At 41.9% G+C, this 144,179-nt stretch overlaps 2 protein-coding genes across 2 annotated transcripts; both read left to right on the forward strand.

Moving 5' to 3' along the window:
• The first annotated feature begins 35,853 nt into the window (after positions 1-35,853).
• On the forward strand, positions 35,854-102,538 carry dcbld1 (discoidin, CUB and LCCL domain containing 1). The gene is made up of 19 exons (XM_080744331.1): positions 35,854-36,067; positions 49,448-49,663; positions 57,966-58,106; positions 59,308-59,362; positions 61,114-61,186; positions 69,576-69,709; positions 76,903-76,943; positions 81,257-81,496; positions 87,158-87,270; positions 88,488-88,635; positions 92,009-92,104; positions 93,968-94,081; positions 96,246-96,341; positions 98,205-98,318; positions 98,480-98,564; positions 99,043-99,089; positions 99,195-99,314; positions 100,546-100,866; positions 101,233-102,538. Exons 1-19 carry the CDS (start codon positions 35,989-35,991, stop codon positions 101,514-101,516), a joined length of 2,517 nt encoding a protein of 838 aa, XP_080600457.1. The 5' UTR covers positions 35,854-35,988; the 3' UTR covers positions 101,517-102,538.
• Positions 102,539-111,295: 8,757 nt separating this feature from the next.
• Positions 111,296-123,644, forward strand: ttll2 (tubulin tyrosine ligase-like family, member 2; the record flags this gene model as incomplete). Its single annotated transcript, XM_080745052.1, has 5 exons — positions 111,296-111,304; positions 113,145-113,215; positions 120,125-120,356; positions 120,954-122,602; positions 123,308-123,644. The coding sequence occupies 5 exons, from the start codon at positions 111,296-111,298 to the stop codon at positions 123,642-123,644; spliced, it is 2,298 nt and encodes a 765-aa protein (XP_080601178.1).
• Positions 123,645-144,179: the final 20,535 nt, after the last annotated feature.

The following is a 144,179-nucleotide window of genomic DNA, read 5'->3' on the forward strand; positions in this document are numbered from 1 at the left end:
AGAAAATGGCTAAACGATCTTACACCCAAAATGTGCCCAAAAAGGTTGCCTCAACAACACACAATGGCAAGCACACTGTGTTGATTCTTGGTAATATAGTGCCCCCTAGAGTGAAGAAGCACTTATACAGTTGCAATCAAAAGTTTACACTTGTAAAGAACACTTATGTCATGCCAGTCTTGACTTTCCAATAATGTCTATAAGTCTTATTTCTCTGAGATAGGTTAGGTTGATTAGAGCAAATACTACTTTGTCACACACACACACACACACACACACACACACACACACACACACACACACACACACACACACACACACACACACACACACACACACACACACACACACACACAAAATCACCAAGTTTCTATTATTTTTCATGAATTTATTATGGGTTTTCTGAAAATTTGACCAAATCTGCTGGGTTGAAAATATACATACAGTAATGCTAATATGAAATGTGACCAAATCAGCTGGGTCAAACATATACATACAGAAATGCTAATGTCCCTTGGCCAGGTAGAAAGTTGTGTCAATCAAATAAGCAACTGTGCAGCAGATGTTTTTAAGTATAAACTGCATGTCCCACTGGGAGAAGACCCAGGGGCAGACCAAGGTCTAGATGAGGTGATTCCATCTCCACACTGGCCTGGGAACGCCTCGGGATCCTCCAGGATGAAGTTGCTAATATAATATTGCTCAGGAAAGGGAAGTTTGGAGCTCTCTGCTGGAGCTGCTGCCCCTCAACGATCTTTATTTAATACATTTGGCACAAGACCAGAGTTGCACATCATCCTTCTGTCTCCCCTCTCTCTTTCCTTACCTCTCTTGTTAGGTAATACAATAATATTAATACAGCAGTAATGCCCAACAAATGTTCACACATCATTGTAGTTTAAAGTCTGACCTGCATGTCCCCTCCTGTTTGCCTTCCTTCCTGTCCTTCTGCAGGAGAGAGGTTTGAGCTCCACGCGGGTACAGAGTCCACGCCCAGTGTTGTGGTGCAGGTGTGTGACATGGACCAGGAAGAGATCCCACAGAGCTGTCCCAAACCCAGAATCATCCAGACGCGACGTCCTGACCTGCCTGTGTCTCAGTGAAATGTGTCGTTTCACCACCTGCCTCCTACCTACCCTAGCAATCTAGCACACACAGGGGCTGACTTAATTTAAGTTTGACAGAAAGTCTGTTGATTAGTTGGGTTGTTTTAGCATTTATCTTCAGGTGGCTGGAAGTATAGCTGCGTTTGTCTTGCTTTGGCTGCCGTAGTCTGTTGGGGGAAGGGAGAGGGAGAGCTGGTTGGTTTTGACATTTAATGTATATAGCCCACATGGGTACATGCAACTTTGGATTAAAGTGACTCTTGCCTATAGGCTCCCTTCAAAAAACACTTTGTATGGAGCTACAGTTCAACACAGTTTGTATCAAGATGTATATATGAATTATGCAAAAGGGTTGCTGTGTCTTTGGTCAGACCAAAACAGACAACAGGTTAACAATCATTAGGAGATTAGGCTTAGATATAGCCCTGAAACCAGACATATAGTCTTGTGCTGTCTCAACAAAATTGAGTCACTTGTTGATAGGTCAATAGCAAGTAACGCTGAAAGATAGTTGATGGACATTTTTGTCATTTACTTAAAAATGGTGAAATATGAACTAATTAATAACTAACTAATAAATACAATGAATAACCTCCAACAACATTTAGGGAACCCCAGGCCACTTTATCTATTAGTTTGAATGACCAAACTAATAGATAAAACAGAAATAAAAAGTGCGGCAGAACATCACAGGTCCCCTCCCATTTTGAGGGACTGGATCCCCTATGTAGGCTTCTCTGTCTGTGTACCCTGGCCTGCATGAGCCAACCCGCCCTGGAACAGCGAACAAGGTTTAAATGAGTTCTAGATGTAAGGCCAAGCAGGCAAAGTGAACAAGGTTTAAATGAGTTCTAGATGTAAGGCCAAGCAGTAGCCTGACCAGTTTGTTTTGGGATGTCTGGACTCCGGAGCCTTGTTAAGGCCTTTGAGGTGTTATGGTATCATGATGGGGAGGTGCATGCGTAGTCGTAGTAACATTGGATGACTGCTCCTGCGAGTCCTTTATGTATTCTTGAGGCAATCCTGTACATACATATATATATATATATATATATATATATATATATATATACAGGGACGTGCTGGCCATTGGGAAAAGCGGGACAACTCCCGAACGGCCGGTTCATTATCGGTCGGTCCAGGCCGGGCCATTAGGAAAAAATGAAACTGTTTGCACAAAAGTAAAAATTTTACTGTTTGCACAAAAAGTAATGAAAACAGCAGATCTACAAGCACACAACGCCTAGATCGGCTGTTTTGACTAGTTTAAATAAAAAAAAAATTTTGGACATACACAGTGGCGAAACTAGCCCCCGGTGTGCCCCGATGCGAGATTTTCACCAAGTGCCCCACCACAACAACAACAACAACAACAACAACAACAACAACCACCTTTTTTCTACAGCGCAAATGCAGACAGCGCAAATGCGGGACACCAGGCTCCAACAGAAGACATCTACACACTCGCCATCTAATTCATGACAATATGTAGCCCAACCAAGTAGTGTCTCACTGTCTCCATCTCTCTCTGGTGCTAATGAACTCTTCCCTATGGCACTCCAACACAACAACTCTGACATTAGTCTTCACACTACAAACATCACCACGCCGTTTTTCCAAAACAGCATTATAAATATCATCCATTAAGACAACTAGGCCTACATTAATGACAGCACACAGTTTAATTGACAGTGATGCATCACTGCAAACCAGCATTATTTATATTAATTACTTAACTCACCTGCTAAAGTAAGGTGGATGACAACAACAAGACCAGTTGGGCACGTTTTGTTCCATATTCCACAGTGTCTTGGTTTTAGAGAGCATGGCAAATATTAACTGTTCCCCAAAGTCGTGTGTTGAAACTTTATATTCCATAATGCCCGAGAGTGTTGTTTTTACTTCATAAGTTCAGAACGTCTCTTCAGCCTGTGTTCCGTCAGCAGCACTAAGGGGCCCTGTCATAGCTTCCTGTCATACCAGTGGACATTTCAAAACAAGAGTCATTGTATTGGATATTTGTAAAGTGATCATTCAACACATGTTTTATTTTGAAATGGTAGCAGCCTACTACAGGAAATAGATGCAACAGATCAGGACAGAAGCGGCTCCGTCTGTATACATTGTTATTATTAGATTATTTATTTTTTCTCCTCCACCTGCGTGTGCCCCTGGACGTCACGGGCCCTAATGCGCATGCGTCGGCTGCGTCAGCGGTAGTTACGCCCCTGAATACATGTGCATATCATATGGAAACTAGAAAATATTGTTCCTTCGAAACAATTGTGGGCTCGCTTAAAGCCAGAAAACAATGTCTATAAAAGTACAAAATGTCAAGATCGCAGGCAGTGCTCTCTTTGACGTTACTGAAATTAGCTGCATGCATGATTTGAGGCATTTTGTTCCAAAAATGTGTTATGCAAAAGTTGACCCGCTGGTGGCGCTATAACAGGCCAATGTGAGAAGGGAGGCATCTGTTCCTTGACCTAGTGGGAATGTGCTTGCAAGATTTCACGCATATCGCAGGCTGTATTCATGAATTAATTAAAAAATAAAGTGTGCATGCGTGTGTGCGTGCGTGAATGAATGAATAAATAATAAAGTGTGCGTGCGTGCGTGCGTGCGTGCGTGCACGTGCGTTCGCTCGCACGCACGCACGCACGCACGCACACACGCACGCACGCACGCACGCACGCACGCACGCACACGTGTGTGCACGTGCACTTTATTTATTTATTCATTCATTCATTGAATGAATGCGTTCGTGGAACGAATGCTCACTACGGTCATCTGTATTTTTTAAGCCCTGGGAAACCCACCTTAACGCCCTCATTAGCATAATGTATGCAAGCATAATGTATGCGCAACACGCCCACACGCATTTCCAAACCATGCACCAGCCCCAATTTTCATACGTCGACTAAGCTCCTCCCCTTCATTTACATACGGTCGTCTGCATTTTTTACGCGCTGGGAAACCCACCTTAACGCCCTCATTAGCATAATGTATGCGAGCATAATGTCTGCAAACCACGCCCACACGCATTTCCAAACCATGCCCCGCCCCCAATTTGCATACGTCGCCTATGCTCCTCCCCTTCATTTACATACGGTCGTCTGCATATTTTACGCGCTGGGAAACGCCACTTAACAGCCTCATTAGCATAATTTATGCGAACCACACCCACACACATTTCCAAACCATGCACCGCCCCCAATTTTCATACGTCGACTAAGCTCCTCCCCTTCATTTACATACGGTCGTCTGCATTTTTTACGCGCTGGGAAACCCACCTTAACGCCCTCATTAGCATAATGTATGCGAGCATAATGTCTGCAAACCACGCCCACACGCATTTCCAAACCATGCCCCGCCCCCAATTTGCATACGTCGCCTATGCTCCTCCCCTTCATTTACATACGGTCGTCTGCATATTTTACGCGCTGGGAAACGCCACTTAACAGCCTCATTAGCATAATTTATGCGAACCACACCCACACACATTTCCAAACCATGCACCGCCCCCAATTTTCATACGTCGACTAAGCTCCTCCCCTTCATTTACATACGGTCGTCTGCATTTTTTACGCGCTGGGAAACCCACCTTAACGCCCTCATTAGCATAATGTATGCGAGCATAATGTCTGCAAACCACGCCCACACGCATTTCCAAACCATGCCCCGCCCCCAATTTGCATACGTCGCCTATGCTCCTCCCCTTCATTTACATACGGTCGTCTGCATATTTTACGCGCTGGGAAACGCCACTTAACAGCCTCATTAGCATAATTTATGCGAACCACACCCACACACATTTCCAAACCATGCACCGCCCCCAATTTTCATAAGTCGACTAAGCTCCTCCCCTTCATTTACATACGGTCGTCTGCATTTTTTACGCGCTGGGAAACCCACCTTAACGCCCTCATTAGCATAATGTATGCGAGCATAATGTATGCGAACCATACCCACACGCATTTCCAAACCATGCCCCGCCCCCCCATTTGCATAAGTCGGCTTAATTTACATAATTAATGCGTGCGACGCCCACAAAACTCATTACGTTAGGCCCACTCGTTAAGTCAGAGTCCTCCCTCTTGTTGAAACCACGCCCACTCGTTAATAGCAGATCTACAAGCTCACAACGCGTCTTGATGCGACGCGTTGTGAGCTTGTAGTTGAAACCACGCCCACTCATTAAGTTCGACTCCACCCCTTGTATTTGCGTGTAATTACCCCGTCAGCGCGGTGACGAGAACGCTTGTCATGCGGCCTCATTTACAGGAAGGAAGGAAGGAAGGAAGGAAGGAAGGAAGGAAGGAAGAAAGAAAGAAAGAATTTGCCTAAATGTGTGGGGTTCTTAACGAGGAGGCAGTAATTACGCACGCACGCATGCATGCATGCATGCACGCACGCACGCACACACACACACACACACACACACACACACACACACACACACACACACACACACACATACTTTCTTTGTTTATTTATTTATTTATTCATGTGTTCGTTCATTCATTATATATTTATTTATTTATTTAAATACTCTGTTGCTAGTATCCACAACTTTCCAACATCCCATAATGCATTGCGCAGAAGTTGGATGGAGCTTCCGTGAGCTTGTATGTGGTATTTAATACCAGTAACACGAGAAGCCAGAAAGCGAGTTTGGAGACGGTAGCACGCTGCAAACCGGAGTTATGGCTCTTTAAAGCCCAGCCGATCGATAGGCAGACGCCTGGGGGGGGCGGAGTCCAGGGGCGGAAATAAATAAATAATTAATTACATAAATAATCAGTCTCGGAAACAGTCAGGAAATAAATAAATAAATAAATAATCAGTCTCGGAAACATAGTCGGGAAATAAATAAATAAATAATCAGTCTCGGAAACATAGTCGGGAAATAAATAATTAAACCAGTAAGACTCCCTAATATATACTGACTGCGTAGCGATTTGCGTGATTTTAGGGCAAAATCTGTAGGAGTAGTGTCCAAAAATGGGTTTAAAAAAATCGGCCTGAAGGTGGCGCTCATGATGACATGAGCGTAGAGCAAGTGTGTACCGATTTGTGTGATTTTAGGGCAAGATTTGTAGGACCAGTGTCCAGAATGAGTTTTGGCCTCATGGTGGCGCTAGAAGAGGAGGGCCATGTGAGAATCGTAGTTTGGCAGGCAAGGACTGTGTGTGCCAAATTTGGCACGGATCGGGAAAGCGGTTGCAGAGATATGAGCAGGGCAAAAGTGTGACGGACAGACAGACAGCCGGTCGAGGTTTCGATAGTAACTGCGACCCGACGGTCGCAATTTATCAGTCAGTGGCGGCGCAGTTGGGCCTGGTGTGGAGACAGGGAAATAATTCATTCAATAAATAAAGCTCCTTTTAGTTGAGCTTGTACCAGTGAACTGTACTGTCATGAAACTTGTCGTAAAGTCTTCAATCAATCACTCGATAAAGGGGTCAATACAAACCCACATTTACCCAAAACAGCTGATCCACAAGCCCACATGCAGCCTTGTAGATCGGCTGTTTTTATTGTTTTATTTTTTAAATTGTTTCCCCCTGACTTAGTCTTTTCTAGGATCACCTTTTAGTTGACCTTGTACCAGTGAACTGTACTGGCAATGACACTGTACCTATGACAGTCCTATATCAATAATTCGTTCATTCATGAATGACTTCCCTGTGGAAATAAGCCAAAAACATTACTGGGATCTCCTTTTAGTTGAGCTTGTACCAAATCATGTTTATTACGTATCTATCTATCTTCCTATCAATTGGTCACATGCATTCACATTGCACTGAACGCACGCAAGCACGCACGCACGCACGCACGCCCGCTCAGCAGCTGGCTTTTTTTCTTTTTTTTTTTTTTTCACAGAGCTCCAGACTCAGACACCGAGGTCTCGGAGGGCACCCAAGCCGGACTGCGTGCTCTGGCAGCGGCCGCGAAGCGGCCGCGGCCGCCCCAACCCACTGGAGCTAGGTAGAGTCTGGTGAAATAAAACCAATCAGTAGGTCCCCATCAACAGATGTCGCTGTAGCCAAGGAATTCACACCCAGCCTGCTCACCTGACCAGGAAGTCCAACCAGTCTGTGTTGGAGAAACAACTAACTGCTGCTGCTGCCTCAAGGTAGGAATCACAGTATGTGTGTTCACTAACACTAATCATTGCTATAGAGTGCTTGTTCAGTAACAGTGTTAAACGGCTCTATATTGTGACAGGAATCCTTCCCACCGAGTGTTTGTTCACTAACAGTGTTACAGTGTGATATGAAAGAATCCACATGAGGGCAGTGTTTCCATTCTCAACTCACTGAGTTGAACAGAGGGCGGAACCCAATGCAATAACAAGTCCTATTATTTAGAAAGGAGTCACGTCAATGTCAGCATTTTTTTCTCTCTCTCTCTTTTTGGCAACATTTTTTAAATCATTTTTTTAAATCATTTCACAATGTAAAAACAAAAATCATTTTGAGAAAAATGTAATGACCTATACACAGTATCTATAGGCTGTGTCTGTGTATATTCTGAGTGTAGATGTTGTTGTACTTTAACCACTTAAGCCCTGTGTCAGGGGTTCCCAAACTTTTTTGTCTCAGGGCACCCCATGAATATTTTTTTAATCCGAGGCACCCCTACATTATAATTTTCACTCCCAGCACCTTATATTTATAGCATATAGTCGTTGTCGGGTGGAAATCTTGTATGTCCAAAACCGTTTTGTATTTATCATCTATAAAATGTACCTCCGAGGCATTGTGTGCTTGTAGATCGGCTGTTTTCACTAGTTTAAATCATTTTAAAAATGATAAATACAAAACAAACGGTTTTGGACATGCATGGTTTCCACCCGAAAACAACAAAATATAACTCATGTAATTGGCCCACTGGCTTGTCACTTGTCATGATCTGAAATGGCAAATCTTTGAGTAGCAGCAGCGCTATGGAGAGCGATCTCTCTCTATAGCGCGCAATGAGGGCCTCTACAACTCTTTTTCCCGGGCTGAATCAGGGGCCCAGCACGTCCCTGCTCAGAGATACTACAGGGGTCCTCCAAATCTTCACATTGTGAGCTTGTAGATCGGCTATTTTTGGCAAAGAGCTTTGGTGTAGAGGGGAAAAAGAGCAGAGCGAAAGGTCAAGTTTATTAAGTATTGACGGTTCAAGTGGTTAAATATCTGAAAACACAAATTGACATGAATTCAAAATATACTGATGATTGTGCTGTCAAATGATGAAACTATAGTATATGGTATCCATGGGTTGTGGGGGTCCCTGCTTCATCTCTCTCAACTAAGGGGTCCTTGGCCTGAAAACGTTGAAGACTCCTGCACTAAATAATGGTGTAGGGTACACCAGTAACTGACTGATTTGTGCTTTGACCTCATGAATGCAACATCCCTGTCCCGAATCCAGCTGGAGACTTGTGTTCCACATCTCTGCCCTTGTTCAGTTTCCTGGTGTGGATTATTGGGCTTTGAGGCTTTGGGGTTTGAATCAAATAATAACTAGTCTCTTTGTATGGCTCCTGGCCACCAGAGTATCAGCAACTCTCACTAAAGCACTGAGCGATTGCTGTACAATCAATCACTATCATTAAAGCACTACTGTGTGCTCAATACTTCTGCCCCACCTGGTGTGTCTACTACAGTATAACATACAACAGGGCAACATGTTTTTGATCTACCAGGTGATCAGGTTGGTTTATTGAGGTGATCAACCATTGCCTTTAATATTCATATTCCATTTTTGACTTATTCTTTGTGAAGTTTTTTATTGACTTACTCTATGCTTGTATTATTCTAATAAGCAGCCTATAATAAGACCTAAAAGCAATGTTGATTTCCACTGTCTGGTGATCACATCAGCCTTAGAAAATGGCTAAACGATCTTACACCCAAAATGTGCCCAAAAAGGTTGCCTCAACAACACACAATGGCAAGCACACTGTGTTGATTCTTGGTAATATAGTGCCCCCTAGAGTGAAGAAGCACTTATACAGTTGCAATCAAAAGTTTACACTTGTAAAGAACACTTATGTCATGCCAGTCTTGACTTTCCAATAATGTCTATAAGTCTTATTTCTCTGAGATAGGTTAGGTTGATTAGAGCAAATACTACTTTGTCACACACACACACACACACACACACACACACACACACACACACACACACACACACACACACACACACACACACACACACACACACACACACACACACACACACACACACACACACACACAAATCACCAAGTTTCTATTATTTTTCATGAATTTATTATGGGTTTTCTGAAAATTTGACCAAATCTGCTGGGTTGAAAATATACATACAGTAATGCTAATATGAAATGTGACCAAATCAGCTGGGTCAAACATATACATACAGAAATGCTAATGTCCCTTGGCCAGGTAGAAAGTTGTGTCAATCAAATAAGCAACTGTGCAGCAGATGTTTTTAAGTATAAACTGCATGTCCCACTGGGAGAAGACCCAGGGGCAGACCAAGGTCTAGATGAGGTGATTCCATCTCCACACTGGCCTGGGAACGCCTCGGGATCCTCCAGGATGAAGTTGCTAATATAATATTGCTCAGGAAAGGGAAGTTTGGAGCTCTCTGCTGGAGCTGCTGCCCCTCAACGATCTTTATTTAATACATTTGGCACAAGACCAGAGTTGCACATCATCCTTCTGTCTCCCCTCTCTCTTTCCTTACCTCTCTTGTTAGGTAATACAATAATATTAATACAGCAGTAATGCCCAACAAATGTTCACACATCATTGTAGTTTAAAGTCTGACCTGCATGTCCCCTCCTGTTTGCCTTCCTTCCTGTCCTTCTGCAGGAGAGAGGTTTGAGCTCCACGCGGGTACAGAGTCCACGCCCAGTGTTGTGGTGCAGGTGTGTGACATGGACCAGGAAGAGATCCCACAGAGCTGTCCCAAACCCAGAATCATCCAGACGCGACGTCCTGACCTGCCTGTGTCTCAGTGAAATGTGTCGTTTCACCACCTGCCTCCTACCTACCCTAGCAATCTAGCACACACAGGGGCTGACTTAATTTAAGTTTGACAGAAAGTCTGTTGATTAGTTGGGTTGTTTTAGCATTTATCTTCAGGTGGCTGGAAGTATAGCTGCGTTTGTCTTGCTTTGGCTGCCGTAGTCTGTTGGGGGAAGGGAGAGGGAGAGCTGGTTGGTTTTGACATTTAATGTATATAGCCCACATGGGTACATGCAACTTTGGATTAAAGTGACTCTTGCCTATAGGCTCCCTTCAAAAAACACTTTGTATGGAGCTACAGTTCAACACAGTTTGTATCAAGATGTATATATGAATTATGCAAAAGGGTTGCTGTGTCTTTGGTCAGACCAAAACAGACAACAGGTTAACAATCATTAGGAGATTAGGCTTAGATATAGCCCTGAAACCAGACATATAGTCTTGTGCTGTCTCAACAAAATTGAGTCACTTGTTGATAGGTCAATAGCAAGTAACGCTGAAAGATAGTTGATGGACATTTTTGTCATTTACTTAAAAATGGTGAAATATGAACTAATTAATAACTAACTAATAAATACAATGAATAACCTCCAACAACATTTAGGGAACCCCAGGCCACTTTATCTATTAGTTTGAATGACCAAACTAATAGATAAAACAGAAATAAAAAGTGCGGCAGAACATCACAGGTCCCCTCCCATTTTGAGGGACTGGATCCCCTATGTAGGCTTCTCTGTCTGTGTACCCTGGCCTGCATGAGCCAACCCGCCCTGGAACAGCGAACAAGGTTTAAATGAGTTCTAGATGTAAGGCCAAGCAGGCAAAGTGAACAAGGTTTAAATGAGTTCTAGATGTAAGGCCAAGCAGTAGCCTGACCAGTTTGTTTTGGGATGTCTGGACTCCGGAGCCTTGTTAAGGCCTTTGAGGTGTTATGGTATCATGATGGGGAGGTGCATGCGTAGTCGTAGTAACATTGGATGACTGCTCCTGCGAGTCCTTTATGTATTCTTGAGGCAATCCTGTACATACATATATATATATATATATATATATATATATATATATATACAGGGACGTGCTGGCCATTGGGAAAAGCGGGACAACTCCCGAACGGCCGGTTCATTATCGGTCGGTCCAGGCCGGGCCATTAGGAAAAAATGAAACTGTTTGCACAAAAGTAAAAATTTTACTGTTTGCACAAAAAGTAATGAAAACAGCAGATCTACAAGCACACAACGCCTAGATCGGCTGTTTTGACTAGTTTAAATAAAAAAAAAATTTTGGACATACACAGTGGCGAAACTAGCCCCCGGTGTGCCCCGATGCGAGATTTTCACCAAGTGCCCCACCACAACAACAACAACAACAACAACAACAACAACAACCACCTTTTTTCTACAGCGCAAATGCAGACAGCGCAAATGCGGGACACCAGGCTCCAACAGAAGACATCTACACACTCGCCATCTAATTCATGACAATATGTAGCCCAACCAAGTAGTGTCTCACTGTCTCCATCTCTCTCTGGTGCTAATGAACTCTTCCCTATGGCACTCCAACACAACAACTCTGACATTAGTCTTCACACTACAAACATCACCACGCCGTTTTTCCAAAACAGCATTATAAATATCATCCATTAAGACAACTAGGCCTACATTAATGACAGCACACAGTTTAATTGACAGTGATGCATCACTGCAAACCAGCATTATTTATATTAATTACTTAACTCACCTGCTAAAGTAAGGTGGATGACAACAACAAGACCAGTTGGGCACGTTTTGTTCCATATTCCACAGTGTCTTGGTTTTAGAGAGCATGGCAAATATTAACTGTTCCCCAAAGTCGTGTGTTGAAACTTTATATTCCATAATGCCCGAGAGTGTTGTTTTTACTTCATAAGTTCAGAACGTCTCTTCAGCCTGTGTTCCGTCAGCAGCACTAAGGGGCCCTGTCATAGCTTCCTGTCATACCAGTGGACATTTCAAAACAAGAGTCATTGTATTGGATATTTGTAAAGTGATCATTCAACACATGTTTTATTTTGAAATGGTAGCAGCCTACTACAGGAAATAGATGCAACAGATCAGGACAGAAGCGGCTCCGTCTGTATACATTGTTATTATTAGATTATTTATTTTTTCTCCTCCACCTGCGTGTGCCCCTGGACGTCACGGGCCCTAATGCGCATGCGTCGGCTGCGTCAGCGGTAGTTACGCCCCTGAATACATGTGCATATCATATGGAAACTAGAAAATATTGTTCCTTCGAAACAATTGTGGGCTCGCTTAAAGCCAGAAAACAATGTCTATAAAAGTACAAAATGTCAAGATCGCAGGCAGTGCTCTCTTTGACGTTACTGAAATTAGCTGCATGCATGATTTGAGGCATTTTGTTCCAAAAATGTGTTATGCAAAAGTTGACCCGCTGGTGGCGCTATAACAGGCCAATGTGAGAAGGGAGGCATCTGTTCCTTGACCTAGTGGGAATGTGCTTGCAAGATTTCACGCATATCGCAGGCTGTATTCATGAATTAATTAAAAAATAAAGTGTGCATGCGTGTGTGCGTGCGTGAATGAATGAATAAATAATAAAGTGTGCGTGCGTGCGTGCGTGCGTGCGTGCACGTGCGTTCGCTCGCACGCACGCACGCACGCACGCACACACGCACGCACGCACGCACGCACGCACGCACGCACACGTGTGTGCACGTGCACTTTATTTATTTATTCATTCATTCATTGAATGAATGCGTTCGTGGAACGAATGCTCACTACGGTCATCTGTATTTTTTAAGCCCTGGGAAACCCACCTTAACGCCCTCATTAGCATAATGTATGCAAGCATAATGTATGCGCAACACGCCCACACGCATTTCCAAACCATGCACCAGCCCCAATTTTCATACGTCGACTAAGCTCCTCCCCTTCATTTACATACGGTCGTCTGCATTTTTTACGCGCTGGGAAACCCACCTTAACGCCCTCATTAGCATAATGTATGCGAGCATAATGTCTGCAAACCACGCCCACACGCATTTCCAAACCATGCCCCGCCCCCAATTTGCATACGTCGCCTATGCTCCTCCCCTTCATTTACATACGGTCGTCTGCATATTTTACGCGCTGGGAAACGCCACTTAACAGCCTCATTAGCATAATTTATGCGAACCACACCCACACACATTTCCAAACCATGCACCGCCCCCAATTTTCATACGTCGACTAAGCTCCTCCCCTTCATTTACATACGGTCGTCTGCATTTTTTACGCGCTGGGAAACCCACCTTAACGCCCTCATTAGCATAATGTATGCGAGCATAATGTCTGCAAACCACGCCCACACGCATTTCCAAACCATGCCCCGCCCCCAATTTGCATACGTCGCCTATGCTCCTCCCCTTCATTTACATACGGTCGTCTGCATATTTTACGCGCTGGGAAACGCCACTTAACAGCCTCATTAGCATAATTTATGCGAACCACACCCACACACATTTCCAAACCATGCACCGCCCCCAATTTTCATACGTCGACTAAGCTCCTCCCCTTCATTTACATACGGTCGTCTGCATTTTTTACGCGCTGGGAAACCCACCTTAACGCCCTCATTAGCATAATGTATGCGAGCATAATGTCTGCAAACCACGCCCACACGCATTTCCAAACCATGCCCCGCCCCCAATTTGCATACGTCGCCTATGCTCCTCCCCTTCATTTACATACGGTCGTCTGCATATTTTACGCGCTGGGAAACGCCACTTAACAGCCTCATTAGCATAATTTATGCGAACCACACCCACACACATTTCCAAACCATGCACCGCCCCCAATTTTCATAAGTCGACTAAGCTCCTCCCCTTCATTTACATACGGTCGTCTGCATTTTTTACGCGCTGGGAAACCCACCTTAACGCCCTCATTAGCATAATGTATGCGAGCATAATGTATGCGAACCATACCCACACGCATTTCCAAACCATGCCCCGCCCCCCCATTTGCATAAGTCGGCTTAATTTACATAATTAATGCGTGCGACGCCCACAAAACTCATTACGTTAGGCCCACTCGTTAAGTCAGAGTCCTCCCTCTTGTTGAAACCACGCCCACTCGTTAATAGCAGATCTACAAGCTCACAACGCGTCTTGATGCGACGCGTTGTGAGCTTGTAGTTGAAACCACGCCCACTCATTAAGTTCGACTCCACCCCTTGTATTTGCGTGTAATTACCCCGTCAGCGCGGTGACGAGAACGCTTGTCATGCGGCCTCATTTACAGGAAGGAAGGAAGGAAGGAAGGAAGGAAGGAAGGAAGGAAGAAAGAAAGAAAGAATTTGCCTAAATGTGTGGGGTTCTTAACGAGGAGGCAGTAATTACGCACGCACGCATGCATGCATGCATGCACGCACGCACGCACACACACACACACACACACACACACACACACACACACACACACACACACACACACATACTTTCTTTGTTTATTTATTTATTTATTCATGTGTTCGTTCATTCATTATATATTTATTTATTTATTTAAATACTCTGTTGCTAGTATCCACAACTTTCCAACATCCCATAATGCATTGCGCAGAAGTTGGATGGAGCTTCCGTGAGCTTGTATGTGGTATTTAATACCAGTAACACGAGAAGCCAGAAAGCGAGTTTGGAGACGGTAGCACGCTGCAAACCGGAGTTATGGCTCTTTAAAGCCCAGCCGATCGATAGGCAGACGCCTGGGGGGGGCGGAGTCCAGGGGCGGAAATAAATAAATAATTAATTACATAAATAATCAGTCTCGGAAACAGTCAGGAAATAAATAAATAAATAAATAATCAGTCTCGGAAACATAGTCGGGAAATAAATAAATAAATAATCAGTCTCGGAAACATAGTCGGGAAATAAATAATTAAACCAGTAAGACTCCCTAATATATACTGACTGCGTAGCGATTTGCGTGATTTTAGGGCAAAATCTGTAGGAGTAGTGTCCAAAAATGGGTTTAAAAAAATCGGCCTGAAGGTGGCGCTCATGATGACATGAGCGTAGAGCAAGTGTGTACCGATTTGTGTGATTTTAGGGCAAGATTTGTAGGACCAGTGTCCAGAATGAGTTTTGGCCTCATGGTGGCGCTAGAAGAGGAGGGCCATGTGAGAATCGTAGTTTGGCAGGCAAGGACTGTGTGTGCCAAATTTGGCACGGATCGGGAAAGCGGTTGCAGAGATATGAGCAGGGCAAAAGTGTGACGGACAGACAGACAGCCGGTCGAGGTTTCGATAGTAACTGCGACCCGACGGTCGCAATTTATCAGTCAGTGGCGGCGCAGTTGGGCCTGGTGTGGAGACAGGGAAATAATTCATTCAATAAATAAAGCTCCTTTTAGTTGAGCTTGTACCAGTGAACTGTACTGTCATGAAACTTGTCGTAAAGTCTTCAATCAATCACTCGATAAAGGGGTCAATACAAACCCACATTTACCCAAAACAGCTGATCCACAAGCCCACATGCAGCCTTGTAGATCGGCTGTTTTTATTGTTTTATTTTTTAAATTGTTTCCCCCTGACTTAGTCTTTTCTAGGATCACCTTTTAGTTGACCTTGTACCAGTGAACTGTACTGGCAATGACACTGTACCTATGACAGTCCTATATCAATAATTCGTTCATTCATGAATGACTTCCCTGTGGAAATAAGCCAAAAACATTACTGGGATCTCCTTTTAGTTGAGCTTGTACCAAATCATGTTTATTACGTATCTATCTATCTTCCTATCAATTGGTCACATGCATTCACATTGCACTGAACGCACGCAAGCACGCACGCACGCACGCACGCCCGCTCAGCAGCTGGCTTTTTTTCTTTTTTTTTTTTTTTCACAGAGCTCCAGACTCAGACACCGAGGTCTCGGAGGGCACCCAAGCCGGACTGCGTGCTCTGGCAGCGGCCGCGAAGCGGCCGCGGCCGCCCCAACCCACTGGAGCTAGGTAGAGTCTGGTGAAATAAAACCAATCAGTAGGTCCCCATCAACAGATGTCGCTGTAGCCAAGGAATTCACACCCAGCCTGCTCACCTGACCAGGAAGTCCAACCAGTCTGTGTTGGAGAAACAACTAACTGCTGCTGCTGCCTCAAGGTAGGAATCACAGTATGTGTGTTCACTAACACTAATCATTGCTATAGAGTGCTTGTTCAGTAACAGTGTTAAACGGCTCTATATTGTGACAGGAATCCTTCCCACCGAGTGTTTGTTCACTAACAGTGTTACAGTGTGATATGAAAGAATCCACATGAGGGCAGTGTTTCCATTCTCAACTCACTGAGTTGAACAGAGGGCGGAACCCAATGCAATAACAAGTCCTATTATTTAGAAAGGAGTCACGTCAATGTCAGCATTTTTTTCTCTCTCTCTCTTTTTGGCAACATTTTTTAAATCATTTTTTTAAATCATTTCACAATGTAAAAACAAAAATCATTTTGAGAAAAATGTAATGACCTATACACAGTATCTATAGGCTGTGTCTGTGTATATTCTGAGTGTAGATGTTGTTGTACTTTAACCACTTAAGCCCTGTGTCAGGGGTTCCCAAACTTTTTTGTCTCAGGGCACCCCATGAATATTTTTTTAATCCGAGGCACCCCTACATTATAATTTTCACTCCCAGCACCTTATATTTATAGCATATAGTCGTTGTCGGGTGGAAATCTTGTATGTCCAAAACCGTTTTGTATTTATCATCTATAAAATGTACCTCCGAGGCATTGTGTGCTTGTAGATCGGCTGTTTTCACTAGTTTAAATCATTTTAAAAATGATAAATACAAAACAAACGGTTTTGGACATGCATGGTTTCCACCCGAAAACAACGAAATATAACTCATGTAATTGGCCCACTGGCTTGTCACTTGTCATGATCTGAAATGGCAAATCTTTGAGTAGCAGCAGCGCTATGGAGAGCGATCTCTCTCTATAGCGCGCAATGAGGGCCTCTACAACTCTTTTTCCCGGGCTGAATCAGGGGCCCAGCACGTCCCTGCTCAGAGATACTACAGGGGTCCTCCAAATCTTCACATTGTGAGCTTGTAGATCGGCTATTTTTGGCAAAGAGCTTTGGTGTAGAGGGGAAAAAGAGCAGAGCGAAAGGTCAAGTTTATTAAGTATTGACGGTTCAAGTGGTTAAATATCTGAAAACACAAATTGACATGAATTCAAAATATACTGATGATTGTGCTGTCAAATGATGAAACTATAGTATATGGTATCCATGGGTTGTGGGGGTCCCTGCTTCATCTCTCTCAACTAAGGGGTCCTTGGCCTGAAAACGTTGAAGACTCCTGCACTAAATAATGGTGTAGGGTACACCAGTAACTGACTGATTTGTGCTTTGACCTCATGAATGCAACATCCCTGTCCCGAATCCAGCTGGAGACTTGTGTTCCACATCTCTGCCCTTGTTCAGTTTCCTGGTGTGGATTATTGGGCTTTGAGGCTTTGGGGTTTGAATCAAATAATAACTAGTCTCTTTGTATGGCTCCTGGCCACCAGAGTATCAGCAACTCTCACTAAAGCACTGAGCGATTGCTGTACAATCAATCACTATCATTAAAGCACTACTGTGTGCTCAATACTTCTGCCCCACCTGGTGTGTCTACTACAGTATAACATACAACAGGGCAACATGTTTTTGATCTACCAGGTGATCAGGTTGGTTTATTGAGGTGATCAACCATTGCCTTTAATATTCATATTCCATTTTTGACTTATTCTTTGTGAAGTTTTTTATTGACTTACTCTATGCTTGTATTATTCTAATAAGCAGCCTATAATAAGACCTAAAAGCAATGTTGATTTCCACTGTCTGGTGATCACATCAGCCTTAGAAAATGGCTAAACGATCTTACACCCAAAATGTGCCCAAAAAGGTTGCCTCAACAACACACAATGGCAAGCACACTGTGTTGATTCTTGGTAATATAGTGCCCCCTAGAGTGAAGAAGCACTTATACAGTTGCAATCAAAAGTTTACACTTGTAAAGAACACTTATGTCATGCCAGTCTTGACTTTCCAATAATGTCTATAAGTCTTATTTCTCTGAGATAGGTTAGGTTGATTAGAGCAAATACTACTTTGTCACACACACACACACACACACACACACACACACACACACACACACACACACACACACACACACACACACACACACACACACACACACACACACACACACACAAAATCACCAAGTTTCTATTATTTTTCATGAATTTATTATGGGTTTTCTGAAAATTTGACCAAATCTGCTGGGTTGAAAATATACATACAGTAATGCTAATATGAAATGTGACCAAATCAGCTGGGTCAAACATATACATACAGAAATGCTAATGTCCCTTGGCCAGGTAGAAAGTTGTGTCAATCAAATAAGCAACTGTGCAGCAGATGTTTTTAAGTATAAACTGCATGTCCCACTGGGAGAAGACCCAGGGGCAGACCAAGGTCTAGATGAGGTGATTCCATCTCCACACTGGCCTGGGAACGCCTCGGGATCCTCCAGGATGAAGTTGCTAATATAATATTGCTCAGGAAAGGGAAGTTTGGAGCTCTCTGCTGGAGCTGCTGCCCCTCAACGATCTTTATTTAATACATTTGGCACAAGACCAGAGTTGCACATCATCCTTCTGTCTCCCCTCTCTCTTTCCTTACCTCTCTTGTTAGGTAATACAATAATATTAATACAGCAGTAATGCCCAACAAATGTTCACACATCATTGTAGTTTAAAGTCTGACCTGCATGTCCCCTCCTGTTTGCCTTCCTTCCTGTCCTTCTGCAGGAGAGAGGTTTGAGCTCCACGCGGGTACAGAGTCCACGCCCAGTGTTGTGGTGCAGGTGTGTGACATGGACCAGGAAGAGATCCCACAGAGCTGTCCCAAACCCAGAATCATCCAGACGCGACGTCCTGACCTGCCTGTGTCTCAGTGAAATGTGTCGTTTCACCACCTGCCTCCTACCTACCCTAGCAATCTAGCACACACAGGGGCTGACTTAATTTAAGTTTGACAGAAAGTCTGTTGATTAGTTGGGTTGTTTTAGCATTTATCTTCAGGTGGCTGGAAGTATAGCTGCGTTTGTCTTGCTTTGGCTGCCGTAGTCTGTTGGGGGAAGGGAGAGGGAGAGCTGGTTGGTTTTGACATTTAATGTATATAGCCCACATGGGTACATGCAACTTTGGATTAAAGTGACTCTTGCCTATAGGCTCCCTTCAAAAAACACTTTGTATGGAGCTACAGTTCAACACAGTTTGTATCAAGATGTATATATGAATTATGCAAAAGGGTTGCTGTGTCTTTGGTCAGACCAAAACAGACAACAGGTTAACAATCATTAGGAGATTAGGCTTAGATATAGCCCTGAAACCAGACATATAGTCTTGTGCTGTCTCAACAAAATTGAGTCACTTGTTGATAGGTCAATAGCAAGTAACGCTGAAAGATAGTTGATGGACATTTTTGTCATTTACTTAAAAATGGTGAAATATGAACTAATTAATAACTAACTAATAAATACAATGAATAACCTCCAACAACATTTAGGGAACCCCAGGCCACTTTATCTATTAGTTTGAATGACCAAACTAATAGATAAAACAGAAATAAAAAGTGCGGCAGAACATCACAGGTCCCCTCCCATTTTGAGGGACTGGATCCCCTATGTAGGCTTCTCTGTCTGTGTACCCTGGCCTGCATGAGCCAACCCGCCCTGGAACAGCGAACAAGGTTTAAATGAGTTCTAGATGTAAGGCCAAGCAGGCAAAGTGAACAAGGTTTAAATGAGTTCTAGATGTAAGGCCAAGCAGTAGCCTGACCAGTTTGTTTTGGGATGTCTGGACTCCGGAGCCTTGTTAAGGCCTTTGAGGTGTTATGGTATCATGATGGGGAGGTGCATGCGTAGTCGTAGTAACATTGGATGACTGCTCCTGCGAGTCCTTTATGTATTCTTGAGGCAATCCTGTACATACATATATATATATATATATATATATATATATATATATATACAGGGACGTGCTGGCCATTGGGAAAAGCGGGACAACTCCCGAACGGCCGGTTCATTATCGGTCGGTCCAGGCCGGGCCATTAGGAAAAAATGAAACTGTTTGCACAAAAGTAAAAATTTTACTGTTTGCACAAAAAGTAATGAAAACAGCAGATCTACAAGCACACAACGCCTAGATCGGCTGTTTTGACTAGTTTAAATAAAAAAAAAATTTTGGACATACACAGTGGCGAAACTAGCCCCCGGTGTGCCCCGATGCGAGATTTTCACCAAGTGCCCCACCACAACAACAACAACAACAACAACAACAACAACAACCACCTTTTTTCTACAGCGCAAATGCAGACAGCGCAAATGCGGGACACCAGGCTCCAACAGAAGACATCTACACACTCGCCATCTAATTCATGACAATATGTAGCCCAACCAAGTAGTGTCTCACTGTCTCCATCTCTCTCTGGTGCTAATGAACTCTTCCCTATGGCACTCCAACACAACAACTCTGACATTAGTCTTCACACTACAAACATCACCACGCCGTTTTTCCAAAACAGCATTATAAATATCATCCATTAAGACAACTAGGCCTACATTAATGACAGCACACAGTTTAATTGACAGTGATGCATCACTGCAAACCAGCATTATTTATATTAATTACTTAACTCACCTGCTAAAGTAAGGTGGATGACAACAACAAGACCAGTTGGGCACGTTTTGTTCCATATTCCACAGTGTCTTGGTTTTAGAGAGCATGGCAAATATTAACTGTTCCCCAAAGTCGTGTGTTGAAACTTTATATTCCATAATGCCCGAGAGTGTTGTTTTTACTTCATAAGTTCAGAACGTCTCTTCAGCCTGTGTTCCGTCAGCAGCACTAAGGGGCCCTGTCATAGCTTCCTGTCATACCAGTGGACATTTCAAAACAAGAGTCATTGTATTGGATATTTGTAAAGTGATCATTCAACACATGTTTTATTTTGAAATGGTAGCAGCCTACTACAGGAAATAGATGCAACAGATCAGGACAGAAGCGGCTCCGTCTGTATACATTGTTATTATTAGATTATTTATTTTTTCTCCTCCACCTGCGTGTGCCCCTGGACGTCACGGGCCCTAATGCGCATGCGTCGGCTGCGTCAGCGGTAGTTACGCCCCTGAATACATGTGCATATCATATGGAAACTAGAAAATATTGTTCCTTCGAAACAATTGTGGGCTCGCTTAAAGCCAGAAAACAATGTCTATAAAAGTACAAAATGTCAAGATCGCAGGCAGTGCTCTCTTTGACGTTACTGAAATTAGCTGCATGCATGATTTGAGGCATTTTGTTCCAAAAATGTGTTATGCAAAAGTTGACCCGCTGGTGGCGCTATAACAGGCCAATGTGAGAAGGGAGGCATCTGTTCCTTGACCTAGTGGGAATGTGCTTGCAAGATTTCACGCATATCGCAGGCTGTATTCATGAATTAATTAAAAAATAAAGTGTGCATGCGTGTGTGCGTGCGTGAATGAATGAATAAATAATAAAGTGTGCGTGCGTGCGTGCGTGCGTGCGTGCACGTGCGTTCGCTCGCACGCACGCACGCACGCACGCACACACGCACGCACGCACGCACGCACGCACGCACGCACACGTGTGTGCACGTGCACTTTATTTATTTATTCATTCATTCATTGAATGAATGCGTTCGTGGAACGAATGCTCACTACGGTCATCTGTATTTTTTAAGCCCTGGGAAACCCACCTTAACGCCCTCATTAGCATAATGTATGCAAGCATAATGTATGCGCAACACGCCCACACGCATTTCCAAACCATGCACCAGCCCCAATTTTCATACGTCGACTAAGCTCCTCCCCTTCATTTACATACGGTCGTCTGCATTTTTTACGCGCTGGGAAACCCACCTTAACGCCCTCATTAGCATAATGTATGCGAGCATAATGTCTGCAAACCACGCCCACACGCATTTCCAAACCATGCCCCGCCCCCAATTTGCATACGTCGCCTATGCTCCTCCCCTTCATTTACATACGGTCGTCTGCATATTTTACGCGCTGGGAAACGCCACTTAACAGCCTCATTAGCATAATTTATGCGAACCACACCCACACACATTTCCAAACCATGCACCGCCCCCAATTTTCATACGTCGACTAAGCTCCTCCCCTTCATTTACATACGGTCGTCTGCATTTTTTACGCGCTGGGAAACCCACCTTAACGCCCTCATTAGCATAATGTATGCGAGCATAATGTCTGCAAACCACGCCCACACGCATTTCCAAACCATGCCCCGCCCCCAATTTGCATACGTCGCCTATGCTCCTCCCCTTCATTTACATACGGTCGTCTGCATATTTTACGCGCTGGGAAACGCCACTTAACAGCCTCATTAGCATAATTTATGCGAACCACACCCACACACATTTCCAAACCATGCACCGCCCCCAATTTTCATACGTCGACTAAGCTCCTCCCCTTCATTTACATACGGTCGTCTGCATTTTTTACGCGCTGGGAAACCCACCTTAACGCCCTCATTAGCATAATGTATGCGAGCATAATGTCTGCAAACCACGCCCACACGCATTTCCAAACCATGCCCCGCCCCCAATTTGCATACGTCGCCTATGCTCCTCCCCTTCATTTACATACGGTCGTCTGCATATTTTACGCGCTGGGAAACGCCACTTAACAGCCTCATTAGCATAATTTATGCGAACCACACCCACACACATTTCCAAACCATGCACCGCCCCCAATTTTCATAAGTCGACTAAGCTCCTCCCCTTCATTTACATACGGTCGTCTGCATTTTTTACGCGCTGGGAAACCCACCTTAACGCCCTCATTAGCATAATGTATGCGAGCATAATGTATGCGAACCATACCCACACGCATTTCCAAACCATGCCCCGCCCCCCCATTTGCATAAGTCGGCTTAATTTACATAATTAATGCGTGCGACGCCCACAAAACTCATTACGTTAGGCCCACTCGTTAAGTCAGAGTCCTCCCTCTTGTTGAAACCACGCCCACTCGTTAATAGCAGATCTACAAGCTCACAACGCGTCTTGATGCGACGCGTTGTGAGCTTGTAGTTGAAACCACGCCCACTCATTAAGTTCGACTCCACCCCTTGTATTTGCGTGTAATTACCCCGTCAGCGCGGTGACGAGAACGCTTGTCATGCGGCCTCATTTACAGGAAGGAAGGAAGGAAGGAAGGAAGGAAGGAAGGAAGGAAGAAAGAAAGAAAGAATTTGCCTAAATGTGTGGGGTTCTTAACGAGGAGGCAGTAATTACGCACGCACGCATGCATGCATGCATGCACGCACGCACGCACACACACACACACACACACACACACACACACACACACACACACACACACACACACATACTTTCTTTGTTTATTTATTTATTTATTCATGTGTTCGTTCATTCATTATATATTTATTTATTTATTTAAATACTCTGTTGCTAGTATCCACAACTTTCCAACATCCCATAATGCATTGCGCAGAAGTTGGATGGAGCTTCCGTGAGCTTGTATGTGGTATTTAATACCAGTAACACGAGAAGCCAGAAAGCGAGTTTGGAGACGGTAGCACGCTGCAAACCGGAGTTATGGCTCTTTAAAGCCCAGCCGATCGATAGGCAGACGCCTGGGGGGGGCGGAGTCCAGGGGCGGAAATAAATAAATAATTAATTACATAAATAATCAGTCTCGGAAACAGTCAGGAAATAAATAAATAAATAAATAATCAGTCTCGGAAACATAGTCGGGAAATAAATAAATAAATAATCAGTCTCGGAAACATAGTCGGGAAATAAATAATTAAACCAGTAAGACTCCCTAATATATACTGACTGCGTAGCGATTTGCGTGATTTTAGGGCAAAATCTGTAGGAGTAGTGTCCAAAAATGGGTTTAAAAAAATCGGCCTGAAGGTGGCGCTCATGATGACATGAGCGTAGAGCAAGTGTGTACCGATTTGTGTGATTTTAGGGCAAGATTTGTAGGACCAGTGTCCAGAATGAGTTTTGGCCTCATGGTGGCGCTAGAAGAGGAGGGCCATGTGAGAATCGTAGTTTGGCAGGCAAGGACTGTGTGTGCCAAATTTGGCACGGATCGGGAAAGCGGTTGCAGAGATATGAGCAGGGCAAAAGTGTGACGGACAGACAGACAGCCGGTCGAGGTTTCGATAGTAACTGCGACCCGACGGTCGCAATTTATCAGTCAGTGGCGGCGCAGTTGGGCCTGGTGTGGAGACAGGGAAATAATTCATTCAATAAATAAAGCTCCTTTTAGTTGAGCTTGTACCAGTGAACTGTACTGTCATGAAACTTGTCGTAAAGTCTTCAATCAATCACTCGATAAAGGGGTCAATACAAACCCACATTTACCCAAAACAGCTGATCCACAAGCCCACATGCAGCCTTGTAGATCGGCTGTTTTTATTGTTTTATTTTTTAAATTGTTTCCCCCTGACTTAGTCTTTTCTAGGATCACCTTTTAGTTGACCTTGTACCAGTGAACTGTACTGGCAATGACACTGTACCTATGACAGTCCTATATCAATAATTCGTTCATTCATGAATGACTTCCCTGTGGAAATAAGCCAAAAACATTACTGGGATCTCCTTTTAGTTGAGCTTGTACCAAATCATGTTTATTACGTATCTATCTATCTTCCTATCAATTGGTCACATGCATTCACATTGCACTGAACGCACGCAAGCACGCACGCACGCACGCACGCCCGCTCAGCAGCTGGCTTTTTTTCTTTTTTTTTTTTTTTCACAGAGCTCCAGACTCAGACACCGAGGTCTCGGAGGGCACCCAAGCCGGACTGCGTGCTCTGGCAGCGGCCGCGAAGCGGCCGCGGCCGCCCCAACCCACTGGAGCTAGGTAGAGTCTGGTGAAATAAAACCAATCAGTAGGTCCCCATCAACAGATGTCGCTGTAGCCAAGGAATTCACACCCAGCCTGCTCACCTGACCAGGAAGTCCAACCAGTCTGTGTTGGAGAAACAACTAACTGCTGCTGCTGCCTCAAGGTAGGAATCACAGTATGTGTGTTCACTAACACTAATCATTGCTATAGAGTGCTTGTTCAGTAACAGTGTTAAACGGCTCTATATTGTGACAGGAATCCTTCCCACCGAGTGTTTGTTCACTAACAGTGTTACAGTGTGATATGAAAGAATCCACATGAGGGCAGTGTTTCCATTCTCAACTCACTGAGTTGAACAGAGGGCGGAACCCAATGCAATAACAAGTCCTATTATTTAGAAAGGAGTCACGTCAATGTCAGCATTTTTTTCTCTCTCTCTCTTTTTGGCAACATTTTTTAAATCATTTTTTTAAATCATTTCACAATGTAAAAACAAAAATCATTTTGAGAAAAATGTAATGACCTATACACAGTATCTATAGGCTGTGTCTGTGTATATTCTGAGTGTAGATGTTGTTGTACTTTAACCACTTAAGCCCTGTGTCAGGGGTTCCCAAACTTTTTTGTCTCAGGGCACCCCATGAATATTTTTTTAATCCGAGGCACCCCTACATTATAATTTTCACTCCCAGCACCTTATATTTATAGCATATAGTCGTTGTCGGGTGGAAATCTTGTATGTCCAAAACCGTTTTGTATTTATCATCTATAAAATGTACCTCCGAGGCATTGTGTGCTTGTAGATCGGCTGTTTTCACTAGTTTAAATCATTTTAAAAATGATAAATACAAAACAAACGGTTTTGGACATGCATGGTTTCCACCCGAAAACAACGAAATATAACTCATGTAATTGGCCCACTGGCTTGTCACTTGTCATGATCTGAAATGGCAAATCTTTGAGTAGCAGCAGCGCTATGGAGAGCGATCTCTCTCTATAGCGCGCAATGAGGGCCTCTACAACTCTTTTTCCCGGGCTGAATCAGGGGCCCAGCACGTCCCTGCTCAGAGATACTACAGGGGTCCTCCAAATCTTCACATTGTGAGCTTGTAGATCGGCTATTTTTGGCAAAGAGCTTTGGTGTAGAGGGGAAAAAGAGCAGAGCGAAAGGTCAAGTTTATTAAGTATTGACGGTTCAAGTGGTTAAATATCTGAAAACACAAATTGACATGAATTCAAAATATACTGATGATTGTGCTGTCAAATGATGAAACTATAGTATATGGTATCCATGGGTTGTGGGGGTCCCTGCTTCATCTCTCTCAACTAAGGGGTCCTTGGCCTGAAAACGTTGAAGACTCCTGCACTAAATAATGGTGTAGGGTACACCAGTAACTGACTGATTTGTGCTTTGACCTCATGAATGCAACATCCCTGTCCCGAATCCAGCTGGAGACTTGTGTTCCACATCTCTGCCCTTGTTCAGTTTCCTGGTGTGGATTATTGGGCTTTGAGGCTTTGGGGTTTGAATCAAATAATAACTAGTCTCTTTGTATGGCTCCTGGCCACCAGAGTATCAGCAACTCTCACTAAAGCACTGAGCGATTGCTGTACAATCAATCACTATCATTAAAGCACTACTGTGTGCTCAATACTTCTGCCCCACCTGGTGTGTCTACTACAGTATAACATACAACAGGGCAACATGTTTTTGATCTACCAGGTGATCAGGTTGGTTTATTGAGGTGATCAACCATTGCCTTTAATATTCATATTCCATTTTTGACTTATTCTTTGTGAAGTTTTTTATTGACTTACTCTATGCTTGTATTATTCTAATAAGCAGCCTATAATAAGACCTAAAAGCAATGTTGATTTCCACTGTCTGGTGATCACATCAGCCTTAGAAAATGGCTAAACGATCTTACACCCAAAATGTGCCCAAAAAGGTTGCCTCAACAACACACAATGGCAAGCACACTGTGTTGATTCTTGGTAATATAGTGCCCCCTAGAGTGAAGAAGCACTTATACAGTTGCAATCAAAAGTTTACACTTGTAAAGAACACTTATGTCATGCCAGTCTTGACTTTCCAATAATGTCTATAAGTCTTATTTCTCTGAGATAGGTTAGGTTGATTAGAGCAAATACTACTTTGTCACACACACACACACACACACACACACACACACACACACACACACACACACACACACACACACACACACACACACACACACACACACACACACACACACACACAAAATCACCAAGTTTCTATTATTTTTCATGAATTTATTATGGGTTTTCTGAAAATTTGACCAAATCTGCTGGGTTGAAAATATACATACAGTAATGCTAATATGAAATGTGACCAAATCAGCTGGGTCAAACATATACATACAGAAATGCTAATGTCCCTTGGCCAGGTAGAAAGTTGTGTCAATCAAATAAGCAACTGTGCAGCAGATGTTTTTAAGTATAAACTGCATGTCCCACTGGGAGAAGACCCAGGGGCAGACCAAGGTCTAGATGAGGTGATTCCATCTCCACACTGGCCTGGGAACGCCTCGGGATCCTCCAGGATGAAGTTGCTAATATAATATTGCTCAGGAAAGGGAAGTTTGGAGCTCTCTGCTGGAGCTGCTGCCCCTCAACGATCTTTATTTAATACATTTGGCACAAGACCAGAGTTGCACATCATCCTTCTGTCTCCCCTCTCTCTTTCCTTACCTCTCTTGTTAGGTAATACAATAATATTAATACAGCAGTAATGCCCAACAAATGTTCACACATCATTGTAGTTTAAAGTCTGACCTGCATGTCCCCTCCTGTTTGCCTTCCTTCCTGTCCTTCTGCAGGAGAGAGGTTTGAGCTCCACGCGGGTACAGAGTCCACGCCCAGTGTTGTGGTGCAGGTGTGTGACATGGACCAGGAAGAGATCCCACAGAGCTGTCCCAAACCCAGAATCATCCAGACGCGACGTCCTGACCTGCCTGTGTCTCAGTGAAATGTGTCGTTTCACCACCTGCCTCCTACCTACCCTAGCAATCTAGCACACACAGGGGCTGACTTAATTTAAGTTTGACAGAAAGTCTGTTGATTAGTTGGGTTGTTTTAGCATTTATCTTCAGGTGGCTGGAAGTATAGCTGCGTTTGTCTTGCTTTGGCTGCCGTAGTCTGTTGGGGGAAGGGAGAGGGAGAGCTGGTTGGTTTTGACATTTAATGTATATAGCCCACATGGGTACATGCAACTTTGGATTAAAGTGACTCTTGCCTATAGGCTCCCTTCAAAAAACACTTTGTATGGAGCTACAGTTCAACACAGTTTGTATCAAGATGTATATATGAATTATGCAAAAGGGTTGCTGTGTCTTTGGTCAGACCAAAACAGACAACAGGTTAACAATCATTAGGAGATTAGGCTTAGATATAGCCCTGAAACCAGACATATAGTCTTGTGCTGTCTCAACAAAATTGAGTCACTTGTTGATAGGTCAATAGCAAGTAACGCTGAAAGATAGTTGATGGACATTTTTGTCATTTACTTAAAAATGGTGAAATATGAACTAATTAATAACTAACTAATAAATACAATGAATAACCTCCAACAACATTTAGGGAACCCCAGGCCACTTTGGAGAGTTTGCTGCCATCTAAGGGGAAATTCAGGTGCAATATTCCAATGCTTGTATAATAATATTTGTGGAGGCACTTCTGGCACTGTGCACAAGAGATTTGGCGGTGAGAGTCAAGTGGCTCCTCCGGTCTCCGGACACACACAGATAAACATACCAACCCTCTTATAGATGGCTACAGGGACGTGCAGAGAATTTTATAGAGGCAGGGGCTGAAATTTCTAAAAGGGCCTTTTGGTGAAAATATTGAAAATAGCAGACTTCCAGCTGCGACACGTTGTGAGCTTGGAGGTCGGCTATTTTCAGTTCTTGATACCACACTGAACTAAGCATAATCAAGGGAATACAGGAGAGTGGTGTAACGGCATGGATTTCTACACAGAGAGGGCAATTCTTTCAACTTTTCAACTTTTTACAGACGGATAAAAGGGCAGGGGCTCAAGCCCCCTTTGATGTCTATGTGTGCACAACGCGTGCCTGGTTGGCTAGCGACTAGCGTCCTGCACAGCCACTCTGAACTTGGATGTAGCCTACTTGTTCTTCAATATGCATTCTTCAGCATCTGTGTCTTGTCTTGCTAGTCTCTATAAATCAAGAGAACTTGGATAAAAGAGTAGTATGTAAGGGTTTTGAAGCTATACATTGTGACATACACAAGATTTAACAGAAAAGATAAATGTTATGTAATGCAGATGTTGTGTAAGTGCAGACGTGCTAAAGTACCGTGAAATGTGTTGTACCCTTTGTCAGAGTTCCCGTCGTACCTTCTGTCTGTCTCTGTCCCTTTTATGCCCATATATGGAGATCTCTGTCTGTCTGTTTGTGTACACTTTTTGCCCGTATGAAGTTATGTGTCAGCCATGACCAAATATGGAGTCCAGGCAGGTCCATGACATCAGTAATATGATGTCATATCGATCCGACAGACTTTCCACTCTGCACATCACTCTCTTGGGTCCATTGGTTAGGCTGTCAAGTTACATGACAGACAGACAGACAGACAGACAGAGATGTTGCACATTTATAGATACAGCATATGGCTATAGGCTGATTCCCATTGGGAATGATGCCTGTAGGAAACACATTCCCCTCCACTTATGCAATACCTGACCTGTCAGAGACAGAGTACCTGTTGTACCCTATGGTTGTGCAAAGGCTCTGTTGTGTCTGTGTCCCTTTTATGCCCCTATTATGGAGATACAGTATCTGTCTGTCTGTCTGTCTGTCTGTCTGTCTGTCTGTCTGTCTGTCTGTCTGTCTGTCTGTCTGGCTTGTCCCTTTTATGCCCATATGGACATCCCTGATGTAATCAATATGCCATATATGGGCATATATTGATCAGCTCGGTCACACACACACACACACACACACACACACACACACACACACACACACACACACACACACACACACACACACACACACACACACACACACACACGCACAGATTTGCTGACTTTATAGAAGGACCTTTCCGCATGCCTCTGACATAAAAGGGAAAGAGACACACGTGTTTAAAGGTTTTTCAGTGGTGCTAACCGCTCTTACATTTGACCAACACCTCACAGAGACTAACGTCACACCAGACTAACGTCATAGAAAGTATGCAGAGACCGACATCACCACAGCTGATGTCACAGACAGAACGGCCCATAAAAGGAGATTATCTTATTGATTAATTGCACCAAAGTACTCTTTCCATTAAAGGGGTCATGACATAAAAATCAAACCTCGGTTCGAAGTGAAGCGGTGAACTTTTATTCTATGTGCTCTAGAGTTATGAACTCTGTGATCTATACATTCTTTATATTCTGAATGAATTAATGATTTTATCTGGAGGGCCGAATTGTCATGTGAAGCTTGACCAATCCTCAAAGTATCCAATCATCGGACCGGGACGGACACTACACACATACGTACGGACGGACGGACGGACGGACGGACGGACGTACGGACGTACGTACGGACGGACGGATGGACGGGACGGGACAGGACAGATAAAACCTGTTCATTCTGGACTGATATGACCATATATGGACATGGGACACACATTTTGTTTTTGAAAAACCCTATTCATTCTGGACTGATATTCTGGACGTACCGGACAGATAAAACCTGTTCATTCTGGACTGGGATGACCATATATGGACATGAAACACACATTTTGTTTTTGAAAAAACCTGTTCATTCTGGACTGAAATGACCATATATGGGCGTGGGACACACAAAGCCACTCATTGGAAGCGGCTTTCACCGCTTCAAAAAAAGCAAACTGCAAAATACAAACACAGTGGAAAGTAACATCAAAGGTGATACACCCTCCCCTACAACCACATCCTCCCCTGGATGATGATGATGCGTTAGTCCAGAGGAAAATGAACTCACTTTTCTGAGCCTAAATGTTGAATGTTCAGTTCTCTTTTTTCTTTTTTTCTTTTTTTTAATGTAAGACCTTTAACTGAACAATCAAGAAGCTCACAACTGCGATGTGGTGCCTCGTGAGCTTGTAGATCGCCTGTTTTTTGACAATGTTTTGACAAGAGGTGAATAAATAACTTTGAAGCTGTATTGCAGTAGTACGGTACCTAAATGAAAGCCTTAAGGGCACTTTTAGAATTAATCTCAGAATGACCACTGTGTCTGATGCAGTAAGAACTAATAGTGTTAATCTATCCATTTGTAACTCTGAGAATGTACAAAGGTAACCTAATATACCTGTGATGATTTTACTATACATTGTTTCATTATTTTGACACTGTCAACTACAGAAAAAGAAGAATTAGTAGGTCTTTCCTTCCATGATATAGATTCCTGTTGTTTTAGTTTTTGCCAGACCCATGAAATGGGTAGGCCTACATAAGCAAATGTCGGTCTGTCCGGGTTTTCTATATAAAGGGTATATATGATGATGACATGATGATGACATGCCTACAAAAGGCATGATGTCATAAATGATGATGACAGACAGGGGGTCTGGCACAACCAGGTTGACCTGGTCTAGTTATTTTAATAATACTGTCTTTCCACAATCAATAGACATTGGTTTGAGGGTGAGCACTGATACTGTGATGTTGGAACATGTAGTGTTACTTGTGTATTACTTGTTTTGTGTACAAATGATGTGAGAAGAAATATTTACCCGTCATCTACAACAACCTTTCCTGCCTACATGAAAGGAATCATATCTGTACATATATCAATACTATTTTTACTGCATTTTTGTACAAATATTCATATTCATGTAGCCATGTAGCAGTAATTCAACCAATTCTATGGTCGTAATAAAAAGTTGGTTTCTTTTTAAAGCCACATTGTGTGTGGATGTTGTTTTGGATACTGCATGTACAGCAACGGTCATTGACAATAGTACTTGTCACATACAATTTTCCCATCCAAAACAAAGAATTAGATCAATGAGGGGCACGGTGGCACAGTGGTTAGCGCTTCGCCTCACAGCTAGAAGGTCCTGGGTTTGATTCCCGCCGGTGGACGCTGTGGGTGCTGGGGGCTTGTTTCTCCCTCCGCATCATCAGCGCCCACACCCTAGGTGGGGTAGGCGATAGGGCCTTTCAGTGTGGAGTTTGCATGTTCTCCCCGTGTCTCCTAGGGTTGATACCCTCACAAAAACATGCAGTAATCCTGGTCTCATTAATGCCTCCACCTGGCCAGCCGGGGTGATTGATGGAGGGGAAAGGAACTGGTTGGAATAACGTGTTCCTTCCATGCGCTACGTCCATCCCGGGGAAAATCCCCCCTGTCAGGTGAAAAGAAACAACTTTGACTACTCATGCATTGAAGGAAGCATGAGGTCAGTCCGTTTTCTCCCCAGGCGCGGCAGAGGGAGAGCAGAGCCCAGGATTAATTGGCACTGGGTGAAAAAGGGTTGCAAAATCGTGGGATAAAAATTATATATATAAAAAAAAGAATTAAATCAATGGTTAAAAAAAGCTCAGGTTTTGAGTTTTTACAGGGGCCAGTTCCGAATTGCAGAAACATTTAAGCGCTCTTTAACTACAGTTTTGAAGGAGGGCAAGGATTCACACTTCTTTATGACTATTGGTAAGGCATTCCACATTTTTGTTGCATAGCAGGAGAACAAATGTAATCATTTTTTGAGCCAAATCTGGGTTGAACATGATTTTTGGCGCTCCCTCTGGTGTTGTGATTGTGGACATCTTGACGTTTTTTGAAGTAGTTAGTCGGGTACATGGGTGTCAATGAGGTGTAGGCCTAGTGCATCTTGTAGACCAGGCCCATTGCAAGTTGCTGTTAGTCGGGGATCCACATGCCCAAAAGCTCAAGGAATAGGGTTGAACCTGTGATTTTCTGCCGCACTTTTTATTTCTGTTTTATCTATTAGTTTGGTCATTAAGGTCCACAGAATGAGAGGCCTGCTCTGCCAGAAACATCGCGAAAAAAAGTTATGGCCATTTGTATATTCACTGTCTCATTGACTCCACTACACAGGAAAGGAAATATATTATAAACAAGAAAAATTCTGCTTTAAGTATCATGTGAGGGGTCAAAATGGAGAGTTTTCATGATTGTGAATCCATTGCAAGCATTTGTTTTGCACAAAAAATATTCCTTGGGCTAGAAAACTAACCAACAAAGGTGTGAAAAGTGATGAGTCATCACTTTTCACAGTCATCACAGTGATGAGTCATCACTTTTCTCACTTTTGTTGGTTTGTTTTCTAGCCCAAGGAATGTTTTTTGTGCAAAACAAATGCTTGCAATGGATTCAGAATCATGAAAACCCTCCATTTCGATCCCTCACATGCTACTTAAAACAGATTTTTTCTTGTTTATAATATATTTCCTTTCCTGTGTAGTGGATTCAATGGGACAGTGAATATACAAATGGCCATAACTTTTTTTCGCGATGTTTCCAGCAGAGCAGGCCTCTCATTCTGTGGACCTTAATGACCAAACTAATAGATAAAACAGAAATAAAAAGTGCGGCAGAACATCACAGGTCCCCTCCCATTTTGAGGGACTGGATCCCCTATGTAGGCTTCTCTGTCTGTGTACCCTGGCCTGCATGAGCCAACCCGCCCTGGAACAGCGAACAAGGTTTAAATGAGTTCTAGATGTAAGGCCAAGCAGGCAAAGTGAACAAGGTTTAAATGAGTTCTAGATGTAAGGCCAAGCAGTAGCCTGACCAGTTTGTTTTGGGATGTCTGGACTCCGGAGCCTTGTTAAGGCCTTTGAGGTGTTATGGTATCATGATGGGGAGGTGCATGCGTAGTCGTAGTAACATTGGATGACTGCTCCTGCGAGTCCTTTATGTATTCTTGAGGCAATCCTGTACATACTTATATATATATATATATATATATATATATATATATATATATATATGCATTTTATAACCACACCTGGGGGTCTATTAGAGTAATTAGTTAACTCCACAGACAGTAACCACACCTGGGTTCTATTAGAGTAATTAGTTAACTCCACAGACAGTAGACACATACAAAACTGAAAAAGTACAAATCTATGGCACCACCTCTAGCCATAGCACCACCTCTTTAACATTTGATTTTACAATCAATTGGAATTGCCTACCATTAAATGGGGCTTCGTAGCGTAGCCTAATGCATGTCAAACTGGGGGTCCTTGAAATTAAAATGGTTGAGAATCTCTGACAAAGCCGTAAAAATCTTCAATAACGGGGGTCCGCGGGCTAATCAGTGTCAACTTAATTGGGGGTCCTTGACATGAAAAGGTTTGAGAACCTCTGGTGTAAAACGTCTTTTCATCGCTAGGTGGCGCTGCTTCCACATCAAACATGGAAGAAAATCTGCAAATCCTCGTCAAGTCACTCAGCTGTCCATAATAAACCGGAATTTGTACAATTCAGCCTTCAAAATAAAGTTGCTAAATTTGTCAACCTAAAAAAAACATCAACACGATATTTAGACCTATATCCGATGGAAAAATAGGTCCAGGTATTGAAATCAACATACCGGTAATGGTTAACTTACTTATTTATTTTGGTAGTATTATTATTTTGAATGCAACGCGAATTACTAAAACCCTGTGTTTTATTTTGAAGTTGTGATGTTTTCATCTTTGTGTTTCTAGTGGTTTACTTGACAGTGGTGTGATCTAGAGATGGGATTTATGGCTCTTTGAAGTGAGTCGGATCTCTGGGATCCGTTCCTTTCAAAGAGCCGTTCAAAAGACTGGCTCAATCTAGTTACCTTTGTAGATTTTGATTATAATTTAATACAATTACAAATAACTTCAACCCTATATACATTTATTTCGGACATATATCATACCTGCCATTTGAAAATAGCCGATCCACAAGCTCACAATGCGTCGCAACTCGCAACACTTTCTACTATTGCCAATAGTAGAAAGTGTTGCAATAGTATTGGTCCTTTAGGTACATTTTGATACCAATACTTTTGTACTTTTACTCAAGTACATTTTAATTCCGAACTTCCGAAGTAAAGATTAAAGAATGTTTGTACTGTTTCCACAACTGTTAAAGGGATATTCCACTTTCAACAGGGAAACACCTTATGGGCTTTTCTCCACTACACACCCATTGTAGCTCCATTTTCACCATGATAGATTCCGTGTTTTTTTTTATAACTTTTTTCATTTATTTTTAATAATTATTTGGGAAAATGGAAAAAATGAAATACAAAAAAATAATTATTAAACATAAATGAAAAAAAGTTATCGAAAAAACACGGCCTGCTCACGTATAAGGAGGGTAATATGAGTCACCAGAAAAAAATATTGGGTGTTTTTAATGAATCTGTCATGGTTAAAATGAAGTTTGAAGTTACAGTGGGTGTGTGTGGGGGGAGAGGGCAGGGAGGGCCTGGTAACATTTTACATCAAAAATCTAAATATTGAATCAAGCAAATCAAAAACTGTTCAGGGTGTTCATAAAAGCCTGATTAGACGATAACATTTCCAAAAGTTTTTTTTGAAAGTGAAATATCCCTTTAATTTAGAATAGAACGGCTCCCTACGAACTGCGAACTGGATCGTTCATTTCAAAGAGCTGTTCAAAAGACTCGATTGGTTCGCGAACGTCCCACCTCTACTCTGGAGCTCAGCCTGCAGCGTGTTGAGAGAGAACCAGTTGGGATCGGGAAGTAAAGCAGCAGCAGCAGCAGCAGCAGCAGCAGCAGCGGGTTGTTTTATTAGTTGTAAAAGAAAATGCTCCCGCCGGGCAAACAACAACAACCGCTAAACTAATGTTTCCACGTTGGCGGCTTCGCGACGAAACGCTCGATTCGTACAACCGAGATGTCGGGAAACGAAAAACTTCTTCATGGATTCCTCGTTCTTTTGTGGATACTTTATACGCACGGTGAAACTACGTCAGGTAAGAGGAAAACTAACCTAGCTGTGATTGTGAGGCAGACACCAGTTCGTTTCCAACGCAACCGAATGGGAATGTCACACACAGTTGCAATAAAGTGATTTATTTATGTCTCTCTTTGATATGCATGTGAGATGTGGCAGTATAGGCTACTGCAGTGTTCTCTTTCAGCTGTTTAGTGCTAGATAGATGTAGTAGTCTATTCACCAAACATAGTCCTTCTCTTTTACTTTCGTCTACTCCAGTGGTTCTCAAACTTTGACATTTCAAGGTCTCCCTTTAACTTGTTAGGGTCCATTTGGTTCCATTTGTACACTGTCAAAGTTACATACTTGCCAGGGTCAATTTAGACCCCCAGAAAGGAACCTAGAGAGTCCCTGAAATCAACTTTGAGAACCACTGGTCTACTCTAGTCTAGTACAGTATCTCACCAGTCTAGACAAGCAGATATAATTAAACACGTGCATTCTCTGTACAAGACGTGTACATAGAATTTACAAGAGTACTTGTTCTACATGTGTGGCATCTTTGTTACTTTGTACCAAAGGTGGGGTGGGAAGGAACACATAGTATCACCTGTAGGCTATGCTTCAATGCTGTTCAGAATGGAACCCAGATGACTTGTTGTGACTGGAGTTTTTACACATGTGAACAGAACAGCACACAAAGCAACACATTACATTTAACTCTGTACTAGTGTACAACATGTAGTTACAGAACTGACAGTTTGATTGATTGATTGAAGACTTTATCGGAAGTTTGCATAGGAAAAAGTACAGTTTCATGACAGCACAGTTCACTGGTACAAGGTCAACTTAAAGGAGATCCTAAGCTTTTCGGCTTATTTGCACAGGAAACCTTTATGTATCTCATATATAACATTGAATGGCAGATAGAACACTATGCAGTAGCTATTGTCAGGAAGAAAAATGCAACAAAAATATATACAGTAGATATTTACAATAGAAGTAGTAGTTTTTTTTATAGTTACAAAACGATCAATTATTTTAGGTTTGTAGCCTACTGTACTGTGTCTGGTCATACAGTCCATTGGCCTCATCATGGCAGCTTTGTAATCCAAAGCAAACCTTTATTTTGTTCCCTTCCTGTCAGAAAGAACATGTTGTTTGGCTTGAGATGATGCTGAGGCTTCTAAGGTTACAGGAAGGAAGGCCCCAAGGAGCCTACGATATGACTGATGTGTTGTTGTTGTTGTGTTTCTGAGTAAACCTACAGACAGAATGGTATCCTCAGTTGACTGGATCAAGGCTGCAGCACAGCACACAGTACACCACCACCACCAGACCATGCAGGCTGTTGTGGTGGTGGTCATTATGCTGATTGCTGTTGAGAATGGAAGCTTGGCCAGGGGCAGCAACATGCTGGATGATGTGATTGTGAATGTCTTCAGTTAACTGTTGACAGTTCAAGTGAGTTGAGTGAAAGTTGTGTGAGTTAAAACCAAATGTCAGTCACTCTTACAGATACAGGTATGATGAGTAGGGCTGTCACAATTATTACATAATCGTCTAATCGTGATTATTTGACATTATCGCAATTATTTTGTCATAATCGTCATAATCGTGAATGTTGAAAAATGTCCAAAATAGTGGAAATAGCAGATCTACAAGCTCACAACGCGTCGCATCGCGACGCGTTGTGAGCTTGATGCGACGCGTTGTGAGCTTGTAGATCGGCTATTTCCAGGCTATTTCCACTATCAAAGTTATTTTTTAAGTAGTAAGTTGTCAAATATGTCAGTAATTTCTTTGTATATTTAGGTTATGTGTCATATCTACCATGTACAACTTCAAAGCCTAAAAGCCAAACAGAAATGTAATTATCAACGACAAAAACACAATTAAATCGTTAATCGCCAATTATTTGAGTGACAATTAATCGACATGTAAAATTTCATATCGTGACAGCCCTAGGTATGAGTGACTGGCAAAACGTGGCATGTTCCACAAGACTGATAACTAACAACTATACAATATGACTACAATATAATGATAATAATTGTGGATTTATTGAGCAGGCCTGTTGATTAAAACCAGGAAAAGTCAACACTTGGTATATTACAACGTATTGTATCACAATATTGCTATAATACTATTGATATATTGGCCCAGATATGGCATTGATTCGTTTTATTGTGTTTAAGCCACCTTGTTGATAAAACTCTTCTGGACACACGTCTGGAAATACAGCTCGATATTGGACAATATTCAGAGTTCTTTGATATTAGACCTACTGTATGTATTTTAAAAGGATCCCTGGCTAATATGACAAATATGCCTTAATACATTATAATTGTCCTCTATAACTACAATGTAGTAAAAAAAAAAACTACCTTAAATATTGTATTTCTTCTAGAAATAGCTAATCTTTCACTCAATAGGGGAAATGCATGTCGCAAGTTGATGATGTATGTCATAAATGTCATGTGTGATCTATCCCTATAGAAATTATGGCATGCATGTGCAAAAAAACACATTTGAAATATTGATTTGATGCTCATATTAACCATAGGAAGTATTACGTTTGTTTTTATTTGCACATTTATGCCATAAATTCCATAGGGATAGATCACACATAACATTTATATCAACTTGCGACAGGCATTTCCCCTATTGAGTGAAAGATTAGCTATTTATAGAAGAAATAAAATAATTGAGGTATTTTTAATTTTACATTGTAGTTATAGAGGACAATTATAATGTATTAAGGCATATTTGTCGTATTAGCCAGGGATCCTTTTAATGAACAATAATTTATATGCTGTGTAACTATTCTCAGTCCAGGTGCCAACTTGCTCCTTGTGCACTCGTGACGTAGCATACCCACATACCCACAGACTGGCGCAAGTAAAGACACATTTAAAGTGATCCCTGACTAATACGATAAATATGTCTTAATACATTATAATTGTCCTCTATAACTACAATGTAAAATTAAAAACACCTTAAATATTTTATTTCTTCTAGAAATAGCTAATCTTTCACTCAATAGGGGAAATGCCTGTCGCAAGTTGATGATGTCATAAATGTCATGTGTCATTTTTATGGCATGCATGTGCAAAAAAACAAAACACAAACACATTTGAAATATTGATTTGATGCTCATATTAACCATAGGAAGTATTAAGTTTGTTTTTATTTTCACATGCATGCCATAAATTCCATAGGGATAGATCACACTTGACATTTATGACATCATCAACTTGCGACGGGCATTTCCCCTATTGAGTGAAAGATTAGCTATTTCTAGAATAAATAAAATAATCGAGGTGTTTTTAATTTTACATTGTAGTTATAGAGGACAATTATAATGTATTAAGGCATATTTGTCGTATTAGTCAGGGATCACTTTAACAAGAAAGTGCAGGTTAAAATTGAAAGAAAAGTGGTACTATCTTGACATAGAGTATCAATCAACATTTCATCCATTATACAATTATCTCACTTATCAAGTCCTAACGGCCAGCACTAGCCAGAAATAAAACAACAGAAAATACCAGTGTGGTTCTGCCTGCTAGAGCTGTGTCTTTTCCTCTGGATGTTTGTCAAGGAGCTGTTGTTACCAGTTACCTCAAAGGAAAACAGGTTATTTGATACTTATTGCAAGGATTAATGTTGTTTGGTTATTCATTACTGTGTTAATAAAATGTAACCAGACCTCCTGAGAGCTTCCGTCTGCATACATTTAATATTGTTATTGTTTTTTAAACGAATTTCAGTTTACACTTTTGTCTCCAAAGTGAGCATCTATTCTGCTCCCCCATAACAGGTACCTGTGAAGCTCTGTTTAGATTTCAGTGTGATTATAAACCAGTCCATCCTGTTTAAAAGGGGGGGTTTAATTGTTGCATAAATACACTGGCTGCTGTGGATAGAGTGGATGTGGATGTGGGTGGGACGTGGGAGACAGACGGAGTGTGGGAGAGAGTTATTAGTCCAAACAAACCATTTCCTCCCGTTGCTCGTGTGATCCCACATCAATGAGCCCCAACTACAGTCTAGCAGGTTGTAAATTCACCTGGTGTACCAGGTATACATTACAGTGAACAAACAGCAGCAGAGGCTGACTGTAGACGCTGTCAAGTTACACTATGTCACTGTGGTTGGGTACTGTAACTTGATAGAAGAATGCACTTCAGTAAAAAAGAAAGACAGCGCTAGTTCATCTTGGATTTGAATTCCTGTCTCCACTAGCACATTTTCACCAAAGATGCAGATCTCACATCTGCCTTACAAAGTAATCTTAAACAATAACAGTCTAACCTACGGCTGGGTGATCTGGACTAAATGAAACGTCACTATACTTTTGACCAACTACGTCAACATTGATATTGTGACGATAATAAAACCCCTTCCCCCTCAAAAACGTTTCAAAATTATCCAAACAACTACAAGTAAAAGCTCACAATATGCTGCAAAAGTATATTACCATATTCCAAATCCCAGATCTAGTCTCCTATCATGCTGTCAATATAATTATTGCCCAGCCCTAGTCTAACCCCAAAATGAAGAAAGGCAAATCAAAACTTGGCTGTGCAACTTGTCCCAACAGAACAAGCATGTTCCATGCATTTTATATCAGGCAAAAAGGCAAGAATCGTTGATTAGTGTTTGTCTGTTCCCCTTGACAAAGAGGCTTTTCATTGGCTGTGTTTGGCCAGTTCACTTGACTGAAGCCCAACCAATATTTCCTCCTTTAGAGTTGGTGAGGTCATCAGTCTCCCACCTGCCCAAAGGTGGGTCCTAAACTTAACTTCCTGTTTACATTATCCTGTCTGACCGTTCACATCTGGGCTGTGTGTGTGTGTGTGTGTGTGTGTGTGTGTGTGTGTGTGTGTGTGTGTGTGTGTGTGTGTGTGTGTGTGTGTGCGTGTGTGTGCGTGTGCGCGTGTGCGTGCGCGCGTGCGTGCATGCGGAACGAGCACATTTTGACTATGGAAGGAAATATGTCTGGGAAAATTCCAATAAATGGACAAAATCAAATATATATATATATATAAATAATATATATATATATATATATATATATATATATATATATATATATATATATATATATATATATATATATATATATATTGTAAAAACATTAGAAATGGCCTATTTGCAAACTCACCTGTTACACAGTTTGAAGACTTTGAACACTTTTGACATGATATCTATCACAACATTATAATTATGCAAAACCCCAGATGATATCTAGTCTTATATCATAATATTGATATATATTATCCAGCCATCCATCATTGAGAAGTCCTATTTTATATACTGTATCTATCTGGCATGGAAAACACATGGAGGCTTGTGAAGTTTTGGAATCTTTAGGCCGTAGGCGGGTGGACAAAGAAGGGAATCACCCTGCCCTGCCCTGTTGTGTGTCTGTCTGGTGAGGTGGGATGGCCACAGTGAGCTCAGTGCACGTGCTTGTTTACATGTGTGGAGATGCTTAATCATCTGTTGTTTTCATGTACCTTTCTTCTGAGTCAATCATGTCAAATGTTTCATTCTGTCCAAGTGTCAGAGTTGCGTACCTGCCTGCTTGCACAATATCGCTATGGGTAAGAGCCTAAGTTAAAGTGGTCGTAACTTACTTCACCACTTTCACCCTGGTGTCCCCATCATGCCATGTAGGCAAAACTAGTCAATTGTATATGCCAGATGTACAAACTCACAACACATCACATAGGGCTACTTTTGGAATTCTGTTTACTTGTTTAAGTGGATAAATGCAACTAGGTTATTCTGTAGTTGTGTGACTGTAGGTAACTGTAAGTATACAGTATTTGTTTTAGAACTTTGTCTTTATTGCAGATTCACAAAAAACTAGAAGCAGTGCTCTTACAAGCACAGGTCTCCACCAGGACAGGCATCCTGGTGGCACTATAATAGGCCAATCTCAGACCTTTCATGGCAATCGGACGCTGCATGCATGATTTGAAACATTGTGTTCCAAAAATTTGTTTTGCTAAAGTCTACCTGCTGGTGTTGCTATAACAGGCCAATGTGTAAAGGGTAGCATTTGTTCCCTGACCTAGTGGGAATATTGTAGAAAATGTCACAGTAATCGCAAGCTGCATTGATGATCTGTGGCATTTTGTTCAAAAACGTAGCAATCCTGCAAACTTTGGAAGCCTATTGTAGCCAATCAGGATGGAATATGGAAAATCCTACAGATCTATGTTGATCACATGACTCTAGAGATACTGTCTACCGATTTGCATGATTTGTGGACACAATCTCTTGGAGTAGCGTACAGAAATGTGTTTTGCATACATCAGCCTCATGGTGGCCTTAGAGTAGCGCCATGTGAGAAATGTGGGGCAGAGGTTCTGAATTGGCATCCAGGGAGTGTGTCTGCACAGTTTGGCAGAGAACAAGCCAACGGCACTGGAGATTTGCTGGTAACAGATGGACGGATGCACACACAGACACACGCACAGACGGACAGGGGCGAAAACATACTCTCCCCCTTCAGCTGGTGGAGACATCACAGGGTTTCCTGCAGGAAAAAGTCTTGACCAGGGGGGATCTCATGGCGCCGAATATTTTTGCTAATTAATTAATTAATTCAAGTAATGAATTCACTTAATTTGTAATATTAATTCTTAATTTTGCCCTATAAAAAACCACATAAATGTGCCCATGATGACGGAAAACACAACTAAATTCCATCCATCCATCCATCCATCTTCAACCGCTTATCCAGAATCGGTCGCGGGGGTAACAGTTCCAACTGAGACCTCCAGATTTCCTTATCCCGAGCAACTTCCTCCACTCCCTCAGGGAGTATACCGAGGCGTTCCCAAGCCAGTCTGGAGATATAATCCTTCCATCTGGTCTTTGGTCTGCCACGGGGTCTCCTCCCAGTGGGACGTGCATCGAGGACCTTCCTAGGAAGGTGCTCACACAACTAAATTAATTCCCTTATTTTAGACTAATTCTTATTTTTGCCCTCAACATAAAAGGAGAGGTTGACTCTTGTCTCTTGGCCAGGGGGGACAGATTTTAGGCCAGGGGGCCCCCCTGGCCTATAAAGTGCTGCAGGAAACCCTGCATCAAACATAAAAACCTTTACGGGGGTGCACATTTTAAAATTTTTGTTTTGTTTCACATCTCTCCTTTTTTGAATTTATACAGTAACCATTTCCCCCCCATCTTTTTTGGAAGAGATCTTCTCTTATTTAAGTATTCCATGTCCTGAATATTGTCCAAGATAATCCGCCACTGTTTAAAGATAGACAGTCTTGAGCCAGTTCCTGGTGGTAGCCTTTTATTCACCCAGGAGGATCTTAACCAAGTTTTGGTCTCCTGGATGTACGGTTCCTTCCATATGTCCCTTGTATAGCACAAGAAAAGAATGGGGAATTTTGTATGCTATAACGTCACATATGACTGAGTGTATGATATTCCAGAAAGGCAGATTTCTCCAGAAGATGTGTGTATAATTGGCATCAATTCGGTCACACTTTCTCCATCATGATTATTGACCCCTAATTTGTTTACTTTTAATTTGGGGTGTGATGGAAATATCGAATTTGGTTCTTCCATAATTCCCTCCATACTTTTGATTTGTTGTTGTCTGATGTATTTCCCACACATCTCCTCTGGGATATCCACCCCCAGCTCTTTTCCTCCATTTATTTTTAACATATATTGTTGAATCCTTGTTTGATCCCATCAAATAGGAGTACAGATTAGACACAGCTCTGGGTATAACTTCACCATATGCCTGTGTAAAGATGGAGCGTACATTTTTAAAGTTAATGATGCTGGGAGCCCCCTCAAGTGCCCCTGGGGATCTCCAGGTGCCACTTTGAGAACCATTGGCCTGCTGTAACTAAAATGTCCAAGAAGTGGTTCTATGAACTTCAATTGGTTGCATGCCAACATGTGATGAATAAATATTGATCTGATCATGCTTTAAATCAGGGGTCTTCAATCTTCAACATTTTCAGGCCAAGAATCCCTTTAGTTGAGAGAGATGAAGCAGGGATCCCCCCTAACCTTATCATAGATTCCATATAGTTTAATTGTTTGACTACACACGATTTAATTGTGTTTTTGTCGTAGACATTTACTTTTCTGTTTGGCTTGAAGTTGCACATGGCAGATATGACACATAACCTAAATCAGGGGTTCCCAAACTTTTTTGTCTCAGGGCACCCCGTGAATTTTTTTTTTAATCCGAGGCACCCCTACATTATAATTTTCACTCCCAGCACCTCATATTTATTGCATATCGTTGTTGTCGGGTGGAACCCTTGTATGTTCAAAACTGTTTTATATTTATCATCTATAAAATGTACTAAACTAGTGAAAACAGCAGATCTACAAGTGTGCTTGTAGATCGGCTGTTTTCACTAGTTTTGTGCGACAGAGGTTTCTGCCTGACACATTACTGTAATGATATTTTAGTGATTATGTTGCGAGGAAAACGTTGAGATAATAGTCATTTTAGTTAGAAGTGACTGAAAATAACTGTACTTCAAGTTTAAAATGATACTAAATATTTTTCCAAGTGTCCAAATAAATTCCAAATATTATCAAATGATCTCGCGGCACCCCTGGACTGCCGTCGCGGCACCCCAGGGTGCCCCGTCACCCACTTTGAAAACCCCTGACCTAAATATACAAATAAATGAAGGACATATTTGACAACTTTACACTTTAAAAAGAACATTGTTAGTGGAAATAGACGATCTACAAGCTCACAACATGTGAGCTTGTAGATCTGCTATTTCCACTATTTCTTTTTTTAATGTTTGAACATATATAAACATTTTTCAACATGTAAACGATTATGACGATTATCACAAAATAATTGCGATTATGTCAAATAATTGGGATTAGATTATGTAATAATTGGGACAGGCCTATTGAATAGTCCACATAGATAGGTTATTTGGCTGCTTGATTCTGTGTGTCTAGTTGCTGCATGGTGGTTGGTCAGGTCTCAGGTCCAGTGAGTGATGGACTGGAGCAACAAGCTGATAACAGCTGGAGGTGTGACATGTGTGTCAGTTAACAGAGTTATAGGATGTCAGTATGTAGTGTAGTGTCTGGGAAGTGGACGGGACTCCCTGTAAAGGCCTTGGAATCCAGCCTATGATCACAGCTGCTATGAGAGCCAAGGATGCCTGCTAGTGCTGCCGCACGCACGCACGCACACACACACACACACACACACACACACACACACACACACACACACACACACACACACACACACACACACACAACTTTGTGATGTCACAGGTGTCAAAGCTACGCTATGGGAAACATGGCAATAAGTGCTGACTATTGAACACACGCAGACACACGCACGCACTCTCTCTCTCTCTCTCTCTCTCTCTCTCTCTCTCTCTCTCTCTCTCTCTCTCTCTCTCTCTCTCTCTCTCTCTCTCTCTCTCTCTCTCTCTCTCTCTGCTGGTGCAGACACCACACCCAGGTGAGGGCTTAACCTGGGTGTAATGGCAGGCTGTGGTTAGCATGGCAGAGGGCTGCTGCTGTGTAATACATGGGAGCCAGCCACTTGTCAAGGACAGCCTAGGAATGCTAACATTAGATTGTCTACGTAACGCAGTGTGAGTCGGAATTTGATTTCCTGGCTGATGCCAAGTTCTCCCCACACACACCTAGGGGCGTCACAAGTGGGGGGGGGGGGGGGGGAGTGGGACTGAGTTACTAGGGCCCAAGGTGGAGGGGGGCTTTAATTATTTTATACTTTAACTATTGAAAAATAGCAGATATACAAGCTCACAGTGCGGCACCGAGTGCCGCGCTGCGAGCTTGTAAATCTGCTATTTTTGAAAAGTCGTGAAAATGTGTGCAAATCTTTGAATATATGTATTTTTTAAGCAAACATTCGTATTCGTAACTCAGATTTCGCTTCTGGGGGGTCCTTGGAACTAAATATTTTGAGATGGGGGTCCATGGCAAATACATATAATTTTGGAGGTCCTTCACATAAAAAGTTTGAGCCCCACTGACATAGATGATAGAAACTTAGGTTTTTCAAAAAACCTTAGGAGGATTTTAAATTTTATTTTTAAGACTTTTTTAAGACTTTTTCACGATTTTTCAAAAATATTGAAAAAAAAATAAAAAATTGGGATTTTTTTTTTTTTTTTTTTCAAATTTTTTTTTTTCAAAAAACTTTTTTTTCCTCAAAAAACCTTTTTTTTCTCAAAAAACTTTTTTTTCTCAAAAAAAGAATTACCCATATTTGGCCATTACACACCACACTGCCGCAACATGGCGGTGAAGGCCGCGCAGCGGCCTGAACTCTAGACTTTCGGGCCGCAAACTTCTAGTCTGTATTATAAATCCTTCTTTTGATTGAAGTAATATTCTAATATTTTGAGATATGGATTATCATGAGCTTTATGACGTTAAAACAAAAAAAGGTTTTGAATATTTCACTGCATGCACAATGAATCTAGAATATATGAAAGTTAAAATATACTGTATATATATTACAGAAGAAAATGAACTTTTACACACTAACTCTTCTTTTTGGATGGTTTCATGTGGACACACACATTTCTCTTGAGACAATTCCGTACTGTGTATGGTAAACGTTTTGAAAACAACTTGGTGACATTTTTTTAAACGTCTTGGTCGTGGGCGTGGCCTTTAGCTTGTGGGCCGTGGTGTCGGAAGATGCTAGTAGTGCTGTCGCGACGTGTTGTGAGCTTGTAGATCTGCTATTTCCACTACTTTTTGAAAGTGTTAGGTAAGGTAACTACTAACTATATTAACATTTCTCAACATGGAAACGATTATGAGGATTATGCAAAATAATTGCGATTACCTCAAATAATTGCGATTATGTAATAATTGTGACAGCCCTAGTCAGAAGAAGGACGGTGCTAGCTCACCTACTGTGTTCAGGTTCTAACTGATGTCATTCACCGTGGGTTTCACTGGGCCCTGAGGGGCTCTGAACCTCTGCATATGAAACACATTTTGCGCTAGTCGGCTGGTACCCGCCTGGACATGTTGTCTTCCCACAGAAATGTCTAATATGCTCCCAGTGCTGCCTCACATCTGTTTAGGTCTGGGCTGGTGGGAAACGCAGGCCTATCTGTTTTCCAGGAACAACGCAGTGAACCATAAGTGATTAAAAGCTCAATATTGACTAAAGACTGTTATCGTTTTCCATTGTAGGGAGAAAAGGCTTATTTTCAATAAATTAAGACCTTGTTGAATTGATCAAGGAAGTCCCATGTAGGAAAACATGAAACCTTTACCTTAAGTGATTTCTTATTTATTGTTTTTCTCAGCTCAACGGGCCAATTATCCATAGATTTGCTATTTCTGTTATTGGAACCGGGTTTGGGCAAGGAGGGGTGAAGAACAATGAAGCAGAATTGGGATTGTATGTATTTGCAGATTCCCTGTTGATATGCTCTGGTTTCATTTAACCCTTATACACTATATACTCTGTTGGTCCCCCGGGGGTCCCTCATTGTGGGCTTGTACTAACTATCAGCGCTGAATATTCGCCCTCAAGATAATGGTTCATTTGGTTAATAAATATTTGCATATCACAGTTGTAAAGCATACTAGCAGCTACATGGATGCTGGTGAGTCTGCTCAAGGGCATGGCAGCAGTATTGGGTGCCGACTGCCAAGTGAAGTCAATGAAGAGCCCATTTCTTTTTCCTTTTTTTTACAAATGTGGACAAGACTGGCTTTTACTGAAATGGAATTGAAGGCCGTGTCGAAATTTGATCAATGTCTTTCTTGCAAGTGAATTATATCCACATTGGTCACTGGCAGGCATTTGGCATGCAATGCTTAGTTTGCGCTCAAATCACGGAAGAATTCAATGGGAAACAATGGAATACCACTCATTTCAGGAATTTGGCGAGTTGCTCCAATGGCTTGGAATAATCAGATCAGTAGTAGTCATTGAAGCCAAACCAAATTGGGGATAGGGATGTCACGATATGACATTTTACATGACGATTAATTGTCACTCAAATAATTGGCGATTAACGATTTAATTGTGTTTTTGTCGTTGACAATTACATTTCTGTTTGGCTTTTAGGCTTTGAAGTTGTACATGGCCGATATGACACATAACCTAAATATACAAAGAAATTACTGACATATTTGACGACTTACTACTTAAAAAATAACTTTGATAGTGGAAATAGCCATCTACAAGCTCACAACGCGTCGAGCTTGTAGATCTGCTTTTTCCACTATTTCTGAAATTTTTCAACATTCACGATTATGACGATTATGACAAAATAATTGCGATAATGTCAAATAATCACGATTAGGCGATTATGTAATACTTGTGACAGCCCTAATTGGGGATGTCACACTCACACAAGCTGCACATGGACAGAAGGAGACAAAGTATACATGTAGAGAACAAGGGGAAGCATTCTGTCTCATTTCTTGCTGTGAGAAAGCTGGCATAACTATTATGAATTTTAACCATTAAACTTTGAACACCTGCTGTACTGTATGTCTGCAGTTTGAGATTACAGTTTTGTCAAGACTTGTTGCAACCGTCAGGTCGCAGTTACTATGAAAAGCTCCACCGGCTATCCGTCAGTCAGTCAGTCAGTCTGTCTGTCACGTCACGTCACGTCACGTCATGTCACGTCACACTTTTGCCCTACTCTTATCTCGGGCACCATTGCCCCTATCCATGCCAAACTTTGCACACACACTCCTTGGCTGTCAAATCACAACTCATTTCTCACATGCCCCTCTTCTAGCACCACCATCAGGCTGATTTTTGCAAAACACCGTTTTGGATACTGCTCCTACAGATTTTGGCCTAAAATCACGCAAAGTCACGTCATCAACATGGATCTGTCCCATTTCCCATATTCCCTCCTGATTGGCTACGACCGATTGCCTTCTAAAGTTTGTGTATGCGACGTGGCGGTCGCTTATCTCCTGATTAGGTAATAGGGAGTCTTACTGGTGTACTTATCTGCTGTCACTAAACCTTTTATCACGCTATCTATGTAGCTGGCTGTTGAATACAATTAGATCTCAACTCATCTGATGCAATGAATCTCCCATTGTTTTTTGTTTTGTTTTAGCAATGCAATTAGGGATTATTTTATTTGTGATTATTAACATTAATCAAAATGTCCAATAAAATCGAAGAAGCGAATAATATAATCGATAAGTCTGATTAACCCCTCGGGCAGCTTGGGCAAAACTTTGTGAATAATAGATTCACTGCAATTTTTGTTCTTTTTGTAATTTTTTTTTTAACTAATTTACTTGAAAAAATATATATAAGTGTAATAATAATATAATATTTTCATTCAAACAGATTATTTTTCATGATCTGTTGGATTAACTGTTGTCTTCCTGGCTGCTGTAGGTGACGGCTGCGGCCATGCGGTGCTGGGTCCAGAGAGTGGGGTCCTGTCCTCTAAGAACTACCCGCGCACCTACCCCAACCACACCTGGTGTCAGTGGCGCATCCAGGTGCCCGCGGGCAGGCGGGTTGCACTGAGGTTTGGGGACCTGGACGTGGAGGCACAGAGCTGCCAGTACAGCTACGTTAGGATCCAGAAGGGATACGGAGGAGAGCAAGGTGAGAGAGAGATAGAGAGAGAGAGAGAGAGGGATAGAGGGTTCCCACGGTCATGAAATTCCTGGAAATATTTTGAAATTAGAAAAGAAAAATTCCAGTCCTGGAAAGGTTTTGGAATTGATCAAGGGTCCTGGAAAAAATAGCTATGCATTGTCGTTGGTTATTGATTTTGTTAATACCTCTGAAATGACAAATTAAACATTGGCCAAATTGTCAAATATTAAAGGCAGAAATTGTGAAAATAGCAGATTACAACGCCTCGCAACGCGAGGCACTGTGAGCATGTAGATCGGCTATCTTCACAATAGAACCGTGTTATACAAAATTCCTCAACTTAGTGCTTGTCAGGGTGCCGGATCCCCAGTTAAAATATGATTATTTCTGAGGTCACGGCATGAAAAGGTTGAGAACCACTGGCATACACTACCTGTCTTTAGCCATTGCGTATAGGAGTAAGCGATTTGTTATTGAGCGGAATTATTGTTATAATATAGTCTTGGAAATATTCTGGAAAAGTTTTGGAAACGTTTTGGAAATTCATTGGTAAAAATTTGTGGTAACCCTGGGGATAGATATTCAATATTAAGCCCATATCTAACAGGACTTCATATGGGAATGCCCATATAGAGGAAGACAGACCATATCTATGTGGCTTGTTCAGACAGGGATCTCCATGTATGGGCATAAAAGGGATGTACTTTATACAGTACATGGATCTCCATATAGCATATATGGGTACCAGGGGTCTCCATATGTGGGTAACTGGTACGATATACATCACTGGCCAGATGGGGCGAGGTCGCATGCCGCTCTGAAACGTCATACTAGTAATATACTATACTTTTGGTCTCCCCTCAACATACTCAGACTGGGCTGAAGTACAGGGCTGGGGGTGGACAAGGGTAAGCACAACGTATGACATTATATGTGCGCAAGAATTAAGACTGACAACTCAAGATGATATTGCTAATGTAACTGCTATGTGGGGAAAAGGTACTTGTGTTATATCTATAGGTTTTGATAAGGCCGATGGTATAGCTGTATTTTTTAAAAGTAAGGTCGAAATTATAAAGAAAAGAGAAATCATTCCAGGGAGAATCTTATTAATTGACTGTTTTTATTTAAATTTAAAAATGAGGATTATAAACATTTATACACCTCCAGATGTAGTTCGTAAAGTAAGAATGTTTAAACGATTATATGAGTTGTTGACAGTAGGTTATTACACTGTATTATGTGGAGATTTTAATGCATATACCGAGGCTAATGACAGAATCTCTGATGTGATCCCTGATCCCCGGGTGCGTAGAGAAGGTGTGGAATTGAAAAAGATGAGTGATTACTGTGGTATAAATGATGTGTTCAGGGTGTTGTAGCCGACTGACGTGGGATACACTCGTTTTGACAGAAATGTCAGAACGAGGATAGACCGCATCTATATTAATGAAAACATATCTGCAATAAGTTATAAAACACGTGCTTTGGTGAATTCAGACCACTTGGCTGTCGTTGCACTTCTAAAGCTCGGAAAAACAGAAAAAAAGGGGTTTTGGAAGATGAATGTGAACTGTTTAAAAAACTACGAGGTGCTGGCAGAATTAAAGAAAGAGGTCGCTGTTACCAAAACTTTAAATATATTTACTGATTCATATCTTGAATTATGGGAAGCAATGAAAGTGCGCTTAGTATTTTTCTTTAAATTTAAATCAAAAATCTTAAATCAGGAGCTAAATGAAAAATATAATGCATTAATGGCTGGCTACGTGGATCTTAAAACAAAAGAAGATAAATCAGAAGTGGATATGGAACGTTTAGGTGATATGGAGGCTGAATTGGCCAAATTAAATGATGTATCCCATGGCCTCCGCCTACAGGCAGGCATGGGAGACTCTGAATGCCCCAGCAATGCTCATACTTTGATTAGTATACACAAAAATAACTTACAGAACAAACATGTCAGTGCAATTCTAAATGAGAATGGGAAATTAGTGGAGGATGAGAAAGAAAAAAGGGAAACGATAAGAGAACTCTGCCAAAAAATGTACCGGAAAATGAATGTTAATGTAACAAAGTTGCATGGTTTTCTAGACTCCATTGACCTAGGGGAAGTTGGCCTTAAAACTGTGGGTGGGGAAATTACTAAAAATGAGGTAAGGGAGGCTATCTCGCAATTAAGTAAGGGAAAGAGTCCAGGCCCAGATGGCCTGCCAAGTGAGGTCTACCTCTCATGCACAGAAGAGCTTGTTGACCTGCTAACTTCTGCCTATAATGATGGAGTCAGGATAGGCCAAATGCACACCTCTTTTTATCATGGCATTATCTCTTTGATTTTTAAAAAAGGGTCCTCCCAGTGTTTAGATAACTGGAGACATGTTACACTCATGAACATAGATTATAAAATACTTGCAAAAATTGTGGTGAATAGATTAAATAATGATTTGGAAAAACTTATTGAAAAAGAACAAACATGTGCTATTAAGGGCAGGCTCATGTGGGACAATTTGGGGATCATGAGAGATATTACTAGTGGAGATATAAAAGAGGAATTCTTTATTGTAAATTTAGACCAAAAAAAAGCTTTTGATTATATCTCTAGAGAGTATTTGTGGGAGGTCTTAAAAGCATACGGTTTTAAAAACGAATTCATTAAGTTGATTAAATTGCTGTACTCTGAGTCCACAGTTCAGGTAAACGTAAATGGGGTCCTAACAGAGCCTTTTGAAATTAAGAGGGGAGTAAAACAGGGTTGTCCTGCGTCGGCAGCCCTCTATATTTTAGCGATTAACCCTTTATTAAAACGAATTAAAAATGATAAAAGACTCTCCGGTATAAAAACCAGTAGTGGTGAGAGGGTGGTCGTCTTAGCTTACGCGGATGATGTGACCATCATAATTAAAAACCAGAATGAACTAGACATTGTAAACGAGCACTTGTCACTTTACGAAGAAGTCTCAGGGTCAAAGCTGAATCATAATAAAACAGAGGGTGTCTGGTTCGGGAGGAGGGAAGCCCGGCCAACAGTTAATATAAAATACAGTGAAACGATGTCAGTCCTGGGTATCAAGTTCAGTAACAGTGATAGCTATGGAGAAAATTGGGATGACAAAGATAATGAGATAAAACAAGAACTAGAGAAATGGGAACACAAATCATGCTGTTATAAAACCAAAATTATAATTATAAAATCATGTATTGTGTCCAAATTATTATTCCTAGCAACCATATTTCCTCCTAAGGACGAGACACTTAAAAAAAAAAAAAAATTATTGGTCAACTTTATTTGGGGAACCACCAGGGAGGTTACAAAAAGAACCCTCTTGTATAAAAGTAAGCGCTTTGGAGGTCTTGGAGCTGTTGACCTGGGACTAAAACTTAAAATTTCATTTTGTAAAAATGTAGCTTCCGGATTTAAAAGAAGTGCAATGTGGATTGGCGAGGCCTTAAGCTGGACCAAAAAGAAGGGCAGAGCAAGGAACTCCCTTCCTTATTTTAAAATAATGTACGGGGATTTAATGTGTAATTCCGCTCACTTGAATATAGATTGGACTGAAATGTCTAGCAAAAACATTTATGGTGCCATATGTGATGATCTGTATGGTGGCGTTTTTCCATACAAAAATCTTGATGACAAACAGCAGCGGGTGTTTCTAAAAAATATTTGGGAAAAAACTTTATCAGAAAAGAAGAGAGATATCATGTGGCTGGTATCTGTACGGCGACTGGCCGTTAGAGCAGTGGTCAAGTGGAGCTTGTATGTAAGAACTGCTAAATACCCTTTTGTCAATTATTGTGACGAAGACGAAACAGTAGAACACCTGCTACTGGATTGTCTCAGGTCACAATATGTTTGGGGGGAAATGTCCCGTATTGGTTTTAAAGTCAAAATAACTTATAACGCAGTAATGTATGGTGTTTTTGAAGAGACTCTTTCAACCATGGACCAGGACTTTTATTGGTCTGTGGTATGTACCACAGTTAACAAACTGTGGAACACCCGCTGTGTAATGACAATGAAGAATGAGGCCACCTCTGGAGAGGTGGTCTTTAAGCAAATAGTCACTGAGCTGAAGAGACAAAGAACTTTGGACTCGAAAAAAAACGTACTGAAGCCGTGGCACCTTTTGAGCTTGTAACCATGTATTTATATTTATTATATTTCTATTTTATTTTTTCTACTTTATTATGTGCTTTCTACTTAAAGGCCTATTTTTGGCTAGATGCTGGGGGGGGAAAAAAAAAAAGAAAAGAAAGAAAAAAAAGGGGAGGATTTATAAGAAGAAAAGTAATGCCCTTACATAATTTTCCTGTACTTACAATGTAATTGCATTCTAATATATTGACATGCCTGTTTCGGATTTGTTTGTATGAATGCTTTAAAAAAAATGTCTGTAAACTGCAAATTATCAATAAAGTTTATTTAAAAAGACAAGGGTTTTACCCAGGGACATGCTGGGCCCCTGATTCAGCCCGGGAAAAAGAGTTGTAGAGGCCCTCATTGCGCGCTATAGAGAGAGATCTCTCTCTATAGCGCTGCTGCTACTCAAAGATTTGCCATTTCAGATCATGACAAGTGACAAGCCAGTGGGCCAATTACTGTACATGATTATATTTTGTTGTCATCGGGTGGAAACCTTGTATGTCCAAAACTGTTTGTTTTGTATTTATCATTTTAAAAATGATTTAAACTAGTGAAAACAGCCGATCTACAAGCACACAACGCCTCGCACCGCAAGGCGTTGTGTGCTTGTAGATCTGCTGTTTTCACTAGTCTGCAACGCACTGCCTTGTATGATGAAGCAGGGCTTTGCTTTGCGAAAAAAAAATGTATACATTTGAAACTTGGAGATACAAGGTTTCTGCCCGACAGTGACGATTTACTTTTGCCTTATTCCCGGCAATTCCTAATTCCTAATTCCCATTCCCGGCCGGCCTGGACTGGCCGGGAATGAACCGGCCGTTCGGGAGTTGGCCCGCTTTTCCCAATGGCCAGCACGTCCCTGGGTTTACCACAGTAACGGCCGGACGTGAACCCTGATTCTGGACCTCTCTCGCTCTGCTCTGAGCAAGAAGGAATGGCTTTGGTTTGGTCAGTGGTCTCACAGCGTCTGACCATTGGTTTGGTCAGTGGTCTCACAGCGTCTGACCAAGCAACTCTCTGCCCACCCAGCTGCTGGCCACAAGCAGGGGCGTCACAAGGGGGGAAAGTGGGACTGAGTCACTAGGGCCCAAGGTGGAGGGGCCTTCATTATTTTATGCTTTTTGCTATTGAAAAATAGCAGATCTACAAGCTCACAGCACGGCACCGAGTGCTGCGCTTGTAGATCTGCTATTTTTTTATTTTTTTTTGCTTCTGGGGGACCCCTGGAACTAAATATTTTGACATGGGGGTCTGTGGCCAAATACATATCATTTTGGTGGTCCTTCACATGAAAGGAAAAAGTTTGAGCATCACTGACATAGAAACAGAGGTTAAAAAAAAGAAAAGAAAGAAAAAGCCCAAACATTCACGATTTCTCAAAAATAGCAGATCTACAAGCAGCACATTCAATAGTTAAAGCACAAAATGTGAGTGGACCCTTGTACCCAGGGCCCAGAATTTGGTGCGATACCCCTGGCCACAAGCAATGTCTCAACATCAAGTTCAACATGTAGATTTTGCTCTTTTATGTTAGGACTTTGACCATGTCCTCAGAATCTCTCAACACCCCACCTCCTCCTGAGGATTCATGTTCTGTTCATTGAAAGTAAAATGAGCTTTGTGTGTTTTGTTGGAAAACCTTTTAAAGGTATTTATTGTTTTTAGACGGTACAGTCAGTGGAGGGAGTCAGGAAAGCGCGGGCAGAGAAAGAAGCTGACATGCAACACCAGGGCATGAGACACATTTAAATCCAGGATGTTGTGATTATGTGGTAGCCGTTAATGGAGAGAGTTCTATAGGCGGATTACAGAAACAACACCTGAGCCATTGCTGCTCCAGTCTTTATGGTTCTACAGCAGGGGTCCCCAACCCTTTTAGCACCAAGGACCACTTTCTTTCATGTTGTCAATATTATCACGGACAACTGAGGGGTTGGGGGTATGCCGCACTTTTCCCTTTACCTCATGTAATGTGTGTAAATCTGTCCTGTTATACATGGTACTAGGCATGAGTCAGGACCATACTGGTTCTTAACTACAACCTCTGTCAATTTCCTGCATCTGCGGAGCCCTAACACTAATCTCATAGGAAGGTCCTGGAAAAATTAGCTGTGCATTGTCTTTGGTTATTGATTTTGCTGTCACAAATTAAACATTGGCCAAATTGTCAAATATTAGAGGCAGAAATTGTGAAAATAGCTGATCTACATGCTCACAACGCCTCGCAACGCCGGGTGCCGGGGTCCCCAGTTAAAATATTAAAGTTATTTCGATCACGGCCTGAAAAGAAACCACTGTCTTTGGGCATTGAGCATAGGAGTAAGCGAATCGTTATTGAGCTGAATTATTGTTATAATATAGTCCTGGAAATCTGGTTAAATATTCTGGAAAGGTTTTGGAAATTAATTGGTAAAAATGTGTGGGAACCCTGGATTACTCTCCCAGCCCAGCTTCCATCCATGGGGGTTCAACAAAGTATTAAAATAACACTATCATCTTTTGATGGTATACAGTCTACATTATCTCTGTACAGAAATTGTGGTAGGGCTAATGTTCAATTACTAGCAGCCATTAAACTGAGCAGTATTACTGCATCTCTGAAATGCCCCCAAGTTGTCGCTGGGGTGAAATCCATGATGACTACAAGCCTGGCGTGCTGTTTTTTTGCCACCGTCTTTGGTGGTGGTGACATTGACCTTGTTCCCTGTGCTTAATGGGCATAATGGCACTCATATTGGCTACGGATGTGCCAGGCCTGTGCTTCCCTTCTAAATGCATCATGGGAATTGTAGTAAGTCAGAGAGCAATCTGGGAACCCATCGTCAAAGAAGAAAGGGCGACACCTATCGGTCTGTCGCGCTCTGAGGCTGTCTCGAGAGATTACTCAGAGAGAAGTAGGCTGAAACAGCCAGAAAGGGGAATTTAAATATTATTGTTACAAAAATAACCAATAATAATAGTCATCATCAGCAATGAACTAAAATGCACATTAAAAACATGATACTCTTCCCTTTCAGGGTGTCACACTTTCTACTCTTAAATGGGACCACACTGATTGTGAGCAACAGTGTGAGGAAACTAGAGAGATCCAACAAATTGCAAGCCCTCTGTCCTATTGTCTGACTCTGGACATGGATACTGGTCCTCTTGTCAGGCTGAGGCTTGACGCAGGTCAAAACTCATGTCACTTCTAATGATTTTGTCTTGCTTGTCCTCACTGATTATTATTTACAGTCAGGTTTCACTGCAAGAAGAGAAGCCGCCTTCTCTTGTCCCCTGACGTGGACGCACGCAGCCATGCATGCACACATGCACACCACACACACATGCACACACGCGATGTGTGAAGTAGCAGTTCTCCCCGAGGGGGAGACAGAAGAGGGAGGGTGTTTGGGGGGAGGGGGCTTCAGGAGAGGGTCTCCCAGGGACAGATCAAGCTCTCTCTGTGAGCTCTAATCCACTGATTCTCAAAGTGGGGGTCCGGGGGTCCCCAGGTGTCTTTCCAAGTGGTCCCCATAGAAATCACTTTAACCACTTTAACCCTGTTTTATACCGAGGCTATTCTAACAAGCTCACATGTATCGCAACTTGTACATCAGCTGTTTTCAAAATATTTTGAAAATCTTAGTAAGACAACTTAGTTTTTTTGCAACAAAGACTATTTTTGATAGTCTTTAGAGAAAAGAAAAGATGAGTGTTAAAATGTTTTCATTTACTTCTTTCTGTCGTTTTAGTTATTTTAACGATTTTGATGTGCATTTGCAAGTGGCTAAATGACACAATAAGCCCATTCCCAAGATGCACTGCAATCTTTCATGGGCAGATGTGACTTATGGGGGCTGGTGTAAATAGTAATAAAGACATTGCCGGCTTATTGTCTCTAAAAAGACACATTTAACCATTTGTACGCATGCCCCCACCCACTGAAATCAAAATACTAAAATCGCTAAAATAATAGAAAGCAGTGATTGAAAACATTTGAACACTCATCTTTTCTTTTCTATAATTACAATCTAAAATATGAACCCTTGTTATAAAAAAAACATGACATGCCATGTATAGGGAGGACAACGTGTAATCAAGAGTCTTTCTCATATTCAATAAAAGCAACTGTTTGTCGTTGTCCTCCTAACGTCCTTGGTGGTGCTTTATGTTGTGTTCCAGGCTTCGATACGTTCTGTGGCAGCAGGAAGCCCCCCATAGACCTGCACGTGGACACCAACCAGCTCATCGTCCAGTTCCGCAGCGGGACGCACATCTCAGGGAGGGGCTTTCTGCTCTCCTACTCCACGGTCCAAAACCAAGGTGTGTGTCTGTAGGAGACTAATGACTGAAGCACTGTAAGCACTAGAGCAGGGGTCCTCAACAGGGGGTCAGGGACCCCTAGGGGGTGCTCAGAGTTACTACAGGGGGGTCAAATTTTTCATATTAACCACTTGAACTCTAACGTCCATATTCTGATAACTTTAACCAAAAATAGCAGATCTACAAGCTTGTAGATCGACTCTTTTCGGCAAAGAGGTTTGGTGTAGAGGGGGAAAAAAGAGCAGACTAAGTACAGAGCGAAAGGTCAAGTTTATTAAGTATTGACGGTTCAAGTGGTTAAATATCTGAAAACACAAATTGACATGAATCCAAAATACACTGATGATTGTGCTGTCAAACGATGAAACTATAATGGAATCTATCACATTGCCATTGTGAACATGAGCACTATCCTTAAGTGTTTGTTTCCGTAGCATTCATATATAATTCCCAAAGCTGGTCAAACTCGTTCTGTCTACCCCTAACTATATACGTTAGTCTCTCCAGTCCAATAGAGTTCATGAGTTCTCGATGCCACATCCTCAACGTAGGGGCATCAACGCTTTCCCAACATAGTGCCACCACCCTTCTAGCTTGGAGAAGACCAAAATCTAAGATTTTGGTTAGTTTTGCTGGTTGTAAGTTCTTCGGATAAATTCCAAGTATACAGAGTTTAGCACTTAGTGGAGCTGTGATTTTAAAGATTCCTGACAAACACTTCATAACTTCATTTCAAAAGATTTGCATCTTAGATGTAATGTATGTAATGTATGTAGTTTTAAATGTATTCAACTTGATGTAAGGGCCACACAATCCTCCACAGTAAAGCACCACATTTAAATCTAAAAAGTTTTGACGTTTTAACAATAGTGTCACTGGTCACTGTTCACCGTATTCACTTCTTGCGTTCATCAGTTGAATCTAGAGCAGCCGTACTTTGCACCCATACTCTGTGTGTGTGTGTGTGTGTGTGTGTGTGTGTGTGTGTGTGTGTGTGTGTGTGTGTGTGTGTGTGTGTGTGTGTGTGTGTGTGTGTGTGTGTGTGTGTGTGTGTGTGTGTGTGTGTGTGTGGAGCAGGGTAGTTATCCTATCCTGTTGTTGTGGCTGCTGGTGTCCTGTTGTTGTGATGTGGTCATTTCTGTCTGTCACGTCTGGCGGCCAGGCTATTTTTAACATCTATTGTCTCTTCTTCTTCCCACAGATCTCCTCACATGTCTGGACATGGGGGGCCACTTCTCCCCGCCAAAGTATCCTAAGTATCCAAAGTATAGGTGAGATACTTGTTCAAGTTCTCCACATATGCAACAATAGATCCTCAAAACCATGGGGAGCTGGGCTCAACACCCAGTGTCTGCTCTGCCAATGTGAAATACATGGAAAAAAGGCTAAAGTGCTACAAGATCATGTTTTTTTTGCCATCCCCAGAAGTTACCTCCGTCATGGATTCCTAATGTGGATTTTCAATGGAGTTTAGGAGCAGTGTTGCCGTGGTCTTGGGTCGCGCGCCCCCGACGACCCATATCTTTTTTGAGCCAGGGTCTCGCACCCCCCAAGTTCACACCTCGACAACTGTTTTAACAAAGAAACGAGCCTATTTGCATATCAATAGACCTGTATAGTAGGTGTTGAGCGACGTTCGCGACCCCCCAAACATTGAATCACCACTGCACCACTGTTTAGGAGCGTTGTATACATTAATATTATCTCTGTAGCCCACAAGGCATGTTATTCAACAAGATAACCTCCACAAATCAACATTCAATAAACCACACAATTTATAAAGGTAAAATAGAAACATGCAGCACCTTCAAAGTTCGCTTGAGATATGACTAAAATTTGTGTAGAACAAAACATGAAAATGTCTTAAATCATTTTAAAACATTTTCAAGATTTTCCCAAAAGAGTTTTTACTAATTATCGCACAACAAAGTACATGGGGCTTAAGTCAGGAGTCTTCAACAGGGGGTCTACAGGGGGTCCTCCAAATCTTTGAGTGAACCTTTTTTTAACCTTTTTTATATTAACCACTTGAACCCTAGCATCCATATTCTGAGAACTTTAGCCAAAAATAGCAGATATAGAAGCTCACAACGCCTCACAGCGCGAGGCGTTGTGAGCTTGTAGATCGGCTATTTTTGGCAAAGATCTTTGGTGTAGAAGGGGAAAAGAGCAGACTAAGTACAGAGTGAAAGGTCAAGTTTATTAAGTATTGACAGTTCAAGTGGTTAAATATCTGAAAACACAAATTGACATGAACCCAAAATACACTGATGATTGTGTCGTTAAAAATGAAACTATATGGAATCTATGAACATGTTGTGGGGGTCCCTGCTTCATCTCTCTCTCAACTAAGGGTTCCTTGGCCTAAAAACGTTGAAGACCCCTGGCTTCAAATTATACCATGTAACTTTATTTATAAAACAAATCTTAAAATTGTCCTAACTGTTAAATCGCTAAAGTTTTAGAACACCCACTCCGTTATTTTCAGCTTCTGAAGCCTTCTCTTTATTTGTTTTCTATGAGCCGTGAGGGGGTAGAATTTCGCGGCAAAATGACGTAATCTGCATCATCTGTATACGTTGTGTATACGTTGGCCAATCACATCGCAGATCATACACACATGATACACTACCGGCCAATTACAGTGCATCTTGCGTCTTTTCAGGAAATAGCTTGCTTCAACAGCTTTGTTTACACTGGTCTAGAAGTCTAGCATGTAGCTCCCCAACCGCTGCTCGTAGAGGGACACGAGACCCCTCTATAGATGCGTCTCGGCGAGGCGAGGCGGACGCGGTGGTCTGAAGGCCCGGTCCGCAAAGAAAAACGGCCGAAAAAAGCAGACGCGACCGCGGTTTGCTATACTGCTACAGACCACTAGTTGAGCAACTTACACAGTATAACTTTAAGTGGTTTACCATTTAGCAGCTGTACTGTGTCATGACAGTCCTGCCAGGACGGGGCTTCCCTCTCAGCTCCTCTGCTCTGCTATTGTTGTCTCCAACAACAGGAAGTACTGTCCAGCAGGATGCCGCGGGGTGGCAGGGGACGTGTCCGGGGACATTTCTCAGGGATACCGTCATGTAAGTTTGCTGCTTCACTGCATCTTAATTCAACCTTGTATTACTAATCCACTGTAGCACAACATATACAGACAATACAGTACAATTATTTATTAGGTTATTAGTCCATTAAATAGTCAGGAGGAATGAATTAATATACTGAAACCAAACAGGGTTCAACTTAAGCTCTATTTGCTTCTTTGTGTGACATTTACTGTAGCAAAAATAGCCTATCTACAAGCTCCCAACACATCGCATCGTGATGAGTTGTGAGTACATTTTGACTAATGTGCTCAAAATAGGGATGCCAAGCTTAATGTGATTATGATTCATTTTGAATGAATGAAATAGTTGAGTTGTGATTTAACAAAAATATCAAACATATTGATATTTAATGGCATACAGATAGTTTACAATTCCCAAAGGTAAAAGCATGTACTGTATTTAGTTCAGTCTGAACCAGAAGCAGGGATAAAACATATCCCCACGGGCCATAAGAAGAAGCTTGGATTCCCCCCTCCATCCTTGCACTCTGTGTACAGAAAAGCTTAGAGTTTTACATTAATTAAACAAAGTTGAATTTTGATCAATATTGTCATTAAGTCCCATCGTTTTAATCAGTTGTCGAGGAAAAGATATTCAAATAACTCTAAAAAAAATCTACTTGGTTACAGCCACACAATCTTCCATTGTAAGTTAGTTTAAATTAAACAAAGGTCAAAATTTGAATCTCAAAGTATGACATTTTAACAACAGTGGTCACTGTTTAACTCTGTGCACTCTAGCATTCAACACTGGTACTTTGCACTGCGAGCCTTGAAGTCAGGAGTCATCCCTAGACCCTGCGCTCCCAAACCTTTCAGCTTGAGACCCAAATGTACAAAAATACATTCTGAATTAACCGCTTACGCCCTATTTCAATAGTAGGGAATATAGATGATCCACAAGCTCACAAGTTGTGCACTTGTAGATCTGCTATTTTCAGTTTTTTTAACAAAAGTGTTAAAAAAACTGAACTGAAAACTGAATTATTGAACATTTCTGAAACTCTTTAGAAAGATTATTTTAGTAACTTTTGGGAGAAAAAAAATAATTTGTTGGAAAGAGAGGAAAAAAAAAGAAGTATATTTACTTGTGGCCCTTCAGTATATTTAACACTGCACTGTGGTCGCGGACACATTTTTATGGGTCCCTTCATTTAATTGTTTCCTACATTTAGTTTTTAATTTTATTATTACATCAAAACATAAAAAGCAACTATTTTCATGAATGAAAAACAATTCCGTAGTAATTTCATGAAGAAATAAAATAAAAATCGAAGGAATTGCACGAATTAGACGTCGTGAAAATAGCCGATCTAAAGCTCACAACGCGGCATGAAGTGACGCGTTGTGAGCTTTGGATCGGCTATTTTCACCAGTTTGGGTTCCGGGTAAAGGTCTTTCTTTTTTTGTGTCACTGGCAAAAAAACGTTTGGGAACCACTGATCTAAAGCATGTTTTCTGTCTTGCTGTCACCCCGTCAAAGGATAAGGTGTTATGTTTTGAAGGGACTGGTCATTTTACTACAGCCTTCCGGCTTCCGGGTGATAAAAGTGGCATTTTTCCACATCGGATACTTTCCTAAGGCTGCACATTGTTTGTGTGTGGAAGTGGCTGAGCTTAGTAATCCATTTATGTAACACGGCAATTTACTACATATCTCACATTTTACTAGGTTACATCATGGAACACTTGAGGACATTGTTTTGCGTGCGTGCGTGCGTGCGTGCGTGCGTGCGTTCGTGCAGCCACCAGCGTTTGCATGTGTTTCCCAGTGTCATGTGCTCAGGCTCAGCACTATTAGAGAGTCTTCTTTAAATCCCACAGATTTCCTGGTTTGTATTTAGAACAGAAAGTGTATCAACCTGGGTGTCAGCCAGATAAAGCACCTCATTCCACTTTTTCTCCCTGTTGTTACACTAGCACTGCTGCCCCCAATTTCTATATTCTATTAAAGGACTTTGTCTGAGCAGTTGTAATGTTGGATGCACTGGTTAAGGAAGCTGATTGTATGGTTGCATGTGTAGCAAGTAGCTCTAAGGCATTGGTTCTCAACCTGTGGGTCGGGACCCCCAGGGGGGGTCCCCCAATTATTTTGGGTGGTCCCCAGATGATTAGCTTAATGTGCAGCATTGTTTTCTCGCTCAACAATAAGCAAACCAATATAAGAATCATTGTCTGATGAGAAGAGACATGTAGTAATAGTCGTTGGGAGCGGGACTCGAACCTGTCAGGCTACACAGGAGCCTCGGTGCCCAGATCACTAGGCCAGCAGTCAGGACCAGTTTTGACAATTTTTGACAATATTTAATAGGGATGCTTGTTTGAAAGTGGTTAAATTATTAACTTGTCTACCGGTATACTTTTTTAATTCTAATTAGCAGTCTACTGTATATATAATAAGAAGTAGGGCATTCACCAAATATTCGTATATCCGAATATCAAAGTCACTATTCGACGATGTTCCCTGAAGTCGAATATTCGCTTATTTTTATTTTATTTTATTGTTTTCTCTTTAAAAAAATATATAGTTTATAAAGCTTGGATAGATAGGAAGTCATAAGAATGAGTTGTCAATGCCCCTGGTGGATGAATTTGTACATGCTCTATACCAGGGGTTCTCAAACCTTTTTAGGCCGTGACCCCCAAAATAAACATATTTGAACCGGGGACCCCCACGCTGACAAGAACTTGGAATTGTAGGTATTACATTTAATGTTACTCGGTTCCGCAGATAAATATTGTGAAAATAGCCGATCTACATGCTCACAACGCCTCGCAACGGCGTCGTGAGCATGTAGATCTGCTATTTTCACAATGTTCGCCTCTTGCTTACTTAATATTTGTCGAATATTCGACTATTCGAATACTTTGAGGTCGAATAATTCGAATACAAAAAAATCACTATTCGTGAATGCCCTAATAAGAAGTGGCTTTCACTGTCTTGCACTGGATTATCATGCTAGCTTTGAAAAACAAAATGATCTTATGCCCCTAAAGGTTGCCCACCCCTGATCTACAGTAGGCAGTAGTCAAAGAAAAAGATAAATGTCTGCTGGTATAGAAACAATGAGGTCTTGTGGATTTGAAAGTGTGTAGACCAAAGAGAATGTAAAAAGAAAATCATATTTTGGGTTGGGGACTCTTCACTGATTTGTTGACAAAAATTATCTTGGCACTTGGGATGCGATGGATGCACAACAAAGGGCATGAGAATGCAATGGGTATGAGTCACATAAAAGCCCCTCTGGTATTACTGCAAAGTATATTCATGAATTCTTAGTCAATAACCCCAGAGAGAGATAGAGAGAGTTATAGCCACATATGGCTATAAAGCTATAATCTTGGCCTATATTGATTTTCCAGCTTAGCTATTGTTTAGCCACTAGCGTGGCCGTTGCCCATAGGCTTTAGATATTATACATACTGGGCTTTGGCTAGCTGGGTCTGCCTTTGTCCAGGCATGTTGGCTATTATACACCAGCTAGCAGTCCAGGCTTTGATGAAGGGCTATTGTACTGTCTAGCTGGTCCAGGCTTTAGGGACTGACCCAGATTACTGCTAGACCAACAGAAGGTGTTAATCAGCCCACTGCACTCAATCAATAGCATGTGGCCTTAGCATTTAGACTAAACGTTCAACTCATTCCAACCCGCTTTACAGAGCAAATACAAAAGCTCTTTACTGGTTATTCCTGGTGCAGGACAAACACAAATACAGCAGTGCGGACAATGCAATCAGTGGAACAAGAATACTTAGTGCAAGATTAGACAACTGTAGGCAAATAGATATTAGTATATTATGTGTAGAAATAATCAGGAAATGGGTATTGTGGAATAAAACCACTATTTAGAGCAGGGGTCTTCAACGTTTTCAGGCCAAGGACCCCTTAGTTGAGTGAGAGATGAAGCAGGGACCCCCCAAAACCTGTTCATAGATTCCATATAGTTTCATTGTTTGACAGCACAATCATCATTGTATTTTGGATTCGTGTCAATTTGTGTTTTCAGATATTTAACCACTTGAACTGTCAAACTTGACCTTTCACTCTGTACTTAGTCTGCTCTTTTTCCCCTCTACATCAAAGCTCTTTGCCAAAAATAGCCTATCTAGGAGTTGTGAGCTTTTAGATCTGCTATTTTTGGCTAAACTTCTCCGAATATAGACGCTAGAGTTCAAGTGGTTAATATAAAAAAGGAGAAAAAAAGGTTTCTATCACACAAAGATTTGGAGGACCCACTGTAGTAACTCTGAGGACCCCCTAGAGGTCCCGGACCCCCTGTTGAAGACCCCTGGTTTAGAGTAACTAGTACATACTGATTGGATCATCGCAGTAAACAACTGCCACAGCCAGCAGTGAACATGTATCAGCACAAGTAGTAAGTGTAACAATTGTGAATTGAAATGCAGTCCCATTGTTATCAGTTCTCAATCTGTCATTTTAAGACGGCTGAATTGGTGAGTAAAAACAACATGCTAAAATAGCATTCTTCTTATATTGAAGCCCTTAATTTTACTTAGTACTAATTACAGGCAGGGCGATATTGGACAAATATCACAATATCTTTGACAAAATACCTCAATATTGTGTTGCATTCTGAGCTTGTAGAAAAATGCTCATAAGATGTTCACGCGACTTTATTATTTTTTTATGAAAAGGGATTAAAACGAGGAAAAGCCATATCACAATATTATAATATCCCATATCGATAAAATAGTGTAGTTCCAGCCAATGGCGTTTTTTTTTTCAGGAGCATGGAATCACACGGTGTAAAAGCCACTGCTCTGCCTTGCAGACAGCCAGTCATTAAACTGCTGTATATTCATGTCTGCCAGTCAGTGGATAAATGATCAAGTTAATGAGGCAGTTAAATCTGACCCCCAGCCAGCTGTGGGTCCGGATAAAACGGGAGGTCAGCATGTTAAACCTGACCCAGGTACAGCTGCTGCCCCAGATAAGGCACAGGGGGCCCGTTTACAGACATTGTATGAAAATGTAAGCCCAACTGTTAGCGACGATAACTCTTTTATAGGCTGGTCTGAGACCCGGGGCCGTGGGGGGGCCGTGGGGGCCTCTGTCTGTCTGTGGCTTCCCTTAACGAGTCTAGAGCACTTAACACTTTTCCCCAAACAGTGGGCCGTGGACACATGGCGCTAATGCCTCGCAGCTATAAGGCCCTGGGTTCGATTACCGCCGGGGGACGTTGTTGTGGGCGCTGGGGGTGTGTTCCCTCCTCCGCGTCATCAGCGCCCACACCCTAGGTGGGGTTGGTGAAAGGGGCCTTTCTGTGTGGAGTTTGCATGTTCTCCCCGTGTCTCCTAGGGTAGATACCCTCTCAAAAACAGAATCATGAAAAAAACTAGACAGGGGCTCGCAACTCACTTTTAAATTCTCGCAAGTAAGCTCCACATTTTTATTTACGCAAACAGCAGCAAATACCCTTGCGGTCTTTTTCAAGTAGAAGTATGTAAGTATACTGTACTTGAAAAAGACAGCAAGGGTCGAAACGTCGTATCTGCTGCTGTTTTCATACTTTTTGATAAGCAAATCTAAGAAATAACACAAATGTAAAAACCGTTAAGAAGTGCAATAGCTAATCTAGAGCAGGGGTTCCCAAACTTCTTTGGCTCAGGGCACCCTATACATATTTTTTCTCCATCCGAGTCACCCCTACATTATCTAACATATAATTAGAGAGAGAGGTCAGTCAGTCACAAAATGCATTATCTATTCACTCGCTTCAGCGACTGATCTCAAATTTAACATGGCATTGGTCATTAGCATTATACACACGATGACGGAGCCCGAATTTCATTTTTCCCAAATTCTAGCGATTTTTTAGCGTTTCTTCACTCTACAGCTCTACAGCCTGTTGTCAGGGTTACGGTCCGTTCCTCCAGGCCATGGGATCTGTAGCCCCGGGCCCACACACACCTCTCTCACAGTTAGGAATGTTGCAGTCTCTCTCTCTCTCTCTCTCTCTCTCTCTCTCTCTCTCCATGGGTCACGCATGCAACGGGTGATGTGTGTCTCATCTTCCAACGGGTATAGAAAACTTATGTGGAGCAAATACATCCTCATACTTCTATTCACCTAATTTTGCTGTTAAATTATTTGTATCCATCATAAATATACACTCCTCCATGGGCTGCTCCTTACATTATGATGCTCCCACATATTCTCACGCACGCACCATGCAGTTACAGTTACTTTCCCCAAAACCCACACTCTGCACATATTTTGCAGCACATATATTCGAACGGGTAAGGTCTAGTATTAATAATTTTCACTCCCAGCACCTTATATTTATTGCATATTTTAGTGATTATGTTGCGAGGAAAACGTTGATTGTTCTGATGTTGTTAGCACAGCAAACCCCGTAAATTCTGTTTAAAAATAATTATTTACATTTATTTTTTGCATCTAAGAAATTAAGTTAGAATTGGTTGAACACTGAACTACTGTCATCTTTCCTCTCTTGAACCTCTCTGTCCTTATCACTCTTCCACACTCATTTTTTCCACCTGCTTGCGATCACATTTTATATGTTGGATAATTATTTGGTGACCTGTGAAATATTGAGGTCTAGATCTAGACCGTGCGTCATGCATTAGACCTAATCCTAGCCTGAGAGTAATTTCACCAGATTCCACCGACCATTAAAATGCACCCCCTGGGGCGACCCGACGGCCACATGGCTATATGGGGCATAACACATGGGCTGTAATACCCGACAGCAAGTCCCTTTGCTCCATACTCAGCCGCCTGTAGGGCTGTCAATTGCAATTATTTGACATAATCGCGATTATTTTTCATAACCGTCAATCGTTTCCATGTTGAAAAATGTTCATATATACATTTTTTAAGTAAGAAATAGTGGAAATAGCAGATCTACAAGCTCACAAGGTGCATCCTATCAATGTTCTTTTTTAAGTATAAATTTGTCAAATAAGTCCTTCATTTTTTGTATATTTACTAGGTTATGTGTCATATCTACCATGTGCAACTTCAGAGCCTACAAGCCAAACAGAAATGTAATTGTCAACGACAAAAACGCAATTAAATCGGTAATGACAATTAAACGTCATGTCATGTGTAATGTCAGAATCGTGACAGCTCTAACTGTACCCATCAGAAATACAAACTCGAAAAACATTCCCCACCAGTTCACACGCTGAAATGAGATTTCTCTGTCCTACAGTAGGTGAAATGAAGATGACCTGCACCGGCGGTCACTTCACTTGTCAGACATGACAACAATGTTGATTTGGAAATCATTTAAACTAGTTCAGTATACACCAGACAAGACATAATAAATGGACAATGTACCAACACAGTATTTGTGTTATAGGCTCATAAGAAAGTGCTGAAAGTGCTATATCTGTTGGAGGAGTGTTGGCCAGGCTTAGAACGGGTAAGGGCATACGGTATAAAAGGCCGCAATAGCCTGCTGCAGACGCTGAAGGCTCTTTATTTGGCCTACAGCAGGGGTGGGCAACTTTGATGATGGAGAGGGCCACTATATTTTCACATTCACTCCAGAGGGCCACAATGCATATTATACAGTCAAAAATAGCAAAAATAGTAGATCTACAAGCTCAAAACGCGCCGCACTGCGACACATTTTGAGCTTGTAGATCTGCTATTTTTGCTATTTTTGAATTGGAATCTGAAATAAATTTTAGATATTTTTGAATTGGAATCCTGAAAAGTAACATTTTTATTTCATTTTAAATGCATTTATATGTTTTTTTTGTTAACTTTGTGAACATAAAAAAAAAGACGAGTGCTGCTATGTCTAATATAGACTGAAGTAATTAAAGCGAGTCATGTTTTAAATGCTTGGTTGGAAATGTAATTGTAACAGCTGAAATCAATACTATATCAGCATTCCAATATTAACCAGGGGCCACATTAAGTGAAGGTGAGGGCCGCATGTGGCCCCCGGGCCGCCAGTTGCCCATGTATGGCCTACAGGGTGGGCCTAGACTCATTTTCCTGTAGGTAGTTTAGTGCAAAGATCCCATGTTCCCCCACTAAGCACTGCCTTCCTTCACAGCAAGACAGAATGTCTGGCATTCTTTCTTGACATTGTAATTATAGTCATTGTTGGCCTGGACGAATGAGATCGCAGTGTGGCTTTTTCCACGCAAAAGCGTACCCAATTCAGATTCAGAATAGCATAGGTCGAATTTGAATGCTTCAAATAAGCTGAAATGGTGGTATGGATATTTAGCACCTGTCGCGAACGTTTGCCTTGTGTATGTTCCTATCCATCCGAGGCACTTTTGTCTTTTCTGTTTGCACATTTCTCCCTCCGTCTGTCCTCACCTTCGTCTCTATCTCTCTCTGTCTGTCTGTCTTGCAGACCTCGGTGCTGTGCAAGGCAGCGGTCCATGCCGGGGTGATTCAGGACGAGACAGGCGGATGGGTGTCTGTGGAGACACACAAAGGCCAGAGCCACTACCCTGCTACCAGAGCCAACGGGGTCCAGTCCAAAGAGTGAGTACAGCCAAGTCAACACACTCATCACAAAGCTTGCACCGTGATCTGTCTAAAAACAAACGTTGGACATGTAACTCACACAGGAAAATGAAAAACCTGAAATAACCTAAAATATATATAAGAAAATACATATATGGTCACTAGTTTCACACAAATAGATAAATCAAATAAATTACATTCTGGTGGACCCATCGACAGGATCAAGATGAAAGGGTAAGCAACGAACAAATTGAGCAGAGGCAAATCTTTCACCGACATTGTCACGTGTGCATTTAAAATAAGAATATTTGATTTACTTTAATGTGGACTTTTTCATTTTGGAGCGCAAGGTCCAATCCTTTTGTGACCTTTTTTTAAAGAAGTCTCTTCAATGAGAAGAACAGGACTTTATATACAAGCAATGAATTTCATACATGGGCCTTGGGTTGCGATGTCCAGACATCATCTATCATGCCCTGTTGGTTTTGTTGTGTCTCTCAGGGTCACGGTCAACTGACCCCTCCGACCACGTCTCTGTCCCCAAAGTCCCTCAGGGTTACAATTACAACACACAGTGATGCTAACCAGGGTGAGCATTCCACCACAGGCCTGTCTGGCCCTTTGCTGTAATTACCACCATTTATATCTAAAGACAGCCATTCGGTTGGCAGAGGAATCAATGGCTGTAACTCTTTCCTTTTCTATTGACTGTGTACAGTACGTGATAACTGTGCACATGTGCAGGTGGTGGTCGCTTCGCTTGTGTAACAAAGGCAGATGCATGTCAAGACCAGACGTAATTGGTTTCAAAGCTCAAAGAGCATCACTCAAGCTGTCTCTGCAGTTCAATGGGGAGGTCTTTTTTTTTTAAAGCTCATTGGTATTTATATATGCAAATGTAAGCTAATAAGTGATGGATGTCAAACCATGGCCTCAAGGTCATAATGACACATCATTCTGACATGTACAGTAGTTTGTCGTTGTCGGGTGGAAACCTTGTATGTCCAAAACCGTTCGTTTTGTATTTATCACTTTAGAAATGATTTAAACTAGTGAAAATAGACGATCTACAAGCACACAACGCCTCGCACAGAGAGGCGTTGTGTGCTTGTAGATCTGCTATTTTCACTAGTTTTGTGCAACAGTCTCTAGTGATGAAGCAGGGCTTCTTTGCGAAAAAAAAAAAAAAAAACATACAAATTTGAAACTTGGAGATACGAGGTTTCTGGCCGACAGTGACGAGTTGTGACATGGTTTTGGGGGAAAAAAGAAGCCTGGAGTCATCATGATACTGTGTGTGTGTGTGGTTCCCCACCGTAACCTTGGTTTCAATCCTTTCCATTTCATTTGTATTTGGTCCTGCCTGAAAGGGAAAAGGTTTCTTCCACAAGAACCCAAAGACCACCAGGGGTGTACTTTAGCTATTGAGAAATAGCTGCGAGCTTGTAAATCCGCTATTTTTGAAAAGTCTTGAAAATCTGTGCAAATCTTTGAATATATGTATTTTTTGAGCGAACATTTGTAACTTAGATTTCGCTTCTGGGGGGTCCCTGGAACTAAATATTTTCAGATGGGGGTCCGTGGCCAAATACATATCATTTTAGGGGTCCTTCATAATAAAGACTTTTTCACGATTTTTCAAAAATAGCAGATCTACAAGCTCGCAGCGCGGCACTCGGTGTCGCGCTGTGAGCTTGTATATCTGCTATTTTTCAATAGTTAAAGCACAAAAGAATGCGTTCCCAGTCTAAATGGGTTGAACCCCCTCCCCCTATGAAGAACGCTTATGGGGGGCCCCGCAGTGAATCCTTGTACCCCCAGGGCCCAGGATTTGGTGTGACACCCCTGAAGACCACCAACCAATTACTGTCACGCTCACGTGCACTGTCACATGGGAGTGTCTGGTCCCCACCGGGGACCCCCTGGGCACAAAGATGTTGCTCCTTAATCAACCATTAATCAGTTCTCCTCATTAATCTGGCCCTCTGTAAGTGAGTTCATGTCAGCCGCTGTCGTCTATGCAAGGAGAAGACCTCCTCTTTGTTTCATTGCATTAACCCTCAAATACCCAGAACGCGCCCGAGTCGCATTAGATTTTAACCACTTTAACCATTACTTTATGCTTTAACTATTGAAAAATAGTAGATATACAAGCTCGCGGTGCCGCGCTGCGAGCTTGTAGATCTGCTATTTTTGAAGAATCGTGAAAATGTGTGCAAGTCTTTGAATATCTTTGACCCGATCTTTGACCCGACTTCTAAATCCTTCCTCTAAATCAGTGGTTCTCAAACCTTTTCATGTCAAGGACCCCCAAACAAAATTACAGGTATTTGGCCGCAGACCCCCATCTCAAAATATGTTGTTCCAGGGACCACTCAGAAGCAGAGATTTTCGTTACAAATGTTCGCTTTTAAATAGATATATTCAAAGACTTGGCAAAAACAAATCACGATTTTTCAAAAATAGCAGATCTACAAGCTCGCAGCGTGGCACTCGGTGCCACGCTGTGAGCTTGTATATCTGCTATTTTTCAATAGTTAAAGCATTCAATAATTCTAGGCCTAAATAGGTTAACCTCAATGAACCTGGAGTTATTAATCTCAGAGCTGTCAGTGCTGCTGCATTTGGCAAATACAGCATTACGATATTACGATAATCACATCAACGCCAGACTTGGTCTCTCATCATAAATACATTTCACGAGTGGGAGCTGACTGTGTCTAGAGAGTTTTTTTTTCCACCCTCCATAAATTATCCGTTTTACAGCTGCTGCCATCATCTAACAGAAGGATGATATTTTCAAGACTAACTACATGCCACTTCTGATTTACACAGCAAAACATCTGTGTGCGCCTGTAAAAAATTTTACTGTCAAAAATGTTGTCCGAAAATGAATGATGTAGCCAAACCTGATTACATTATAATATCTAACAATCATCATCATAACCTTTATTTAAACTTGTAGTACAACTGAAAGGCAGGCCCTCATTTACAATGTAGGAATCATAAAATCATATCAATACAAAGAGATACATCCCCAAGATGATGAATCACACATGATATACTACATCAGGGGTCTTCAATGTTTTCAGGCCAAGGACCCCTTAGCTGAGAGGGAGATAAAGCAGGGACCCCCATTACATATTGTATACAATTTTGTCGCAGATTTTCATCGACTTGTTTGACAGCACTGGTATCAGTATATGTTGGATTTGTGTTAATGTGGGTATTTTTTCAGACGCAGAGTGAGGCGTTGAGAGCTTGTAGATCGTCTATTTTTGGCTGAAGTCCATCTCAGAATAGGGATCGGAGGGTTCAAGCACACAGAGATTTGGCTGCCCCCCTGTAGTAACTCTGAGGACCCCCTAGGGGTCCCGGACCCCCTGTTGAAGACCCCTGTGCTAAATTCGAATTGTAATTTGTCAAAATGTAGCAACCGTGTCATCGTCTTGTGTGTCCAGCTTCACATTAGCCTCACCTCTACCTCCATGTTGCCCTGCGCTGAAGGCTGTGTCGGAACACAGCGTTTTAACTGTAACCTCCCAGCCGGTATGTGTGAAATGCTGGCAACGTTGGAGCCTGTTGTGTCGGGACAAGTTGGGCTCGTCTTTGAGATGTTCTTTTCTGCTGGCTGCTTTTCCCCTCAGTCTAGCAGGAACACATTGATGCTGCTTTTCCCCTCAGTCTAGCAGGAACACATTGATGCAATCTTAAAATCAGGAGTGAAATATTCACTTTAACCACCTGCTTTGTTGACATGTGTCACCCAGGGGTCCTTCCAAATATCTTCACCGGAAATTCTACGTGTTTGTTGTGAGCGTGCCTTTTGTTGCCAAATGACACGCCCAGAATTGGGATGTCGGGGTTGAGAGTAGAATAAAAAATATGTAAATAGTTGTAATTTTCACTGGCTCGCCAGACAACTGTCATGTATCAATTTTTCTGTCGAGTGAAAACTTTTACTTTTCAAGATTCAAATTCAAAGTAGAACAAATAGCAAGTCTACAAGCTCAAAACGCATCACTACCTGTTTTGTGCTTTTTGCTAAAAACAAACCCTAAGACAACATAACACCATAGATTATGGTGTTATATAATGTACTTTATGGTTGAATGTTTTGCCTGGTATGTGTAGAATTCAGGGAACATTTCGCAGTGGGTGGAGGCCTGTGCTGTTTGGACAAGTTGGACCGCTGACTTCCTCATTGAGAAGCTCTGGGTTCTGATTGGTCCCATCCACCTCCATCTGGAAGACAGCATGTTGTCCTAAGCGTTACCTGATAAGGTGTCAGCTGGAACAGTGAAGAGAGAGGGAAGGAGGGAGTGAGAGTAGGGATGGGACCATACGCTAGGGGTGCAGGAAAAAATCGATTTGAATTCGAATTGGGTTTTCTAACATGGTAAGATTCAGAATCGATTCTCATTTTCCAAAAATCGATAAAAAAAAAATATATATATATATATATCCACCTGTTTCCGCGGGAGTTTACTGGAGATTATTTGGACCTGTTTGGACCACACTTCCGGTTTAACAGCAGACATAAAAGCTCACGTCGCGTCGCAGATACAACCGTTGTGAGCTTGTAGATCACACTCGGCTGCGGCGCCGGAAGCTCGGTACAGCGTCTGCGCAATGCACTATGGGGCGTTGGAAACCCGTGGATATGATTTTTTTTTTTTTTTTTATGATTTTTATTTTAAATTTTTTATTAGATATTATGTTTTGTTTGTACAAGTTAAAAGAATGTGTTCAAGCATTAGGAAATCAGACATGTTGTCTTGGATTTACCTTTGTGTGTTTACATTATTGCAATAAGTTGATAAAACCTTTACAATTATAAAAGCCACGTAAATGTACTCTGCTTTCATGCCAGCAGACTGGAGTAGATCCTGATATCCTATTAATTGAATAGAGAATCATTTTGAATCGAGAATCGCTTTTAAATCGGAAAATAATCGTTTCTGAATTTGAATCGTTTGGATTTGAAAGAATCGAAAAAAATTGTGAATCGTGACCCCAAGAATCGATTCTGAATCGAATCGTGGGATACCCAAAGATTCGCAGCCCTACGATACGCTATATTATCATTTATCGTGATAAAAAAACACTCACGATAATCGTATCGTGGAGATTTAATTTATAGTGATATTGTCCCTTCGTAATGCACTGGGATCAATCCCTAATAGTCAGAGAATTTTAATAAAACCCTGGAAATAAATTCCTTACCAAACAATTTCTTCACCAATGTGTTCGTAAAGGTGTCTAGTAACATATCTAACAAAGATTGAAATTCAACATTCCTAGCAAAATATTTGACAGCTAGGGTAATTCTGGGTCTCATTCACTTACTATACACTGTACTGTAAAGGGAAAAAATCACTCCCAAAAATATGCTTTAAGTGGGGTGTGAGGGGTCTAACTAGGTGTTTTTAATTATTCTGAATCCATTGCAAGCATTTTTTTTGCACGAAAAAAAAAACATTCATTGGGCCAAAATCAGACGCAAAAAAACGATGGTTTAGTGATGAGTCATCATTTTTCACAAGATGTATGGGGTCCATTTTTGGCCCATGGAATGTTTTTCGTGCAAAACAAATGCTTGCAATGGATTCAGAATAATTAAAAACACCTAGTTAGACCCCTCACATCCCACTTAAAGCATATTTTGGGAGTGATGTTTTCCCTTATAGTACAGTGAATGAGACCCAGAATTACCCTAGCGGTCAAACATGTTGCTAGGGATGTTCAATTTCAATCTTTGTTAGATATGTTACTAGACACCTTTACGAACACATTGGTGAAGAAATTGTTTGGTAAGGAATTTATTCCCAGATTTGACAGGAATTCTGCTAATTTTCCCTGACTAAGTGAGAGAGAGAGAATGACGTGACAACACCTGTCATTATCTGATCTGAAAGAAACCCAGGATGTGTGTTCAGGATTAGCGCGTCTTTGTGGTTCAAATGAGACGACTTTTACAAAAAAAGATTTCACCTCATGAAGGCTTTTAGATGCTCCTGGCTCTGTAATCATCACATCAAAAATGAAACCTCCACCTTTGATTGGCTGTTTGAAGAGTCCAATGGCATCAAATCCAGGAAAAGGCTTTTAAGGGAAAGCTAAAGGGTAGTTGCGGGTTTGATGGTTTAAAAGTTGCTGTTCAACCTTGTGGTGCTGTTTAATTAACCGCTTTAAAACCCCTATATACTTAGTTGAACCTGGTCCCCCAGGGGTATATATACGGTATATAATGCTGCCACTTGCCCTATTGCAAGGGTCTCAAATGTGGCATCTTTCCATGGGGGAAGTGTTTCTGCTTGGAGCATACGCTAAAGGCTCGAACAGAGTCGGGTCCGCGGTGTAGTGCAGTGTAGTCTTTTTGAGTCATAAAACTACAAAGTTAACGCTCAAAAAGACTACACCGCACTACCGACTCTGTTCGAGGCTTAACTCAAAAAAGTTGCAGGGGAGAAATAATTGTTCATAGTTAAGTTTCCAAACATTTTGTGAGGAGTTGATGATTCACTTGGTTCTGAAGCCCTGTCTCAGTGTATTGGACTCTGATCTGAACAACCAAGGCAAAAATAGGTAAACATTTGGCAAAAAAATTAAGATCTACAAGCTCACAATACGTCACAACTTGTGAGCTGCTAGATAGTGTGTATATCATCGTTGTAGGGTGAAAACCTTGTATGTCCAAAACCATTTGTTTTGTATTTATCATTTTAAAAATGATTTAAACTAGTGAAAACAGACAATCTACAAGCACACAACGCCTCGCACCGCGAGGCGTTGTGTGCTTGTAGATCGTCTGTTTTCACTACTTTTGTGCGACGGCCTTGTATGATGATGAAGCAGGGCTTTACTTTGCGAGAAAAAAAATCTAATTTGAAACTTGAAGATACAAGGTTTCTGCCCAACAGTGACGATATATAAGAGTATAATTGGTTTTAAAAAAAGGTAATGGGTTTGATTGATTTGTTCCCTGAAGGGAGAATAAGAGGACAACAACAACAGACAGAGCAGAAGGTTCTGGCGAGTTGAAAAAGAAAGGACGGAGAGAAAGAGAAAAGGGGGTTCATGCTTCTTCCTTTGTGCCTACGACGGGTGTTCACTGTGCAGCGGCCGTACCTCCATTCATCATTGCCATGGTGATTGTTTTCCTTGATGGATAACATGCCTCTCACCTATTTGTCTCCTCCTTCTTTCAGCGGCTCTTTGTCAGACAGCCTCTTCACGTTCATCTCCAACGGTAAGAATGGATTTGTCTTCCTCGGACGCTGTGTGAATGATGTGCTTATGTTCCATAGCGGCCCTGAATAAGCTCCGCTAATAGAGCCTCGCAGCGGAAGTGGTTTACTGGTCCCACTAAAAGTTCTTCCATTCATTTCCTCATAGACTTTTACAAAAATATTTTTAACAATTATGTTAAGCCTCGAACCAAGCCATCCAGGATGGCAGTGTGAATCATGACCATACAACCTTTGATCCTATGTGAAAACATATTTTAATATTTAATTATTTGATATACCGGTACTACATTTAATAACTACCCTTTGTTTAGCGATTTTCAATTGATTTTCTTTTCATAGAAACAAAGGTTTCATGTTCATGATTCACTGCCATCCTGGATGGTTTGGTTCTAGGCTTAACATAATTGTTATAAATATTTTCGTGAAAGTCTATGAGGAAAATGAACGGGAGATTTTTTTAGAGGGACCAGTAAACCACGCCCACTGCAATGCTCTATAGTCCAATTGTTTTTAATATCACATACATTTATTTTTATTTTTATGTGATTCACATGTCATGGGAACATTCAGACACATTAGATAACAAAATATCTTCATCAAGATAAAATAAACTCATCTTTTTACAAAAATGTAGCATTACAAGGCATGTAATAACGGTCAAACAAAAATAGAATGGGTTGAGCAAGATCTCTAAACTTGAGTGAGTACCGGGTATATATTTACCCAGGTTTGCTGTCATCTCAGAAAAAGCACTTATTAACGCATTACGTGCGTCATGATGATACGCAAGCTCACAGCTCGTCACTTTGTGCCACGCTGCGAGCTTGCAGCTGCTATTTCTGAATATGTTTGAAAAATCTTGAAAGTGATTTGAATAATTTATTAAAAGTGTGTGGTTGTCAGGTAATGTTAGAGACAGCTGTGGAAAGGGAAGAACTTTAAATCACTGTTTCCCAAACAGTGGGGTTTGTTTTTCACGTTTATAAAAACTAAATTCAATGATTTCTTTTCATGAAGAAGAAATCAAAGAAAAATCGAAGAAATTCCATAAATTAGAGCACAAATGTTTAACCCTAACCCTAGGGTAAATGATTTCATTTAATTAAAATAATGACAAAATGTTCTGATAGTAAAAGCAGTTTCAGTTCTGGTGGAATCTGGTGGAGGAGACAGGTTTTCCTCCAATCAGGATTGAGTGGGACCTTTCTCCAATCATGGTCGAGTGGGGGCGGGCCTTCTGCGCACCAAGGCCCGCCCCCACTTGATCATGATTGGAGGAAGGCCCCCGCCTGTCACCTACACGAAACACTGAAACTGAAACTTATGTGAAATCACTTACCCTACCTTTAAGAAGTAGTGAAAATAGCCTATCTACAAGCTCACAACGCTGCGCAAAGTGATGCGTTGTGTGCTTGTAGATCTGCTATTTCCACGAGTTTGGGTCCCGGACGTACGTCTGATTTCTTTTTTGGGTCACTCACAGGCTAAAACGTTTGGGGACCCATTAAGACCTGAGGTCGAAAACTGCAACTATATCAGTGGTTCTCAAACCTTTTCATGTCAAGGACCCCCAAAATGATATGTATTTGGCTGCCGACCCCCATCTCAAAATAATTGGTTCCAGGAACCACCGGAAGCTAAGACTTGAGTTAAAAATGTTGGTTTGCACACAATCTTCCAGATTGTTCAAAAATCGCAGATCTACAAGCTCATAGCGAAAGTGGTCATAGCACGAAGTGACGCTCTATGAGCTTGTATATCTGCTATTTTTGAATAGCCAAATGTGCTTTGAGAAGCAATGTGCTATAGTTAAAAGCTAAAATGACATACAGTATGCTTTCCCGGTTTAAAGAGGTTTAGAGAGGTTTTGGGAAAACGAAAGGTGTGGCCCTTTTATCTATTTCTAGCATCATGGGAACGACTTTATCTCCTGTTTTGTTTTCTTATGGTCATTTGAGTGTAACAAGCCCTGTAGCCAATTACATGTAGAGGCTAGCTCTGGCAAATAGACACATGAGTGTGCTCTCTCACACACACACACACACACACACACACACACACACACACACACACACACACACGCACACACGTCTTGTGAGGACCTTCATTTGGCTACATTAATCCCTATATTCTAACCATAATCAAATCTATAAACCTTATACTACAGTATACATGCCTAACCTGAACCGTTACCTTACCTAAGCCTGTAACCCTAGTCCTAAACCCTAACCATTCACTGGCCTGTGGAGATTTACTGTGTTTTTATGACATACAGTACACGCTCTACAGCAGTGGTTCTCAACCTTCTAGCTCAAGACCCAAAACAGAAATTAGATTTTGCGATCCAACCGTTCAAAACATTTGAATTTGTTTTTAATTTCTGAACATTTGTGGGTGATTTTTAATCTTTTGAAATATAATAACTAGTAAGACGCCTCAGGCCACAATGATGTCGACATCAGGGATGTGGACATCAGGGATCTCCATATATGGGCATAAAAGGGATTTGTTCCCCCTGGCATCACAGGGATCTCTCTAACAGGGCATCATTAATATTGATGACATCAGGGATCTCACATTTGGAACACCCCCTGTAGTAACTCTGAGGACCCCCTAGGGGTCCCGGACCCCCTGTTGAAGTCCCTTGTTTTAAGGCTTCACCCCACTTCCTGCATATTGTTGAGTCAAGGCTTGCTGTGATTGGCCAGGGCCTGACTCCTCCCACACCTTCCTCTGTTCTGTTCATTAAAACACCAACGTTAAGGATGGCCTTTAGAAGGACAAGGCTTCAGTCTCTGCCATTAAGAGGTCATGTGACGACCAGAAAACCAAACAAAGAAGCACTTTGACGGTCTTGTATTTTCTCTCGTAACAAATCGTCGCTGTCGGTGGGAACCTTGTGCTGCACGTCCAAAACCCTACGTTTTCAGGAAAGTGAAATGACTTAAAAATGTTTTTACTTAAGATGAAAATAAAATAAATCTACAGTAAAACGCGGGGGTCTTCCCTGGGGGGTCCTCAGAGTTACTGCAGGGGGTCCTTCAAATCTTTGTGTAATAGAAACTTTTTCTCCTTTTTTATATTAACCACTTGAACCCTAACTTTGGCCAAAAATAGCAGATCTACAAGCTCACAACGCCTTGCGCTGCAAGGCGTTGTGAGCTTGTAGATCTGCAGCAAAGATGTTTGCTGTACAGGGGAAAAAGAGCAGACTAAGTACAGAGTAAAAGGTCAAGTTTATTAAGTATTGACGGTTCAAGTGGTTAAATATCTGAAAACACAAATTGACATGAATCCAAAATACACTGATGATTGTGCTGTCAAACAATGAAACTATATGGAATCTATGAACAGGTTGTGGGGGTCCCTGCTTCATGTCTCTCTCTCAACTAAGGGGTCCTTGGCCTGAAAACATTGAAGACCCCTGGTAAAACGGATTATGACATGATTGTCCCTTGTTGTGAGCATTTGGATTAGATCTTTTCACTGCTGTTGCGTGACACTGTCACATGGCCTATGAAGTATAAAAATCGCACCCGTGCGAAGTGAGCGGTGCAAACTAATTCCTGCGCAAATCAGTGTTGATAGGCATGCATGGCAATATTCTTTTTGTTGTGTATGATGTCAGTCTAGAGGTCTGCTCAGACTATATAAGTCTTTATTGTCATTTCTCATCAGTTAGTTGACCAAGCTACGGATTGTAGCTTGTAAGAGTGTCATAGTGTAATGATAAGTGACCTTATTTACCTCCAGAGAGGCGAGAAGAGGCCAGAAGATGAATTTTTTTTCAAAGTCTGTTCATTTGTATTTTAAACTTGTATTACCTGCCTATCATTTATAACCTGTAAGATTTTCCACAGTCTGTCTAAAAGTGTGGTTATTTTATCGCTTATAAGTGATATTCATCCAATATAATTTTGAAATTCAAGGTTAGCACCGCTCAATAATTTTGTATGACGTATTTTACGCGGCCTAAACGCGTTATGACGTATTTTACGCGGCCTAAACGCGTTCTAAATCAGGGTGAACCAATCGAGTGCCTCTGTGACTATGACATCATGGACAGATCAACAGAATCGAAGTGTTTCATTGGTCTAGCGAACTCATGTCATCATCATTTGTGACATCATAGTTTTGGTAAAAAAGCGGTCTATAGGAGCGGTTAGCACCGCTCAAAAATAGGGCATTCATTCATGAAACATAAAAAGCTGAAATAAGGAGATACAAGGTTTGTGCCCCGACGGCAACGAAATAAAGACAGAATGGAGAAAGAAACTTCAGTAACATTTCTGTCCCGTCTCCATTCCTCCAGAGTGCAAGAAGGAGTCGGCTCTGAGGCCCGTAGCCGTCAATGCCAGCACCTGGCAGCAGCTGTCCACCTGGCCGCCCAGCAACGCGTCCAGCAGCGGGTCCCGGGCGCAGGCGGCAGACCGGGCGGCCGGTTCGGTCGGCGAGGCTGAGAGGGGAGTGTCGGCCGTGCTCTGGGTGGCGAAGCAGAACGACGCGCTCCCGTGGCTTCAGCTGGACCTCGGCGAGAAGAAGAGAGTCACTGGTAAATACCACACGACCCCGCCGCAAACCGCTAAGACTATTTTACATTTTGTAGTGCGACGGTGTCGCCCTCATAAATAGCCCGATCTACGACCTCACATCGAGATGCGATGGCATTGTGAGTATGTACAGTATATCCGCTATTTTCTTTATTTCTTGATATATCGTCACTGTCTGGCCAAAACCTCTTAACTCCATTTTTGAGGTTTTAGATTTTTTTGGGCATAAATCAGCGTTATTGAACACCCTTTACATCTGAGTGTTGGTTAAAATAATATTGAACCTCCTAACTCCACTTGAGCTCATTTTCCTGAAAATGAACATTTTGGAGTTGGGAGGTTTTGGCCTAACAGCAGAGATATTCTTTAGAGACACCAAAGTGGTTTTATTAACTCCTGAAAGTTCATAAGGTTTTGCACTTTGGCAATTCAGGATTTTGCCATACTCAAATTTTACTATACTGAGCTTGTCTTTGAATTTTGTCCCTCATATACTAGAACAGGGGTCTTCAACGTTTTCAGGCCAAGGACCCCTTAGTTGAGAGAGAGATGAAGCAGGGACCCCCACTACTTATCATAGATTCCATATAGTTTCATTGTTTGACAGCACAATCATCAGTGTATTTTGGATTCATGTCAATTTGTGTTTTCAGATATTTAACCACTTGAACCGTCAATACTTAATACATTTGACCTTTCACTCTGTACTTAGACTGCTCTTTTTCCCCCTCTACACCAAAAAGCTCTTTGCCAAAAATAGCCGATCTACAAGCTCACAACGCCTCGCGCTGCAAGGCGGTGTGAGCTTGTAGATCGGCTATTTTTGGCTAAAGTTCTCAGAATAGCTAGGGAGAGGGGCAGAAAGCAGGGAGAGGTGAGGCATAGACGGGCTGGTTGGCAGGAAAGGAGAGTGTTGGTGCTCTGCTAAGAGCACATGTAGGCCTGCAAGACACTGTGAACTACCGTAGTAACGTTCCCAACCAGATGTTTTTTTTTTTCAGAGTTGAGTTCGTGGCGGTGTTGAATTGGCACGCGTCCCTACCGTCTTCCTGTTCCAGTTCACCCACTAAACTAACGAGGCTTTCTTTGCCAATCGTTCTGCATCAAGTGGAAACACTCATGTTTAGCTTTCTCCTCCAGCAGTAATTAAGAGCAGGTGGTCAGAGTTTAAGCCTTTCATACCCCCCTTCCCTCCTTCTCTCTACGTCTCTTTCCTCCCTTTAACACTTTCCATGCCAGGGCCAAAATGGCCCCAAGGTAGCTGTGCTGGGATTTTGTATGTTTTTCTTTACTATGCAATGAAAAAAAAATGTTTTTTTTTAGATTTTGTTGTGATTCAGTGGCAAAAATAATTTTGTCAATCAGACAAATGGTTCCAGAGATAGAGCTGAATGAATCAAAAAAAGTGTCCATCCACTAGAATGGACACACATTTTCTCAATCAGCTAAACGAAGGAGCCAACACACAAACAGAGAAAAGCATCTCTCTGATCTCAGGTCATTTTGACATCTTAAAAAAAAGAAAAAAATAATAATAATAAAAATAAGAATACATTTTTATTATTCTCGTCAAAAGCTGTCAATGGCACTGACGGCGATTCAATGATTCTCGTCAATCTACCTCTGTGGCATGGAAAGAGTTAAGTTACTAAAGAATGCCTTGAGGAGTGGATTACAGACCATTACATACCATTCCTGAGAGGAGTCTGCTGGGTCACACAGACAGTTCACTTTACTACTTTGGCCAAATCAAATGTTGCTTCTATACCACGTCACACACAGGTGCAATACAAACTGGGGAAAACAAAACATGCAATGTGTGCATACATGTTTAAGCAAAGACGGTGCACGTTTGTGTGCAATGCATGATTGTATGCTAAATAATGTGCCCCCTCATTTCTCACATGGCCCTCTTCTAGAGCCACCATGAGGCCCATTCTTGCAAAACACAAAGGCTCTAGAGCAGCCTCCTACTCCTCCTATTTTTGGACTCCTACTGATTTTGCCCTAAAATCACGCAAAGCGGTACACAGTATCTCTAACGTCATGTCATCAACATGGATCTGTCCCATTTCCCATATTCCCTCCTGATTGGCTACCATTGCCTTCTAAAGTTTGTGTATGCGACCTGACGGTCGCTGATCTCCCGATTAGGGAGTCTTACTGGTCTTGCATACAAATTTAAATGAGTACTCTGGATGTTAATTTAACAGAGTTAACTTCTCAGAGTAAAATCTACCCTAGTTTTACCGTAGAGTTACTGTACCTGTTTAATAAAGCAACTTGAAAAGTGGATCAGACATCACAACAGATTCTGTGGTGCTCAGAAAGGGATAAACATGAATTTGAAGATACGATTTGAAGACGGGAAAGCCTGATTTATACTGTACATCTACAAGAACGGCATGTGCATTGAGTAAATCAGGCTGACAAGAATGACAAGAGGTTGAAAGAGAAGGGTTACAGACAAGAAAGGGGAAACTGGGGGTAAGATTCCAGCCGAGCGCATGTGAAAGTTGAACGGAGCGGAGGGTAATTATACTTGTAAAGATGCATTCCTTTCACGCACACACATACACCCTCTACATACTGTACAGTAGGCAGCAGTATCGGCACGGCTTAAAATGCTTCTCTGTGTTGCATTTTGCTCAAACAAGAGAGGGCCTCACAAAGACCTTTCTAAATATAAGCCTGAATCCAGAATGATGGTTTGGATGTTTTGAGCTGCGCGTGCGTGGCGTGCCCGTAGTCACCGCATCCTCGGTTGCTTTAACCTATTTAGACCGGGTATGCATTACAACGCAATATTTTATGCTTTAACTATTAAAAAATAGCAGATATACAAGCTTACAGTGTGGCACCGAGTGCCACGCTGCGAGCTTGTAGATCTGCTATTTTAGAAAAATCGTGAAAATTTGAATTTTGACCCGATTCTATAAGTGTCTTTTGAATCCTTCTAAGGTTTTTCTGAAAAACCAATCTTTCTCTGTCAGAATCTGGCCAGCCATCGTCAAAGCTCAGTCGGAGTCATCGGAGCTCGGTTAGTCTGTTCTTGAGACACTGCTATGTTAGTGGTTCTCAAACTTTTTCATGTGAAGGACCCCCAAACTGATATGTATTTGGCCACGGACCCCCATCTCAAAATATTTAGTTCCAGGGACCACCCAGAAGCAAAGTTTGAGTTACAAACGTTCGCTTTAAAAATACATACATTCAAAGATTTGCACACATTTTCACAACTTTTAAAAATAGCAGATCTACAAGCTCACAGCACGGCACTCGGTGCTGCGCTGTGAGCTTGTATATCTGCTATTTTTCAATAGTTAAAGCATTCAATAATCCCAGGCCTAAATGGCTTTAATTGATCGTCTACAGGGACGTGTGACGGACAATGAAGGGTTTTGTTCTCCAGTTGGGGAAGTTCAGTCACAGAGGAGGAACATCACTTTGAGAGGAATGTGTGCGTTGTTGTGACTGAAGAGAAGACGGCCCTGCTCGGACCTTAGGAGGGGATTATAAAACAGGACCTTTCATTCCTTTAACGCAGTGCTTCTCAAACTGTGGGTCGGGGCCCCCAAATTATTATTATATATTAATATTTTGGGGGGTCCCCAGATGTTTAACTTAATATGCAACATTGTTTTCTCACTCAACAGTAAACAAACCAACATAAAGTTTAAGTGTATATAGGTTATCTGCACATTTCTAAAGTGACAATTTAAGGACTTTTTAATAGCTCTAAAATGACAAATTAAACATTGGCCAAATTGTCAAATATTAGAGGCAGAAATTGGGAAAATAGCAGATCTACATGCTCACAACGCCTTGCATGTAGATCTGCTATTTTCACCATAGAACCGTGTTATACAACGTGTAATGCCTCAACTCTTGTCAGGGTGAGGAGGGGGTCCCCGTTAAAATATGATTATTTTGGGGGTCACGGCCTGAAGAGAACCACTGCTTCAACGGACCACTATGCAATGGAATGTTAGTACATACAGTATGTTTCCGTCAATTAAAAAAAAGAGTAAATCAATCAATCCTGGACGGCAATTGGCTGAGTCCATGTCTGAGTCATGTCCTACAAGTTACAATATTCATTTATCGTGATGTTAAGATTTTCTTTTTTTTTCCTTTTTTTGTGGCTTTTATGCCTTTTTATTGATAGGACAGTAGACTGACAGGAAATGGGGGGGAGAGATGGAGAGTTACATGCAGCAAGGGTCGTCTGGATCGGGAATCGAACCGGTGACACCGCCAGGCATCCATGCCTATGTGGCAATGCCTAAGTGGTATACGCCTGAACCAGCGGGCGCCCCACATAATAAATGTTTTATACAAGCTATATGACACAAGACATTTTTTTATACAGTGCCATATACAGTACAGTAGATGTATGAAACTTCATCAGACGCCATATTTTTATAATCATAATATTCTTTAAATGCTCTTCTCGAAACATCATCACACCATCTGTATGGGTTTAATACAATTTAAAATTCACTCATTTTAACATGCAGAGAAATTCAATGCTAAAGGAAAACTATTGCACATTTCCATAGGAATTAAATGAAGGCAGTGGTTCTCAAAGTTTGGTCCTTGAGGGATCCAGGGGGTTCCCAGTTATATGACTGATAGTTAAGAAACAAATGGAACCTTATGGTCTGGTGAGTTATTACAGTTATATGGTCCATGACCTCCTAATGCATTCCAAACCTGAAATTAAAAGGTTTGAGAATCACTGATATTAGGCTTTGGGTCTAGGAATGTCCCTGGGTTAGGGTAAAGAGGTCAGAATACACACACACACACACACGCACGCACACACACACACACACACACACACACACACACACACACACACACACACACACACACACACACACACACACAGTGTGTGCTACTGCAAGTAATCATAGACATGGTTTCTGTGCTTTGCGGCCCGAAATTCATTTTCAAACATGACCAAAGTTTGACTTAATGACCGGTGTAAATCGTCTACACATAATTCCATACAATGTGAGGTGATGACACGTTGACAGCCTGTCGCCACGGTGATTAGTCTGCTTTCTGCTGACTTTATGGCTCCCTTCACCAGCTCTCAACATTCCTGTGTAGAGTGTGTTCCATCTTCACCAGAGGACGGAAGACAATTCAAACTCTACCTGCTGCTTTAGTTCCCTATGCTATTACTTTATCCGTAAAGGGATATTTCACTTTAAAAGAAAACCTTTGGTCAGTTTATCGTCTAATCAGGCTTTTATGAACACCCTGAACAGTTTTTAATTTGCTTGATTCAATATTTAGATATTTGATGTAAATGTTATCAGTCCTCCTCCAGGGCCTCTCCCCATACACACCCATTGTAACTTCAAACTCCATTTTAACCATGATAGATTCATTAAAAACACCAATTATTCTTTTTCCTGTGTCTCATACTAGTTTTGCATAAATCAGGGCTATTGAACACCCTTTACGTCTGTGTGTTGGTTAAAATAATATTGAACCAATGAAAAGTAGTAAAAAGCCCTTCTGTCAAAACCTCCTAACTCCACTTGAGCTCATTTTCCCGAACATGAACATTTTGGAGTTAGGTTTTGGCCGGACAGCAGAGAGTATCCCATATACTGTATCTGTTTGGCTGAGCATGTTGTTCTTCTCAGGTATCATCACCATGGGCTCGTCATGGATGAAGACACATGATTACATCAAAACATACAGGATTGAGTTGAAGGAGAAGAATCGCTGGAGAGTCTGGGCTCAGAATAACATGACGGTGAGCTCACTGTTACACTGTCTGTTGTTTGTCAGGTCATCCAGCCATCCATCTTCAACCGCTTATCCGGAATCGGGTCCGGGGGTAACAGTTCCAACTGATACCTCAAGATTTCCTTATCCTGCGCAACTTCCTCCACTCCCTCTGGGAGTATACCGAGGCGTTCCCAAGCCAGTTTGGAGATATAATCCCTCCATCTGGTCTTAGGTCTGCCACAGGGTCTCCTCCCAGTGGGACGTGCATCGAGGACCTTCCTAGGAAGGCACTCGGGGGGCATCCGTACTAGATGCCCGAACCACCTAAGCTGACTCCTTTCCAAGTGAAGGAGCAGCGGTTCTACTCCAAGTCTCTCTCGGGTGATTGAACTTCTCACCCTATCTCTAAGGGAGATACCAGCCAGGCAGCCACCCTTCTGAAAAAACTCATTTCGGCCGCTACCCGAGACCTTATACTTTCGGTCATGACCCACACTTCATGACCATAGGTGAGAGTGGGAACGAAGATTGCTCGAAAGACAGAGAGCTTTGCCTTACGGCTCAACTCTTTTTTCTTCACAACAGTGCATTGATAAAAGCACGGCAGCGACCACATGTACTGTACGTCAATTCCAAATATAAAAACACTGTCCTGTCGTTACATGCACTGTCGTTACATGCACTGCGGGTTTCTCAATTACACATCGTCAGTGTTGGGCAGAAATCTTATATCTCCAGTGTTCATCTTTTAATGTTTTTTTTCATAAGTGAGTGCCATGTTTCATACTTTGTCATAATGACAGTGTTGCGCAAAAGTAGTGAAACTGTCTTGTAAATGAATGGTTAACCCATTCTGGACAGGTACACATTAAAGTGTATTTATTACCCCCTCAGGCCGGGAACACATTTTTGTGTATTACAGTATGTACGGTATGTAGTATGTAGTCATTTAAAAAATATATTTTAGGTTTTTCAGATTTTTTAGATTTTTGTTTCTAACTGCTACAGAGGCTGAGTAATACGTTTTCCAGAAAAAACAGTGGGTAATTTTCAAATCGGTTCAAAGTCTTTAAGGCTTTATTAAAATCGGACTTGGGCCTAAATTGTGACAAAATGCATATTGCATCTATTTCTTATACAACATAATAGCATATCATCAAGCTTTCTCTCTCTCTCTCTATCTCTCTCTCTCTCTCTCTCTCTCTCTCTCTCTCTCCCCCTCCCCCCCCCCCCCTACTGAAGGACTTTGAAGGAAACCAGGACTGTCTCCACCAAACAAGGAACAACTTTCATCCGTCCATTGTGACGCGATACCTCCGTCTCATCCCCCTCTCCTGGGACCAGCACATTGCCATCAGGGTGGAGGTGCTGGGCTGTACCAATGTCAGAGGTAACACATCATTTAGTCATCAGGGTGGAGGTGCTGGGCTGTACCAATGTCAGAGGTAACACATAATTTAGCCATCAGGGTGGAGGTGGGCTGTACCAATGTCAGAGGTAACACATCATTTAGTCATCAGGGTGGAGGTGGGCTGTACCAATGTCAGAGGTAACACATCATTTAGTCATCAGCAGTTTTACTTGTAACGGCGTTACGTAACGAAACTACTTTCCTCGGTAACTAATAACGTAACTCGTTACCTTTCCCATTTCAATAACGCCGTTCTAGTTACTGTGGTATCAAGTGGCTAGTTACTTTCAGTGGTCCAATCTCCGCAGCGGAGAGACTGAGAACGGCAGCGGAACGACGCAACGAAGACGAGACGAACATCTGGTCTATCTGACGTTAAACATGCATGAAAAGCTGCAATATATTATAGTAGTTGTTTCAATGGAGGAGTAATGGCCAATCATATGGAACGTTCTAGGACGGATATAACAACAGGCTCTGTGATTGGCCGGAATGTCGGCATGATTACACACGTGTTGTTTGTTGTTGTCAACTTTTCAGAAGTTAGTTGCACACATTACTGCTGGAAATGCTATTACATTTCTATTGGGATATGAAAGCTAATAATCTGATTGAGGAAAGACCTACTGTAGGTCTGCCTCATGCAGCAGCGCCGTCAACATTAATTAATAGATTCGGTCGTCGGAAAAGAAGACACGATATGGATCTATTTTACAATCCAGGAAATAATGCAGGCTTACTTACCATGGAGCGGGGCTGCTATTCCAATCCGGTAAGCTGACAGTCCTTTTAACAAAATGATAGTCCTTATCCTTTGCCTTGCTGAGAAGTCGATTTGCTTATTGACAAGTTGACAACTGGACCCATCCGTGGTCGCTTTCCTACTAATACTATCGCAATATTTTCCATAACATCTGGTGCTAAGCTTCAGGCTAATGTTGGCTTTTAAGCAAACGTAAATTCATTGAATTGTTTGTTGCAAACTGTTGATGCAACTTTGTTTTCGCTGGATCATGATGGATGCGGAGGTGGTCGCTGACTGTATGCGGAGCTATTATTCCCAAAGGCTACGTTAGGGACGTAGTGGTTGTTTGTTTCCGGTTTGCGGCCGCCGACGATGCGTATGATCGTGACGTCACTTGTAAATCCTTGGAACTCGGGGGCGGTTCTCAGTACCGTGTGTGTGTGTGTGTGTGTGTGTGTGTGTGTGTGTGTGTGTGTGTGTGTGTGTGTGTGTGTGTGTGTGTGTGTGTGTGTGTGTGTGTGTGTGTGTGTGTGTGTGTGTGTGTGTGTGTGTGTGTGTGTGTGTGTGTGTGTGTGTGTACTCTGTAGTGTGAAAGTGCAAGTGGCCAGTTCAGTGATATACCATACCAAAAAAGATGCATACTGTATTCTTATATTATATTATTATTATATTAACTCCTGTGTGAACTGTGAATATTTAAAATAGGATGGGGCAGGTGTAATAGTGTGCACAGCACAAAGTTCACAACTTGGTTTGAAAAAGGCTACAATGATTATATTCCTGTCAACATTTCTAAACATATCTTTAGCTTTATTGTTCCACTGCATATCTATGCATAATAATTGCTACAATGACAGGGAGTTGTCTTTTTTCTTTATAAGGTCATTATTGAAGCCCCCTTGCTTTTTGGCAACGTTTTTTAAATCATTTTTTAAAAATGTTATAATTAGTTTTCCTGTTCTTTTTTCACATTAACATCACCATTAAATCCTGTTGTTTAGTATTACAATGCCATTGGCCACGATATTTGCATATAAATACCCCCCACAGAGAATGACATTCACACCTCCCAGAGAAGTTGAAATTCCAGCTTCTTTTAATTCCTCGCTAAAACATAAGTAAAATGCCTGTAATATTTTTTTTCGTGATCCTTAGAATGTCTAGAACATGTACATATTTTTATTATTGTGAAAAATATCCCCAAAATGCAAATTAGAACATGATTTATGATTTATGGCTATAAAACCTTACAAAAACATTTTTATTTTTTTTAAAATGTCCTGTGATTAGGACTCCTACAACACCATCGGATTTTTTTTATTTTATTTTTTTGGGCCAGTAGAAATTAATTCGGGCCTTGCAGGGCTAAAAAAAGAAAAAGAAAAAAAAAAGTGTAACTGACTTTTTTCAAAATGCTTTGTTTTGATTATATATATATTTTTTAAAGTAAAGTAAGGTAACTAGTAACTTGTTACTTTTATAATTTAGTAACTAGTAACGTAACAAGTTACTTTTTCAGAGCAGTAACTAGTAAAGTAATAAGTTACTTTTTTAAAGTAACTTTCCCAACACTGGTCATCAGGGTGGAGGTAATGGGCTGTACCAATGTCAGGGGTAACATCATTTAGTCATTAGGGTGGAGGTAATGGGCTGTACCAATGTCAGAGGTAACACATCATTTAGTCATTAGGGTGGAGGTGCTGGGCTGTACCAATGTCAGAGGTAACACATCATTTAGTCATCAGGGTGGAGGTAATGGGCTGTACCAATGTCAGAGGTAACACATCATTTAGTCATTAGGGTGGAGGTAATCTCTCGAGACAGCCTCAGAGCGCTACGCTACAGACTGATAGGTGTCGCCCTTTCTTCTTTGACGATGGGTTCCCAGATTGGGGTGGAGGTGCTGGGCTGTACCAATGTCAGAGGTAACACATCATTTAGTCACTCACAGTCAGTGGTGGCCAAACCAAACATTTTCATTCCAAATTTCTCTATTGCATTTTATGAATTCTCTATGGCAAGAAGTGAATGTGTTTAGTTCACGTTGTGAGCTTGCAGCACTTTTGCCCCTACTCATCTCCGCCACCGTGGCCCCTATCCATGTCAAACTTTGCACACACACTCCTTGGCTGGCAAACCATAACCTCCACCTCCACTTCATTTCTCACATGGCCCTCTTCTAGCGCCACCATGAGGCCGATTTTTAAAACACATTTTTGGACACTGCTCCTACAGATTTTGCCCAAAAATCACGCAAAGCGATACACAGTATCTCTAAAGTCATGTCATCAACATGGATCTGTCCCATTTCACATATTCCCTCCTGATTGGCTACCATTGCCTTCTAAGGTTTGTGTATGTGACCTGACGGTCGCTGATCTCCCGATTAGGGAGTCTTATATAGCCCGGTTGAAATCAGTTTTAAAGAGCGCAACCCTATTGTAATCTCTTTTGCCTTTTAACCAACACTTATCTATCTGCCTATCTATGAAACCACCTTCAGTGTGAGGGAACTCATTTAATGTAATTTAATCATTGATACATTGTTTTGATTCATCAACGTTGTTGTACTAATGGACTTTGACATTTCCTCTCTTTTCCCATCAGCCAACGTGTCGACTCAGATGATGGTGGAGACGCAGCCGACCAGATCTAAGCCTACGTTGGCTGACACTCAACCTGGGCCCTTACATGTAGACACGGGTAGGTATTCCTGTGCAATTACATATCATCGTTGTCGGGTGGAAACCTTGTATGTCCAGAACCGTTCGTTTTTACCATTTAAAAAAAATAACTAAACTAGTGAAAACAGCCGATCTACAAGTACACACTGCGAGGCGTTGTGTGATTGTAGATCGGCTGTTTTCACTACTTTTGTGCGACGGCCTTGTCTGATGAAGCAGGGCTTTACTTCACGAAAAAAGAAAAAAAAAACATACACATTTGAAACTTGGAGATACAAGGTTTCTGCCCGACAGTGACGATATAGTACAAGCTTCAGAATGATGTCAGTGATCCAAATTGTGCAACAGCGTTTGTAAAATGTCCTGAAAGCAGAGACAGAAAACGTGTGTTCGTTGTACAATTGAGCTCCGGTGACATCCGAGTGAGAGCTATACAGATTTTAGTAGTTACTCTAGTATTTGAATGCCTCCAGTTTTGGTCCTTCTGTGGTTCGAATTGACAGTTAATGTGACTTTTTGCCGATGTTTCGGTCCCTAGACCTGGATCAAGACAAGATGCCATGTGATTCCTAGCACCACAACAATGAAATACAGTGGTGTGTGTGTGTCATACAGCCTAATGCTTAACACGTTACTGCATTATAGAGCCTGGAAAACCTGCTCCAATCCTGAATCACACTGAAAACAAAGCCTGTGAAGAGGATGGTGAACATCCAATTCAATTCAAAGGGCTTTATTGGCATGAGAAAACATACGTTTACATTGCCAAAGCAGAAGTGTACACAATACAATACAATACAATCAGAACAATCAGAACAAAATATGTACAGGTGAAAACAGTTTTCATGCATCACGGTAACGTGCAGGCAGAGCAGTGATATATATACAATGGTTTTTAAGGTGGTTGGTTTCCATTTGATATCCTTCTCTTATCACAGCAGCTCACAAATCTTGCTGCTGTGTTTGCACATTGTTTTACTTCCCCCAGCAGGTATGGCAGTTTAATTCTCCTTGGTTATGATCTGTGGGAAGTATGTGTCTCTGATGTCTTGGTACAGCGGACAGGTGGTTAGAAAGTGTAGCTCAGTTTCCACTTCATTTTGTGTGCAGTGGGTGCAAAGTCTGTCTTCTCTAGGGAGCCAGGTATGCCTGTGACGTCCTTTCTCGATTGCAAGACTGTGCTCACTGAGTCTGTACCTAGTCAAGATTTTTCTTTGTTTTGGGTCGGCCACCTTGCTCAGGTATTCTGCCACCCATGTAATAAATGTGTTCTGAAATGGAAAGCATTTTTCTCTGTTCACAAAGACGTTCTCGCTGAAAGTGGTCAGAGAAGAAAGGGCTCGTTAGGTTGGTGTCGGACCAGAATGCCTTGCAGCAGCTCCAGTCTCCATGGCCCTTTTCAACTTTAGTTTGGGAGTAAAGTTTGGTTGGTTCTCAACTGGTGAATATTTAGGATATTGCAAGTGGGCACCCAAACAATTGGCATGAAATTCTCGCCTTCCAAAACATTCTAGTTCAAGAGTTAGACGTTTCGGTGCTTGCTATGGATTGCAGCTTTGACATTAAGAATAATGTTTATGTTGTTGTGAAGTAAAGCAGTTTGTTGGCACTTTTTGTAAAACTCGCATTGCTTCTGTTGAGTGTTATTAATATGGAGAACCGCTAGACTAGATTATGGTCTGTATGAAACCACCAATATGTGGGAGTTTAAATGGTACGGGCGGTGTCTAAACGTTGTTGAAAATGTCACCCTCCAACCCAACCCAACCCTATACCCTACCCAACCCTATACCCTACCCAACCCTATACCCTACCCAACCCTTACCCTATACCCTACCCTACCCTACCCAACCCTCTACCCTACCCTACCCTCTGTCTTCAGTCAACATCACATCTCACCAGACGTTAGGAACTCAGCCAACCAAACCCAAGCCTCCGGTACCTGGCCAGGACACTCAGCCTGTGCCCAGTGACCAGTACATGGATGTAGACATAGGTATGTACTGTGTGTGTGTGTGTGTGTGTGTGTGTGTGTGTGTGTGTGTGTGTGTGTGTGTGTGTGTGTGTGTGTGTGTGTGTGTGTGTGTGTGTGTGTGTGTGTGTGTGTGTGTGTGTGTGTGTGTGTGTGTGTACTCTGTAGTGTGAAAGTGCAAGTGGCCAGTTCAGTGATATACCATACCAAAAAAGATGCATACTGTATTCTTATATTATATTATTATTATATTAACTCCTGTGTGAACTGTGAATATTTAAAATAGGATGGGGCAGGTGTAATAGTGTGCACAGCACAAAGTTCACAACTTGGTTTGAAAAAGGCTACAATGATTATATTCCTGTCAACATTTCTAAACATATCTTTAGCTTTATTGTTCCACTGCATATCTATGCATAATAATTGCTACAATGACAGGGAGTTGTCTTTTTTCTTTATAAGGTCATTATTGAAGCCCCCTTGCTTTTTGGCAACGTTTTTTAAATCATTTTTTAAAAATGTTATAATTAGTTTTCCTGTTCTTTTTTCACATTAACATCACCATTAAATCCTGTTGTTTAGTATTACAATGCCATTGGCCACGATATTTGCATATAAATACCCCCCACAGAGAATGACATTCACACCTCCCAGAGAAGTTGAAATTCCAGCTTCTTTTAATTCCTCGCTAAAACATAAGTAAAATGCCTGTAATATTTTTTTTCGTGATCCTTAGAATGTCTAGAACATGTACATATTTTTATTATTGTGAAAAATATCCCCAAAATGCAAATTAGAACATGATTTATGATTTATGGCTATAAAACCTTACAAAAACATTTTTATTTTTTTTAAAATGTCCTGTGATTAGGACTCCTACAACACCATCGGATTTTTTTTATTTTATTTTTTTGGGCCAGTAGAAATTAATTCGGGCCTTGCAGGGCTAAAAAAAGAAAAAGAAAAAAAAAAGTGTAACTGACTTTTTTCAAAATGCTTTGTTTTGATTATATATATATTTTTTAAAGTAAAGTAAGGTAACTAGTAACTTGTTACTTTTATAATTTAGTAACTAGTAACGTAACAAGTTACTTTTTCAGAGCAGTAACTAGTAAAGTAATAAGTTACTTTTTTAAAGTAACTTTCCCAACACTGGTCATCAGGGTGGAGGTAATGGGCTGTACCAATGTCAGGGGTAACATCATTTAGTCATTAGGGTGGAGGTAATGGGCTGTACCAATGTCAGAGGTAACACATCATTTAGTCATTAGGGTGGAGGTGCTGGGCTGTACCAATGTCAGAGGTAACACATCATTTAGTCATCAGGGTGGAGGTAATGGGCTGTACCAATGTCAGAGGTAACACATCATTTAGTCATTAGGGTGGAGGTAATCTCTCGAGACAGCCTCAGAGCGCTACGCTACAGACTGATAGGTGTCGCCCTTTCTTCTTTGACGATGGGTTCCCAGATTGGGGTGGAGGTGCTGGGCTGTACCAATGTCAGAGGTAACACATCATTTAGTCACTCACAGTCAGTGGTGGCCAAACCAAACATTTTCATTCCAAATTTCTCTATTGCATTTTATGAATTCTCTATGGCAAGAAGTGAATGTGTTTAGTTCACGTTGTGAGCTTGCAGCACTTTTGCCCCTACTCATCTCCGCCACCGTGGCCCCTATCCATGTCAAACTTTGCACACACACTCCTTGGCTGGCAAACCATAACCTCCACCTCCACTTCATTTCTCACATGGCCCTCTTCTAGCGCCACCATGAGGCCGATTTTTAAAACACATTTTTGGACACTGCTCCTACAGATTTTGCCCAAAAATCACGCAAAGCGATACACAGTATCTCTAAAGTCATGTCATCAACATGGATCTGTCCCATTTCACATATTCCCTCCTGATTGGCTACCATTGCCTTCTAAGGTTTGTGTATGTGACCTGACGGTCGCTGATCTCCCGATTAGGGAGTCTTATATAGCCCGGTTGAAATCAGTTTTAAAGAGCGCAACCCTATTGTAATCTCTTTTGCCTTTTAACCAACACTTATCTATCTGCCTATCTATGAAACCACCTTCAGTGTGAGGGAACTCATTTAATGTAATTTAATCATTGATACATTGTTTTGATTCATCAACGTTGTTGTACTAATGGACTTTGACATTTCCTCTCTTTTCCCATCAGCCAACGTGTCGACTCAGATGATGGTGGAGACGCAGCCGACCAGATCTAAGCCTACGTTGGCTGACACTCAACCTGGGCCCTTACATGTAGACACGGGTAGGTATTCCTGTGCAATTACATATCATCGTTGTCGGGTGGAAACCTTGTATGTCCAGAACCGTTCGTTTTTACCATTTAAAAAAAATAACTAAACTAGTGAAAACAGCCGATCTACAAGTACACACTGCGAGGCGTTGTGTGATTGTAGATCGGCTGTTTTCACTACTTTTGTGCGACGGCCTTGTCTGATGAAGCAGGGCTTTACTTCACGAAAAAAGAAAAAAAAAACATACACATTTGAAACTTGGAGATACAAGGTTTCTGCCCGACAGTGACGATATAGTACAAGCTTCAGAATGATGTCAGTGATCCAAATTGTGCAACAGCGTTTGTAAAATGTCCTGAAAGCAGAGACAGAAAACGTGTGTTCGTTGTACAATTGAGCTCCGGTGACATCCGAGTGAGAGCTATACAGATTTTAGTAGTTACTCTAGTATTTGAATGCCTCCAGTTTTGGTCCTTCTGTGGTTCGAATTGACAGTTAATGTGACTTTTTGCCGATGTTTCGGTCCCTAGACCTGGATCAAGACAAGATGCCATGTGATTCCTAGCACCACAACAATGAAATACAGTGGTGTGTGTGTGTCATACAGCCTAATGCTTAACACGTTACTGCATTATAGAGCCTGGAAAACCTGCTCCAATCCTGAATCACACTGAAAACAAAGCCTGTGAAGAGGATGGTGAACATCCAATTCAATTCAAAGGGCTTTATTGGCATGAGAAAACATACGTTTACATTGCCAAAGCAGAAGTGTACACAATACAATACAATACAATCAGAACAATCAGAACAAAATATGTACAGGTGAAAACAGTTTTCATGCATCACGGTAACGTGCAGGCAGAGCAGTGATATATATACAATGGTTTTTAAGGTGGTTGGTTTCCATTTGATATCCTTCTCTTATCACAGCAGCTCACAAATCTTGCTGCTGTGTTTGCACATTGTTTTACTTCCCCCAGCAGGTATGGCAGTTTAATTCTCCTTGGTTATGATCTGTGGGAAGTATGTGTCTCTGATGTCTTGGTACAGCGGACAGGTGGTTAGAAAGTGTAGCTCAGTTTCCACTTCATTTTGTGTGCAGTGGGTGCAAAGTCTGTCTTCTCTAGGGAGCCAGGTATGCCTGTGACGTCCTTTCTCGATTGCAAGACTGTGCTCACTGAGTCTGTACCTAGTCAAGATTTTTCTTTGTTTTGGGTCGGCCACCTTGCTCAGGTATTCTGCCACCCATGTAATAAATGTGTTCTGAAATGGAAAGCATTTTTCTCTGTTCACAAAGACGTTCTCGCTGAAAGTGGTCAGAGAAGAAAGGGCTCGTTAGGTTGGTGTCGGACCAGAATGCCTTGCAGCAGCTCCAGTCTCCATGGCCCTTTTCAACTTTAGTTTGGGAGTAAAGTTTGGTTGGTTCTCAACTGGTGAATATTTAGGATATTGCAAGTGGGCACCCAAACAATTGGCATGAAATTCTCGCCTTCCAAAACATTCTAGTTCAAGAGTTAGACGTTTCGGTGCTTGCTATGGATTGCAGCTTTGACATTAAGAATAATGTTTATGTTGTTGTGAAGTAAAGCAGTTTGTTGGCACTTTTTGTAAAACTCGCATTGCTTCTGTTGAGTGTTATTAATATGGAGAACCGCTAGACTAGATTATGGTCTGTATGAAACCACCAATATGTGGGAGTTTAAATGGTACGGGCGGTGTCTAAACGTTGTTGAAAATGTCACCCTCCAACCCAACCCAACCCTATACCCTACCCAACCCTATACCCTACCCAACCCTATACCCTACCCAACCCTTACCCTATACCCTACCCTACCCTACCCAACCCTCTACCCTACCCTACCCTCTGTCTTCAGTCAACATCACATCTCACCAGACGTTAGGAACTCAGCCAACCAAACCCAAGCCTCCGGTACCTGGCCAGGACACTCAGCCTGTGCCCAGTGACCAGTACATGGATGTAGACATAGGTATGTACTGTGTGTGTGTGTGTGTGTGTGTGTGTGTGTGTGTGTGTGTGTGTGTGTGTGTGTGTGTGTGTGTGTGTGTGTGTGTCTGTGCGTGTGCCTGCGTGTGCGCGTGTAAGTGCATGTGTGTGCTGTAGCAAGCGTCTCTTGTGTTTTGGTTGCAGTGAAATTGGCCATCATCATCGTTCCCACGCTGCTGTCTGTGGTGCTGCTGTTGACTGGAATCTGCATCTTTAAAATGCTCCACAAGTACGTGCGCACACACACACACACACACACACACACTCAGACACAGACACACACACACGCACACACACACACACACACACACACACACACACTCAGACACAGACACACACACACACACACAGACACACACTATACACACACAGGAGAGTATTTTTTGCAGGTCTTTGCAGGACCAGTTTTAACATTCACCAGGTTAACATTCACTAGCGTCGGCAGGTTAGCATTCACCAGTGCTAGTTTTACTGAGGTTAGGGTTAAGATTAGGTTTACGTGTATTTCCGTCCCCCAGACTTTAGGCACCTCCGCTCAGCCAATCACAAGCTTCCGCTGCCTTAACCCAGTTGCCTTTTGGATACACTCGGACTGAACGACCTGCAAAAAACACTCTCCCCCACACACACACACACGCACACACACGCACACCCCTCTGCTCTGATGTATTAACTCTTGTGGTTTTCATTTCATTTCTCCGCCTCAGGAAACAGAACAAGGATAATTCTTATGGATCGTCTGAGGTGAAAACAGGTTGGAGAAAGATCTTTACTTTACCGTTTAGGCTTTCTTTTTTAAGGTGGCATTTTGTTCCAGTTAGGATAAACGCTGTTTCTTGTGTATTCTGTGTTGCTCCAGGTTGCTGGAAACAGATTAAGCAACCGTTCGCCAGGCACCAGTCGACAGAGTTCACCATTAGCTACAGCTCTGACAAAGAACCCATACACAAACTGGACATGGTGACCAGCAGCATGGCAGGTTGGGACCAGTGGACACATGCACACACACACACACTGCTTGCCAAGCCGCTAGGGCTGTCACGATATGACATTTTACATGACGATTAATTGTCACTCAAATAATTGGCGATTAACGATTTAATTGTGTTTTTGTTGTTGATAATTACATTTCTGTTTGGCTTTTAGGCTTTGAAGTTGTACATGGTAGATATGACACATAACCTAAATACACAAAGAAATTACTGACATATTTTACAACTTACTACTTAAAAAATAACGTTGATAGTGGAATTAGCCGATCTACAAGCTCACAACGCGTCGCATCGCTATTTCCACTATTTTTGTCATTTTCCAACATTCACGATTATGACGATTATGACAAAATAATTGCGATAATGTCAAATAATCACGATTAGATGATTATGTAATAATTGTGACAGCCCTACAAGCCGCCATCAAGCCTGATGTATAGATAGATAGATAGATAGATAGATACATACATAGATACCTTTATTATCCCACAGGGGAAATTCAGTTGCCCAGAGGCAGCACAGCAGTTAAGGTTACTGTACAAGTTACAAAGAGGTAAGAAAAAGAAAAAAGAGCACTGTAGTGTACAGTCAAAAAAAGCAAGGCACAATAAAAAGAAGAATATAAACATAAAGTGTCTAAAAAGCATTCCCAAAAAAAGAAGAATATATACGTAAAGTGACCAAGAAACATTCAACGCTTATAAGTGACACGTCACACACAAAAAAAGCAATACTCAAAGCACAACTTAACAAAGCAGTGCCAAACAAAAGTGTTCATAACAGTCAATGCTAGTCAGTGCAACACAAGTATCTCACTGCCATGTCAACACAGCAATAGTACTCAGTTCAACCAACACAACCCAATAGTGCAACAATAAAAAGAAAAGCACAAAGTTCCACTAGTGCAAGGTAACAGTTATCCTAGGTTGTCCTAGGTTATCCTAATTGGCCTTAGCAAGCGTTATGAGTCTCGTTGTATTGCCGTACGAGTATACATTGTTGTATTGTATGATGTATACTTCATCGTACACCTGTGTTGCACACCACATAGCAGGTGACAAGCTCACAACACGTGACGCAACGTGTCATTAAGAACACTTTAGAATTTTTGTTGTGATGACACTGTGAGTGTAAATCAGGATTTCGTTCGGATCGGAGATTACGCACTCAACTAAATATTTAAGCTCTAGTTAATTGTCATCACTCCGGCTTTCCCAGAGTACCAGCAGCCTCTGATGATCGGCATGGGAACGATGTCCCGGAAAGGTTCCACGTTCCGTCCCATGGACACGGAGGCGAGCGACGGCGCCGACCCGGCGACGCACTACGACTACCTCCACACGGCCAACCAGTACGCCCTGCCCCTGACCAACCAGGAGCCAGAGTATGCCACGCCCATCATAGAGCGCCACGCGTTCCGCAAGGACGGCTTCCTGCCCGACGCGGGCAGCTACAGCGTGCCGGGCACCGTGGGCAGCAAAAGCCCCCCCTCGTTCCGAGCCTCGGAGGGAAGCGGGCACAGGAAACCTGGGCTGGGAGGTAAGAGGAAAATTCAAAGACTCTTATTCTCTTTATTCAAAGAAATAAGACGTGAGAGAAATCAGAGTGTGTAATTGGAATTTACTCTATTTTGAGAGAGACAGGCAAGGTAACAGTACAGAAAACACATCCAATCCGTTTCACGGTTGGAGCTCTCTCCCACAAGATGGTGTTCAGACATTCGTATATAAAAGAATACAGTATATGACAGTTAGGCCTGGGACTTTGATTGGTTCTCAGATCTTAACAAGACAGGGACATGTAGGGTAACTTTCCACTAGCAGTGACATGGAAACATGGCACCATATATACTGTATATTTATTGAATTCAAACGATAGATATTAACTACCAAAATGATCCATCAGGAGGTTCCAGGGGTTACCAGACGCCCCAGCTGAAGAGGACGGAGCGGTCGGGACAGAACTCGGCCGGGCTGTACGACTGTCCCAAGGTGGCTCAGAACCACAGCCAGGGTGAGAGGCTGGACTCCAGGCAGGCAGCAGACTACCAGCAGCCTCAGGCCAAACCTCTGGTCATGGAGAGTTACTCCACGCCCAGGGACTGCGTCAGGAGGAGCCCGGTCTCTGCCCCCGCCGTGGTGGGGCTGCACAGGCCAGACCCGGAGGGGGGCTGTGGTGGAGGGACCTGATGGAGACTTACCTTGGAAATTCTGAACCAAATCTGAGATGGCAATGCACATCTCAACACGAGGATTCAACAGAATGGAGATTTGCGCACATCTCAACACGAGGATTCAACAGAATGGAGGTTTGCGGACAGACAGCCCCCGATCATAAGGTGTTGAGATTCTATCACTCGGCAAAAGGTGGTCATTGACATCTGGGATCTAATCATCCAGTTGAGACAATCTTGACTCACCAGTGGATTACTGCTATCTGGTTGTTTTGAGTCATCAATACCTGAAAACCAAGACATCAGTGATCTAGAAAAGGACCACCATGGTGGGAGGACCAAATCCAACATTGGCCTTTTTTTGGCACTTTGTTTCAAAGAATGCCTACATCTCAGAGGAGCTACAAATGAGTGGCAAAGGCTAATCTAGTTCCAAGAAATTGTTAAATTATTCTTTTGGGATTGTTTGTGTGGAGTCTTTTCTGTATATTTTGTGTTCAAGAGGAACTGTTGCCTTCATCTCAGACTCGGGTCCAACCGTAAACTTGGTTTAAGACTGATCAGAAAAGGTCTAGCCTCGGAAACCCAGGCTTTTATTTCGGCGATAGGAAGAAAAATAAAAGCCTGGGGTAACCTGCTGCAATTTCTGGCATAGGAAGTGGGAGGCGGGCCATGGCACAGATTGTGAACCAATAAGATCCAGCGGCTGTTTTCAGCCGGTGAATCCGCCCCCTCTAGACCAAAATCAGCCTGTGTTAGGGAAGGCTAGAAAAGGTCTGAAGTCCTTGAAATGGACCGATCTAATGTAAAGACAGTTGTTGCAATATACTGTATGTTCATTGCAAACAAAACACATTTTTATTTTATTTTTTGAGCCAGAACAGTCAGCCACACTTCATCCAGTTTACCGACAATTCAATGTGTCTTCAATGATGTAGCTACTAGTAAATTATTTTTTAGGTAAAGGGTATCTTTAGATTTATATTGCATTGTCTGGATTCAAGTCTTGGTCTGACTTATGTGTGCCCCCGGAACTGTCAGATTTTAAGGTTTTAATTGCAATACTGATAAATGTACTGTATTTTAAATGCCTTCTTTCGTCTGTGAAGGATGGCTGGTCACTCGGTCGCCTCAGTCTTTAGCCACACTGTGAGCATGGCTGTATGCTAAGTCAGTGTGGCCATGCCGTCTAAAATACTGTGACTCTCGCTGAATTATCCTTACGCCCACACAACCCAGGGCCAGGCTAAGCACAAACTTGGAAAATAGATGTACATAACTGTCTAAAAGAAAGAAAAAGGCGCGCCCTTGTTTCTGTTATTGCCCTGATGGAGAGGGGCTTCTATCAAACATCAGGGACGCTCACTTGTCAAATGTAGAGAACTGCTGTTGTGTTCAAGTTGGTGTTTTGTGTTTTCTAGCAGGCCCCGTTACTGGATTATTAGAGTCACCCAGTGAAGCCAGTTCAGGACAGACAACTCTGTGTGTGTGTGTGTGTGTGTGTGTGTGTGTGTGTGTGTGTGTGTGTGTGTGTGTGTGTGTGTGTGTGTGTGTGTGTGTGTGTGTGTGTGTGTGTGTGTGTGTGTGTGTGTGTGTGTGTGTGTGTGTGTGTGTGTGTGTGTGTGTGTGTGGATGAATAGGGGTCACACAGTGAAAGGACTTGGTGTCCAAGCAGTCACACTAAAGGCTTTGTCCTTTGTGGCTGCAGGTGGCTTTCATGCCCAAGCTTTCATATTCATCTCTTCTGTTTCTCTCTCTCTATGAGCTGGAGTCAAATCACTTTTAATTCAGGTTCAGAACATAGGAACAATACCATTATGTTTCAGTTGTTTGCACAGATGTTGCATATCTTCGTTGTCGGGTGGAAACCTTGTATGTCCAAAACCGTTTGTTTTGTATTTATCATTTTTAAAATTATTTAAACTAGTGAAAACAGCCGATCTACAAGCACACAACGCCTCTCACCACGGGGCGTTGTGTGCTTGTAGATCAGCTGTTTCCACTACTTTTGTGCGATGGCCATATTATGATGAAGCAGTGCTTTACTTTGCGAAAGAACGTACAAATTTGAAACTTGGAGATACAAGGTTTCTGCACGACAGTGACGATATACTGTAAAGTGAATAGTGAAAACTACCGATCTATACCACACAAAATAACCGATTTACAAGCTGTATTTAAAAAAAATGTCCAAGCCCTAATTGTGATAACGGAGCCAATTGGCAAGGTTAGGAGAAGCAATGAGGAGCAACAGTACATCATGTTACAACATTAAATTCAAGTCTTCTCTGAAAAAAATCATTTTCAAAGGTTCTCAGTTGTTAAAAGTTCTTAGGGCAGAAATCATTCACTTTGGACTGGACTAATGTCAATGACTACTACAAAGACAAGCTCCTCTTTATACTGATCTGAGCTTTTTTTTCCTACATACATGGGCTGTACAAAGTTTGTTATCAAACTATCAGCATGTCTCAAAAGCATGTAAACACTTATTCTGATTATCTTAATCGGAGTATGGTCATAATTGGGAATCTTGGGATTAGCATTTTTACAAAGCCCAGGTGAAATCCTCACACATTCTTTTTCTAGCATGATGTCAGATTAACTGCAGGCTGGATTGCACTTGATCACAACCTTTTCTGTAAAGCTTCCGTGTGTGATAAACTCTGACGTTATGATGACTAACCTGAACCAAAAGGCTTTTACTGTACAATATAATTACTGTCAAAAATAACGACCACTTTTGTACAGCCGGTACCAAAAATGACACAGGGAAGAGATCTGTGCAAAACCACGACCGCACCACAAGAGATGACCTCTGCTCTTGACGGTGTGGCAAATGAACTCAGGATATCTTTTCCATGTCTGGTCATGATGAGTCCAACCTCATGCCTTCATGTGTACTCCGTTGTACGGTGGTGTCGTGTGACGCTCACGAGAAAATAGCAGATCTACATGCTCTCAACGCAGTGCAGACACCACTGTACAATGACGTATAAATCAGGGTTTAGTGAGGCCTTGCTGCTTTATTCTCAGGACAGGAAGACTGGCTTTAGTTTCTGTGAAATATTCTTTGGGAGATTGTATTTTTTGTTGATGTTTTTGTGAGGGTTAAGTGGTGTATAATATTATGAGTCATGTGATGTTAGAGGATTGATTGTGTTCTCAATATTGTTTGAATGCAACTGCTTCACATTACTGTACATACTGTACCTCCCTGAACGCAATCATATTATTGTCTGCAGATTCTGCTGTGTGATTCTGATGATGAATACCATGCAAAGTGTCGAGTCATGCGTGTCTGAGAGTGTGCGTGCGTGGCTGTGTGCGTGCACTGCTGTTGTCTAAACTGAGCCTAGAATAAAAATCTACTCCCAGCAGCAGCTGACCTCGTGTGTGTGTGTGTGTGTGTGTGTGTGTGTGTGTGTGTGTGTGTGTGTGTGTGTGTGTGTGTGTGTGTGTGTGTGTGTGTGTGTGTGTGTGTGTGTGTGTGTGTGTGTGTGTGTGTGTGTGTGTGTGTGTGTGTGTGTGTGTGTGTGTGTGGACGTTGTGACCTCAACATTGCGTGCGTGCGTGCTATGAAAGGTGGACGTGGTGACCTCAACATTCCAGTCATACGTGGAGTCGTGGACCACATTCCAAAACTGCCTCTCAAGTCACTTACACCTGATTTAGAATTCGTCATACGACAGTGTTGCTCACACGTTGAGAACATGATGGTATGGTTTCAAGTATTGTTCTCAAGGTGCAACAGTCTAGTAGTCACTAGTCCCAGGTGACCAGACAACGTGACCAGACAATTTTGAAGTATTTTTTTACTTTACTGGATTATTTCCCATTTTCAGTAATTCTCTCCACTTCTATTTCAGAGGTAAATATTGTACTTTTACTCCACTATTATTTGAGAAATGATGTTACTAGTTACTTGGTAGATTTGGATTATTATTACACAAACTACATTCAAATATATTGTATTTATATGTGGACTGAATATGATATAGGCTAATTCAGACATACTTACCCCTTAACCATTGTTATATACGTTGGCAAAGCAGCAGTTCCGTGTTGCGGGACGGGGGAGCGAGAATGGGAACTCGATGAGCAAAAAGAGGGACGCATCTGACACAAGTGGAGGCTTTTCCCACATACCTTTGTAGAATTAGGAAGTCACATGCGACAGCACCCACTCCCTACACACACACACACACACACACACACACGGGCGTCACAAGGGGGGGAAGTGGGACTGAGTTACTAGGGCCCAAGGTGGAGGGGCCTTAATTATTGAATGCTTTAGCTATTGAAAAATAGCAGATATACAAGCTCACAGCGAGCTTGTAGATCTGCTATTTTTTTTAAAGGGGGGGGGGGGGGGGGGGTCCCTGGAACGAAATATTTTGAGATGGGGTCCGTGGCCAAATACATGTCATTTTGGGGGTCCTTGACATGGAAAAGGTTTGAACACCACTGACAGAAATATGTTTTTTTCCATAAACCTCAGAAGGATTTGAAATATTCAAAGACTTGCACAAATTTTCACGATTTTTCAAAAAGTGTGAGCTTGTAGATCTGCTATTTTTCAATGGGTTAAACCCCCTCTCTAACCCTATGAAGAACATTCATGGGGGGCCTGCCCTGCAGTGAATGCTTGTACCCAGGGCCCAGAATTCGGTGCGACACCCCTGCACACACACACACACACACACACACACATGCACACAGTCAGTTTGTGCACTGAGGAATGTGACAGTGTGGTGACAGTGGGGGGGCAGCAGCTGATTCTCATGCCTCCCCCCTTCTCTCCGCCCCTGACCTCACGTGTGTGTTAGCATACAAGCCAGCATGAATGAGTTGGATTGTTGAGTTGTGATAGGAGGGCAGGGCAACTGTTTGGGATTCTGGCTCCCATGGCAATACACACACAATGACTCTCAGGCAGCCCCGGAGTGACGTGTATTTGTCTCCAGACCAGGGGTTCTCAAACCTTTTTAGGCCGTGGCGTGACCCCCAAAATAAACATAATATTTGAACTGGGGACCCCCACCCTGACAAGCACTTGGAATTGTAGGTATTACGGTTCCACAGATAAATATTGTGAAAATAGCAGATCTACATGCTCACAACGCCTCGCACTGCGAGGCGTTGTGAGCATGTACACCTGCTATTTTCACAATGTTCGCCTCTTCATATTTGACAGTTTGGCCAGTTTGGTATTAAAGGCTCCAAGGTAGGTCGTACCGTCGCAGGTTGGTATGGTTTAATCATGACATTCAAACATCTAGACAAGCAGCAGCAACAAAAAAACAATATACAAATATGATGTTGAAAGTCTTTTTTTCTTTCTTTTGTAACGTTGTTTGTTGTTTGTCTAATAAGAAAAAAGACCAGTATGTCTCAAGCAGTGAGTGGCTCAATGAATTAGGATGCTGAGCTGTTGATCCAGAGGTTGTGGGTTCAAACCCACTGAAGATCTTACTTAAAGACTGATTTTCCAGCAGATTAAGTTAAAGAAGTATCATTATCAATACTGTAATATAGAAAAACTCTGTTACAAGTAAAAATGCAGAATTCTGACAATGTTTTTTCAATGGGAATCGAGACTTTTTTTTGCAGAAAAAAGTGAGTCCCAAACATTTCTGTGTCTGAGCAGCGCTGATTGGCTGTCAGGGCGTAATGGGTGGAGCCGGGGGAAGCGAATGTCGCTTCTCTCCTCCAACCCTCCGAGCGGCGTTCACACTTGTTGAAAGTTGAAAAAAATCCCCAACTTTGCCATGTGTGACCGCCGCTCGGACCGTCGGAGGAGACAAGCGACATTCGCTTCCCTCGGCTCGGCGGCTCCAAGGCCTTTTATACCCTGGAGAATGAACGGACTGAAGAGCTGTTTAACGGTGTGTGCTGCGTTTAAAGACTCCAAGGCAGCTCGCAATAAAATAATTATAGATTCCTTAGCAGCCAGCAGCAATGAACATTACATTAAACGATAAAGTTTAATCCTCCTGCCCTCCTCTCGCCTGTCGCACGCTCATACACGGCTGCAGTGGTCGGCAGAACTTGCGATGGGACATACAGGCCTATGTTATTATAATAAATAGTTGTTATTTAAAGTGAATTAACAATCTGGCGTGAGAACAAACGAGAGAGAGAGAGAGAGAGAGAGAGAGAGAGTCTGCTATACGTTACAATATTATTTGGACTTTTTCAAGGTTAAAAAAGCACCAGGGGAATAACTACAGTGAGACTGATTTGGTGAAGTGGTTCAAAGCTCTGACTCTCAATGCAGAGATCAAAACAGTCCACCTACAGTTCAATCCTGGAGTAATTACCGTAGGAGCCTCTATATATGCGCAGCGGACGTCCACATTTTCGTGCGCTTCTTTTCTGAGGTGGCAAAACAGGTGTTTTTTGATCGTGTGTGTGGGTCTGTCTGTCTGTCTGTCTCCGTCCGTGTCTGTATGTAGCCTACAGTACCTTTTATGACCACACATGTTAAGGGAGGGGCGCTGTTGTTCAGGATAGGCCAGGCACACTCACACACATACGTTCAGGCCAGGCCAGGCACACACACACACACACACACACACACACACACACACACACACACACACACACACACTCTCTCTATTGGTGAGCAAGTGTGGCTCTCTCACTCATTCACTCACTCACTCAATTCAATTCAAAAATTCAATTCAATTGAATTCAATTAAATTATTGCACAGCCTCCACGACCACCGCTCAGTTCACACGTGTGTGATTTTTTTCCAAACTTTCACTTTACCTCCCACACACACACACACACACACACACACAAATTGGTCCATTGTATTCAACTTGCCCAGGAGGAATTTGACTTAATTCAAGACTACCAATAAAATCATCATCATCATCATCAGTATCATCATCATCATCATCATCATCATCACCACCACCACCACCACCACAATTAAAGATTATAGAATATTCATGTTGTTGTTGTTGTATAGACCTACTTGTATTTTGTTTGATTGATTGATTGAAGACTTTATTAGAAGTTTGCATAGAAAATGGTACAGTTTTCATGTCGGCGTTGTATTTATTTCAATGGTCCGCCGGTTTCAAGGCAGCAAAATGCGTGTTTTTGCGACGACTGGTGGTGAGGTCTGTGTATGGACGTCTGACTTTGGACGGCGTATGCACGTCGTATAGACGGCGTGCGAACGCTGGCCTGGAAATGGCTGTTTTTTGTGTGTGGCAGGTCTGACTTGGACGTCGTATGCACGTCGTATGGACGGCGTCGCCCGCCGGTTGTGTGAGTGGGCAGAGGACAGAGTCTGTAGAAAAGGCGTAACAGTCTTTGTGCAACATTTGAATATGGCATTTGGATTGAAATCGAAGTGTTTATTGATTGCCTCATGAAAAGAAAAATATATATATACAGGCCTACACACACACACACACACACACACACATATATTTAACAATTTTTACCTCTATCTAATATTTTAAATATTTTTAGAGAATATGGTTTGAATCCAACTCAATTTTATTAATTACTTTTAATAGAGCTGAGTAGTTGACTCTCTCCCTTGATTGGTCAAATAAGTTGGTTACCTGCTATGCAAAGCATGCTGGGAAAAGCATGCTTCTATGTTTCCAGGGGCATTTTCTAAGCGTTTGTGAGCTAATAATGCTAAATGTGTCATTTCCATGTGTATGCCTTGGCAAGCTGACTGACACACGTTGGAATTTGATTTGTCAGTATTTGAGTCTAAACCCTAACCCCAGCTGCTAGGGTGCTAGGTTAGGGTTGAGCTCCCTCACCTGGGATTTGCAGCAAAGATGAACATCTTGTCATTTTAATGAGCTGATTAAGTTAAATTTACCTGAATTTACTTGAAAGACATGAACATTTCAGTATATGATTTTATTTATAGAGCTGACATCTGAATAGTGCATGTACTTTGATTTGATGCTTTAACATACACTAAAGACAAGATGAAATGTGGATATACATATGACTTAAGTTGAAGAAACACAGGATTAGAATATAAATTACTCACATTAAATGTGTTGCATTAGATGAATTAATATGAATTAATGAGTTCTGGGTTTAAATCCACTGAACATGTTTTTCCAAGTTCAAACTGGAACTACCACAAGCAGAACTATTTGTTGATTCCTTTTCTTTTCTTTTCTTCTAAAGCAGTGGTTGCAAGCCCTGTGGCTTGCAATCAGTATGTTCTTGGTTTGAAACCAGCAAGAACATTTCCCCAAGTTTTACCTGGCTCTCAAAACCCAATCTTTTAATAAGATCTGCACATAGACCCATTAAAATGTTAACTTCAATGGTATAGTGGTTCAGCTGCAGATCTTAAGTGTAGAAGGTTGTAAGTTCAAAACCAGTAGTGACTGTTTTCCAACTTTTACCTGGATCTTTTACATTTTATCTAAACTTACACTGAAGAACAATCTAACTAAATTAGTGCAGTGGTAAAGACAGAGTTTGCAACTTTAAAGTCCTTGGTTCAAACCCAGCATAGATATCTGCCATCTTTTACATTACTTGTGCACCTTTATCTAATCTTGTACTGAAAAACATGCAAAATACATTCAAAGTCTTAACCTTGATGGAGTAGTGGTTATGCAATGGGTCTTGCTGCCAGGAGGTTGTTGGTTCAATCCCTGCAAGGGTCTTTAATTTAGTTTTACCTGCCTCTTTTACCCTTGTCTGATCTTTTAATCAAGAATATGCCAAAGAGAACAAATCAGCATGAGCCATGGTGGAGCAGTGGTTAAAGTACAGGTCTTATCATCTGAAGGTGATGGGTTTGAAACTGCAAGGTGCATTTTTCAAGTTTGAACTGGCATTAACACAAGCAAAACCATTTGTTGTTTATTTTATCTTTCTCTATGTCCTCTTTTTACCTGGATTTCTGACGCAGTGGCTAAGATACAGGGCTGCGATGATTGATTTGAAACCAGCAAGAACATTTCCCATGTTTTGTCTGGCTCTAGTAACTTAATCTTTCAATAAAAGTACAAAATTGAGAAAATAGATGACATGTTAAGTTCAGTGGACTAGTGGTTACGCTGCAGGCCTTGTATGTAAAGGGTCATGGGTTCAAACCAGCCAGGGATTTTCTTCATCTTTATCTAGTTCTTTTACCTTTATGTAATCTTGAAAGAAACCACATTAATTATTAACTCCAGTGGTGCAGTGGTAAGATCCCTGACTGGTAACCCATAGAATACTGGTACGACTCCAGCAAAGGATTCTGTCTAACTTTTATCTTACTCTTGCACCTTTATCTAATATTTTACTGAAAATGAGCAAGAGAACAGTACCTGTACAAACCTTCATGGAGTAGTGGTTAAAGTGAAAGCCTTATGGCCAGAAGGTCATCAGTTCAAATCCTGGCAAGGATGTTGCTCAAAGTTTTAACCAGCTCCTACACCTTTAACTAATCTTCACTTAAAATTGTGTAGAGAACCATTGATGCATGAGCTGTGGTGGTGCAGTGGTCAAGATACAAGGCTAACAAGTAGAAGGTTCCTAGTTCGAACCCAGGATAGGGGTTTTCCAAAGTTTTAAATGGCTCTTGTACCTTTACCTCTGATCTTTCACTTAACAGCTTGCAAGAGGCCAGATTAAGTAAGAACCACAGTGGCACAGTGGTTAAGAACATTGCCTCAGAATTGAAAGACTGCAAGTTCAAACCTCACCAATGGTGAAGGAACGGTCAGAAAGAGGGTTCAAGGAACAACCCCCGCAATGGTGAAGCAGCGGTCCGAAAGATGGTTGAAGGAACAGTCCGAAAGATGGTTCAAGTAACAACCCCGAAAGAAGTCACAATAGAGATTCCCAAACCCCGAAAGTTGTCACAATGGAAAAACCCGAAAGATGGTAAAATAGAGATTCCCAAACCCCGAAAGTTGTCACAATTGAAAAACCCGAAAGATGGTACAATAGAGATTCCCAAAATGCAAACCCCCGAAAGATCGTAAAAGACAGTAAACAGCAGAATGTAAAAATCTACAACACACACAAGTTTCCAAAAGCAATGTTGCAAGATAGGTGGTGACAAGAGAAAAGAAGGCAGAGAAGAAAGGGAAAAGCAACAAAACAAATATTTTTATTTTATTTATATTTTAAGCCCCTCCCTCTACCACCTGAGGGAGGCGGGCTAAATCCATCCAACTCTTCTTATGGCCAAAAATGTGAAACTGTTATAGCCTGGATTCAAACCCCCAACCATTTGCTTACAAGACCTGTGTGTTACCTTTACACCACCAGGTCTTTCACACAGAACAAATATTTCGGGTCATATTTGAAGTCGCAGCAAGAGACGGCAGGTCAACACATACAAATATTTAAATATTCGCATATTTAATGTGGTGTTCTGTTTTTTCCATCATAAAGCTCATTGGAGAAAGGTGCTATATCAATGCACCATTTACCATATATAAGTAATTTGATAAGCCAAAAATAGAACAGTTATTTTCTAATCAAACAGATTAGCGCTTGGGTTTTTACATACATTTTGGTCTTTACATTCAAATAATTAATGGCTAAAAAAAAGAAATTAGTCATGGCATGCAGCATATCACTTTAATGAACAATTATAAGCTGAGCCACATAGTTATCAACTGCATTCAGTTTTTTTAACAGATTTTAGACAGCATCCTGTTATTTTTTAATTGATTCTAGACAGCATTGTGCTTGTTTGACTTGAAATGTACATAAAATAGATTCCAATCACTTCCATTCCATGTCTTTGTTACAACATAAAAACCTCACCTCAACCATTAATAAAGGCTATGCGCATGCATAAAGTGAATGGCAAATCGAGTGGCAATGTGAGTGGCAAAGTGAGTTTAACATTGTTTAACGTTGTTTAATGCAATCAGATTGGACCTTTCTGTTTGGATGTATGGGCTGTCAAGGCCCGAAAATAGTTTTTGCCACTCAATAGGCGTTCCCACATAACTTCCTGGTATAATGATGTCACGCACATACAGATAGAAAACTCATTTATAATACTGTCAAAAACATGAACCAATAATACTGTCAAAAACATGAACCAATAATACTGTCAAAAACATAAAACTAAACCTATGTTGTCAAAAACACGGCAAGGTGGGTTTTGATTTAATTTCATATTGACACAAATGTATATTAATAAACGCCTGTCAAAAGGATTTAGTGTGTGTGTGTGTGTGTGTGTGTGTGTGTGTGTGTGTGTGTGTGTGTGTGTGTGTGTGTGTGTGTGTGTGTGTGTGTGTGTATCTGTTGGGAGGAGAGCAGATATAATTATTACAGGAAAACAAAATGAATAATACATTAATTTAATTAATAATTATTACAGGAAAACAAAATCAATAATACATTAATTAATAACATTTCCAACTAACCATTCAATTAAAATAACATTAACGATATGGTCGTATAGAACCCATTTTCAATGTCCCAAATAGTGTTGTTTTGTGGTGTTAAGGGCAGTTCACACTGAGCACTATGAAATAGAACCATATAGTCATATAGTTATAGTGTGAATGGCCCTTTGATGTTAGGGTAAGTTCTTGTGGTGTTAGGATATATTTGTTTGATTTGTGGGTTGAATTCATACCCTCTGGTAACACTCTAACATGGTGTGGTCTCGTGGAGAAGGTGGGCATCAGGATCCTGATCCACTCCCTCAACAGTGGATCCACCCTGAAGGTCAAACACAAAGGCCATAGGTTACAAACTGATGCACAGTGATATTTATTATCTATTCATTTCAACAGTAGAATAATGTTCAGATCTTATAGCTATAGACAGTTATATCTATAATCGATCCGAGGACACATGTTATACGGCCCGCGGCTTCATTCCTAAATTGTACTATAAACGGCCCATTAACACCGTGAAACTAAAATATTTTAAAGTATAATTACTCAGGATTCCTTGTTCCCTGTTGTCTCAATCTGAAGGGGCAAAGAAAGGCTACTTTGTTGATTCTCTTTTACCTTGCACGTCTGGTTACATTTGATAATGTGAGTTATTTGTGTTTTGTTCATGATAGTTAAATCAAATTAAGAAACTGACTTTGTTATGGTCCGACCAAAAGTACATTTTGTCAGGAGATTATAGTCGGCTCTATTTTCTAATGTGGCTCCCTTTTAAAAAGGTTTGGACACCCGTGAATTAAGAGGTCTAAATCGGGCCTCAAATCTTAACTCATACAGTGCCAGGCGACTTTTAGAGCAACTTTCTCACTATGGAGTTCCCTGCCAAGCGACTTTGGGCGACTTCTACTTTTACTTAGAAAAAAAAATTTTTTTTTTTGGACCCAATTAAATCTAGTAAACATGATTTCAATCGCGATTTTGCATGTTCCACCCCCCATACAACCCCATCTTTCAAACATGGCAGCCATTTTTGTTTACATCTGTAGAAAACATTATGGCTGATAAATCATGAATGCCTGAACGGATTTCCAATCTTTTTTTTTTGTTTGAAAGCTGTGAACAGCCTGCACAAACATGGTGCATGATCTGTGCATGGGCGTGCATGATCTGTGCACTATAAATTACATGGGAGTCTATGGAGGCTTCTGGCACTAGTGCCACTCGAGGGGCATTTTAAATTGGCAGTAAGTGAGTTAATGGGAGGAGAACGGCCCTGTGTGAGTGATTCAGATTGTAACTCTAAAGTACACCTGTGTTGAAAGAAGTTATAACTCACATTCATTTATAATCAGTGACCTGCTGCCATTTGCTATACAGCATACCCTAGAACACTCACAGCCATGGTTTTACTTTGTGTTAGTAAAATAGTCTGATAACAACAAAATTATGCTCAATTTGGGGCAGAGGTTCTTCCTTGACCTACTGGGAGTGTGCGTGCAAGGTTTGAGCTGCACATGCACACGTGCACATGTGCACACAGTGTGAAGTGAGCAGTGACATTTATGAGCTAGTTTCATCAAGCGTCCCGCAAAGCTTGGCCAATGTGACCCTGGGCGTACAACACACTTTGAGCGCTTTGTGCCAAGATGTAGGCCAGATGTAGGCCTGATGTAGGCCTGATGTAGGCCACGCTTCAGAGCCCGGACAAAGACAGATGTTGGAGCTTAGCTCCTTCCAGGAGCACCGCTCAAGAGCTACATCTGTCCTACACAGCCTGCACTGGGGCCGTAACGCTACACCACTGATAAATAACAACACAATCAAACAATGGGTGAAAACGTGGATCAGTGGCATTTAGCAGATACTCTTATCCAGAGCGACTTACATTAAGCAAAGTAAACACATACATACACACATAGAAGTGTAGTGTCTCAGTAAACTAGGATCACATAGAGACAGCGTAGTCATGTGTCAGTAAACTAGGATTACATACAGTAGAGACAGTGTAGTGCTAAACCATGGGTCTTCAACGGGGGGTCCGGGACCCTAAGGGGGCCACAATGTCTTTGTGTGATAGCAACTTCTTTTTGTTTTTGTTTTTACATTAACCACCTGAACCCAATAGCATCCCTATTCTGGTGGGAACATTTGCCAATAGCCGATTTACAAGCTCACAACATTTTGGTGAAAACCAATGTCAGAACCAATACAAGTAGCCAAAGGTCATGGTAAATGTCTGAAAATACACATGAACATGAATCCTACACAACAACAATGACAGTGCTGTCAAACAAGTCTATGACATCCATCAGAAGGTTTGATCTGTACACTGAAACTATGGGATAGCAGGTAAACAATGAACCTAGCATCAGTCTGAATAACATGCCTTCCCAATTGGAAGTTTAACATTAACAACATAGTCAAGAAAAACAAGCCTCTAAGTAACAAAAACAAGAACGACTAGCATACATGTACATCTGCATGGTCATCATATCTAGGTCAGTCACTAACATCAATCCAGCACAATGTGGAAGGTACACGCTCTCTTCTCCTCCAGGCTAGTTTGTTAGTCCAGTGGTTCTCACCCACGACACCCAAAATAATCATATTTGAACTGGGGACCCCCCACCCTGACAAGCACTTGGAATTGTAGGAGCTGAGGAATTACATTTAGTTTGACTCGGTTCCACAGATATTAGATATTGTGAAAATAGCAGATCGACAAGCTTATAACGCTGCGAGGGGTTGTGAGCTTGTAGATCGTCTATTTTCAAAATGTTTGCCTCTTTCTTATATTATTTGACAATTTGGCCAATGTTTGACCAGTTTTTATAGTATAGTTAATTCATTTTGATACAATAGTATTGATATCCATGCTGACAGGGGGCACCTGTCAGCAGGGAGTATTAGGCGGGAGGAGTAGGACAAAGGCTCTCTAGTTATCAACTGGCATAATACAAGTGAGCTTGTAGATCGGCTATTTTCACAATGTGTATCTGTGGAACTGTGTCAAACTAAATGTAATGCCTACAATTCCAAGTGCGTGTCAGGGTGGTGGGGGACAACACCAAGCCTTGACAACACCAAGGCTCTGAATGAATGAATGAATAAATGAATGAATGAATGAATGCTGTCCAGGACAACACCAAGGCTCTTGGCTGTTGGAACCGAAGTCACCAGAGATAGAAACAGTGAGATCCTGCATGGGGCAGGACTTACCTGGGAAGAAGAGAAGCTCAGTCTTGTCTGGGTTCAGCTTGAGGTGGCGAGAAGAAAACATCCACTGTGAGATGTCAGCCAGACATGCAGTGATGCCCTCTTCAACCTGAGTGGCAGAGGAGTGGAGAGAGAAAAACTGCTGAGTTACAATCAACTAATTGCGACTGTAGGTCGCATCTAATTTGCGACCGAAGGTCGCAGTTTACCATGAGAAATGTCACAGCTTGTCTCTGTTTAGCTTTTCAAAATAAATAATATGCTATGGCCAAAATAGGCCATATTTAATCATTTTATAAAAGTAGCTGATATAGCCGATCTACAAGCTCACAACGTGTGACGTGTCGCATTGCGATGCATTGTGAGCTTCAGATATACCGGTACATAGCTACTGTAGGCTATATTTTTGGCAACATGGAGACGATTATGATGGCGATTATATCATACTTGTGACAGGCCTAACAGTGACATTTCAACCAACCAATAGTAACAATAACATCTAATGTAACTGACTGATTTACATATCATTAAGGCAGCATCACAGATGTAAGAGAGAATCACTCCGTTTTCATTTCTTAATGATTCTGACAGGACATGAAGGACCCATCCAGTCCAAAAGAACATTTTAAACTGTTAGCTTCACAAACCACATTTGTTTTTTTTTTGTCCTGAATGCTTGGATTTTTAATCCTCAATGAAAGTATTGTCTGTGCTCAGAGTTCCTCTGAACTGAACACTTTAGACAGACTGCTGCCTGCAACCAGTTTACCAACAAGATGAGGGCTGAGCTGGAGAACCAGGTACTGACTGACTGTCTGTCTGTCTGTCTGTCTGTCTGTCTGTCTGTCTGTCTGTCTGTCTGTCTGTCTGTCTGTCTGTACCTGGATCCTCTGGTATGCAGTGACAATTAAGTCCTGATCACCTCTACTGCACAGCTTTGATAGCAGGTCCTGAAGCATACTATTCAAAACACCACAACACTGTTAAAGGTCCCACTGTAATCCTAGCTCTGGTCCATAGCGTTAGAACTCCACTAACGCTATGGACCAGAGCTACTGTAATCCTAGAGTGGCTGTGATATTACATTGCATTCATTTAATGTATTCCATATACAGTATAAAGCCATAGCTCACTCCTATGCCCTCCTGTGTCGGTGACATTGTGAAATGTAAGTGATATCATCACAGCCATTCTAGGGCTGAATTATCAGATAGCCTCCATACTCACTCAGAAACCTGTTGAAATGTCTCCCACACTCTCTTCTCCTCCAGGATAGTGTGTGTTGGTTGACCAGCCATAAACATCATAAACATCTGTTTTCAAAGCGTGGTTGCACTGTCACATACTCACATTGTTTCCCTTCCTGCTTCGTTTAGCCCCACCCCCTCTTGTACCTGCTAGGTTGTCTACTTGTCTTGTCTAGAGTTGATTGACACCTGGGATACCCAATGACATTGCTTCCATGATCCTGGTATAAATAGTCCAGTCATTTTAGGCCAAAATTTGTCCAAACCTAGAACAAATTGCAATAGTAGCAAACTCAACTGATTTTGTATCCTCAATATGTCCTTAGTGAGGGAAAAAAAGTCCCAAGGAATCCCACCGGGGCAAAGTTTTGAAAACGACCTATCTACCTTCACTTACTATACACTACAATATAAAGGAAAAAATGACTGAAAAAAATCTGCTTTAAGTGGGATATGAGGGGTCAAACTAGGGGTTTTTAATTATTCTGAATCCATTGCAAGCATTTGTTTTGCATGAAAAACATTCCTTGGGCTAAAAACGGACCCCAAAAGACTGAAAATTGATGAAAATTGATGAAAATTCGTTTTGAGTGGCCATTTCTGGCCCAAGGAATGTTTTTCGTGCAAAACAAATGCTTGCAATGGATTCAGAATAATTAAAAACCCCTAGTTTGACCCCTCACATCCCACTTAAAGCAGATTTTTTTCAGTCATTTTTTCCTTTATATTGTAGTGTATAGTAAGTGAAGGTAGATAGGTCGTTTTCAAAACTTTGCCCCGGTGGGATTCCTTGGGACTTTTTTTCCCTCACTAAGGACATAATGAGGATACAAAATCAGTTGAGTTTGCTACTATTGCAATTTGTTCTAGGTCTAACCCTAAAATGACTGGACTAAAATCTAACACATCTGACCAAGTAGATGTATGTCTGCCCCCTAGTGGACATGGTGCTTTAGTGCAGCTGTTAGTGAAATGACAAAACTGGGTTCAAATCCTCATCTGATGATCTCAAGGTTAAGAGATCAAACATCACTCTGACAACATTTAAAGTGTCATTAATATGATGATAACTAGAAAGATGCAATTTGAAATTGCGGGTGTGGTTGCTAATGCTAGGCCTACTCCAGTAGCTCAAGTCATTAATGACTAATAGTCTTATTTATGCCCAATGTATTTGTATAAAGTTAACATATAAGAACATATAAATGCATTTATAAATTAAATGAAAATGCTCCTTTAATCTTAAAAAAAAAAAATCAAAAATAGCAGATCTACAAGCTCAAAACGCATTGCACTGCTTCGCATTTTGTTTTAGATCAGCTATTTTTGCCATAAATATAGTGGCCCTCTCCATCATCAAAGTTGCCCACCCCTGCAGAAGCCTAGTAAAGTTACCCCTAATGTGTTGCCCAGTTGGGCAACACATTATAGGGGTATAATAAAACTGCTGAGTTTTTTGAGTATTTATTTTGTATTTTAACACTGATGGCTCATTTAAAATGCACTCTCCTTCAAATGGCCCTTGTCATTGGCCTTGCAAGTTGCAACATCATGCAACCATTATGAAAATACATGAAAGTTAAGATTAAGTTCTTACAAAAATTAGAAATCTCCTTGATTCTGACAGTCCAATGTTGGCAACCCTGTAAACACTGAAAGACAGACGGATAGACAGCGCCCTCTGGCGTCAAATAATCAAACAACGGGAGAGGAGCCACACGACTGCTGTCAATCCTGTTAAGAAGAAATCCATGAAATTATGTTGAAAGCGATGATCTTAATTAATTCTTGCCAACTGCGGCATGATTTGAGTTTCCTGGTTGAAGTTATGAACACCTAAATTAATCTGAAAGAGAAACTAAACTAAACAAGTGTGCGTTTTATCATCAACTGCATGGGGAACTAATAGGAGTCTGACTTGCAGCCTACAACACGTTCAGACGCAAACTCTACACCATTTGGCGTCACTGCCTCTCCTGCTACAGTAGGATAGGATACCCAACGCAATTTCCATTGGCTAACTTTTTGAGGCTCATCTAAATGTACTGTTACTGTAGTAGACCGCGTAGTAGTCGCAGCCTCCCTTCTCTCTCAGTCTCTTTACAAAGCGTGCATGATGAACATAGACCGGCCGTGACGCGCACGTTGATCTTAATATGTGAACAGTCCACTCGTGTACATCCACAGACAGAGTCGGGGGGTCTGCTCTGCTATCAAGACGCGAACGGAGTTGATCTGGAGTGGACCGAGAGAAGAAAAAAATAAAAATAAAAATAGGCAACTAACGAAAATAACCAGGGTTGTGGACTTGGCAAGGTAAGAAAAAACAAGCTCTGAGATTGAATGCATATAATAGTCTAGTGTAGTCCATTTATTGTAGGCTATTACACAATTAATAGGCTTAGCCCTAGCATATCTGTCTATTGCCAAAGTAGTAGTCATTTGTTTGATCTTTGGAGTTTAAAAATCTGCATTCTCGACTTTGCACTCTCTATACCTAACATATTTACATACTTTTGCTAGAAAAATATAATTATTACATGCTTATAGTGAGCAAAGGATGAAGGCATTTAATTAGCAAAAGAGGTTTAATATTACCAGATCAAAAATGACAGAAGTGGAACAATGTAATTAATCACATGTATAAGATGTATAACTGATGTTGTATTAGGGGCTGCATCTCAAACCATCTGACCATTGATGTGGTGCTGCTGTCATTGTCCCCATGCATGCCATCCATAAAAGGAGCAGCTTAAAGTAAGTGTTGAGTGTTTCTGATGTGGGCTGGTGACAGGGGGGAGGAGGGCCCCCCACCCCTGGTGTTCCGGCTTCATCACGGCGCCCCCGAGGTGGTGAGGGAGGTGCTGCTGGAGCGTGGCTGGGAGGAGTATAACGAGCAGGAGCAGAAGGCAGGGGACTGGAACCTTTACTGGAGAGCCTCCACCTTCAGCAACTCAGACTACGAGAACCTCCTTCCATGGCAGCGCCTCAACCACCATCCCAAGACTGGCAGCATCACACGGAAGGTGACTTGCTAGTGTAGTGATGTCATTGATGCACCTCTGCTGCTCTTCAGCGTATCAAACATTTTAGCGTTAACATTAATGCATCTTAAATGGGATCCAAGAACATTTCTTCGTTGATTTAAAGTAGTGAAAACAGCCGATCTACAAGCACACAACGCCTCGTACCGCGAGGCGTTGTGTGCTTGTAGATCTGCTGTTTTCACTACTTTTGTGCAACAGTCTTGTATGGTGAAGCAGGGCTTTACTTTGCGGGAAAACAATTGCAAATTTGAAATTTGGAGATACGAGGTTTCTGCCCGACCGAATTTGCAGTTTCATTTTCAAATCAAAATATCTGAGTGAACGCTTAAACAGTTACTTTATTGACACAATTGCAATACACATTGGGTCCTCCAAACTATAAATGAAAACCCATGAATAAAAATGTTAAAAGGTACACTACATTTAAAACATAGGCCTACAGTACACAACACAACATCAACATGACTCGTACAACAGGAGCTTTCTGTTGCTCCCAAAGAAAGTTAGGTCTAAGTGGTTAAGTCACGAAACGGTACAGGAACGCCACAAAACATTGATGTGTATTTTTGTTTGAAGGACTATTTGGCGCGGCACCTGAGGAGGATGAGGGGCGCACACGGTTCGGCGCTCTACGACTTCAGTCCCACCGTGTTCATCCTCCCTAACGACTACACACGCTTCCTGGCCGAGTACACCAAACACCGTCTGGTCAAAGGCGGGGGGGGCTCGTCGTCGTCGGCCTACTGGATCTGTAAGCCCGTCGGTCTCTCCCGCGGCCGAGGCATATTCATCTTCGAGGACATCAAGGACTTGGTCTACGACTCACCTGTCATCGTGCAGCGGTACATCAGCAGCCCGCTGCTCATCTCCGGCTACAAATTCGACCTCAGGATCTACGTGTGCGTGAAGAGCTTCGTCCCGCTGACCATCTACATCCACCAGGAGGGGCTGGTGCGCTTTGCCACCGAGAAGTACGACCTGTCCTCTTTGGACAACCTCTTCGCTCACCTCACCAACACCAGCATCAACAAGTTGGGTCCCTTCTACGCCAGCGACAAGGAGAGCGTGGGCCAAGGGTGCAAGTGGACCATGAGCAAGTTCAGGTGCTTCCTCCACAGCCAGGGCATCAACGCCTTCCCTCTCTGGCAGAAGATCAACAACATCGTCACGCTCACCCTCCTCACCATCGCCCCCTCCATCCCCTCCAGTCCCAACTGCATCGAGCTGTTCGGGTTCGACATCCTCGTCGACTCCAAGTTCAAACCGTGGCTGCTGGAGGTCAACTACAGCCCGGCGTTGACCCTGGACTGCCAGGTGGACGTGGCTGTAAAAAAGGGCTTGATTGGTGATTTAATCGATCTGATGAACTACAGGTCAAACGACTGCCTGCGGGTGAGCGGCCACCAGAGACACAAGCGGCCCTGCTGCCTCGGCAGCCTCCCCTCAGAGCCTCCAGTCCTCCCCAAGTACAGCAGATCCCAGATTCGGAACAGACAGAGTTGTAGTCAGTCCTCACAAACTCTGGCCAAAGCTCCCTGTGAACCGACCCAGTCTTCACACACTCAGAAACGCCCCCTTCCCGAAGTGATTTGCCAGCACCAGTCCCATAAAAGAAGCCACAGCCAGCTGAGTTTATACAACCTGTTGGCAGCCCGCCAAAGATACTTGCCTTCCTTTGACTTGAAAAGGATACATGCCGAGAGGCGTTGGGTAATTAACACCGACGTTGGCAGCAGAACCGCGAAGACCCGCGCCGCTCGAGGTGTGAACCCGATACATGACCCACATTCAAGGTCACCCATAAACAAACCTGTACGCCCAGCGCTGGCATCGTGGCCCACGGTCAACGGGGCACTCCTCCTGTCTGAAGTTACAGGCTGCTGTGACGATGACAACAGAGCCAAGATGGACACACCGGAACTTCCGGAAGTCAGCAATGTTTCCTCAGTGACATCTGATAGCCCTCGGCCACCGCATGGCCATCTGAGGCAGAGGCATCCGCCTGTCCATGGAACCTTGGTTACAGCGGGGCAGAGGCATCCGCCTGTCGATGGAACCTTGGTTACAGCGGGGCAGAGGCATCCGCCTGTCCATGGAACCTTGGTTACAGCGGGGCAGAGGCATCCGCCTGTCCATGGAACCTTGGTTACAGCGGGGCAGAGGCATCCGCCTGTCCATGGAACCTTGGTTACAGAGGGGCCTTGTAAGCTCCCGGACATCCATAGGTAGTTATTGGTCTCTTTATGTCTAGATAGATAGATAGATACCTTTATTATCCCAAGGGGGAAAATCAGTTGCCCAGAGGCAGCACAGCAGTATAAGGTTATTTTCAAAGTTACAGAGAAGTATGAAAAAGATAAAAAGAAAAAACAAAAACAGAGTACAGAGTACAGTATTACAGTAAGAGCAAGGTACAACAGGAAAGGGAACGAATAATATATAGGTCTATACATAAAGTGTCCTAAAGCACGACTATCAATATAATACAGTGCCCAAATCAAAGTGACCATAACAGTCAATGCTAGTTAGTGCAACAAGTATCTCAACATCATGTCAAACACAAGCAGAAATACTCAAAAAAAATACTAACACAACCTAATAGTGCAGTGTCCAAAGGTCAGAGCGATAAAAACAACTAGCAAAAAAAAAATAAAAAAAAATAAACACCCTCCCTGGAAGGTCCTTAGAGGTCAAAGTCAGTGCAGATATAGTTCCAGTAAAGAAAAAAAAAGGCTACCGTCGTCCTACGTTAGGAAGGTAGTCCTTGTCAATCGACCGTTGCATGTCTGCAAAATACATTTGAAATAGTTATACTCAAAATTATCTTGATGGACGTTATGTAAGAGAGTCTGACTTTGTCAAACAGAATTGAACAAAAAGAAAAGAAAACTAAACTGTTGAACTTTGCTTTTTGCTTCACTGTGCGCTAGACGCAAGCCGCTGAGGGCTCCCTGGGGAAGCACCAGAGCACAGGCCAGAGACGGAGCTCCTCCGCTGAGAGTTGGAGACTTCATATTGACGTTCCCCTTCAACAAAGCCACCCTGAAGGCCTCGCGGGACAAACTGGATGTAAAGATGGCCATCCAGGAGGTCCACAGGCTGACCGGTCAGCTGGCGACGGGGGGCCGAACGCGATCAGAGAGGAAACAGAGGCTGTTGAAGGAAGCGGTGCGAGAGGAGAGAGGTGTCGGCGAGGACGATTTTGATTCGTTGTTCTGGGGGCCAAAGGACCCCCCACTGCTCAGAGATTGCTACCTCTCCAGTTGAAATAAGCCAATTGTCTTTTGCGATAAAGCATTTGGACTGGTCGGCCATGTAGGGAAATAACAGTCAGACACAGTGACATACTGTAGCGTTTATTGCTGGAGTGATTTTACAGTTGCAGCATAGCACATTAGAAAAAGAGATGCCGATGGACAGCCTGTTTATAGTGTTTATGCCTCTTGATAGACAAATGGTATTCAGGGATGTCACAGTATCCACTATACAATGTGTGTGTAGTAGTGTGTGTGTGATTAACTTATGAATTATGATTAGGATAGACATTTGAGCTGATGGGAATGTCCTCTCAAGTGTAGAAAGGTAAATATGAGTGCTCACCTGCATAATGGCTATCTCAGGGGTCCTCAGAGTTACTACAGGGGGTCCTCCAAATCTTTCAATCCTTTTTATATTAACCACTTGAACCCTAGTGTCCATATTCTGAGAACTGTAGCCAAAAATAGCAGATCTACAAGCTCACAACGCCTCACGCTGCGAGGCGTTGTGAGCTTGTAGATCGGCTATTTTCAGGCAAAGAGGTATGGTGTAGAGTGGAAAAAGAGCGGACTAAGTACAGAGTAAAAGGTCAAGTTTATTAGGTAATGACGGCTCAGGCGGTTAAATATCTGAAAACACAAATTGACATGAATCCAAAATACACTGATGATTGTGCTGTCAAACAATGAATGAAACTATATGGAATCTATGAAAAGGTTGTGGGGGGTCCCTGCTTCATCTCTCTCTCAGCTAAGGGGTCCTTGGCCTGAAAACGTTGAAGACCCCTGGGCCCATATGATGTCAGTGCCTTCAGGTCAGGAGGTACAGTAACACGGTTCTTCTTACCTGTCAGTCACATGCAGGGGCGTCACAAGGGGTAGGAAAGTGGGACTGAGTTACTAGGGCCCAAGGTGGAGGGGCCCTATAGTAACTTTAGCTATTGAAAAATAGCAGATATACAAGCTCACAGCGCGGCACCGAGTGCCGCGCTGCGAGCTTGTAGATCTGCTATTTTTGAAAAGTCGTAAAAAATGTGTGCAACTGCAAATCATTGAATATGTATTTTTTAAGCGAACGTTTGTAACTCAAATTTTGCTTCCGGGGAGGGGTCCCTGGAACTGAATATTTTGAGATGGGGGTCTAGCTGTGGCCAAATACATATCATCTTGGGGGTCCTTCACATGAAAACGTTTGAGCACCACTGACATAGAAACATAAGTTTCTTGCACACATTTTCACGATTTTTCAAAAATAGCAGATCTACAAGCTCGCAGCGCGGCACTCGGTGCCGTGCTGTGAGCTTGTATATCTGCTATTTTTCAATAGTTAACATTCATGGGGGGGCCCGCAGTGAATCCTTGTACCCAGGGCCCAGAATTTGGTGTGACGCCCCTGGTCACATGAGCTTGTGAGGCAGCTAAGGAGGAAAGGCTAAGGGGGGACGTTGACCTGGTGGACTCCTCATGAATAATAATATGCCATTCTCTGGAAAGAGCAGTCTGGTGCTTACACAGTTACACCGGTCGGATGTGTGTGTGTGTGTGGTCGACAACCACGCTAGAGGTATTCTTAGAACAGCCCTTCCATCTCAATTCAGACAGACTAATACATTAACAATAAATACTTAATAGGCAATCACAATTCTCTTAATTGGTGTCTGGTGAACTCAACTTAAATGTGTAATTTATCAAAAATAAATCAGGTATAGAGCTGAATATGTACACACGCGCGCGCGCGTACACACACACACACACACACACACACACACACACACACACACACACACACACACACACACACCCACACACCCACACACACACACACACACACACACACACACACACACACACTGTATATCGTCATGTCGGGAAAAAACCTCGTATCTCCAAGTTTCAAATTGGTACGTTTTTTCGTAAAGTAAAGCCCTGCTACATCGTACAAGGCCATCGCACAAAAGTAGTGAAAACAGCCGATCTACAAGCACACAACGGCGTGTAGATCGGCTGTGTGCGTTGTGTAGATCGGCTGTTTTCGCTAGTTTAGTTTTAAAGTTTTTAAAACGATAAATACAAAACGAACAGTTTTGGACATACAAGGTTTCCACCCGACAACGACGATATATATATCATAAAAAGCATCTCTGTTCTTGGTAGCTATTTTGCCATTTTCTTTTATTAAACAATTGTACAAGCAGACCAGTTTATTGGTAACATAAGAATAACCACACACACACACACACACACACACACACACACACACACACACACACACACACACACACACACACACACACACACACACACACACACACACACACACACACACAGGGTGAATTCATGTGTTGATGTCGCTCTTGTCCTTGATGCGCACTCTGCCCGAGGTGTACCTGGTCTCCTGTCGTCCATTTGAATAGACGGTCTTTACCGTCCCGTCAGGATACTCTCTCCTCTTGTACTGGGAGGTGTGGATTTCTCTCTGGCCATTGGTGAACTCCACAGTCTTATCACCTGACCTACAAATAAGATAAGTGCGAGGACGAAAGAAAGTAACACTGATAAGTTGTACAAATAGTGAACAAAATAAAACGAGGGACCAATGCATATGAATTCAAACAAGGATTGATTTTTCAAAGGGTTGTTTTTCAAAGAACTGTCTGACTTGAAGAATCGATTACAGACTTTCTTTAAATGGTTAAATTGTCTTAAGAATAAGATTGCACTATTAATTTGAAATGACAACAAATAAAATATGACTTGACATACATTCTCAAATGCAATTAACTTCTATTGTTCCTTCTGAGTTTTTAACCTACAACTTTCGGTTTATAAACATTCGATTAAGCCACACCGACATGCAAGCTGTGGTTGAGCAGGTAATACTTGACCTTTTTAGAATTTAGATAGAGGGTGTAAATGTTACCAACAGTTGTCCTGGACCACAAACTCTGTGTTTACAAAACTCTCCCTTAGTGCTATTATGGAAATTATTATTAGTGACAAGTCAGTACTTGACTTGGTGGGATTTAGATGCAGAAAATGTTCCTTCCCACTGGTGGTTTTAAACCACAAACCTTTTGTTTAGAAAATCATTGGCATTTCCCCTGCACCACAGAAGCAAGTTATGACAATGTTGATTGGTGACCCCAGAGGAACTGACTTTTTCATTGTATCCAGTCCACGATGTCACTTGTGCTTTGGGGGGAAAAAAATCTAAAAGCTTTCATTTTCAATCACCAATCCGTCCGTCAGTGAACATCTAATCTCCGCCACCGATGGACCGGTCAGCGTAAAACTTTGCATGCAAACTCTGGACACTAAGGAAAAATCTAAGACTACGATTTTTACGTTTGCAGGAATATGTCCCGTTTTGACCAAAATGCCTCAAATCATGAACACTGTGTCCAATTGCTTTATGTATTTTATCACAGTGGTTCTCAACCTTTTCAGGCCGCGACCCCCAAAATAATCATATTTGAACTGGGGACCCCCCCCACACACACACACACACACACACCCTGACGAGTACAGATCTGCTATTTTCACAATGTCTGCCTCTAATATTTAACAATTTGACCAATGTTTAATTTTTCATTTTAGAGGTATTAAAAAGTCCTCAAATTGTCACTTTAGAAATGTGCAGATACCCTCTATACACTTAAACTTTAAGTTGGTTTGTTTACAGTTGAGTGAGAAAAAAATGTTGCACATTAAGTTAATCATCCGAGGACCCCCCCCCCCAAAATAATTTGGGGACCCCCCTGGGGGTCCCCGCCCACAGGTTGAGAACCACTGTTTTAGCAGAATGTTCACCAATATCATGTGCTAGGGTTGAAGTACCGTATTTTCCGGACTATAAGGCGCACTTAAAAGCCTTTAATTTTCTCAAAAAACGTCAGTGCGCCTTATAGTCCAGTGCACCTTATATATGGATCATTCATTGACATTGACATTCCCTTTAGCACAGCTCCATCTGTTGGATGCATAACGCAACGGTAGCGTCTATTATGTGCGCCTTATAGTCTGGTGCGCCTTATATATGAAAACAGTTCGAAAACCATTCATTGACAGTGCGCCTTATAGTCCGGTGCGCCTTATAGTCCGGAAAATACTATAGTCATGCCTTACTGTGAGAGCTTCACCACGGTGCCATCAGGGAAGAGAGTCTCCTCTCTGCCGTCAGTATGCTGGTACTTGATGGTCTGGTCTGGAAACACGATTTCTCTCTTCCCATCAGGATGATGTTTCTCTGTTATAGAAGGAGACAGAGAGATGCCAGTTACCGGGCAACGTCCAAAATGATTCGCAACGCAACTCGTTGCAATTTGAAATCACTTGCAACCTCATGCAACATTATCCCCAAACTGCACTGACCGTCAATTCAGACCACTGCAATATTTTATACTTATAAGTGTTGCACAACAGTAGCAAAAACCGATGATCAACAAGCTCAAATGTTGTATTATATTATAAGTTACAATGTTCATATCGTCACTGTCTGGCCACAACCTCTTAACTCAATTTTTTAGGTTTTTGATTTTTTGGCATAAATCAGGGCTATTGAACACCCTTTACGTCTGTGTGTTGGTTAAAATAATATGGAACCAATGAAAAGTAGTAAAAAGCTCTTCGGTCAAAACCTCCTAACTCCACTTGAGCTATTTTTCAGAAAATGAACATTTTGGACTGATGTTTGTTGGTCAATTCAGTCATAATAAAAGAAGAAAAGTAAAGAGAGAACAGGCCTTACCGATCTGTTTGTTGAAGAAGTGAAAGACCTCCAGACCATCTGGAAAGGTGGTGTGTGTTGTCTGTGTGTCTGCGTAGTAATACACCTACAGTACAGTCACATTCCAAAGAGGTACATATCAGTAGTGAAACTATGTCTCAAACAGTAGCATTAGTGTTAAAGGTGATACACCATGAAAATTCACTTTTCCTATTTTAAAACCTTTTTTTGGGGGGTCCCACTAGCACCTTCTATCCTCACAAAGTCCCATTTCAGACCGTTGTGTCTTTCTCTGGTTTTGGGAAGGTGGAGGTTAAAGGCATCCCACAGGTTCTCAAAACAGGCTGTCCAGATTTGTTGCCGTTTGTGATGTCATAAAATCTTTTTTTTTTTCTTTTCTTTTTTTTTTTTTTTCAAAAAGATTTTGGGGGGGGTGGCGCAGTTCAGGCCAAAGGTGGTACTGCAGCTGAAAATGCTCTGAGAGCCATTCAAAAATGAGAGGCTCTCTCATTCAGTAATTTAGCCTCAAACCTTTTGAAAAACGTTTTTGGGACATAAACAATATGACATAAATACTTTTTAAATGCATGGTGTATCACCTTTAAGTGTTAGTGAGTGATTCATTGTCTATTCTATATGCATATAGCTGAGTAATATGAGGTTACGTTTTCATAATATTTATATGAGAATTAACACAGGTGAAAGGGGAAGCAACAGAGATTGATTTAAAAAGATTACTTTTCAAGCACCTGTGTTGGCCCAGAGCCGTATACAGTTTATGAGAAGCATATCGTCACTGTTGGGCAGAAACCTCGTATCTCCAAGTTTCAAATTTTGTACATTTTTTCGCAAAGTAAAGCCCTGCTTCATCATACAAGGCCGTTGCACAAAAGTAGTGAAAACAGCAGATCTACAAGCACACCCCGCGAGGCGTTGTGTGCTTGTAGATCGGCTGTTTTCACTAGTTTAAATACTTTTTTAAATGATAAATACAAAACAAACGGTTTTGGACGTACAAGGTTTCCACCCGACGACGACGATATGTGTCTGTAGTTCAGACAGCGCTGACGATGGTCACGTAATCAAAATGTTTGTCCAGCTCAGTCTTCACCACACTTTTTGCACTCGGGCACTTTTGAGCATGGAAAAAAAATCTAATATATTTTTTTCTAGTCTCTGACTTAAAGTTGTACCATGTAACTTTTTTTATAAAACAAATCTTAAAATTGTCCTAACTGTTAAATCGCTAAAGTTTTAGAACACCCACTCCGTTATTTTCAGCTTCTGAAGCCTTCTCTTTATATGTTTTCTATGATCCTGGCCGTGGACCGGATTTCGCGCCAAAATGACGTAATCTGCATCATCTGTATACGTTGTGTATACGTTGCCCAATCACATCGCCGATCATGCACACATGGTACACTACCGGCCAATCACAGCGCATCTTGAAGTGGGGTCGCCATATTTGTAGTCGCCCGTGTGTCTCTTTACTCAAAAGGTAATCTCGCCTACCAGGCAGGGTGAAGTAGTCAGTTTCTCCGGAATGCCTGAACGCACAGGAACCAGGGACCCCTCTAAAGATAGCTCTCGGCGTTGTGGAGGCAGACGCGGGGGTGTGAAGGTACGAAAAACGGGCGAAAGACGCGAACGCGACCGCGGTTTGCTATAGGGCTACTGACCACTAGTTGAGCATCTTACACAGTATAGCTTTAACGTTATTACGGTCACGGTGTGAAAATCGCCCTCTGCTGCTCAATATCTCGACTGCATTGTTGAACAAAATGTATTGATCTTGTGAATGTTTAACATGTTGCCCAGCCTTTCATGTGACCTTCTGACACGGTTGTGTGTAAAAGGCGTGTATCAAAACAGCGACGCAGTTCGGCCAGTGGAGACGCCCCTTTCGTTCCGCGACCGGGTATTTCCCGGTGAATCTGTGCGCAAAGGTGGGGGCCGATGGGCAAGGAGGGTTGCGAGCTTATGAGAAACAACTAAAATAAGACCTTAAAACCTGGTGAAAACAGTTGCATGCATTAGCGGAAGATGACGGTAAAGGTAAATCATTTAATGGAAAACATTAAATTAACTTCTGAAAAGCATACACGGCCTTAAAACATGGCAAAAACAGTTGTGTGCATTAGCGCAAGATTAGATGAAGATAAAGGAAATCATTAAATTAACTTCTGAAAAGGCTTCTAAGCCTACACTAATAGCCTACTAAAAACTAGTGAACCGCGATCTTGCCACATGTGAATAATTGTGGTTGTAAACAATAACACAGACAATATAAATCCTTAGTCTAGTTGTGGGAAGAAATGGATTTCATCATGGCCCCAAATAACGTTTAAATATCTTGCAATTGGCGACGGGGTCTCTTACTAAATCGGCAAGATTACATTACATAACATAATACATAAAAGCTAAGCTATAACCTCTCCATCATCAGCAATAGTCAGTGATGCGTGTCCCCCACACTCCCAAGCCCCCACCGTTGCGCACAGATTCACCGGGAAATACCCGGTCGCTCTCGTTCCGCTTGCCTCTGATTGGCCAAAGCCCGTTGCCTTGTCAATGTTATACTTATAAGTTATCTTGAGTATGACAGTAGTTCGGGTTTTAATGTTAAAGTAAAGGCGAATTCGAATAAGCTTTAAGGAAATGCTGAGTATGAACGTTATTCACATTTTATGGTTTCCTTAATTGTTTCCTACAGCCCATGTTTTGCAAATGTATTACATTTGGCTGTTGTAAATAAACAGTTATGTCTGCATTTTCAAGTAGTGAACAAAACAAGACAGTATATTTTTATCTTTTCAAAACGTGTGTTGTGACTTATGAGCCGTTTTCACTAATTCTAATTTCTCTTTTGTAGCATGCCAACCCATTAAAAAACACCCAGCACAGAATCGGCGTGTGTGTTGTTAAGAGGGGCGTCTCTATAGCGTATAGGGGCATCTCCACTGGCCGAACTGCGTCGCTGTTTTGATACACGTGTGTAAAAGTGATAGGTTCACCCACCACTTTCCCATCGGCCCACATGGTTCTGACATCTCCGTTGAAGAACGTGACCATGACCGTCTTCTGGTCCGCCGAGATTTCCTTCCTGGTGCCGTCAGGAAAAGTGACCAGCCTGCTGCCTGTAGAGAGAAGCTGCTCTGTCTGGAGGAGCACAGGGGCACCCAGGGGTGTCACAAGGGGGGGAAAGTAAGGTGCCGGCTACACAGAGCTGGATATTTCTGAAGCTAGACATTTTTTTGTGCGTTTGGGGCTTGCAGCCACACGAAGCTGGATATTTCGGCTGCGAAGCTGGATATTTTTTACCGGATAAATAAGTGGAGAGATTGAAAAATATCCGATTCACTGGATCTGTGTAGACAGGGAACCCGGATATCTCTGAAGACTTTACTGTGTGTGTGCTTGTTAGACCTAGATATCTTTGTCGTGTGGACCTAGATATTTTTCTATGTGGATATCTGAAAAAACTGGATGTATGAAATATCCAGCTCCGTGTGGACCTAGATATTTTTCTATGTGGATATCTGAAAAACCGGGATATCTGAAAAATCCAGCTCCGTGTAGCCATGGCCTAAGACTGGGTTGGGTTACTAGGGCCCAAGGTGGAGGGGTCTGCAATTATTTTATACTTTAGCTATTGAAAAATAGCAGATATACAAGCCCACAGCGCGGCACCGAGTGCCGCGCTGCGAGCTTGTAGATCTGCTATTTTTTAAATGCCGTGAAAATGTGTGCAAATCTTTGAATATATATGTATTTTCTAAGCAAACATTTGTTACTCAAATTTTGCTTCTGGGGGGTCCCTGGAACTAAATATTTTGAGATGGGGGTCCGTGGCCAAATACATATCATTTTGGGGGTCCTTCACATGAAAAGGTTTGAGCACCACTGACATAGAAACATAGGTTTTTCAAAAAACGGGTCACAAATATTCAAAGACTTGCACAAAATGTTCATGATTTTTTCAAAAAATAGCAGATCTACAAGCTCACAGTGTGGCACTCGGTGCCGCGCTGTGAGCTTGTAGATCTGCTGTTTTTCAATAGTTAAAGCAGAAAATGTGAGTGAATCCTTGTACCCAGGGCCCAGTATTTGGTGTGACACCCCCTGATGACAAGATCAGTCTACATAAAAGCTGTTTTGAGAGAACTCACTTGTCTTGAGACTTAATGAGAGGTAATGATTTGAATTTATACTGTATCACTATGTAACTTGTTTTTATGAATAAAACTTAATTTTCTCTCATCTAGAGTGTATTAATACAATTTATTACCCGGATTGTTTGGACGCTTGATTCTTATTGGTCGAGCGCTGAAATCAGCGGTGAATTATGAGCGTATAATGACCGCTCCGCTCTATAATTCACCGCTGCCTAATCAACGGCTCAGAGCAGCTGCAGCATTCAGGCTGCACTACGTGGATTTAGTGCCGTATCCAACATTTCTACCATGTAAACAAACACACAGCGTCATTTACAACCAAACGTTGCTCTGAAGAATGTTTTAAAAAACATTTGAGGCGAGAAATAGACGACGCAGTATCCGAAAATGGATTCTATTTGATCAGCACTTCCTTGTTTTCCAAGGCGACCGTGTTGTGCTCGGGGGGACGCACTTTCAGCCGTCTGTAAACAAGGAAATACTTTGTTTTGTTTTGAGTCAAATTATTAATTTTATTTAGTAGCCGGGTAATAAACGGGATAACATCCCTTCAGGTTGATATGCCACCTCCGCTTCGCGTCGGTGGCATATCAACCTGTCGGGCTCCTATCACTCGATAATGACTGCTGAGCGAGATGTTATCCCTTGCATAATTTACAACAATGGGGATTGTTGTATTTTGTCTCCCTGCTCTTCTATTGAGACATTTAGATTGTGTCAAATGTCATGTCTCAAATTTGAGAGCTGATGGTCAAGATTACATTTATCCCCTGAGCAAGCACAGGCAGGCTCTATTAGCTCAGTGGTAAACATGTCAGCACTTGTGCAGGAAACCAGGTTCAAATTCTGGGATAGAAGAGGAAAGTTACATACTGCAGCTTTAATTAAATATTTAAACCCTGTGTACTTGATTGTGCATCAATAGCAAAAAGTGCAGATTTGCTACTTTTGCCGAATGTTCACCTGTCTTTATTTATTTGCGTCTGATATTTGTCTGTTATGACGCGCCTAGAATAATGTGGTTAAATACAGCTCAGTGAAATTATTTAAAAACAAACACAATATAATGGCCCCTTTAGCCTCCCACAAGGCTACAACGTTGCTTTAAATGACTTATGCATGTCATGGATTCCCAATCCATGGGTTTTAATATGGCATACTGTTGCTCGGGGTGAATAACAGTCCTTTAACAGGCAAAGACCAGAGAACAGACTATTATAATGAGTTGTATGTAGACAATCATCATACTGAGGAATAGAACTACAGTACATGTTTTATTTAAACCCATTCCCAACCCCATGATGAGCTAAGGCAGGTAAGGACTGAACATGAAACTCTTACTCATTTCACCACTGAGACCAGTGAATGAGTAAGAGTTTCACGTTCAGCCCTTACCTTAATGATGATGATGATAGTTTTAGGTACCTTCCCATCAGGATAGCATGTCTCTTCACACAGACTGTCACCGTCTGGTGTTGGTGGCTTCTGTTCCTTCTGTGGCTGATGAGAGAAATGACATGTTGACCAGAACATACAGTAAATGCTCTTGGTGGCGAGCAAAAAATCGATATCTAGGAGATGGCTAACTACAAACCCGCCCACATTGGGGCACTGGCATGGGATATTTATGGACATCTTCAAAATGGAAAAGCTAACGTACCTCCTTAGAACTCGAAAAGAACAATTCTACCAAATTTGGAGTAAGTGGATAATTCATATACCCCCTTTGAGAGCGGACATTTTATAACCCCATTGATCCTCCTGCTTATAATAGGTCTCATATTCTTTTACTAAGCCAACGTACTCCTCCCTCCTACGGTCGTATAACATTATGTGAACTTGGTTCCTTTCTTGTTCATTGCCCGGTGCCTCCTCAGCAACAATGTGTTTATTTTTATTTTCTTATTGAGAAGTGATTCCTGTACGCCATTGAAAAGTGTTGTCTTTTGGGTAAAAGAACAACAGTAAGGACTTTTAAACAGTGTTTGTGATCTCTCCAGTAGTGCAAAGACAGCATGGAACAATGGGGGGGAATGGGGAAAAAAGGAAGGAAAACTAAAAACAAAAAATATGGGTAAATGTGAGAAATTGTGATACACTGTATTGTCAATTATAATGTGCTCAATAAAACAAATATTTCCCCCCCAAAAAAAGAACATACACTAAAAAGAGGGTAGGCTACCTAGAGAAAATAATAGGATGGCTGGAATTAGTACAGTATGACTATGTTGTAAAATGGTAAAGTGGATCCAATTCCAGTCCATCTGCACCATGGATTACCAACATTCATTACTGAGCCAACCGGTCCACTGTGTCCATGCATAATACAAGAGCAGCCGGCAATTCAAAGATGAAATCAGGTTGGAACAGAACGGTAAGGATTGAGAGAATTGGCACGGGGAGTGTATCGCTTCCACGCCATGCATAAGTGATGATGGCAAAGTCTGTGGTGTTGACACTAACGATTGTCTTTCCTTATCAATTATTTCTGGGACGCTTAAAGACCACTTCAGAGCCAATTATATAGTTGAATAACTTGATACTGATTAGATGGGGATGAACGGGATTTAGACTGCGGGTCGTTAGGTGGACAGTGGAGATGTCTGTTCTGCTTTGGAGATGTAATATGTAATACTGCAAGAGACTGTCTATATAGTAGTGCTGTCACAATCATTACATAATCGTCTAATCGCAATTATTTGACATAGTAATCGCAATTATTTTGTGATAATCGCCATAATCGTTTCCATGTTGAAAAATGTTTATATATGTTCAAACATTTAAAAAAATAATGGAAATAGCAGATCTACTAGCTCACAACGCGCCGCATCGCGACGCGTTGTGTGCTTGTAGATCGTCTATTTCCACTATCAATGTTATTTTTTAAAGAGTAAAGTTGTCAAATATGTCCTTCATGGGGGGCACGGTGGCGCAGTCAGTAGTGCTGTCGCCTCACAGCTAGAAGGTCCTGGGTTCGATTCCCGCCGGGGGACACTGTGGGTGCTGGGGGCGTTTTCCCTCCTCCGCGTCATCAGTGCCCACACCCTAGGTGGGGTTGGCAAAAGGGCCTTTCTGTGTGGAGTTTGCATGTTCTCCCCGTGTCTCCTAGGGTAGATACCCTCACAAAAACATGCAGTAATCCTGGTCTCTATAAAGCCTCCCCCTGGCCAGCCGGGGCGCCTGATGGAGGGGAAGCCACGCTACGTCCAACCGGGGAAGCTCCCCCTGTCAGGTGATAAGAAGCGGCCTGCTCACTCCTCATGCATTGAAGGAAGCATGAGCTCAGTTCGGGGCCCTCCCCAGGTTGGCAGAGGGAGAGTAGAGCCCAGGATCACAGCTTAGGCAATTGGCACCGGGTGAAAAAATGGGTTACAAAAATCGTGGGATAAAAATTTTAGAGTAAAAAAAAAAATATGTCCTTCATTTCTTTGTATATTTAGGTTATGTGTCATATCTGCCATGTGCAACTTCAAAGCCTACAAGCCAAACAGAAATGTAATTGTCAACGACAAAAACACAATTAAATCGTTAATCGCAATTATTTGAGTGACAATGAGTACCTGAGACGAATAACAGTTTAAGTCCATATTTTATATATATTTTTATTATATATATATTTTTGAATTTAACAGACTGCAAACCACAAACTAGTCATTTTAATCCGTTAAATTGTTAATGCACTCCCCCCTCATTTTGTTTAATTGTCGGTTTTAATGTTATCTGCTCCCTTTGTCTGCTGAATATTGCTTAGTTGTACGGACTTAGACTGTTGTTCCACAAACTGTTGGAGATAAACTGTTTTTCCACTTTCCATAAGTATTATGTCTTATAAATATATATGAGTTAAGTAAAAAAATCTAATTCAACAAAATGACAGGGGAGTACATTACGACTTTAAGAGATTAAAAACTTCTAGTGTGTGGTTTACAGTCTGGTTAATTCATCTCAGGTACTCAATTAATCGTCATGTAAAATGTCATAATCGTGACAGCCCTTTTATATTGATAGATTAGATAGATAGATGGCTTCATTGTACAGTCTAATGGCCCGTGGAATGAAGGAGTTCCACAATCTGTGAGTGCTGCACTTCTGTGATAGAAACCTATCACTGAATGTGCTCTTGTGATAGAAACCTACCACTGAATGTGCTCTTGTGATAGAAACCTACCACTGAATGTGCTCTTGTGATAGAAACCTATCACTGAATGTGCTCTTGTGATAGAAACCTACCACTGAATGTGCTCTTGTGATAGAAACCTACCACTGAATGTGCTCTTGTGATAGAAACCTACCACTGAATGTGCTCTTGTGATAGAAACCTATCACTGAATGTGCTCTTGTGATAGAAACCTATCACTGAATGTGCTCTTGTGATAGAAACCTATCACTGAATGTGCTCTTGTGATAGAAACCTATCACTGAATGTGCTCTTGTGATAGAAACCTACCACTGAATGTGCTCTTGTGATAGAAACCTACCACTGAATGTGCTCTTGTGTGATTAAAGTGTTGTGTGCAGTGGGTGGCATGGAGCCTCTTCTCTGCCATTGACACCACAGAGTCAAGCTCAGCCCCTTTGTCCAGTCTGAGTGAGTGTGTCCCCCTCTCTCTCTGGCATTGCCTCCACAGCATAGAAAAGGACGCTGGAAACCACAGTCTGATGTTGCAGATGTTGAAAGAAGCCAGTCTCCTCAAGAAATACTGCCTACTCTGACCCTTATTGTAAAGACAGTCAGTGTTTTCTAATTAACAGTTTGTATAATTGTATAAAGCTGTAATGACAAGTGGGCCTGTAGTGAAGTGTTTCTCAAACTATCACATTTCAAAAAAAAAAAATGATGAAAAAATGGGTTACAAAAATCGTGGGATAAAAATTTAAGAAAAAAAAAAACTATCACATTTCAAGGTCCCCCCTTAAAGGACAACTCCGCCCTAAATCACTTCTAGGCTAATTTTCCTACTTATATTGATCCCAAAATACTGTCCATGGGGTCTATTAGACAGAAATGCCCCTGTTGTCCAGTTTCCCCAGCAGAACCCAGCAGCTGTCATAGCATAGAGTGGAGGCTATAAGCCTATCGCTTTTACACTATTTGTTGCGGTCAAAAGTGATTGTCTTTTTCATAAATGTGTTACTAGTTGTCATTACAAACACATCCATGCCTTGGTTGTCCCACACAAGCCACCACAATCTCATAAATAATGTTTAGGGGTGAGCATTAGGCACAAGTGCCAATCAAAATGACTGTACTGGCCAATCACAGGGCATCTTTTCCGGGACTTGTCAAAACACATAAGAGAATAACATCTGTTTAGCAGAGTGTGAGGGCTTGTGTGGGACAACGATGACATGGATGTGTTTGTAATGACAACTAGTACCACATTCATGAAAAATAAAAACACTTTTGACCACAACAAATAGTTTAAAAGTGATAGGCTTATAGGCTCCACTCTATGCTATGAGAGCTGCTGGGTTCTGCTGGGGAAACTGGACAACAGGGGCATTTGTGCCTAATAGACCCCATGGACAGTCTTTTGGGATCAATATAAGCAGGAAAATGAGCCTAGAAGTGATTTAGGGCGGAGTTGTCCTTTAACTCTGACAGTGTACAAATGTAACCAAATCATTTCGTTTATTATTTGATTACATTTGTACACTGTCAGAGTTACAGACTTGTATGGATCAATTTAGACCCCCATAAAGGAACCCAAAGAATCCCTGGAATCCACTTTGAGAACCACTAATGTAAACTGAGCAAATTAATTAATTAGAGTAGAGTACAGAGAAACGTATAAGATAACCATAGAAAATGTAGGCATATACAAATTCTATAAAAACCAAACGCTTGCGTGAAGTACAGTTTTGACCGCATGATTATATTTCGTTTGAATTCGTACAAACCCAGTTCTGCGTTTCAGATGCTGCTGGTCTCTTGTGATGAGTTGGTCTGCTGAAAGCCGGAGTGGCACTCCTGCTACGGGTCCCTGACAGAGGTCTGGCTGTAGGGGCTCCCAGGGTGGTTCTGCTAGGGGTCCCTGATAGAGGTCTGCTCATATGGGCCCCCAGGCGGGTGTTTCTCACAGGATCCTGGAGGTATAAAACATGCACAGTCAGGGGCGTCACACCAAATTCTGGGCCCTGGGTACAAGGATTCACTGCGGGCCCCCCATGAATGTTAACTATTGAAAAATAGCAGATATACAAGCTCACAGCGCGGCTGCGAGCTTGTATATCTGCTATTTTTTTTAAATCGTGAAAATGTGTGCAAGAAACCTATGTCAAGGACCCCCAAGATGATATGTATTTGGCCATGGACCCCGATCTCAAAACATTTCGTTCCAGGGACCCCCAGAAGCAAAATTTTAGTTAGAAAAAGAAAATACATATATTCAAAGACTTTCACACATTTTCACAACTTTTCAAAAATAGCAGATCTACAAGCTCGCAGCGCGGCACTCGGTGCCGCGCTGTGGGCTTGTATATCTGCTATTTTTCAATAGATAAAGTTACTAGGGCCTCTCCACCTTGGGCCCCAGTAACTCAGTCCCACTTTCCTACCCCTTGTGACGCCCCTGCATGTGCACAGTACTCGCACAAACAGGACAGAGAATTGATGCAGTCAAACAGCACACATAGACATCTGTAAAAAGTGCCCTCTCCAGACCATGAATGCAGTTTTTACTATGGTGAAAGAAATGCAAATGTCCTCTTTCCATGCCCATACCTAAAGGCGGCATTCAGGTGTATTGCCTTGTCCAAACTCTCCTGAACTTGAATACAGCATCTTATGTTGAAATAATTGTCCTCTCCGTGTAGAAATCCATCCTCACACTCCACATCTCCAGTATTCACTTGATTATGCTTATAGTTCAGTGTGGTATCAAGCACCGAAAATAGCCGACCTCTCAGGTCACAACGCGTCGCAGCGCTCTCAGAATGGAAATGTTGCAGCTGACATGATGCAATGGAGCTGCTTTTTGAAAAGGAAGTGGGTGTTTTTCCAAACACTGTCATCTAAATAAAACCCCCACTATGTGCATGGATATCGTCATTGTCGGGTGGAAACCTTGTATATCCAAAACCGTTCGTTTTGTATTCATCATTTAAAAATGATGTAAACTAGTGAAAACAGCCGATCTACAACGTTGTGTGCTTGTAGATCGGCTGTTTTCACTACTTTTGTGCGACGGCCTTGTCTGATGAAGCAGGGCTTTACTTTGCGAAGAAAACGTAAAAATGTGAAACTTGGAGACACAAGGTTTCTGCCCGACAGTGGCGATATATATCAGTGCATGTATCGTAAGCAATGAAAGCAAACTCAAGTGTCCTTTTTTCCCCAGTATGCTATAAACATTTATTTCCATAGTGAGGCCAGGAAACTAAGAAGCATTATGTATACATTTGTCCACAGATGAACCTCACTCTTGAAAAAACTATTGTATACAAAGGACAAAGGACCCTAATGGAAACAAGCCATAGCCTTTCTTGGGTTAAAATCCTCTTAGCTGACCTTTTATTGAACTGTACTTTCCAGTTTTTCCTTTTTTTTTTAGCGGCTCCTACGTCTGGTGTGTAGGTCCCTATGTTCGTATGAGTGTCCGTATGAGCATGGAACTCCATATATGGAGATAACTAACATCACGGACAGAATGGCCCATACAAGGAGATATGCACGTGTGTTGTGTTTGATATTATTGTTTGCGAACTGCTAATAAGTATTCAATCATACAATTTTCAACTGGAAAAGGGATGACACGACTGTTTGAATGGTTTTGAATGTTTACATTACTGATTCAGACCCTAAACCCATAGCACTACTGTAACACTCATTGACCATACATGAAGCTAGTTAGAATTTTTTAAGGTTTTAGAAACGTTTTTTTTTTACTGACTTGGTCTACCTATGTTATTGTTTTTCTAGATTGATTGCGACCGTCAGGTCGCAAGTTACTATGAAAAGCTCCACTGGCTGTCCGTCCGTCTGTCACGTCACACTTTTGCCCCTACTCTTATCTCTGCCACCGTTGGCCCTATCCATGCCAAACTTTGCACACACACTCCTTGGATGGCAAATCACAACCTCCAGCCCTGATTTCTCACATGACCCTCTTCTAGCGCCACCATCAGGCCGATTTTAGCAAAACACACTTTTGGCCACTGCTCCAACAGATTTTGGCCTAAAATCACGCAAAGCTGTACACAGTATCTCTAAAGTCATGTCATCAACATGGATCTGTCCCATTTCCCATATTCCCTCCTGATTGGCTATGATGACTGCCTTCTAAAGTTTGTGTATGCGACCTCTCCTGATTGCTTATCTCCTGATTAGGGAGTCTTACTGGTATTCCTATGCATTTGTTATATTGTTGTTGATGTACTGACATAATATCTTGCTTATTATAGTGATGTGTATTACCTGCTTATTGTAAGTCACTTTGGATTAAAAGCGTCTGCTAAATGCCTAAACTGTAAACTGATTCTATGCTATAAGAAATGTGATTTGTATTGTATTGATCATCAGAGTCAGGTGGTTCTCTATTAACCCATTAAACCCTGTATACATTACATTGTTGACCAGAATACCCCAGGGGTACTGTATCTGGCTGACTGGCTCCCTCCTTTTTTCCTTCTGCTCAAATCTCTTGCCAAAAATAGTAGATCTGCATGTTCACAACGCGTCACATTGTGAGCTTTTAGATTCTTCTTCTTCTTTCCTAAAATGACATGCCCATATCAGGGCGCTAGGGTTCAATAGTAGTCTAACTATCTAGGTGCATTATACTGTTATAGACAGGCATGCACAAAGCAATCACACACACCCACACCCACACACACACACCGCTTGTGACACATAGTGTAAACAGACACTTTCCCCCCTCCGCTTTCGGAGCTGATCCGAAAGCGGAGGAGGAAAAGAGGGAAGAAGGGGGGCAAAGAGAGTCGCCTCAGAAGAAGGTCGACTCGCCCTCCACTTCCCTTTATCGTTCTGGCCAACGTACGAGCCATTCACAACAAGATCGGCACGATACGGACCTATGCAAGGTACAGTCATGACTTTCGTGCGGCATCGCTGTTTTGTTTCACTGAAACCTGGTTAAAGCCATCACAACCAGACTCACTGTATGAAGTCCCCGGTTTCACTCTGGTCCGGCTAGACAGAGGTGGAGGGGGCGGATACGGTGGCGTGTGTGTGTACGTGAATGATCTCTGGTGTCGAGCCATAACAATAAAAACCAGGATATGCGACGATCCCAACGTTGAAATCCTGGCTATGACTTTAAGACCTTTTTACCTGCCCCGTGAATTCGGCTGCATTCTGCTGTTTACTGTCTATGTGCCCCCAAAAGGGCCAGGAAGAGCTGCACAAGCAGCGAAGACCATTGCTGACTGTGTGCACGAACTCCAGCTGCAGTACCCAGATGCACCAGCAATCGTGCTGGGAGACCTAAACCAGTGTTATTTAGACACTGTGCTGCCGGGGTTTGAACAATATGTCAAGGACGCGACGAGGAAAAATAATATTTTGGATAGGTGTTATGTAAACATTCCTAATGCTTATGTAGCCAAGGTTGGGCCACCTATAACGACCTCTGATCACAATGTTGTGTGTATGTGTCCAGTCTATAAGTCAAAGCTAAAGAGAAGAAAGCCTGAGAAGAAAGTAGTTAGGACATGGACTCATGAAAGCAAGGAAGAACTCAAAGCATGCCTGGACTGCACAGATTGGGACACTTTTAAGAACGGTTCATTAGATGAAACCACCACTGTTACTAATGATTATATTAATTTTTGTGTCCAGTTGGTTGTCCCCACAAGGGAGATAAAAATCTACCCGAATGATAAAGCTTATGTGACCAAAGACATTAAAGGATTGATAAATGAAAGGAAAACAGCCTTCACAAACAAAGATTTTGTGGCATTGAAATTAGCTGATAAAAAAATTAAGATCAAAATGAGGCAAGCAAAATTGGCACATAGACAGCGTTTGGAGGATGCTTTTAATGCCAATAATCACAAAAAGGTGTGGGACACCATGAAATCCATGACAGGGATGTCATCCCCCACAAAACCTATTGTGGCAGATAATGAACTTAGCTTTGCCAATGACCTAAATACATTCTTTGCTAGATACGAATCATTGGACAACTCCTCAAAGTGCACTGAGATACTGAAGGCTGTAACACCTGCCCCCTCTGACCGAATTACTATCACGGAAGAGGATGTAAGGAAAGTGTTTCAGTGTACTAACACGAGGAAAGCTAATGGGCCGGACGAGTGCAGTGCTTTTCTCCTCAAAAATTTTGCATCTGGATTGGCTCCAGTGTGGCAACCAATATTTCAAACCTCTGTAGACACACACACAATTCCTCTGCCTTGGAAAACATCATACATAAAACCACTGCCCAAAATCCAATGTCCAAAAGAACATAAGGATTATAGACCCATAGCTCTCACTTCAGTGATTATGAAATCACTTGAAAGAATACTCTTGCACCATCTTGTTAGTATGACCAAAGACAAATTCGACCCCTGCCAGTTTGCATACAAGAAAGGTTGCGGTACAGAGGATGCGGTTGTCACACTGGTCCACTTAATTACAAAACACCTAGATAAGCTAGATAAGTCTAACATGAATCATGCAAGGGTGCTGTTCTTAGACTTTTCTTCAGCTTTCAACACAATACAGTCTGATATACTAGTGTCAAAGATGGTGCAGTTGGAACTGAATCCATACTTAATACACTGGTATGCTGCCTTTCTCACCAACAGGGTACAGAGGGTGAAAGTGAACGGAACCCTCTCCTCAGCAGTAACAACTAATGTTGGGGCCCCCCAAGGTTGTGTAAGCTCAGCTATACTTTTCACCCTTTATACTGACAGCTGTCGTACTGAGGAATGTCTGTCTGAAGGTCGTACTAAGGATCCAGACCAACACATTCTAAAGTACTCTGATGATACAGTTTTAATTTCACTCTTAGATAGTTCCAGTGATCCTGGACTGCACCAACTCAGAGTGAATAAGGTCGTTGAATGGAGTGATAACAACGCTCTCATCATTAACACAAAAAAGACAGAAGAGATTGTTTTTGGTGCACCACCAGATACACACAGAACTCCCATTACTATTCATGGTGAACAGATCAACCAGGTATTTTCGTATACGTACCTCGGAGTAGTAATAGACCAACTTTTGTCATGGAAAGATCAGATTGAATCTGTGTGTAAGAAAACAAAGCAAAGAATCTACTTCCTTCGCCGTTTAAGATCATTTGGTGCTAGTAGACAGATTCTTCTTATGTTTTTCACGTCTGTCATTATGAGTGTTCTTCAATACTGTAGTACCACCTGGTATGGATGCTTGTCTGCAGCCCTAAAGTCACAACTGCTGCAACAACTGAACATTTGTTCAAAGATAGTTGGACAACCACTTCAGAGGCTATATACGACTACGTATGATAACAGCATTCTAAGGTTGGCAAGAAATATTACCTCTAATAGTAGCCATGTGTTGCGTAGAGAATATAGGTTGCTGCCTTCAGGAAGGAGATATGGTGTTCCAGAATACAATAAGGTCAGACTAAAAAGGTCCTTTGTCCATCAGTCGACTTTAAGGCTTAATCAGGAGCTTGGCCATAGGTAGGCT

This window comes from Nannobrachium achirus, assembly GCF_963921795.1.
Source record: "Nannobrachium achirus genome assembly, chromosome: 16".
In the NCBI taxonomy this organism is placed as follows: Eukaryota; Metazoa; Chordata; class Actinopteri; order Myctophiformes; family Myctophidae; genus Nannobrachium; species Nannobrachium achirus.

Excerpts from the sequence above, each read along its gene's own strand:
- dcbld1 (XM_080744331.1), top strand. The coding sequence starts at position 35,989 with ATGTCGGGAAACGAAAAACTTCTTCATGGATTCCTCGTTCTTTTGTGG. Across the intron at positions 69,710-76,902 it reads AACGGGGTCCAGTCCAAAGA|CGGCTCTTTGTCAGACAGCC; the intron begins GTGAGTACAGCC and ends TCCTTCTTTCAG. Across the intron at positions 81,497-87,157 it reads CGAGAAGAAGAGAGTCACTG|GTATCATCACCATGGGCTCG; the intron begins GTAAATACCACA and ends TGTTCTTCTCAG.